Raw genomic sequence first — 141,607 nt, forward strand, 5'->3', positions numbered from 1 at the left:
ATCCACAAGACACTTCACCTGCCCAAGCTCTCTGCTTGGAGGGAATCAAAGGGTAACTTCATCTGTGGCCCCCACGTTGGGCTGTGGGAGGTGACCACAGCTAACTGCAGTTCAGTCGTGGAGGCTTCCTAGAAGCTGACATCAGGGAACTTTTTTACAGAGCCGTGAGTCATGGGGCTGGGTGTGGCGACTTTAACCGTGGAGGGCGTTGGGCCTTCCAGGCAGTGGGTTGGCGGGGGTGAAGGGATGGGAGCTCAACAACTGGCCACAGTGAAAAAAGGGGAGGGGGAATCGAGTGGCATTGCCTCTGGGTTTATATGAAAACTGGGGCCATCGCTGCATGTGATAAAAGTAGTGACGATCTTCACCAAATAGGCAGCTTTTCTCCTTCAATTCGGGTGAGTCTGAGCAAGTAGAAAATCAGGGAAGGGGAAAGCAGAGGTTCTCCTCCCTGGCTATAAAGGAAAGAGTCAGTGGGGATATTCCCAGGTTTGTGGGCACTTCCTTAGTCGGGACTCTGGGCAGATAGATGACAGGGGCCTGAAGCAATTGCCAAGGGATCCCAGGTTGTTGGGGAAGAGGTGACTTATTTTTATTACAAATAAAGCTGCCGTAAACATTTCTATACGAGTCTTTGTATGTGCATGTTTTCATTTCTCTTGGGTAAATACCTTGAGTGGGATGGCCAGGTCACATGGTAAGTGTTATGCTTCACCTTTTACAAAGCTGGCAAACGGTTGCTCGACGTGGACACACCCTCTTCCATTCTCACCAAGAGCAGGAGAGTTCTAGGCCCACCCCCTCCTCAGCGCCGGGATGCGGGATGCGGGATGCGTGGCTGCCTTTCTGTCCTCTGCCCAGTCACTCCAGGAGGTGGGCCCTGGCGTCTCGCTGCCGTTTGCATTTACATTTCCTTAATGGCTGCCCAAGTAGGGTACTTTTTCATTTGCTTATTGCCATCCGTGTGTCTTCTTTGGTGAAGTATCTGTTCAGATCTTTTGCCCGTTTGTAAGTGGGAGTCTTCCCTTTCTTGCCACTGAGTGTTGAGAGTTGTCTGATGTTCTGTGTCTTGCAGGCACTCGTTTTATACTTCGTACCTTTTTTGGTTGTTTTGGGTGAGAGAGTTTCACTTTCCACGGTTTCAGTTACCTGTGGCCCCGCCACGGTGTGGAAATATTTTCTGGAAAATTCCAGAAATAAACAATTCATGAGTTTTAAAGTGCACGCTTTCCCGGCAGCATCCCCCTCGGCCGCCCGGGGCGAGTCATTCCCCTGTCAGCGTCCTCACTAGTGCTGCCCTTAAGTGACCCTAACGTTGCGCCACAGGCCCTCCGTCGTTCGCCTCGCTCCGTCTCATGTCATCACGTCGGTATTGTGCCATCTCCTACCGTCACAAGAATAGGAAGGGCGAACACGGTACAATTAAGATACTTTCAGAAGGAGACCACTTCAATGTAACTTATTGCAATATATTGATATAACTGTTCTATTTTATTACTTTATTGTTGTTAGTCTCTTACTGTAGCTAACTTTAAATTCAACTTCATCGTAGATATGTATGCGCAGAAAAAGCATAGTAATATATGAGGTTTAGTCCTGTCTGGGGTTCCAGGCGTCTGCTGAGATTCTCGGAACATGTCCCCTGAGGATAAGGGGGGACGACCGCTACGTATCCAAATACACTCATAATCTAATTGACTTTATTTTCACTTGGTTGAAGTGATGACGAGGAATTAAGAATAATTTTGAGGGTCAAGGCAAGAAGGAAAGAAAAAAGACAAAGCAAAGCAAAGGAAACAGTGTGAAATAGGGATAAGCCTTTGGTCTTTCCCAGAGATTAGTCTACGTGGAGCAGGAGTAGCTCACCAGGCTCACCCACAGCCTGGGTTCACTGTGCCTCAGGACCACCTGATTTCGGGGGACCCTGACACTGCAGAGAGGGTACAGTGGCTGTACAACTGCTCAGGCACCAGAAGAGGCACAGTTCTAATGGGGGAAACACACACACAAAATTGACATTGTTTTATATACGAGTCTCATGTGTTTTTACAATATGAGTCGCTCTATGAACCCCATTACCTCTGAGAGAAATTTAAAAGTATGTGTCTGGATCTCTAGAATTGAGGGCCAGGCTTTGGACATTGATGTCCTCATTGAGAAAAAAAAAAAAACACCTATTTTTTTAAAAGTTCCAAGTTCTCATTGCTGTCTTGTTTCGTTTCTCCACTGGGTAGCTACGACTTAGTCACAGCCGCCTCTCCCCAGCACCTTAGAATAGGAAACACCGGCAATGCCTTCAGAAGAACAGACGAGGCGTGATTATGTGCCCCCTCCACGCGGAGAGGCGTGTAGGCCGCGCGTGGTGCACGGGCGCACCTCGGAGCCTGGAGGGACCGAGCCCCAGCTGGCTGACCAGCCCCCCGCCCCAGGACTGCGCGCTTGAGCACGCGCCCAGGCCCTAGTCCCCGAGCCTGTCGGTGCGTGTCACTGTGGCTCCCCCTCCTCTAAGAAGGGCTCTATTGCTTACTCCTAGAGTGCTTAATTCAGTGTTAAGCATCCTTGGCTTGCTGAGTTGACGCAAAAGTGAGTGTCCAAGATGAGCCAATTGGGACCTCAGTTCAGAGGCTGAGAGAGAAGGGAGTTTGGGGGAACTTTCCAGAGGAGTCACGGCTCAAGCCCAAGGTAATGCTCGAGAGCCTTGAACGCTGAACATCTGTGGCCTCTGATCCTCGCAGCCACCTTGCAGAACCAGGTCACTTACATCCTCTTGATTTCCTTCCACTTTTTAGTGCAAGAATATCCCAGAATGGGCATGAGCAGCTTGAAAGTGCTGAAGTATGTCCTGTTTTTCTTCAACTTGCTCTTTTGGGTAAGTGAGTCTCTTCTGAGCATGGCTGAGTCGTCCTGTGTGTGTCCCCCCCCCCCCAGGTACGCTCTACCTCTCCCCCTAAGGAAGAGCGTCGCATGGAGTGAGCCCATGCAAGCCTGGGGCATGTGCAGGTTACCTAGCCTAAGACAAAGGGAGTAATACTTTCCTCCCCCCTCCGCATCCTGCCGCAGTATAACTGCAAAATTGAAAGGTACCGGGGCAGTTATTTGAGGGGACGCTGTTTCTCTCTGGGGACTGTAGGCTATCACGGCTCACTGCTGACATCTATGGGTGAGAAACCTGAGAGTCTGTGTATTGAGCGTCTCTTTTGTCCCAGCTTTTATGTGCCCTCTGGACATCTTAGAAGAATAGCTGATTGACAGGGAAGCCACCTTTTCTGGGGAGGGATTCACTGTCCCAAATTTAGCAATCGAATTTCAGATATGGGATGAGTCGGTACTCATGAAAACATCCTTAGAAGTTGGCTTCTCCAGTTTTCTGCCTAGCAAGATGAATTGCTGAAACAGGGTCTTCCTTCTGCATGCTTGTGGATTCCGAGGGGAAGACCATGTGTGAGCAGTTGAGGGCAAGGAGGTGGGATATGAAGCGTGAAAATGCTGTGTTACCCACAGCAGTGAGCTTCCCCTGGTATCCGGTATGGGTAGGACGAGGCATGAGTGGGGCGTCACCGGAGGAAGCTGGGACCACCTCTCCCCTAGGTTCATGGGGGAAGCTGGGGAAGGAGGTTGTTCATCGGAGTCCTGGTAGAGCCAACGGGAAAAGGTGATGCTAACCTCAAGGAAATGAGACTATGAGAGCCCTTCAAGAACCACGGCTTATCTCCGCATGTTGCGGGACTCTCCCTCCAGTTCTGCGGCTGCTGCATCCTGGGCTTCGGGATCTACTTCCTGGTCCACAACAACCTGGGGGTTCTCTTCCATAACCTCCCCTCCCTCACGCTGGGCAACGTGCTGATCATCGTGGGCTCCATCATCATGGTGGTTGCTTTCCTGGGGTGCATGGGCTCCATCAAGGAAAACAAGTGCCTGCTTATGTCGGTGAGTCCTCGCAGATGCGGTGCCCTAAGTGGGAGGTGGGGGGAGGGCATCATGACTGAAGGCCTGGGCAAGATGGGTTTTGGCCGCTCACCCAGGGGCCCAGGGAAAGCAGAGGAACATGAGGTTGGCACCTCAGACACATACGATTGGTATCTGCCTGAATCCTCCTCACCTCAGTCTATATTTTTGGAGACACTAATGGGAAATCTAATCTCTAGAGTCTTCTAAGTGCTGTGACTCCCCTAAAATGGCAGCAGGTGCTTCCCAGTCTTATATCTGCTCAGGATCTGCCACAGTGTGAGTGACCCGGTTTGGCGAGGGCCTGGGCTGCAGCCAGTGAAGTCTAACGTGTGGGGTGCTGGGGAGCCTTTAAGCTTAGGTTTTGCCTCTAAGCTCTATGAAAGAAGAGCTCCTCGTTTCTCTAGCGTGCCCAGGGCAGAGCTTGGTGTGGGTTCCCAACCACCTTGGTTCTTCTTAAGCCACTGGTTAATCTTCTTTCCCTTGTGGGTCAACTCTTAAGCCGGAGTCAAGGGATAGAATAAGAAAGGCCCTGTCCTCAGAGAGTTCCCAGACTAATGGCAGAAGGTGGTAGATAACAGGCTTGGGGCGAAGGTTTTAAGTAGTCAAAATTCATGTTGCAGTAAAAAGGTAAAGGAGAGGGGATAAGTGAAAATGTGTTTTCTATTGTGTGTGATTAACGTAACGGGAACAGGCATCTGAAGTTGGATAGCAATACGAATTAGAACCATCTGTACAAAATGACCCTGCTCTTGCAGAAAGGACCAGGCCCGAAACTCAAAAGACACTGGTCTTTTGCTCAACTGCTTTTAATACGCTAATGCCAACGTTGTTTCATTGATTCAGCAAATGGTACTGCACACACATTACGCACACAGAGCTCGATAGACACGTGGGGACAAAAGAGCACAGAAGACCCCTGATCTGCCCTCTAGAGCCTTGGAGTCTAGTGGTGGGGAAAGAATACATACTCCTCACAAAACAAGAGGAGGCTTGGGAAGGTCAGCAGGAAGCACAGGAGCAAGAACCTCCTGCACACGTGCGGAGACGTGGCTAGATGCTCCCAGGATGCTGCGGGGACAGGGGACAGGGAGGGCCTGGGACCCGGGCTGTGACCGTGTCTCTGCTTTGTCCCAGTTCTTTGTCCTGCTGCTGATCATCCTGCTTGCTGAGGTGGCCTTGGCCATCCTGCTCTTCGTGTACGAACAGAAGGTGAGTTACACAGAACAGCTCATTGTCGCCTTGCAGAGAGTGGGGAGTGGGCTGTGGCGAAGTTGGCACAAAATAAGTCCTACAATTAGAGGCACAAGCAAAGTGGAAGGGTGGACGCAAGAGATTAGACATATTTGGGAGGGGGAAAAAATGTCATGAAGGCCAGGCCGGGCGGGGCCCAGCGGCTGAGCATCGACCTAGGATCCAGGAGATCGCGGTGCAATTCCCGATCAGGGCACATGCCCGGGTTGCGGGCTCGATCCCCAGTCGGGGGGGTGTAGGAGGCAGCCAGTCAATGACTCATCATTGATGTTTCTATCTCTCTCTCCCTCTCCCTTCCTTTCTCTAAAATAATAAAAACATATTTAAAATGTTTTTTTCATGAAGGATATTGCACTTGCGTGGTTCTTCGAAGGATAAATGGGAAGAACAGTAAAAGCGAGTTTATGCTCCCCTACTGGCTCTTCTCCACGTGCCTGGCAATGCCGAGTATCTGTCTTGGTGCCTAGGAGAGCCCGGGCTTTGACTGTCCCTCTCCCTCCTTTGTGAACCAGGGTTCTAGAAGCACAAGAGGCCAGTGTGCCTCTCCCCTCAATGCCGTCTCGCCCTCAGCACTTTTTCCCCTATAGAAAAATGTCCAGGGCATCCGTCCCCCTCCTTAGCTCTGAAGAGACCATTTGGAAGGGAGGAGCAGACGGGCCCGGCCACCTGTGCTAGAAATTCCTTGTTCCTTGGAATCACCCGCTTTTCCCAATGTCCCCTCTGCCGGCCTGTGCCCTGCGCAGCTGAAGGAGTCTGTGCGCGAGGGCCTGACGGACAGCATCCAGCACTACTACTCGGACAACAGCACCAAGGCGGCGTGGGACTCCATCCAGAAATTCGTGAGTGCAGACGGGACCCCCCAGCTCAGTCCCTGGGGCTAGAAGGGGCTTCCTTTCCTGAAGGTTCAGAATCTAAGGCCCGGAGCCCCTAGGTCCAGAACATGCTTGACTGTCACACAACAGGAGACACAGGAATTGGTCTCATTGGTACCAACTTGTGTCTCGTCTCTCATCCTTCACCAGCTCCGACAGGCTCATGGTTCAAGCCCTACTAAGGAAGACCCACACGTGCCATACTAGACTACTTTGTGTCTTTTCCAAATTTTTTTCTGGAAACAGAAATTATATAAAAAATCTCTTTTGAATTCCTGGATAGCCCAAAGTCCTGCTTGATGCGTAGCCGACCAGCACCCCATTCCTCATGCCCCCTCTCCACCCACAAATATCTGTATTAACTCTGCGTCCCTGCCCTGGTGTGTTGGGAGATAAAGAAAGGCCAGGGAGCCAGCCTGGCACTGGCATAGTCTGTGTCGCAGACAACACCATTATGACCACGTGGAGCCACCTGTGGCCCTGCCACGCCTGCTCAGTGTGGAGAAGAAATAGCACAGGAATTAGAGCCAGACCTTGGGTGGCCTTGGGGAAAGTAACTTAACCTCTCTGAATCCCCAATTCTTTATTTATTTTTCAATTCACTTTAGAAGCCTCTTTATTACAGAGTTTTCTGACATGTCTAAAAATAAACAGAATACTAGCAAAATGGATCTCTGGGTACGTAGCACCCAGCTTCAACAGCTAATATTTTGCCAGTGTTTCCGCTAGTCCCCTATGCTTTTTTGCTAGAATATATTAAAGCAAATACTAGATGTTATATCATCTCACCCATTAAATATAAAGATAACCTCTTTTTTTAATAACTTAATTTTTTAGAGCAGTTTTAGGTTTACGACAACAGAGAGAGGTACGGAGATTTCCCATCTACCCTCTGCCCCCATACATGCAGTCTCCCCCATTATCAATATCACTCACCAGAATGACACATTCTTTTTTTAACCAGGGATCAATCTGCATTGACACATCACTGTCACCCCAAGTCCATAGTTTACATTAGGGTTCACCCTCAGTGTAGTACATTCTATGGGTTTGGACAAGTGGATAATGACATATATCCATCATTACACCACCATACAGAGTAGTTTCACCACCCTGAAAATCCTCTGTGCTCTACCTGTTTAGCTTTCCTCCTACTCCCATCCTTGGCAGCCGGTGATCTTTTTACTGTCTCCATAGTTTTGCCCTTTCCAGACGGTCATATAGTTGGAATCATACAGTAGGTAGCCTTTTCAGATTGGCTTCTTTGACTTAGCAATATGCATTTAAGTTTCCTCCATGTCTCTCCATGGCTTGATAGCTCATCTCTTTTTAGCACTGAATAATGTTCCATTGTCTAGATATACCACAGGTTATTTATCCATTCCCCTACGAAAAGGCATCTTCATGGCTTCCAATGTCTGATTGTCCTACTTTCTGTGATCTCAAGACTGGTGGGTGGGTCTAGGTATGGTCAGCCTGATCCCTCCATTATAAAGTCCCCTGTGTGCTGAATTTTTGATCTGTAAAGTGTGAATAAACTAAATGTCCCCTCTCTACTTCAAGGAGTCTATGTGAATGAGATGTTATAATGGATTTGGAAGCACTTTGTTCTCAGAAGCTGTAGTAGTCAGGCCAACTCTGGATTTTCTGCTCTACAGTCAGATGTGAAGGGCCCACCTTTTCTCCAAGGCCCACCGTTTTCATTCTGTTGACTTGCTAACAATTGCATCTTTGGGGGGTTCGGTTTTCAGCTGCAATGTTGTGGAGTAAATGGCACAAGTGATTGGACCAACGGCCCACCAGCTAGTTGCCCTTCAGGTCCAGAAGTTGAGGTAATTTTTGGCAACTTTTCTGTTATTGGCCTCTTTAATTGAATGTTTAATTGCCTTAGAAACTCCTGTCATATAGGACCTAGTCCTCCCAGCCAGAAACAGGGAGCCTTGAACAAAAGAGAGACCAGGGTGACAATCCAGGTGACTAGACAGATTTGAAAACAAAACAACAAAAAACAAGCTCATTTGGACTAGAGACATCATTAAGTGTCCTGCTGCCCTAAACTATTACATTAGAGGGGGAAGGTTTATGTGATAGTGGCAGAGGATTATATCTAAATGTTTCTTGAGCAAGATGTGGGTCTCTTTAGGGTTGAAAGTGAAATTTGAAAAGTTGGGGTAGAAAAGCTGCTCTTTCGACCTGCTTCTCTGCTCTCCTTCCTTGGAGAGGGCAGAATCCAGCCCAGTGAAATGAGTCATCAAGGAAGGAGTGAGGAGTTGGGGAGGGAGAGTTGGTGGAACTGTTGAAACAACCTGCCCACTGCATTTGGACCTCCAGACTAGGCCCGGAGAAGAAGCCAAATTCATCTTCCAACTCAACCATCTTTAAGGTCCTATTACCCCATGTCACCCACTCTTGGGGTTGTTTGAAAATCTCTGGAATTTTTTAGGTGTCTGAAGAAAGACTGGGACACCTACCAATTGCCAACTGCCCTGGAGCTTGGTAGGGCCATGATAGGTATTGGCTTTTGAAGCAGAAGCTGAAATGCAACCAATCCTGGCATTGTGTTGCTTGTATTTCCATTTGTTAATACAAGTCAGCAGTTAATGTTCAAAGAACGTGAGGACATCTGTCGCTAACATACCTTTCAGGAGTTAGCTGAACTCAATGTGTAAGGGTTTAAGACTTTTACTTTAGGTGCCATTGTAATAGTGACACCACCAAAACCATCTCTAGTTTAATATTCTCTATTTTATGCCTGTTTCTTTTTTTATATAAAGAAAATCAAAATATAACACCTGGCTTAAGTCTCTTGGCATAAGGCAAAAGACTATCTTCCCAAACAAGCCTCTTGATAAAGTTGACTAATATAGTGGTATCATTTGTCCTTATTTTTTTCTAGGGTTGCTATATAAAAGTAAATATGTGGTTTCATTCCAACTTCCTGTATATCGGCATCATCACTATCTGTGTATGTGTGATCCAGGTAAGAGCTTAACCATAGGACTATTTTCTGGATTAAATGAGTTAAGTCATATAAGGTTTTAGAACAGTGCCAGTTACACAGTATGTATTCAATAAATGTGAGCTTCCCCAGTCAAGGAGCAAATAATGTTATTACCAATTTAAGGCATACAGAAAATATGCTGTAAGATCTATCTGGTCAACGTATCCTTGAGAGAAAAGCTTGTGATAGACAAAACATTTCACTTGAAAAACTGGCCCTGTATGCTAAGCAGAAATTGGTGATGAAAATTATAATCAATCTCTTTGTTGTTTCTCTGATTAGTTTGACAAGTAAGGAATCGGTTGGGGGTAGTTTGTGTTTTTATATTATGTGATATTTCTACCATTTTTATACCCAAGTGTTTTGGGCATATCACAGATTAGCTAAGACCTATTCAAATAGCTCAAAGAAAAACAAATTTTCTCTGCTTGGAAACCAAGGAGGACTAGAGCATTGGTAGAGGTGACTCACTGCATAAGTGTTGACTTGTACAGGACATGACTGTACAAGCAGCAGGGCTTCTAAGCTTTCTTAAGGACTTAAGGAGGTGAGAGATGGCCCCATACTTCATACTCCTATGTCTTGCCATCGCCACTCCCACTTGTCTCCCACTGCCATTCTAAAGACAAAGGAGACAATACCTGAGAAGAAAATGGAAGTGATGGCAGGAAGGGTAGTCTCAGTGTAACGTACACTCTTTTACTTTGGGGTTGGTCCCAGAAGTGGGCGAGATGGTTCCTCCTGTAAAGATCTCATATTTTCCCAACTCTTCCAGGTGCTGGGGATGTCCTTTGCGCTGACTCTGAACTGCCAGATTGACAAAACCAGCCAGGCCCTAGGGCTGTGACCCGCTACTGCCCTTGCTGAAAAGACTTGTTTCACCTCTGGAAACCCAAAACCACCTACAACATGAAGGCCTAAATGATCACCTCCTGGACTGACATCTTTGTCCCCCTCTCATCTCTTCCCTGTTTTGTCCCTGTCTCATACAACCAGAGAAGAGGGTGTGGGACAGTCACTTCCCACCTCAGGAAGAAGGATATTCACCCACTCATGGTGGTAGCCATGTCACTCAAAGTAGTGACACTAATACCTGAGCATTTTTCAGACATGAGAGGCCAAGAGAACCTGTGGCGCTAATGGCTCAAGATCGAAGGATGGGTCTAGGCCTAAAATTTTTGCGTCTTCCCATTGTCAGACACGTCTCTAGTCTCTAAATCATGCCCAGTTCACTCTCCAAAGTCAAGCAAGAGATAAGCTGAAGGGATGTCTAGGGCGAGACTTACGGGATCATTGTTACAGCCCTGTTTCCTTTAGACTGTGGGCCTTGACTACAGAAATGACAGAGTATTCTTTCTCCAAATAATGGGGTTTCATTTCAATTTTATATTCATTCATTCTGTCCTTCCAGAAGAAATTAACCAGTTATCCATATCCTGACTCTAGCCAAACTCTTAGCCTTTGATTTACATAACTGTGGAGGAATTCCACATTCAGATGACAGTCACATTCAGAAGAGTTCTGATATTTCTTCTTTATCCCATAAGGTTTTGTTAATGTGCTATTTTAAGTCTTTAATAAATAAAATAGCATATGATCTCAATCACTATGTCCTCATTCCTATATCTCAAGTGTACATTCCAGGACTCAGACTGATGGGCTTGCCAGCAAGCCGGGAATACTAGTTATCTATTGCTGCACAACAAATTGCCCCAAAACTTAGCGGCTGAGAACAACAGATATTTACTAGCTCACAGTCTTTGTGGGTCATGAACCTGGAAGTAGCTTAGCTGGGTGATCCTAGTCCATGATCTCTCCTATGACTACAATCAACATATGCCAGCCATGGCTGCGGTCATTTCAAGGCTCAGCTGGAAGAGGATTCACGTCCAAGTTCTGTCATATGGCTCTTGGCAGGCAACAGTTCTCTGCCACGTGTGTTCCACAGGGCTGCCTTTGGACTTGACGGTAGGGACACTCAGGAGAGAGCATGACATACACACCCTAACCAAGCCATAGTCCTTTCGCAATCTAACCCAGGCGTGCCATCACATCGGTTCTGCCATATTCTACTCCTCAGAAGCAAATTAAAGAGTGTGACCCGCCCTCAAGGGTAGGGGATTACAACATAATCAAGATACTTTTCTGCTTGAAACTCTTCAATAACTGTGTTTTTCTTAGGATAAAGCTCAGGCTCCTTATTATGTCTACCAGGTCATTCTCACTCTCATACTATGCTTTAGTTATATTAAAGTTTATTCACTCGTCCTTGGCCTTATCAATACTAATCGATTTTCACCGCTCATGCACTGATACTCTTTCTCTGCACAATTCCTACCTCTCCTTTAGCTAAAGAAGGTTTCCCTAGTACTGTAAAGTTTAATATCTATTGAGGTCTTTCCAGGTGTAAGACAGCACACTGACAGCTTTACATAGATCTTCCCATTTAAATATTGACAAAATGTCTCCTGTGTGTACCTCCATAACTAACACACTCATAGAAACTTCATAGATCTTATCACATTTCATCTTAATCACCTATTTATTTGCTTTTATTAATCTTTGGCCTGATCAAGTTAGAAAAAGAGAAAGAAAAGAGATAAATTAATTGTAAATAAAATTTGGGCCACAACCATAGATACAGTTAAGATTTTAAAGCCTGTAGCAGAATATGATTTTTAAAATTTAGGTCAATCACTTTCTTAAAAAATGTAAATGCTACAGATAATTCTCTAAAATAATAGAAATCATACAAATAGGTTAAAAAATAAAAGGATTTCTGTTTCCGGTAAGACAGCAGACAATATTACTAGACTAAACTTCCTACTATAAACAACTAAAATGCTAGATTAAAGCTTTGAAACATTTTATTAAGACCACTGTTGTGCTAGAGAGAAAATAAGGAATACACAAGCCAGAGACCTACTGATGATGTGAACCAGGGAGGTAGGAGAAATTTGAGGGCATTTGCCAAACTAGGTCAACTTGGGTATCAGTTTTCATGGCTCATGGCACATAAAGTACAGGAGGCAAATTTCAGTGTCTGCTTAAGGTGGGGAGTTTAAGTAGAGATCTTTTCTCTTTTAAATCAGAGACCCCAAAGGGCTCTAACTTCAGTGTAAGGGTAAACTAGAAATACCACTCTTTTTCACCAAAGTTTACATGAAAATCTGTCTAAAACTTGGCAACTTAGCAGAGGAAGGCAATACCTTAAGAAGTTGAATCTATAATCTGGCTATCACGTTGACTTAAGTGTAAATGTATAGTGTCTATGTCATCCTCAAACTCTCAAACTAAAAATTTAGTTTAAAGTAGTCCCAAACAATAAGTTATCCCAGGTTCTGGCAAAAAGCTGTAGTAGCAATAATTATATCGGACAAAATAAACTTCAAAACAAAGGCCATGTCCTGGTCAGTATGGCTCAGTTGGTTGAGCATCCTACCATTCACCAAGAGGTTACTGGTTCAATTCCAGGTCAGGGCACATGCCCAGGTTGTGGGCTTGATCACCAGTAGGGGGCATGCAGGAGACAGCCAATCAATGTTTCTTTCTCATCAATGTTTCTCTCTCCTTTCCTCTATCTCTAAAATCAATAAGAACATCTTTTTTTAAAAAAAAGACCACAACCCAGCCAGTGTGGCTCAAAGGTTGAGCATCGACCTATGATCCAGGAGATCGTGGTTCAATTCCCAGTCAGGGCACATGCCCAGGTTGCAGGCTCGATCCCCAGTTGGGGGCATGCATGAGGCAGCCAATCAATGACTCTCCCTCATCATTGATGTTTCTGTCTCTCTCCATCTTCCTTCCTCTCTCTGAAGTCAATAAAAACATATTTAAAAAAACAACAACCAGAACATAACAAGAGACAAAGAAGGACATTACATAATGCTAAAAGGATTGATCCAAGAGAATATAACCCTTATAAACACGTATGCACCCAACATAGGAGCAGCAAAATATATGAAGCAAATCTTGATGGACATAAAGGGAGAGATTGACAGTAATATAGTCATAGTAGGGGATTTTAACACCCCATTGACATCAATGGATAAATCTTCCAGACAGAAAGTCAACAAGGAAACAGCGGCCTTAAATGATACACAAGACCAGATGGATTTAATTGATATCTCCAGAGCATTTCACCCCAAAGAAGCAGAATATACACTTCTCAAGTGCACATGGAACATTTTCTAGGATAGACCACATGTTAGGACATAAAATGAGTCTCATTAGATTTAAGAAGATTGAAATCATATCAAGCATCTTCTATGGCCATAATTGTATGAAACTAGAAATCAATCACAAGAAAAAACACCCTAAAAAACACACAAAGACATGGAAGCTAAATCACATGTTACTGAACAATGAATGGGTTAACAATGAGATCAAGGAAGAAATCAAAAGATACCTTGAAACAAATGAAAATGAGAACACAACCACCTAAAATTCATGGGGTACAGCAAAAGTAGTCCTAAGAGGAAAATTCATAGCATTAGAGGCATACCTCAAAAAACAAGAAAAATTTCAAATACAAAAATCCAACTTTGCACTTAAAAGGAACTAGAAAAACAACAACAAACAAAGCACAAAGTTCATAGAAGAAAAGAAATAATAAAGATCGAAGCAGAAATAGAGTCTTAAAAAAAATACAAAAGATCAATTTAACCAAGAGCTAGTTCTTTGCGAAGATAACTAAGATTGACAAACCTTTACCCAGACTCATCAAGAAACAAAGAAAGAGCGCCTAAATAAATAAAATCAGAAATGAAAGAGAAGTAAAAAATGACTACACAGAAACACAAGGGATTGTAAAAAAAATTATTACAAACTATATACCAACAAACTGGACAATCAGAATGAAATGGATAAATTCCTAAAAACATACAATCTTCCAAAACTGAATCAGGAAGAATCACAAAACCTGAATAGGCCAATACAACCAATGAAATTGAAGCAGTGACAAAAGAAAATCCCAGCACTGTTATTCAAGATAGTACTGGAAGTCCTAGCCACAGCAATCAGACAAAAAGAAGAAGTAAAAAGCATCCAAATTGGAAAGGAATAAGTAAAACTGTCATTATCTGCAGATAACATGATACATAGAGAACCATTAAAATTCCACCAAATACTACTAGAACTGAAAAGTGAATTCAGTAAAGTAGCAGGATACAAAGTAAATATCCAGAAATCGGTTGCATTTTTATACACATGAACTATCAGAAAGAGAGACTAAGAAAACAATCCCACTCACAATTGCTTCAAAAAGAATAAAATAGTTAGGAATAAATTTAACAAAGGATGTAAAAGACCTGTACTCAGAAAACTGTAAGACACTAAAGAAAGAAATTGAAGATACAAACAAGTGGAAGCATATACCATGTTCATGAATAGAAAAAATTAACATCATTAAAATTTCCATACTACCCAAAGCAATCTATAGATTCAACACAATTCCTATCAAGATACCAAAGGCATATTTCACAGAACTAGAACAAATACTCCAAAAATTTATATGGAACCACAAAAAGACCCAAAAAGCAATAGCCATCTTGAGAAAAAAGAACAAAGTTGGAGGAATCACACTACCTGATATCAAACTATAGTACAAAGCCATAGTAATCAAAATAGCATGGTACTGTCATAAAAATAGACATATAAATCAATGGAACAGCCCAGAAATAAACCCACACCTTTACAGTAAATTAATATTTGACAAAGGAAACAAGAACATACAATGGGATAAAGATAGTCTATTCAATAAAATTGAACAGATAGGTTCAAAAAAATGAAACTAGACCACCTTCTTACACCATGCACAAGAATAAACTCAAAATGTATTAAAGACTTAAATGTTATACTCAAAACCATACAAATCGTAGAAGAAAACATAGGCAGTAAAATCTTGGACATTTCCAATGGCGATATTTTTTCTGATAGATCTCCTCAGGCAAGGGAAACAAAAGAAAAAAATAAACAAATGAGACATCAAACTAGAGAGTTTTTGCACAGCAAAGGAAACCATCAACAAAATGAAAAGACAACCCATCGAGTGGGAGAACATATTCACTGATACATTTGATAAGGGGTTAATATCCAAAATTTCTAAAAAACTAACAAAACTCAACACCAAAAACACAATTCAATTTAAAAATGGGCCAAGGACCTAAATAGATACTTCTTCAAAGAGGACAGATGGCCAATAAACATTTGAAAAGATGCTCAACATCACTAATCGTCAGAGAAATGCAAATTAAAACCACACTGAGATATCACCTCACACCTGTCCAAATGGCTACCATCAATAAATCAACAAAAAACAAGTGTTGGTGAGGATGTGGAGAAAAGAGAACCCTTGTACACTGTTGGTGGGAATGCAGACTGGTGCAGCCACTGTAGAAAGCAGTATGGAGTTATCTCAAAAAAATTAAAAATGGAACTTCCTTATGACCCAGTGATTCCACTTCTGGGAATTTATCTGAAGAAACCCAAAACGCTAATTCCAAGGAATATATGCACCACTGCGTTTACTGCAGCGTTATTTACAATAGCCAAGATCTGGAAGCAACCCAAGTGCCCATCAGCTGATGAGTGGATAAAAAAGTTGTGGCACATTTACACAATGGAATACTACTCGGCTGTAAAGAAGAAGGAAATTTTACCCTTTGGGACAGCATGGATGGACTTGGAAAACATTATACTAAATGAAATAAGACAGTCAGAAAAATACAAGCACCATGATTTCACTCATATGTGGAATCCAATGAACAGAATGAACTAACAAGCAAAACACAGACTCATAGATAGAGAGCAGGCTGATAGCTGTCAGGGGGTAGAGGGGTTGGGTGGGAAGGGTGGAGGGATTGAGCAAAAAGAGAAAGAAAGTACTCATGGACACGGACAACAATGTGGGGATTGCAGGGGGAGGGGAGGTGGATGGAGGTGGAGGAGGGATAAATGGTGATGGAAAAAAAAGCTATAAAAAAGGCACGAATTACAAATATAAAGAAGGGAAAGGTGTCCTAGGGATGTCAGAGAAATTAAACACAAGTAAAAGTATTGTAAATAATTTTATGAAAGTACATTAAAAGATTTAATTAAGTCTGGGAAAAATCTTACGAAAATAGTTTTTCAAAGCTATTTCCAGTAGAAAACATAGTCTAATAACTGTTTACAAAACTAAATCAATAGTCAAGAAAATCTAGGACCAGATGGCTTCACTTGTTGAGTTCTACCAAATATTTAAGTAAGAAATTAATCTAATCTTAAATTGTAAAAAGAAATAAAATACTCTCAAGATAAACTTGATACCAAAACCTAAACAAAAATTCTCATGAGAAAGAAAATTATAATCATTCTGTCATGAGATTACATGCAAAAAATCTTTTTTTAAAAAATATGTCTTTATTGATTTCAGAGAGGAAGGAAGAGGGAGAGAAACATCAATGATGAGAGAGTCAATAATCAGCTGCCTCCTACATGCCCCCTACTGGGGAGTGAGCCTACAACCTGGGCATGTGCCCTGACCGGGAATCAAACCGCAATCTCCTAGTCAATGCTCAACCACTGAGCCATGCTAGCCAGGCACATGCAAAAAATCTTAAAGAAAATATTACAGAATTAAGACTACACTAGGAAATCAATGTAATTTACCATATTGACAAAGTAAAGGAGAAAAAACATAATAACCTCAATAGATCCAGAAAAGCACAAAGAGAGAGAGAACTTATGGACATGGGCAACAGTGTGGTGATGGCGAGGCGAGGGGTGAGGCAGAAGAGGGCATGGGGGGATAAATGGTGATGGGGAAAATTAAAGTTTAAAAAAAGAATGCTAGGGCAATTGGTTAACAGTGTGGAAAGAAATGAAATTGGACTCCTGTTCACACCATTCACAAAAATTATAATTATTTTTAGTAATATAATTATTTAAAATACATGCAAATATCTATTACCTTGTAAAAAATAGCTTATTTACCCAATCTTTGAAAGGCAAAATTTCAAAACTCTCAGAAGAAATTACTGGAGAATTTTTTTATAAGTTGAGGGTAGTGTATCAGTCTAAATTCAATCAGAGAAGCCAAACCACTAGAATGTGTAACTATGTGTATATGGGTGGTTATTTATGTGCTTGTAAAAAATATTGTTCCAGGAATCTGGCCATCTTGCCTCCTTGTGAGGAGCTATTTTCTTCCCATCTGATCCTGGAACTTGCAAGTCCACAGGGCAGGAAGTCAGGAAGATTAATGTGGCATGAAGGAGAGCGAGAACAGGCTGGAGCACACAAGGACAAGCTGAAGGCCATGGGGCAGATTGGTATCTGTGTCAGCTCTTGGTGTCTCTGACCTAGATGGTAAGCATGTCCTCCAGAAAGCAGGATTCTTTGTAACAGAGATAAACACAGTCACCTGACCGAGCAGGAGAGGCTAAAGAAAGATCTAGGAGATGTCCTTTCAGACCTGGCCATGCCTCATGCCTACGGGATGAGCCAGTAGATGAGAGACAATGTGTGTGAGCTACAAAATGCTCTTCGCCTTTGCCCTGCAAGTCCTCCACAAGCGTCTCTAACCAGAAATATATGCAAAGGGAAATTCTGGGAAATGTAGTTCAGCCTAGCCAAGCTGACAGTACAAAGGCTCCACAGTAATTAAATTTCGTCTGAACAATTTTCTCAGCCTTTACTGCAGACAGTTTGGCCAGTAATCCAGTAACACATGAAGAGAGGTTCTGCTTTCCTAACAGATCTCCTCATGACTTTTTTTTTCCTGCCCTGGAAACTAGACTGGGCCATTGTAGGTGAAGTGCCTTCATGTGACCATTCATTCTGTATTTTTGTTTACTGAACAGAACAGTCAAAAAGCTCTCCCCTCCCTTACTTGGGTGCAGCTTAAACTCAATTGTATGTCAACATATAACAACAGAATTAAGTAAAATATGCAGAATGTTGATGATAATGAGGGCTATGGGAAAAAAAATATTAGAATATGGAATTCCAGGCGGCTTTTGGGTGCAAAATTAAGCAGGGTGGTGGAGAATGCTTCACTGATAAGGTGACAGTTTAATAAAGACAGAAAGAAAAAGCATGGCCATGCAGTTGGTTACAGGAGGAACAGGTGGTAGTGAGAAAACAAGGCGAAGGCCTGAGGGAGGAATGTGCCTGCGACATTGAAGGAGCAGGAAGCAACTCGTCTAGCTGAAATTCAGAGGGGATGGGGAAGAGGAGACGGGGACAATTAGTGCAGGGCTTTTAGGTCATTGTGTATTATTTGACATTGACTTTGAGTAGGATAGAAAACCACTAGAGGGTTTAAAACAGGAGAGGGAATGTTCTCATTTACACTTTTAAAGCTTTTGTTTTTAAACTTTTTGTTTTGATCTAATTTTAGACTTACAGAAAAGTTGCAAAAGTAGTAGTTTGCTTACATGTCTTATCCCATTATATGCCTAATGCCAACACTTTACATCAAGAACAGAAAATTAACATTGGTGCAATATTAACTAAAATACATTCAAATTTCACATTTTCTTCATTTCTTTTTTTTCTGTTCCAGAATCCCATTCTAGGTCCCACAATGTACGTTTTTGGGTTTTTCTCTCCCTTTCTTAGTCTCTTGCAGTCTGCAAGTTCTTCTCTCTTTCCCTTGTCTTTTATGACCCTGAGACTTTGGAAGAATACTAATCAGTTATTTTTCAACCACTCTCCTATCAGTGGGCATTGAGGTTGTTTCCAGTACTGTGCCATTAAAAACAGTATTGTAATTAATAAACTGCTTAATATTTTTCATATTGGTGGAGGCATATGTTCAGGATAGATTCTTAAAAACAGAATTGCTGGTCCTATTGGTTGAAAGGTAAATACATGTCACTTCGTTAGACACTGCCAAATTTCTCTCGACTAGAATTGTAACAAACTGTATTCCCGTCCACAATGTCCTCGCAGCCTTGTAACAGAACGTGTTGTCATATTCTTAAATCTTTCCCAGCCTGACCAAAGAGAAATGGTATCCGAGTGCTTTTAACTTGCATTTATCCAATTTTGAATCCATTTTTGAACACTTTCATGTTTGAAGATCATTTTTGTATCTTTTATGGTGAATTGTCTGTTCATGTATTTTTCCCATTGTTCTATTGGGTTTTGGGTCCTTTCCCCCCTCCTTATACTTTTAACAAAATCACTTGGCTATAATATGAATGTAAACCAAGAACATTTCCTAACAGTCTCATTGTAGGATATAAAGAAAAAAGAAATCAAGGTGGACTCCCAAGTGTTTCTACTTGAGTAAGTGAAAGCCTGGATTTGGATTTGTCATTAATTGAAGTACAGAGCTTGATTGAGGCAAATTTGGGGTAAGGATGATAACAGAAGCTGGGGTTGGCCTATGTTCATTTTGAGATGCCCATTCGACTTTTTAAAATTTTTTTAAAATATGTATCTTTATTGATTTCAGAGGGAGGAAGAGGGAGAGAGAGAGAAACATCAATGATGAGAGAGTCATTGATCGGCTGCCTCCTGCATGCCCCACACTGGGGATCGAGCCCGCAACCCGGGCATCTGCCCTGACCAAGAATCGAACCGTGATCTCCGGTGTCATAGGCAGGTGCTCTACTGCTGAGCCAGCCAGCGGACTTTTAAGTGGAGATGTCAAGAAGGCTTTTGAAGATACAATGTTGGAGTTCCCAGATATAGATGGCATTTTGATCCATGAGAACCAGACGAGATCATCTCAAGTGAGTAGAGATGTAAAATAAACTCCAACATTACCGAAATCATAGAGAAGGGAAGGAATCAGCCAAAGAGATTGAGAAGGAGCAACCAATAAGGTACAGTAGTAAGAAAACAAGACGACAGTGTCATGGAAACAGAGCAAAGGACAACTTTCAATGACAGTCTGATAAAGTGTCCACTGACCATAAGACAGCAATTGTTGGAGACTTTGGGGAAAAAACCACCCAGCTTTAGTGGAGTGGTAAAGATAAAATCCCAATTCAAGTGAATTTCAGAATGAGGAGTAGGAGTTTGAGAACATCGGCATAGACATATTATGGGAATTTTGTTGTAAAGAATTCAAACCACATTTTGTATCATAAAATACAATGAAAAGAAATATGCGTGCTTGAGGATTTCATGAGCAGCAAAACCTTAATAAGCAAGAAGCAGAAAACTCAAAAGGAGAAAGGCTAAAACAAATGGGTAAAAACTAAAAGAAATGAAATGGAAGATGGATGCACGTAAGAGAAATAAACCAGTCACTGAGTAAAATATTTTGAATAACTCATTCCATGCACATGAATGTCCACAACAGGCACATCTATAAAGACTAAAAAGTGTATTAACAGCTCCTAAGGCTGGAGGGAGGAGGTTCAGGGGAGTGATTGCTAATTACTATGAGGTTTAGGGTGGGGGGTGGCAGTGACGAAAATGTTGTAAAATTAGATGTTGATGTTGCAGAAACTGTGAATAAAAGTCACTGAACCATACACTTTAAAAGAGTGAATTTTTTGATACATAAATTCTGTCAATAAAGCTGTTACAAAAAACAAAAGACAAGAGAATCTAGTTGATAATCACTTTGTATTTGTTCTACTTCTCAGTCTTTTCTGTCAATGTACAGGTTTATTTTACCTTACTTTCGGGGATCTGTTAATCATTTTTTAAAATAATATTTTCTTCCTTCCCCGTTATCCCTATCTCCCCTCCCTCCACTTCCAAACTCTCCAAATCAAAGATAATCAGATAGAAAACTGTTTGCCTCTTTAAAAAAAAAAACCACACATTTGACATCTTTAAAAAGTATTAAATGTGGTCATTGTTCATATTTACTTTTTACACAGTCCAACTTACATATTTCAAAAAAGCATTTGCCTAGAAATAACATATCACGTTAAGTAAACAATACATTATATAGCCTGAATTCTAAAATTCATTTTGGGTTATATAAAGCTATTTTGTAAAAGTTACAAAACAAGTGTCCCTCAGTCTTAAGAAATGTTTAAATTTTTAAATAATGCTGCTATAATACATCTTTTCCATGAAATTAAAAAAGAATTACAATGATGAGCAGAAGGTATCAACACTTCATGGATAAAGGGACTAAGTGAGTACATATACAATCCCAGTGGCAAAGCTAAGTTTGGAGCTGATTTCTTCTCCTGGGTTGTATAATTTCAAGAGTATACCTGAGCAATTTAGCTAAAGATACAAACAATAACAAAAATCCTGCACGAATATTCAAACTTGGGGAATTCTAGTTAAAAATAAAACAAACAAAAAATTAAGACAATTTTTCCTTCCAAAAAAAGCTTTAGATATCCCATGCAGATTATTGAAGTTATATGTGAATCAACCTTTTCTGCATTCCTTAAACAAAATTTTATAATCAACTGATGAAAAAACAAACTTCATATTCAAAGACACTTTCAGAATGCATCTATAGTTAGTTAACTTAATGCAAAAACATATGGTAAAAACGAAGCTAATTCACTGAAGTCTTTACGTATAGCAACATTTTATTATTTTTGGTGCATCTTCTTGCGCATTTCTTCAAGGGCTGCTTCTTTCTCTCTCAGCATCTGCTTAAGTCTTCGTATTTTTTCATCCCGAATGGTTTCCTCTAACTCTGGTGGTGTCATGGGAAAAATATCTTCAGTATAATTTTTAGTAAAGGAATGACTTTGTCCAAAATCTGCATTTGAACTCAATGCAGCTTTCTCCTGGTTCTCACGGGTACAGTGTTCTACCTCAGTTCTCCTGTCTTCTCTGGTTTTGCTGCAGGTTGTAACGACGTTATGGTGTGATACATCTGAAGTTGGTAAAATACAGCTAATGAGTTGGGAACTGGTGACATTAGTTCCTCCATTTAAAGCTGTGTTATAAGCATTCTCGGTTTTTCTCTTCTTTGTGTGATCCATCTTCTTAATGGTTTTTGCTTTTCTTTTCTTATCAAAATCCTGTTGCAATGTTGAGTATGATTCCAATGGAAAAGTAAATTATTAGTACCATTTATAGAGTGTGCTCTGGAATTTAACAAGTTTGTAGGTACAAATACATAGTAATTAAATTCAACTCAACAAAATATATTGAGAACAACTGCAAGAGATTAATATTTATGGCATCAAAAAAACAGCAATGCCCCAATGACTTTCACTGAGAATAAATTACTGAATTCACATTTTCCTGCTTAAGTATTAGAATCTATACTGATCTACTACCAAAATATAATAGCCATTTGTGAAGAACCTGAGAATTAGAATAGATTTAGTTTTTTCCCTTTTAATGGTAGGCACATAGTAAAGATTTTCATTAAGAAAGACTGATCTCTGATCCTATAAGTAGAATAATAGTAGACAAAGTTACAAGGATGCTTCTTTTCACCATTGTTGACCATGTAGATTTCTTAAGATGTTGGTATTAAGAGTAATCCTGCAATGAACATCTGCATGTTTACATTTTCCCTACACTTGGATTCTTTATTTTAGATAGGGTCTCCATAGTAGTATAACTAATTAAAAAGCGATGGCCACCCAAAAATAAAAAGCTATGGCCACTTCCTTATAATTTTATGATGAAAAAATAAACAGTGGGTGAATAAATACACTTACCATTAATTAACCAGGGATGCATTTTTACCTGTGTATATATGGTTCTTTTTAACACCATTCTGGTATAATACATAGATATTAGATATGCAAAGTTGGTAACTATTATTAAAACATAAGACTCAGAAAACAAATCAAGAAAATTAACACACTCATCTCTCTCTGGAGTACCTACAAAGAACACTTGAAAATCTATTACCTGTTTTCTCTCTTCCTCCTTCACTATAAACTTTGTCTCTCTGTCACTCTTCACCAAACTCCTAAAGGAATCAAAACCTTCTCCAGCATGCAAACGGTCAGGAATCCGAGTAAGGCATATTCTCAAATCTTTAGTGAGACCAAATAGCTTTTTAAATTCAGCATCAGTCTTCAGATATGCCTTATTGCTTCCTCCTTGAGAATTTTTCTTGTCATTTCTTTCTTGAGTAACTTTTCCTAATGTTGATGCCATCTCACTCTGGATCTGAAATTAGGAAAAGAAAACACACAAACAATACTGCCCATTACTTAAGCTATTTTATCAGACTGGCAACTAAGTGATTACCTCATCTTACTTCAAGCATGCTTTAAAGTCCTAAATGGTTGGTTTGCATTACCCTTGCTTTACCACCCTCACTCGGAAAACTGAACTGAACTGAATACACTTAAAATGTTCCCATGCAATTTCTCATTTACTTCACTTTCTCACACTAGAAAGGTAACAGGCACTCAGTTCTCAAACAACTGAAATGAGAATACAGACTAATGACAAGTTAAAAATAACCTATGTGACATTAATTAGACATTATAGTCTTCTGAAAAAGTCTTATGCCTTTAACAAATCTTATATTTAATCAGAATTTACCTCCTTACATCTCTGGAGTTCAATAAATTCTGAACTGAAAGGTGAGAAACACTGGCATTTTTAAACAGACCTCTAAGTGAGGAAAAAGTGGGTACAAATATTTAGTTAGCACAGAAACACTATCTTAAGTAGAACAGAAAGGTCCTATGTGGGTATGTTGGATAACTGGATGAGGAATCAGAAAGGGCTTAAAAAAAAGGGAAAACTTGTTTACTAAAAAAATCCAATCATAGAGGCTGATAATCCTATTTCCACAAATGACTTGAAAGGTACTGATTGTCCTACCCTTTCCACCATCTACCTTGAAAAATTGCCAGATAACTATATTCCACCACAAAACAAGCAAAACCCTCCAGCTCTCCTATATGCATAATATTGATCTCTTCATATACTAAAAGTAGGCTATTAAATATCTACGTAGCCATGTATATGTATGCATGCGTGTACAAATGTGTGCATATATGCACACACAATTTTACTGAGCTTTTAATTCACATTATTCCTCTCCCAACTCTTCTAAACCTTGTTGCTCTGTGACTTCAATTTTGTTTTAAAGATTTAGGAATGCCTAATGATTCAAGACAAAGATATTGCTTGGACTCTCAATTATACTCCTCAAACATTTCCTTCAGATAAAAGCTTTGACTTAAGTAAGCATTCATGTGTGTATGGTATGTGTGTGATGGAGTGGAGGATGGGAGAAGAGGGGAGAAAGGTATTATAGATAACTCTGACAATTAAAAAAGAAAAATTTTCTATATAGATAAAAACACCACCCTGGCATGGGAAAATTACCTTTGGTTCTTGGTCTCTGAAAACACACTGTTGTGAAGTAATACTTGTTGCATCAACAGAGGAACTTATTTTCTCTATGCTCTGGATGATATTTTCTTTTTGGGGGGCATTTTGTCCTGTACTAAGTCCATGTGGAAAGTCTGCCTTTATGAATAAAGTCTTACTCTGTTTTAAGTAGTTAATGGATGGGTTCAGATTATTTGGGTTTAGGATAGAAAGAGATGGTGTCTCCACTTTTTTATTCTTCTCTGCCCTTAGCGTGGCCATGGAAGCAAGCTGGGTGTTTGAAAGTGATTTTGTCTCCATCTGGGAAGATTTATTTTTAGCCAAAACAAAATTGACAACCTCTCTGGATATTTCTGTGACTGGACTTGAACTCACTATCTGTGATACATCTTTTCTTGGTGGAATATCAGGAGAAACAGAATTCTGTTGATCAATTTGTGACGGCAAAACATCTGTCCCCTTTTTAGCCAACAGATAGATTTTCCCATTACACATAACCAAAGCATTATCTTTAATAGGCATACTTTTGGATTGTGCCCCACTAGGACTGATGGTACTTAATGGTGGCATATTTATAGTATTATCTCCCAAACTTTTCTTTTCTACAAAACTTTTTAAAATCTGTGAAGCCACATTATTTGAAGACTTAACAGGAACAAGAGATGGAGTACAAGGCTGTAGATTGTCTTGAAAAATCCATTTCACTGGAGCAGCTTGAGAGTGCTGACCACCTTTTAACTGGGTCTCTCTTGCAACCTTCACTGGAAGGTGTGTGGCATTTAGCATCACTGGTTTTGCTACTTCTGTAGCAGGTTTTGGGTAAATGTGTTGTAAGTTCTTGGTAACTACATTTTTCACTGTTTTTACAGGAGATACGTAAATAACAGATGGTATCTGGGAGGCCTCAATTGTTCCTGAGGTGCTTGTGGTGGTGGCTGCAAGTATCTTTTGCTGAACTGAAGGAGGCAATGACGTCGCTGGTACAGATTTCACTTCAGCATGGGCTGGAATCTGTAAATGATGCCCAGAAGGCAAAACTGGAGGTTTCACAGTCATTGGGAGGCTCTGAGTATTTACTAAAATATAAGATGAATCATTTTGTGTTGAGGAGGAAGAAACAGCCAATGTTTGCATGGCGAGTCCATCAATTTTCACACCATGACTCTGAACTTTAGAAACTGATGAGGTAAAAGTCTCAGATCCCACAGTAGTAACTCTAACTTTTTCTGCTGTATCTACTGTTCTTGTAAATAAATAGTTTGAAGAACTGGCTGGCTGAAAAATGGGCAATTGAGCTGATGATGCACTTGTGGAAGAGCTGGAAATCTGAGTCTGAAAAGTAACTTGAACTGGGCTTCCTGTATTCCCTTTCAAAGCATCAGACATAACTGAAGATTGAACTAGTGGTATAAGATTTCCAGAGAAATTAGGAATTGGAAGTAATTGCAGAAGATTTTTTCCATCCGAGCCAACCGTCTGAACTACTTGGTACATGCAGCCTGAAACACTTAAAAGAACATGAGTAAATAAATACAACATACTACATGGTACATACATTTTATTTAAAACCAAATATTTGCAAATATTTAAAAATATATATATATAAAATATAATAAAAGTATGTTATTTGTCACTTTGATTTTTCAAAGTGAAATATTACAAAACAAAGATTTTGAAGAAGTAGAAGAAACAGTGAGAGATATGATCACAGCTTTTAGATTTCATATGATTAGGCAACAGGTATGAGAGAGGAACGTTTATTCCTAAAACTGTAAGTAGTTTTCTAATGTTTTACCCTATATAAAATTATGTCTACTAAAATATGCTCCTCAAACTATTTGCATCCTCCGCCTCCTTTTTCCTGGATTCTTTCCTCCTGTCCTCCTGCTTTACTTTTACTGACCGGATTCTCATTTTACTGCCCCCCTGCCCCAATCTGTTGTGTTCCTCCCACTGACAATGGCTCAAGCTCTACAGTTAGCCACCCTTCTTTTGCTAAGGCATCTCTTATGGCGATACCTTAGTGTGCCACATTTCTAGAGACTAAACTGAGTCACTCAAGTAGGAACCATTTTCTTCTTTGATTTATTAATTGTTCTCAGCACATCTGAAGTTTGGTGCTAAACAGTCCTTGGTATGGCAATTACTCATAATAGTTCCGATTGCCTGTCAACTGTTATATAACTGCAATGTCATTTCAGCTGAACGGCTTTCAATAAACGTGGAACACACTGAAAGTCAATCATTTTTTATTTATTTTAGTAATTTTTATAATCTAGCCAATTTTGATCTAGATACTTATGAGCTATTTCTTAGCACAGATTGTCTGACTTTTTTTTAAAATCCCATACCAATCTCTGTATAATCAATTATTTGTAGATTTCTTGAATGCAGACACCTCAAGTTATTTATACCTGAAACTATCTTTCGTTCCTAAAAAATACCAAGACCTCATGGGACTCAAGGCACATGTTATTTCTCTACCTAGGTACTCCTCTCCCACCCATGTAACTCCAGTCTCAGCATAAATGATATTTCTCAAGTATCTGACCACCTTAACTACCCTTTCCCCTCCTTCATAGTCTAAAATATTACACCTGCTGATTTCCTTCATGGGACATATCACAAGTTGTCATCATGTCTTTATTAATCTGTTTGTTCACTTGTCTGTAGACTGTCTCTCGTGCTCAATTCTAGCAATATGAGTGCAGAGCCAACGCTGTATAAAACCAGTGTGCCTTTATATGACTAAGATCAGTGAAGAAAAAAATGTAAGGGTAAAAAATAATAATCAGAATTCTCAAAAGTATAAAGGTGTGTATACTGCATATAGGTGTTTTTAAACCTTAGGTATTAATAAAAATCAAATCCAAAATCCTATACATCCTAGGAAGCACTGGAACACAGTTTTACCTTTCTGCAACCCAAAATAATATAACTACACCTTACAAATATTTAAAACAGCTTTCTGGCTACTTGATATTGCTTCAATATTTATATTTACTTTTGGTAAATGAAAAGTTAATCTCTAAAGAGAAGCATGAACATAAAGAAAAGTGAGAATTCTTGTTTTTTGGGTTTGAAGAGGAAAACCCACCTCATCACCTCCCCACACCCGAAAAAGCATATATAAGCTGGATCAGAACTTAGCATCTTTTATGGTTCAGACATCAGGCTCAGGTATGGGAAAAGGGTAAGTAAAGTACAGCCTGTGGGCGAAATCTGGCCTCCTCCCTGATTTTGTGCAGTCCACAAGCTAAGAGTGGTTTTTATGTTTTAAATAATTTTAATTACAAGAATATTTTGTGATATAAAAATTTTATGAGATTCAAATTTCAGTATCCATAAATAAAGATTTATTAGTACGCAGTTGTGCTCATTTTTTTTCATATACTGTATATGACTGCCTTCATGCTACAACAGCAGAGTTGAGTAGTTACGGCAGAGATCATATGGCCTGCCAAAGCCTAGAATATTTACTACCTGGCCCTTTACAGAAAATGTTTGCTTGCATCCCATCTAGTTCAAACCACAATCCCTAAAAGAACTTAAACTTCCTGGTACGTGATAAATGATGTATTTAAATGAGTACAAAACTGCCCGCTGCGCCTTTTCTTAAAACATTCTCTTCCCAAGGCTTTCTGGATATGACACTCTCCTACCTCTGTAGTGACTCCTCAGTCTTCTTTGCCAATTCATCCCTACTTGAATCAACCTTCGAATGTTGGAATTCACCAAAGCTTAGACTGAATTCTTCTCTTCCTACTCTGTAAGCTTTCCCTAGATGATTTTACATGCATGACTTCAATTAAATTACCATTTGTGTAACAACAAGTCAAATATTCATCTTAGCTCTTTTGAGAGTCAGGCTTATATCTCCAGCTTCCCTCATGACATCTCCATTTAGAATCTCAAATGCACCTAAAACTCAACATGGCCTTTTCCAGTGTTTTTCACTCCTTTTGTAAATGGCATCCATTTATCTCAGATGTCTAAGTCAGAACAAGTAATTCCTGCTTTCTTACCATCTATATTCAATCACAAAATCCTGTTGCTATTATCTCCTGTATCTCCCTTGATCTGTTTGTTTCTTTTCAAAATAACTGTTTCACTCTAGTCCAAGCAAACATCATCTCTGGCCTAGACTATTACAGTAGCTTTATAACTGATCCTTTCTTCAGTCATATCCTCTCCCCTTCAAACTGGCATGCTACAGATGGCCTTTCCCTGCTCAAAACATTTCAGTAGCTTCCCACTTTCTTTAAGCAGTAGAAAGAAAACAAGAGAGATTTTGAGGCAATGGAAACCAAAGGAAGAGAGTTTCAAGAAAATTGGGCAATTCTATTAAAAGTTTCTGAGAGGCCAAGTAGAACACAGATTAAAAATGTACACTGGAATGAATGGCACGTGTCATTGATGGCTTTAAAAGAGCACTTTGGTGGGGAAAGAAGTTGCTGAAGCGTGAATATGGAGAAAAGATATGAAGAGAGCGAGTATAAGAGCGGGTACAGACAACTCTCTTACGAACTTTCACTGTAAAGGGAAGAGAAAGGCTGGCAAACAGCCGGAGGCTAAAAACAGGGTGAAAGGTCTTCCCTCTTTTTTTTTTTTAAAGCTTCGAATAACCAGAACATGTATGAATGCTCAAGTGAGTCATCAAGAGGAAGAGACTGGTAGTAAAAGAAGATAGCAGGATAATTAAGTGTAAGGTTTGATAAGGAGGTAGGAAATGGGAACCAGAAGACAGGGTGGAGGGACTGAACCTTAGAGAGAGCTGGAGAAACATCTCCTTTTGCTGGAACTGGAAGAGACGTTACTAGGTACATTTGCAGGTAAGTTTATAGCTTTGGTGTCAGAAGGTTGAGGTAGTTCTTTTTTGTTGTTGTTAATCCTCACACAAGGATATTTTTTCCACTGATTTTAGAGAGAGTGGGAGGGGGAGGGACAGAGAGAGAGAGACATCGAATCTGTTGAATCAATGTGAGAGAGAGACATCGATTAGTTGCCTCCCACACTTGGACTCAGGGGCCGGGGACCAAGCCTGCAATGGAAGTACGTGCCCTTGACTGGTATCGAACCCATGACCTTTCAGTCTGTGGGCTAGAGCTCTAACTACTGAGCCAAACCAGCCAGGGCAAAAGGTTGAGGTAATTCTGAGCTAATGGCTTTTATTTTGTCTATGAAAAAGGGCATGATATCATCTGCTAAGAATAAGAGCAAAAACAGAGAGATCTGAGGAGAATCAAAAAGATTTGGAACAGTCTTTGTTCGAGAATCAGATGAGCTAAGAAAATCTATTTTCAGCCCGGCCGGGCATGGCTCAGCGGTTGAGCATCAACCTATGATCCAGGAGATTGAGGTTCGATTTCGGTCAGGGCACATGCCCGAGTTTCGGGCTCGATCCCCAGCAGGGGGCATGCAGGAGGCAGCGCATCAATGACTCTCATCATTGATGTTTCTCTCTCTCTCCCTGAAATCAACAGATATATTAAAAATATATATGTATATGATCCAACTGATTCTCCAGGAAAGTACAGTAGGGTGCCTTGGTTTTTGAACATCTCTGTCGATGAACATTTCGGTTTATGAACTCGGTAAACCCGGAAGCAAATGCTTCGGTTTTCGAACATGCCTCGGAAGTCGAACATGCCACACAGCTTCCGCTGAGGGCAAGATCCTGAGGCCTAGCTGTTGGCTGTTGATCTCTCGGTCTTCTGGAACGGATTGCATTCGAAAACCGAGGTACCACTATAACTGCTTTCCAGAACAAAATTTTAAAAAAAGAAAATCTATTTTCAAATATAATCACTGATCTTTTTTCCTCTCTTCTCTTCTCTCTCCTCCAAAAAAGGAAAATATAGCTTCTTCTATGTCAGTGTATCAGTAGAAATTCACACAATCTACCAGAGACCATAAATTCCTTAAAGGTAGATTATCCTATTTATATCCATATCCTCTACACCTAATACAGCAACTGGCACACTGTAGGCAATGTAGCTGAGTTGAATTCTACAAGCTATAATAAAAAATAAAAAAAATCCATGATTTCCTAGTAACAAATGGAATGAGTTCTAAAAATTAAACTGAAATGCAAAATGCTAACAAGAAAAGTGATAAATCAGGGTGAAATTCATACTTCTTCAATCAATATACTTTTTTTTCAGATCTAGAAGAGACTTTCCATTTAAGAGACTAACTAAAAACCCTATAAAGTTTCTGTTATCTTAAAGATCACATTCTGCTACCTAATGTCAGAACTCAAACTAGAATCAGACTGTGTATCCCATGCTCTGGTTCAGTCACTTGAAAAGAAATATGAACATGCTAATTAGCTTAAACCAGCTGGGGTTTGAACTGAAACTCCATCAGAAAAATAACACAGTTTAAGGCTTTAAAAGAGAAAACAGGGATACAATAGAAAGATTATGGGCTTCTAGTCTCTACTCTTCCAATTATTAGTTGACTGACTGGTAAATTTACTTAATGTCTTTGAATCTGTCTCTTCATTTGTTAAATGGGGCAATAGACTTGCTTTGAGAAGTAAATGAAGGAACTGGCTGGGACTAAGATAACCAATATATACCATTAATATGTACTTGGGGTCCAAGAATAGGCAAATTAATCAGTCTTGAAAACATGAGAACTTTAATAAAAGGTATATTAAACATATATATATTATATAATTGACACCTTTTACTAATCCAATATTGGTATGAAGCATTCACGTATTAGAAATGGAATGATAAAAATTTTGCTGGCTAATAAACATTTTGTAGATATTTTTGCAAAATATATTTTTTCAACTGCTAAGAGATCTTTTTCCATATTACTATTTAACATTGTGTACTTACATAATATACATAAGTACATAATGTAATAATATATATACCGTATGTTATATACATAATAGATATTATAACGAATACTCATCATTAATCTAATCCTAATGAACAGACCAGCAAGGTGGGTATTGTCATTCCTATTTTACAGTTGAGAAAGAAGAGGTTTAATAATATTAAATAATGTATTCAGAATTACATGCTCTCTTGGGCAATCTCATCCATTTTCTTGTTTACTTTAGCATAACCCCAATATATCAGGGTCCAAAAAGTTCAACTGCATAAAATGAGAGATTAATGAAAAATAGATTTCAGCTAGCCTGCATGCTATGTCTGTCTCTCTTTCTCACACACACATCACAAAAGTAAACATAACACCTACACTGTATAAAACCAAATGCACACTAAATTGGCAATGGAACATTATTTAACCAAAGCAAGCCCCCAGCTAAGGACACTCATTTTAACTTCCCATTTAAGAACAAAGGGTTAAAGGCGGATAGAAGCCAACTGACAATCACATGACATCCTAATTCCTATTATTGTGGGATGTATTATCATGGGCTTTTATTATAATACCTCTAAGCTGATGGCTCACAAGCCTTTATTTTCAGCTGAGTTTCAGATTCAGATCTCTCTCAGATGGCTTTCTTGACAAGTTCCTCATCTCAATTTACTAGTATCTACCCAGAAAACTGGCATCACAATAGATTCTCTTTTCTTCCTGCCAATTCACTAACAAGGTCTGCCTACTGTCTCTGCTATATTTCTTTGAATCCAACCTTTACTTTATATCAGGTAGTTCAGGCCCTAAGCATCGTGAAAGGACAACTAAAGTAGAATCTTTAGATGCCTGATCCCTCACCCTCAAATCCAAACTACCATCAGTTATCTAAAATGCACAGGTGACCATGACAGTCCTTTTCTTAAATCCTCTAATCTTTAAGAGATAGTCTAATGTCTTTAGCAGGGCAAACCAAACCCTTACATGCTATCTATCCTGCTTGTAGTACAGAATCAAACAATACTAATTATTAATAAGCCATACTGGTACTTTATTTTACCAATTCCCTCTGCCTGCGCATAGCATGCATTCCTCTTTTTTGCTGTTAATCCTCACCCAAGGATATTTTTTTCCACTGATTTTTTTAGAGAGTGGAATGAAGGGAGGGGGAAAGAGAAACATTGATGTGAGGCACCTCGATCGAACCCGCAACCCAAGTACATGCTCTTGACCAGGAATCAAACCCAAGACCCTTCAGTGTGCAGTCGACACTCTAACCACTGAGCCACACGGGCCAGGGCACCTTCATTCATTTCTAATTGAACAGCTGATACTTACATTCCCCAACTCAACTGCTCTAGAAACCTTTCCTACAATTCTCGTTCTCTATGCCCTAATAACATCCTGTGCACAACACTATTAAAAAAATGTTAACACATCATTCCCCTCTAGACTGTAAGGTTTTTCAGTCATGGCCTGTACCCTATTCTTTAATTGGTCTCTCCGTTTAGCACAGTCTATCACAGAGTAGGCACTCATTGAATGCTACCAAATGTTTGAAATATACTGATAGTAAGTGGTGAGCTAGGATATAAACCTAGGTCTCTATTATCTCCAGTTTACCTTCTTTCCACTATACTATTCTGACTCCTGCTTTGCTCTTTGTTAATAAAGCCTAAATCAGTCCTAGCCGGTTTGGCTCAGTAATTAAAGCATCAGCCCTTGGGCTGCAAGGGTCCCGGGTTCAATTATAACCAAGGGCATGTACCTCGGTTGCAGGCTCAATCCCTGAACCTGGTTGTCTAAACAATAACCTTTCTGTATCACATTACTACAAAAAAATTATAAAAGGAAAGCAGTAACTCAAGAAAATTCAAGTATCTATAGAAAACAAAACAGAAATCATAGTCATTTTAAATTTATGAAGAAAATTTAGTATCATCAAAAATATTATCAAAAATATAAGAAAACAAAGCTTCCAATCAAGAACTGACAGTAATCAAATTACTTACAAAATTCTATTTTGAATGCAGACTGTTACTTACAAAAGAGAATAGAATCTAATATGCAACCAATAACCAAAGTAAGTGGTTTGAAGAAATAAATGCATTTGAAGATGAAAACAATGCATAAATCAATGAGTCAATGAACTCCAAGTGACTTATGAATGTAATCAAAACGTAATTCAATCTGCAATGTCTTATGAAATGCCAAAGAGAGATAGTCAAAGGGTTAGAAACAGGATGAAAAAGTTAAAAGTACACCATAAATAAAAATGGAAAGTTCTTACTCTTATTTCTGATGTTAAGAACAAATGCAATCCTGAAACAAATTGTGTTAAGTTAGGGTAAGTCAGATGTCACCAATATCGAGGTACTAAAACAAGGCAAAAGGCATAAAGTCATTAAAAAGTAATCCTACTTTTGCAGATCCACACAGAGCACTCTCTCTGCCTCTCCCGGCAACACCCACCAAAAATAACCCAACGAGCAACATACAAACACAAAAGCTGGCTCTTTTGATGGTTTGAAACACAATAGTTCTTTCTTGGCAGTTCTTCAATATTATATTGTTTCAGCTCACCGCATTTTAGAATGTTACGCATGCTTTTTAAAAGTCTTTATTACAATCAGGTTTTGAATCTACTTGTAATGAAAGGAAACCTACTTCTTCAGCCACAATTCGTACGGAAGTAACGCTGTATTCTTATAACAAGAACAACATTAAAATAGCGCTTTTCTACTTTTCCTATTTTACATATATTCACTCTTTTAATCCTTAAACTACCTCTAGGCGGCCTTATTTACAGAATGAAAACCGAGGTACTTAGCCTCACGAAGCTAGGATTCAACCTAGGCAGTTTGATTTTCTTCGTAAATCCTCTTGCATGAATTTTAACATCTTAACTTCCATGCTTTTCTTCTTCACATTTTCCTTCTGCAGAGACCCATTAACTTTTTTTGTCACCATTTATTACAGGTCCACTAACCGTGGAGTGAGTGAACAACTTCAAACATTCTACCGGAGCTAACAGTTTTGTTCCCGTTTCACTTGTCGATTAATAGAAGCTTCAAAAACAAAAACAAAAACAAACAAAAAAAAAAAACTACTGAGTTAGGGATAAACAACTTTCTAAACTTACGCATCAGTACGTCTTTAACACCGGCATCTCCCCACCTCAAACACAGTTCTTTCACATAGACATCCAGTTAGAGACGGCATTCGCTCTACCCTGCTTCAAAGGCGCTGTTCCAAAAGCCTGGTTTTTACATGAGAATTTCCGGGTGTTTTGGTTTTTTGTTTTTTTTTTTTTTTGGTTTTGGTTTAACTTCTCTTTCTCTCCACATAAAGCTGTTATTTGAAATTTTTAAAACAATCGATTCCCTTATTCTAGGACAATTTTTCCGTTTCTAAATTCATATACGCTTATCAACGACACAAACACCTCCTGCGCTCCTCACTCCCTGAAACGAGGGCTATTTTCACTGCGGGTCCAGCGCCACCTAGGCTGTACTTGCTACTCCGCGCAGGTCGCCGCTTGTTTTTCCTGCGAGTGCGCGAGAACCTTCCAGAAGGGTTCGGTCACACAGGAGCGTCGGCCATGTTGGTTTTCCTCGCCCGTGGAGCTCTATTCTGTCCGCCTATGAACGCGGAGACGCCGGGCCGGGGGCGGGGGCCGGCCGCGTTCGGCTCCGAGGAGGGTTTAGGTTTCCCAGGAGGATGCGCTCTAAGGGCTCTAACCGCCCGAGAGGCGAGCGCCTCCCCTGAGGCGGCTCCCCCCGCGGGGCGCGCTCCTCCGAACGGCGGGGTGACAGGAAACGACGGCCGACTCCACATCCTGCCGAGAGACGGGCGCGGGGCGGGCGTGCGGAGGGAGGTCGGAAACCTGTACTTACCAGTGCGAGGCGCTGCCCGACTTTTCCTCGGCGGCTTTCAAGAAGACTCCCTGTAGGTTATTGGACATTTTAGCGGGGTGGGAGGGGCCAGCACATCCAACAAAGTGGGCAGTGGGGGACCGGGGTCCTCCAGGGGGCGAGAATCGGCAAAAAAAAAAAAAGGTTGGGGGGCAGCTGCCCCGCAGGAACTCTGACGGGGGTGCGAAGCTGAAAAGAGGGCGATGACGAGTTTCTCCAGAGGGCGTAGCTCCGAGCCTCCGGGGGAGGCGGCGCAGCCACCGGAAACGGAAGAATGGGACGCGGCAGCCGGCGCCCGCCCGGCCCAGGGCTTGGAGAGAATCAGCCCGAGTCTCCGCCCCCCAAGGCTCACCGCTTCGCTCCAGAGCCCGGCAGGGTCGGCGCAGGAGGCGTGGCCTTAGTGGCACCGCCCCCAGCGGGGCCGGGTCCTCGGTGAAGACCGCGCCCACTGAGGCCGCCAGCCGAAGCGAAGCTCAGCCGGCGGCCTCCGGGATCGTCACTTCCGGTGGTCAAGGTGATTGGCTCGCTAAAGCCCCGCCTTTACAACGCGATCCAATCGCAAGTGCAGCTTGCTATCTCTTCTTCCGGATCAAGGAATGAATCGCCACAGAGATTTCTCCAATTACCTACGCAAAATAAAATGTTTCCGGGGTCAGTTGTAAATTTTCTGCCTCGCTGTTCGCCGTGAGTGTCCTGTTTCCTCGCCGGCCAGACTTCCGAGGGCTCTTGGAAACGCCGTGCGCTCGTGGCGTGAGAGAACTGTAGACGCCCGACTGCAGCCGGCGGCGTGTTATTGCTCATTTCTGAGGCTTTCTCGGTTATTTCCTCATTCCTGAAGCTTTGCTTCTAGACTTAACCTCTTTCTTCACCCCGCGCTCATGCCTTGGTCAAAATTATTATTTTTGTCATATAGTTAATTGTCTAAAAGTTTCAATTCCCGTTAGGTTTTTTCTTTCTTTTTTTGCATCTTTATTTGGATCTCTAGAGAAAAGCTTTTCAGGAGCCTCTTGATTCCTGCCAATCGCTTATCCAAGAAACGGACTCCGTCTCGGGTTTAAGGGGTAGACGTTGTCGTGCCGCTGGGGCTGGAAGGAAGTTGTGGGACGAGTGGTTTAAAGAAATCGTTCTCTTAGGTACAGACTGTAAACTGACTCACTGCTTCAATTTAGGAGACTGACATACGGTGGCCAGTTCTAACGTTGATGTCGATCTTTTAAAAACGTTGGTTACTCATTACCCTGACTCCTTCATGAGCTGATCCTGATGAAGGAACTTTGTGTCCTGATACATTAACGGAAAGTAATACTTTCTAACTAGCCTTCACTCCCTGTTAAAGGATCGCTTCAGCGATATAGAGCCCCGGGTGTGTCACTGGCATTTATCTTTCAGTCCAGTATCTCCTGAACTGAAGGGGGGCTGGGGGTGAGCCCTTAATTCTGCCTTGGTTTTGCTCACAATCCTACCTGTGAGAGAAAAATGAAAAGTGACCCATTTGTGCCTGGCTGGTGTGGCTCAGTGGGTGAGCTTCGACCTCGGAACCGAGAGGTGATGGTTCGATTCCCGTCAGGGCACCTGCCCAGGTTTTGGGCTCCATCCCCAGTGGGGGGGGGGGGTGAGAGGCAGCCAATCCATGATGTTTCTCTCTCTATCCCTCTCCCTCTCTCTCTCAAGAAAAAAGAATTTGTTTTAATTACCCATTGTTGTTTGTTCCATGTTTTCTCACCGTTTATTTCTTACCTTTTGCGGTCTGGCTTTTCATGTCCATCACCACTTCCTATCAATGAAAGTCATTGTCACAGCCTGGGTTCCCTGGGAAGCAAACTCCTGCCATGGACTTTGGTACGCAGGACGTTTATTAGGGATCAGAATCTGTGGAAGGGGAGGAAAGGAGGCAAAACTGGGCAGAGGGAGAAGTCACATTCACTCAAATCTTTCCTCAGCAGCACTGTTAATTATTCTTTAATTCTTGATACCATTGGCAATATATTTTCTTGGTTGTCCTCCTACCTTTTGGTCTACTACTCAGTCTCTTGAAGATTTATCCCTCCCTCCTCAGCCATTAAATAAGAAAGTTCCTTAAATCTCATTTTTTGATCCTCTTATTTTCTTCAAATGTCTTGTTTTCTCAAGTAATTTCAACCATGCCCATGGCTTTAATTACCACTTTTACCCATTATATACCAACCAACACTTGTATAATACTATGTGCCAAGTACTATTCTAAGTGCTTTACAAATATTAACTCATTTATTTTTAACAACTATAAAAATTATTTATTACATATGGATGAAGAAATCGAGGCACAGAGAATAACATAACAGCATGTTTGAAGGGATGAGAGTGAGACCAAAAAAATTAGAGCATATTAAAATATAGAGCTAAAAGATAAAGTGACAAATTTAAGAAACAACTAGCAGAAATGAGTAGATTAGTAAGTCAAAAAATGTAGAGGATGATTTTATACACATAGCTTTGAGAAATTAGTAGTTGAAGCAGATAAAAATAGGCATAGTTATCAAATTTCTAAATACTACAATAGACCAGATCAACCTATTAGATATGTAAATCACTCTCCACTCATCAGATAATTCAGATTCTTTTTGAGCATACATAGAATATGTATAAAAATAGACCACATATTATCTAGAGCTTTAACTCTTCCAAAGGAGAAATACTATACAGACGGTTTTCCAACCATAAATTGATTGAATTAGATAATAAAGAATAGCTTTAAGATATTTAGAAACTAAATAACCTATTACTAAATTACACTTGGATTAAAGGTGAAATTATAATGGAAATTAAGTGACTTAAAATTGTTATAAAATAAGCTTAAAGACAGATGAGTTAAGCACTCAATTTAAGAAGTATTGAAAAAAAGTGGTGTCTGAGAATTGCTTATTGGTGTCGGGAAGCCTCCATACACATGCTGGAATCAAGTCCCAGAACCTAATTTGTTTGGTGTCAGTGAAGTGAGATTTGCTAGAATGATCCTAACTCATCAAAACGTGGGTTTTGAAGAGAAAGGAGACAAGAGAGGAGGGGAAAGGACAATGAAGCTTTGACCCCTGGATGGCTACCTAGTCACCCATGATATAAAACTATACCTGCACTGAAATCAGTTACTAAAGGTAAAAGTTACCAATGGAATTTAGAAATGGTTGTAGACCCAATTCGCAAGGAGTTGACTAATTGGATGTATAAGGAAATGCAAATAATAAGAAGCATACTAAATACACAATTCCCAGGGTTATTGTTATCTGTCATAGCCAAGATGAAAATAAAAGGATTCCAAGATGGCTGCAAAGTAGGTGGAAGTTACACTCACCTTATCTTGGTGCCAAATCAGATTTACAACTAAATTATAGAGCAATCAACCTGACTAACCAAGTGAAGGCTAGCTGACCTAAAATATTATAACGAAGGATTTACAAAAAGAAGCCACATGGACACTGGTAAAAAGGGAGGAAGCACAAAAAGTGCTGACTCCCACTCACATGTGGTGGCTGAGAAACTGGAGTGATATCTTGGCTGCAAAACTTCTTCCCCCCAGGACCATGGGTCTCAAATCCATGCAGGGATCCCCAACCCAGAGCAACAGAGATGGGAGGAGGAGCCCACATAGCATCTGGTGGTAAAAATCAGTGGGGATTCAGTCCACCCAGGAGAGAAGGGAGTCTGCTAGAGACCCAGATGCCACCTTCCCAGGGTCAAACAATCCTTTTGTTACAGCGCTAGCCTAGGGAGTGCACTGCCAAGTCCTCCAACTACTGCAGACACCACTCATGCTTGGGTTTTGCAGAGGGGTCTGCTGTTGGTACCCATCAAGGACTTTTGTAGTGCTTTTCTTCTGGAGAAGCTCTTGGCACAGACTCACACAGTGATTGAACTGTGTAGCTTTGGAAAGAGGGCCATTCTTGCCCCCCTGGAGCACACAGCCAGTGCCACCCCCCACCTGCTGAATCACTTGACCTGCCCTACTACTTCCTGTGGCCCCAACCTGCTGAGTTCAGTCACACAGGGGGATCAGAGTGCTGTGAAGTGTCCAGAGTTTCAAAGTACCATCTCTCAGGGAGGTTTTTGTCCAGGAATCAGATGGGCTGGTGCTGGGTTGTGTGGCTACATCACAAGGGGGCCACTCCTAACTCCCCTGAGAGCTTAGCCCAAGCTATCCCAGAAAGGGAAGAAGTGCCCCTCACACATACACACAGGGACTGTTTAGATCTGCCCTCCCAAGTCCTGGTAGACCCCCTTGCTGAGCTCAGTTCTGGGAGGGGAAGGGAGAGCTGCTTGGAGCTGGGACATTTGGAGTATGTCTCCATCAGAGGCTATTGTTTGGGACTGGGACAAACCCCCAATGGGAGACCCACAAAAAGGCCAACAGCATTCAAAACTAAACAACTGGAGGGTGCACATAACCCACAAGGGACATTTCCTGCAGCACTGAGATGATATAGAAGATTGTACCACTGAGCCCAACAAGACAGCTACATCATAACAAGTTTGGGAGTCATAACAGATCTACCTAATACACAGAAACAAACTGGGGAAAGAAATATGCCCCAAATGAAAGAACAAGAGAAATCCCCAGAAAAAGATTTAAATGAAATGGAAGCAACCAAACACCAGATGCAGAGTTTAAAACAATGGTTATAAGGATGCTCAAGGACCTTAGAAGAAGAATGATGATCTCAGTGAGAATTTAAAGAGATAGTGAGCATTAAAAAGGACATAGAAACCATAAAGAAGAACAATTCAGAAATGAAGAAGACAATATCTGAAATGAATACTAAACTAGAAGGAATCAACAGCAGGTTAGATGAAGCAAAGGAGTGAATTAGCGATTTAGAGGACAAATAACAGTAAGCACCCAAGCCAAGCAGAGAGAGAGTGAGAGAATTTTTTTAAATGAGGAAATTCTAAGGTACCTCTGGGACAACATCGAGCATAACAACATCCGCACTATAGGAGTACCAGCAAGAGAAGAGATTGAGCAAGGGATAGAGAACTTGTTTGAAGAAATAATGGCTGAAAACTTCCTTACCTGGTGAAGGAAAAAGTCACACAAATTCAGGAAGTCGAGAGAGTCCCAATCAAGATGAACCCAAAGTGGCCCACACCAAGACACATCATAATAAAAAAGCAAAGGTTAAAGACAAAGAGAGAATCTTAAAAGCATCAAGGGACAGACCTTGCTGTCAGTCACCTATGAGGGAGCTCCCATAAGGCTGTCAGTTGATTTCCCAACAGCAACACTTCGGGGCAGAACGGATTGGCATGAAATATTCAAGGTGATAAAAAGCAAGGACTTACAACCAAGACTACTCTATCCAGCAAGTCTATAATTTAAAATTGGAGATGAAATCAAGAGCTTACCAGAAAAACAAACAAACAAACAAAAAACCTAAACTAAAAGAGTTCATTACCACCAAACCAGTATTGCAAGAAATAGTAAAGAACCTGCTTTAAGAGAAGAGTTAGAACCAAGAAATTGCAAGGAAACGTACAATTTTATCTCTGGCAAGTGGACATCATTCCTGTATTATAGTGTATGTAAATGTACCTGGTAAATGTTAATTTTTATTAAATATAGGATGAGCACTCCAACTCCAGAAAAGCTAAACAAAGAAGGAGGAGAAGAAGAAGGAAAAGAGGAGAAATATAGACAGAGCTCTGGTCTCGGAGGGTGCTGCCATTTATAGAGGTACCTAGCCATTTCTTTTAGTTTAATTTGTACAGGGGGTCCCTGGGTGCCCCTCCCTGGTAGTGCCTTGTTCCAGACTGTTGAGTTAAAAGTAAACTGTTTATGGAATGGGATGGAGCTTGAGGGTGGGCTGAGTCTTGGTTAGAGATTGACAAAAATATGGAGTGGCCATTCCTCCGGATTAAACTAAGACGCTGGATATTAGTACCTAGGACTATCATTAAAACCCTTCCCATTAAGGGAGAAGGACATTTGGGCATTACCAGGGATTGTTAAGAAACTAAAAAATCTTAAAGGCAGCAGCTGAGAAGTGAGGTAAAATATTTTCTTTTAGGTAGACCTTCTGTAATGGTACAAGCTTCAGATGTCAAGGGTTTCATATGTTCCATTAAGACCAAATAGGTGGGCCCTGACTGGGTAGCTCAGTTGGTTGGAATGTTGTTCTGTACACCAAAAGGTTATGGATTTGATTCCTGGTCAGGGCACATGCCTGGGTTTCGGGTTCAGTCCCCAGTCGGGGAGTGTGAGGCAACCAATTGATGTTTCTGTCTCACATTAGTGTTTCTCTCTCTCCCTTTCTCTCTTCCTTTCTCTAAAATCAATAAACATATCCTTGAGTGAGGATTAAAAAAAAGATCAAGTAGGTGGCTCCTATGTAAATAAGTTATTTTTAAACATTTTTACCTATGTCACTCAGGGTTCTTCCATAGTTACGTCTTTCATGAGGAGTGACCAGGAACCCTGGGTCCTTCAGTCTTCTTCAGACAAATCCCTTATGGGTTCAGGAGTTGCCTTCTCCCTTCAGAGCTGGGGACAGTCCCTTTCCCAATGGCCTGGCCGGGTTGCAAAGAAGGCAAGGACCAGGGGGCTCTTTCCTGGGGAAGGGACGCCAGGTTCCAGCTTTTGGGGACATTGTCTGCTCCAATGATCCAGCTCACTGCACTTAAAGCATGCTGCCTTGGGGGCCCTAGGGGTGTCCTACTCGGCATCCCAATGTTTCCCTTGGGTCACCTTGAGGATGCGAGTCACCAGCAATGGTGACTGCTACCAACTGAGCCAGTCACTTGGCCTGTCTAGTCTCACATTGGGCCCTTTCATCCCTCTTGGTTTGGTCTCTATTACTGAAGAATCTGAAGGCCATTTCCAGGAAATGGGGTCTGAGAGCCAAACTGAAGTTTTTGTAACTTTTTCCTGATATCTGGAATGGATTGACTAATAAAATGTTGACTGAGGCCCTAGCCATTTTGGCATAGTGGTTAGAGAGTCAGCCTGTGGATTGAAGGGTCCCGGGTTTGATTCTGCCCAAGGGCACGGTTGCATGTTTGATCACCAGCCCTGGTCAGGCCATGTGCAGGAGGCAACCAGTCAATGTGTCCCTCTCACATAGATGTTTCTCTCTCTCTTTCTCTCTCTCTCTCTGAAAAAGCAATGGAAAAAAATATATCCTCAGGTGAGGATTTTTTTTTTAAAATGTTGTCTGAGTAAGGCTTGTCCCTCAGGGGCAGAGGAAGCCAGGGTGGTCAGAGATCGGCCCAGGGAAAGGCTATAATGGTCACAGGACCAAAGAGTAGCCTGAAAAAGTTATAATTTGCACTCAGACCAGGTAAAACTGAGGCACATGGGGATTCTGAAGAAAGTGTGGGACATCTGGTCCCCAGAAAAAGAGAGAAATACAAGAAAAAGGGTGTGTTTATGAAAGGCAGAGGTGAAACAAGGCATGTTCATGTGGGCAAATATACCAACAACTGCAGGCAGAAAACTTATTTTTCTGAGGCATGGGTCTGACGCTCTTGGCCATATGGGAGGGAGAGGGAGCCAGGGACAAGCTACAGCCACTTGCTGCTCCTTGGTTTGCAAGTCTTGCAGAGTGTTGCTGTGAAAGGAAGAGACCTCCTGGCTGGCTCACCAAAAGCTGATGTCGGGTGGCACCTGGGAAAGCCAAGGGAGGCCTTGTCTGGATACCCGTATCGGGATCCAGGTGTTTGTCATGGCACAGGAAAGGACTCAAGAACGAACTAAAAAATTTAACAAAGCACAGATTTATTAAAGCAGAAGTACACACACTCAAGACGTGAGAGCAGGCGACCTTAGAGAACAAGAGGCCTGATGAGGTATGGGTGGAAGGTTTTTATTCAACATGAGCAAGGGATGGGGGTGACAGAGTGGTCCTCAGCTTCTGACGCTACCGGATTGACTGCCGATGTGGTTCATCTTCATCCCTCTTCTCCCAATAGTGATTTCAATTTTGGTCCTTTGGAACAGTCATGGTGATCTGGGGAGTGGAGTGGTCACAAAACCACAATGCAAATTTATTATTAAGACATTATAATGGTTGCTGGTCACTTTTAGGTCAATATGGCTGCTGAGTCTGGTTGAGACCGGTTTTTGTTTCAACTACAGGAAATTGGGGAGGGAAAGCAGAGGCACAGGTGGCAAATGTCTGTGACGTTCCAGCCAGGATGGAAAAGTGGAGGGGTAGAGCTTGAGGCCTTTATTCACTATTCTAGCTCTCCTGCCTCAGGACTGCCCATAGCCTCAGCAGTTCCGAGCATGGTCTCTACCATACAGAAAGCACAGCAGGCTAGAGAGTCAGATACTCAGTGACTGACCCTGAACCTGCGTTCTTCTCCGTCTCGATCTCAGAAAAGAGCCAATTGCAGTTTGCCTTCATGTGGGAACGATCCAGGTTTACTTTTACTGTTCTGCCACAGGATTATCTGAATGCACCCTCTTATTGTCGTGATCTGATCTTAAGTGATTTGGACTTGATGCAGGTCTTCAGTGTAACAACACACTATACTAATGACATTATGATAATATCAGAAACCAAAGAGTAGACTAGGACCAATTTGAATGCAATGGCGACACACGTGACCAACTAAGGCTGGTTAATAAGTCGAGCAAAGATCCAAGGCGCTGCCCAGATAGTAAAATTCTTGGTAATACCTTGACAGGAGCCACCCAGGGTATTCCACAAGCAACTAAAAGTAAACTGCTGTCACTATCCACCCCTAGGATTAAGTAAGAAGCCGTGTTTGGTTGGCTTATTTAGATTTTGGAGAGTGAAGGTTCAACATTTGGGAATACTGCTAGCTCCCATCTATCAGACTACCTGAAAGGAAGCTGTATTTGAGTGGGGACCTGAACAAAAGCAGGCCATGTCTGAATTACAAAAGGCAGGAGCTCTCCCAATGCCTTTGGGTCCTTATGACCCCCACTCAGATATGATCTTGGGAGCTTCTGCCACCTGTACTCATGCTGAAGTTTATGGCTAAAACCTATGAGTGCCTTCCAGCAGCTGCCATTGGGATTTTGGACCAGAAAATTCGCAGACGTTGCCACCTAGTACCCACTGTTTGAGAGAGACAATTAGCAGCCTGCTATTGGACACTGAGACTGCTTCAATGATTGAAGGACATAAAATTGTCATGAAACCTGAGATACCCATACTGTCTTGAGTGGTATCAGAGAAACACTCTAATAAGGAAAGCAGTGCTCAGAAGTTTCATGATAAAATGGAAATCATTTATACAGGAGTTTGCTCCTGAGGGAATGCAGGGAAGCACTCATCATATCCCCACTGGGATTGCTCCCCCTATGAGGTTTCACAGGCTCTGCCCCACCTTTAAATCTTTGTTACAATTCCTAAGGCTTGGTAAGGTGGATTATGCCTTCACCCCATCTGGCAAAGTTGGGGCTAACAGCAAATGGTGGTTCTGTACCTGTGTAACCCTACACTATATGAGAGTGGACTGAGAGGCACCTAATAGACTAGTATGTCTGCCAGCAATATGGACCAGTGCAGTGGCCAAACCTAATTTCCCTTCCAAGACTGGCAATGACAAATGGAGAGAAGGTAGAAACAACAGTAGGGGGTAAGGGGATGAGTAAGTGGGTTAAGCATGAGGAAAATCCAACATAATGCCCTGAAAGAGACTGAGAGCACAATAATAATATTGTCTCTTAGCTCGACTATACCAGATGCTTGATAGGGGAAAGCCACGTTTGCTGAGATCACCCCTGCTTTTGGAACCCGACAGGGCTGAATGGCAGCCTGCAAACCTGAGTGACATTATCCTGGGAGATACTTTCATATGCTGTGATGATTGCCTGGATAGGCTTTAAAGACTAAATGAGGTGCTAGGAATGTGCCAGTATCTTTTGACTTATAAAATTGTTTTGCTGTAAAGGATCTGTGTTTGAAGACCAGGGGTGGACTGCAATATTATGGTTTATAAGATATTTGGTTTTCATCCACCGTTCTTGGCTCAAGAACTGATCAAGAGTCTTTTGTTGTTAATACAGTGATATTTGAACCCCACCCAAGGGTGAGGGCTGGTTGTTAAAAGAACCAACCATGTGATTAGAGTTTGGAACTTTCAGTTCCCCAACCCCCGACCTCTATCCCCGACCTCTAGGGAAATAAGAGGAGCTAGTTCAGTTGCCAATGGCCAATGACTTAGTCAACCATGACTATGTAATGAAGCCTCCATAAAACCCCCAAAGGACGGCTCATGGGTCCTCTTTTTTTGGAGAGCTCCCACGTTGGGAAACCATGTGCCACCATGCTGGTCTCCAAGCTACACAAGGACAGAAGCTCCTTTGATTAGAACCTGCTGTGTATAAGTTTAATGTCACTTCAGATCCTCTTGTTTACAACCTAAATGGAGTGTTTTATTCCACTTGTTTATGACAAAGAAAATACATTGCTTTGATAGAAGTATGAAGTCAGTCATGCTAGGATGTCCTCATTCTACATCTGTTGTTGTTGATAAGCAGTTAGCCCAGATGCTGAAGGGCTCTGCTGGGGGCTTATTGATAAGAACTCATGGAGAAGCAACTACAGCAGGGGACTTTTACACTATAAATACTGAGAGCTCGTGAGGATTATTTGTGAGTTCTGGTTTGGGTGAGGTGACTCTTCGCTATCCTAAAAACTCTCCAAAGACCCTTGGGGCATTCGCTCCTGTCTTGGCTGTGCATTCCTCCTGGACAGTAGTGATAAATCGAGCAGAGGCCCTGTGAAGAGGTCACTCCGCCTACCAACCCTGGCTTCTTCATTCCCTAGCAACCTGCTCTAGCAACAGGGGACTTTTACTTTTGCATTGGCAGCTAGAAATCAGCTCCTTAGTTGGTCTCCAACTCTCCCAATTGCCTACTTTGAAAAAAAGAAAGGTACACCCCACATTAAATTTGGACCTCCCCTTGCCTGGAACAAGTGTGATTAATCTTTCATTTGTTTGGAGTATGTTCTCTCTTCATTTGGCTTATCAAGAGAGACTATTCTGTATGCTACTGACTTGTGAAATTATTATAATTTCCACAGCAAACCTGTGGTAAATCGTTGGCAAAGACAAAATCAGTCTCTGAGTATTACTTTTACTGCCTCCCCAAACAAAACATAAACAAAACAGGACCTCACCCTCTCTATCTCTTTATCTATTGATCCATACCCTTCAATATCTTGTGTAACAAATTGGTAACCTAGTGAGTATATTTTTTTTTTTGTTAATTCTGTGAGCTGTCTTAGCAAATTAATCAAACCAAGGAGGGGATTGTGAGGACCTCTGATGTGTAGCCAGTTGGTCAGGACAGGCAACAACCTGGACTTGGGATCGCCATCCTGAGATGGAGGGGATTGTTGGAACCTCCAGTCTGTAGCTGATCAGCCAGAAGCATTGGTAACAACCTGGGCTTGCAACTGGCATCTGAAGTGAGCAGCAGTCCGGTGGGACTGAGCCCTTTACTTCTGTAACCTGATTCTATCTCCAGGTAGATTGTGTCTATGGTTCTGTTTGACAAGAGCATGCATGCCTGAGTGCCCAGAAATATTATGTGCCCAAACTGCCAGCAGGTATGAAAACAAGAGGGGTCCCAGGAGGCAGCTGAGGTGGCTAGCAGAAGAGTGTTAATCTTACGTAATTGGTCTGCTGTGCTGCAATGTGCCTCTAGAGTGTCATGTCGTGTATATGCAGAGACAGGTTTGACAGAAGTGGGAATGGGCAATGTTGCCAACTCCTTCCACATGTGGGATCCTTGGAGAGCCTGGCTTTGTACTCATTAAGAAATCATACCTGTCACTGGCACTACCAGACCACAAGGCCATTTGCAAATGCCCATGAATCAATTAACAACCAGACATGGGGAACCTGCCTAGCAAATGGCTACCTGTAGTGCCAAATGGGCCATTTCCAACTCTGCAAGCTGGGCAGACCCAAAAACACTGTCCTTAGAGAGGTATTCGAAACCAAATGATAGGCTGTGGCTCTCCAGCAGGCTGCACTGCATCCAGTGGTGGTTATGACATCAGTAGTGAAGTACACTCACTTCCATTCCATGTCAGTTGGTCCCAAGGGGCTATTTCACCATAAAGGGAAGCAATGGGGGCATCATCACCATCTCTAGGGCCATAGGCAAAGCATAGGGGAAGCCACAGCCTCCTGGAACTTGGAAAGGCCGTTTGTCAGGTTTAGCTGATTACTGGAGGTTCCATTTCCATTTAAGCAGAGGCTTCCATGGCCTGGCAAATGGTCTTGGAGGATGTCCCATGTGCACTCCAGAACATGTATTCTGCTGTTCCTGGGTGGGGTGTTCTATCTGTGGTGTTCTTCAAGTCTTTCGCTTGCTGTCTTATCTTCTGTATGGTTGATCTATCATCCATTACTGAATGTGGGGTATTGCAGTCCCCAGCTATTATTGTAGAACTATTTTCCCCTTCAATTCTGCCCATTTTTGCTTCATATATTTTGGAAGCCTGTCATTAGGTGCATAAATGTTTATATTTTCTTGTTGTATTGAACCTTTTATTAATATATAGTGTCCTTAATCTCTTGTAATCTTTTTGAATTCAAAGTCTATTTTGTCTGATATTACAGACACCCTTCACTCTTTTGGTTACTATTTGTATGGAATAAATATTTCTGCCTTTTCCCTTTCAACCTATTTGTGTCATTGGGTCTAAAGTGAGTCTCTTGTAAACAGCAAATAGTTGCATCATGTTTTTATTTTAATTTATTGTGCCAATCTCTGTCTTTTGATTAGAATTTAATACATTCACATTTAAAGTGATCACTTACAAGGAGGAACTTAATTTCTCCAATTTTGCTGTTTGTTTTCTATATCACTTACTTCTTACTCTCCATTACTACCTTCTTTTGTGTTTAGTTTTTTTGTAGTGATACATTTTAATTCTCTTCTCATTCTTTTTATGTATATTCTTTAGATATTTTGTGGTTATGATAGGGATAATATATAATATCCTGCATTTATAAAAATCCAATTTTAAATTCTGCCAACTTAACTTTAAAAGCATACAAAAACCTGCTCCTACATACCTCCGTCCACCATTTTCTGTTAGCGATGTCACAAACATCTTTATACATTAAATGCCAAATAACATAGATTAATAATTGTTTTCAGGCATTTGCCTTATTAATCCTATAGAAAAAGTGTAGTTACAAACAAAAATTACAATACTAGATTTTAAAATTTCCTATGTGTTTATCATTACTAATTATTTTTCTTCTTGTAGCTTTTAGTTTCCTTTTATTTCAAACTTAAGCACTACTTTTAACATTTCCTGCAGGGCAGGTCTAGTTGTAACAAATTCATGTAGCTTTTGTTTTTCCAGGGATGTCATTTCCTCCCTCATTTTTGAAGGGCGGTTTTTCCAGACACAGAATTCTCAATTGACAGTATTTTTCCTTTCAGCACTTTGACCTCCAAGGGTTCAACTGGAAAACAGCTGACAGTATTATTGAAAATCCTTGCGTGTAATGAGCATTTTCCCTCTTGTTGCTTTCAACATTCTTTCTTTGCATTTGTCTTTGAACACTTTTATTATAATGTACTCAGTGTAGTTTCTTTGGTTTATTGTTCAAGACTGCTTTGGCTTTCAGGGTGCTTAGTGGCCCATACAAATTCTAGGATTAAATTTTTGCTCTGTTAAAAATGCCACTGGAATTTTGATACGGTCTCCTTACATCTATAAATTTCTTTGGGAGGTATGGACATTCCAATAATACAAAAACTTCCAATAAAAAATCACAAGATATTTTCCCATTTGTCTTCAATTTCTTTCATCAATGTCTTAAAAGTACAGATTTTCACCTATACGATTAAGAATTTCTCAGTATTTTATTGTTTTTGTAACTACTATAAATAGTATTACTTTCTTAGTTTCTTTCAGATAGTTCATTGGAAGTGTATAAATATTTAACTGATTTTTACATGTTGATTTTGCTTCTTGTAATTTTCTGAATTTTAGTTCTAATAATTCCTTGAAGTTTTTCTAGTTTTCTATATATAAGATCATGTCATTTGCACCACATGATTACACTTATATGGGGAATCTAAAAACAAAAACAAACATACAAAACAGAAACAAACTCATAGATACAGAGAACAAATTGATGGTTGCCAGATTGGGGGGGGGGGGGAGGATGAAAACGGGGAAGGGATTAAGATGTGCAAATTGCCAGTTATAAAAACAGGGATGTAAAGTACAACACAGGGACTATAGTCAGTGATAGTATAACAACTATGTATGGTGTCAGATCGGTACTAGAGTTATTGGGATGATCACTATGAAAGTTATATAAATGCTTAATCACTATGCTGTACACCTGAAACTAATATAATATTGGATATCAACTGTAATGCAAAATTAACTTTTTAAAATGCTCCCCCGCCCCATAATTGTTCTGGCTAGGACTTCCAGCCCTATGCAGAATATAAGTGGAGGAGTATTCTTGTTTTGTTCTTAATTTTAGAGGCAAAGTTTTTAGCTTTTCACAGTTGAGTTTGATATTGCCTGTGGGCTCATCATAATGGACTTTATAATGTTACGTTCCCTCCACCCCTAACTTGGTAAGAGCTTTTATCATAAGATGCTGAATTTTGTCAAATGCTTTTCCTGCACCTACCGAAATGATCATATGTTTCCACCCTTCATCCTGTTAATGTGGTATGTCATGTTTATTGGTTTGCATATATTGAACCATCTTTCATCCCAGGAATAAATTCCATTTTAGCATGGCATGTGATTCTTTAATGGACTCTTGAATTTGGTTTGCTAGTATTCTGTTGAGGATTTCTGCATCAATGTTCATCAGGGACACTGGCCTGTTATCTTTTCTTGTGTCCGCATGTACCTTTGGCATCAGGGTAATGCTGCCCTTGTCAATGAGTCTGAGCATGTTCTCTCCTCTTCAACTTTTAGGAAGAGTTTGAGAAGTACTGGTAGTAATTCTTCTTTAAACGTTGAGTAGAATTTACCAGTGAAGTCATCTCATTCCAGATTTTTCCTTATTGGGAGGTCTTTGAATACTGACTCAATCTCCTTACTCATTATTGATGTGTTCAGATTTTCTATTTGTTCATGATTATGTATTAGTAAATGGTATGTGTCTAGGAATTTATGTATTTCTCCTAAGTTATCTAATTTGTTGGCATGTAACTGTTCCTAGTAATCTCTTATAATTCTTTGTACCTCTATGGTATTAGCTGGATGTCTTCTCTTTTACAGTTTTACTTATTTCTCTTTTTTCTCAGCTTAACTAAAGGTTTGTCAACTTTATATAACTATTTTATTGAAAACACAACAAAAAAACCCCCAACTTTTTGTTTTGTTAATTTTTTCTACTCTTTGTATTCCATTTCATTTATTTCTGTACTAACCTTTATCATCACCTTCCTTCTCCTACCTTTGGGCTTAGTTGTTCTAGTGGCGATGAACTCCCTCAGCTTTTGTCTAAGTCTTTAGCTCTATTATTTCTGACAGACAACTTTGTCAGGTAAAGTATTCTTGGTGGGCATTTTTTTTTCTTTCAACTCTTTGAATATATCATCTCACTGCCTCCTGGCCTGCAAGGTTTCTGCTGGGAAATCTGATGATCACCTTATGGGGGCATCTCTTGTAAGTGGTGACACCATTTCCTTTCTCTGCTTTCAAAATTGTCACTTTATCTTTGATTTTTGAGAGCTGGTTATAATGTGTCTTGAAGATCTCTTTGAGTTTGTCTGGAGACCTTCAGAATTCATGTATCTGGATGTCAGTATCTCACCCCAGATTTGGGAAGTTTTCAGCTATTGTTTCTTTAAATGAGCATTTTCCACCTTGCTTTCTTTCACCTTCTTCTGGGATTTCCATAATGAGTAATTTGGTCTCATGATGGTGTCCCATAATTATGTAGGCTATCTTCACTCTTTTTTTGTTTGTTTTTCTTCTCTCACTGGACAATTTAAAGAGATCTGAATTCAACTTCATAGATTCTTTCTTCTGATTAAATCTGCTGTTGAAGCTCTCTATAGTAATTTTCATTGTGTTCACTGTATTCTTCAGCTCCGGCATTTTTGCTTGGTTACTTATTTATTTTTAAATGTTTTTATTGATTTTAGAGAGGGAGACAGAAACATCAACAAGAGAGAAACATCAATCAGCTGCCCACCGCGGATCAAGCCTGCAACCTCGGCATTTGCCCTGACCGGGAATCAAACTGGTGACCTCTTGGTTCATGGTGGATGCTCAACCACTGATCAACACTAGCCCAGCCGGTTCTTTTATTTTTAATGATTTCTATCTCTTTGCTGAACTTCTCTTTTTATGTCTATTATTTCCTGAGTTCACTGAGCTGTCTGTGTTAACTTTAAAATCCCTGTAATTCTTTAAAATAATTACTTTTAATTGTTTTACAAGCAACTGGTAGATCTCCATTTTGGGGGTCAGTTATTGGATAATTATTTTGTTCCTTTGGTTTTGTCATATTTCTTTACTTTTTTGTGTTTCTTATGGTTTTGTTTTCATGTCTGTACTTTTGAGGGAGTAATCACCTCTTCCAGCCCTTTTAGATTGGCTTCCAGCCCTTTTAGATTGGCTGCAGGTAGTTGTGAAGGCACCAGGTGGTGGGGTGCAGTTTTCAGTTCTGGGGAGGGCATTGTGGTGTAGCTTAATCACCTTGTAGCTTAATCACCTATAGTTGATGTCACTGAAGACTGAAAATCCTCAGTATACAGGGCAGCAGGTATCTTCAGTGGCAGAGTCATCTAAAAATGTTGGGGTCCTTGGTGGAAAGGCTGCTGGGTCTTCCTGTTCTTTTTGTCTGTGTGAAAAAACTATAGCCAAGAAGGTCCCTTCTGACGCCAGGTCTGGAGCAATGGCACTCTGAGCAGCAGCCAAACTGGGGCACTATGATCAGAAGCATGCAGAATTACTGTGATGCCTGGAGCACGGGCACATCTGCTCTTGTGGTATGGGCATCTGAGGTACAGGCATGTGCAGGTCACCCACACAACTGATGTCCGGGTTTCTGGGACTTGCTGTGATGACTTGGGCCCTGGGGGTGGGGTGGGAGGTTACAGGAAAAGCTCTATTTCTTACTACTTTGTTAAGTATTTTTGCATGTGTTCAATATATTTGTCAAGTTTTGATACTGGGTGTTGTGCCAGCCTCATAAAACAAGTTGAAAAATTCTTTTATTTCTTGAAAGAGTCTGTATAGAACTTGGTATTATTTCTAGCTTAAATATTTTACAGAATTCACCTGTGAAGTAATCAAGGCTTGGAGTGTTCTTTTTTTGTGATTAAAAATTCAATACTTTAATAAATATGAAGCTATTTTTAGATTTTTTTTTCTTCTTGCATCACTTTTGACAAATCATATTTCAAAAGGCACGTGTCCATTTCTTCGGAATTGTTGAATTTGTTGGCATAAAGTTGTCCATAACATGATGTCCCTCTTTTCATTTCTGGCAATAGTAATTTGTGCTTTCTCTTTTCTTCTTGATCAGTTTTTTAAATTTCCTAGACTGTCATAACACATTACCATAAACTGGGTGGCCTGAAACAAAAGAAATTTATTCTCATATTTCTGCAGGATAGAAATCCAAAATCCAGGCTCCCTCTACAGGCTGTAGGAGAGAACTTTTCGTTGCTTCTTCATAGTTTCGGGTTGCTGGAAATCTTTGGCATTCCTTAGCTTCAGGCTACATTCTCCAATCTTTGCCTGTCTTCACTTCACCTTCTCTACTTCTGTCACAATGTGTCTTCTTAAAAGGACACCAGTCATTGAATGTAGGTCTTACCCTAATTTAGTATGATCTCACCATAACTAATTACATCTGCAAATAGCCTATTTCCAAATACAATCACATCCTGAATGTCTGGATGAAAATGACTTTTTTTGGGGGGGGAAGGGGAGTACTATTCAACCCCAGATATTAGTCTTGCTAGGTGTTCATCAATTTTCATCATTTTTTTAAAACTCAATTTTGTTGATCTTTCTCTTCATTAACTTCCACCAATTTGGGGAAGCTCTGTCAACATCACTTCAAACTTTTCTTCATACCATCCTCGTCAACCTCTCCTGAAACTCAATTACAAGACATAAGGCCACTTGAGTTTGCCTTCCAAACCCATATACTGTATTTTTACTTTCATTCATTCTTCTCTTCAAGTTTCAGTTTTTATCTTGTCTTTCCTTACTGAATTTATTGGGGTGACACTGGTTAATAAAAGTTTTTATACTTTCAAATGCCATCTTCAAGTTTATTGATTCTTTTCTCTATGTGTAATGATCATAACCAGTTGTACAATTTTTGTGTTTTTCGAAGTTTACGTCTCTTGTGAAAGTCATCTTTTCATGCATGTTTTCCACCCTTTTTATTAGATCCTTTAGCATTTTTATCATGATTATCTACCTCTGATTATTGCAACATCTGGGAAACCTCTTGAGTTTGCTTTTATTAACTGGTTCCTCTCTGGATCAAATTTTCCTGCTTTGCATGTCTTGTAATTTTTTACTGTATGCTGGATATTTTGCACAAGAGTAGGTTTGAAAATAAATAAGTTACTTCCAGAAAAGGGCATGCCTGTTCCTTTGTCGAACTACTAGAGTGGAGAGTTAACTGGTTCTGAAGTTGAGGTGGAGATGAGCTTTGTTGCTGTTTTAGTTTGACTCACTTTACCGCTTACTTCAAATGTTTAAAGCGAACAAATTTTTCTTTCAGCAGGGATTGGGATCTGAGATTTGGTGAGATTTTAGTAAAATCTTTGGGCTTTTCCGCTGAGCTGAATTTCAGGCATTCTCTCTGTATTCTACTCAAGCTTTCTGAGCAGGTGAACTCTTTCAAATTACCATACCTTTTGGCAGATAAGACTTGCTTACACTGTTAAGACTCACAATGCCTCAGAAATATTCTTCCTAATAAATGAGTACATTCTTTCTAAAACCAGCACTGTGGTTGGTAAAAAAGAGGCAAGATGTACATCATGGACTTACTAAGGACACTAATAAGTCAATAATAATTGAACTTCATTTCACAGTGCGTCTGTATAGGACACTGCAGAAAACAAAAGCTGTCTTTCTCTTTCATAAACCCATGAAGCATTTATGATATATGACACTATTCAAGAAATATACAATATAATCTTAGTCACTGGGAAGGATGAAAACAGAATTCCTAAGTTATATTAGATCACTGGTCTGATTTTCTAAAATCTGGTTAAAAGTGGACTAGTGCAGCCTCCTTTTACCATGTGACTGTGCCATCTCTTAAAATCTTGTTTATCCAATCAATATCCAACTGGCATAAGAAATTGGAAAAAATTCCTGTTTTTCAAACACACCCATTTCATTTATATTTTACCAGCTAAAATTTGGACTCATGCCTATTCTTAATTGAAAAGGAGTCTGGGAAAGATCATCTTGCTATTTACCCAAGACAAAAAGGAGACAGATTTTCATTATCAGTTCACAGTATCTGCTAATTTTGTCAGTTTAAAACCTCTTATTTTTAAAGCTAAACATTCAATAGGAGAATGTTAACTGAATTAAAGAAAAGTGCCTTATCTGTTCATCCAATCTCCTGTATCTGAAAGTGCAATTGAGGTATATTTCCAGGGCATGTATGGTTATCTTCCATTACTTCAGCCATAAGGTAAGGGATACACATATTCACAATTTCTAATTATAATCCCTTTTTGAACTTATCAATATTTGAACCTCTGTTATTTCTAAGGGTAAAAGTTAAATAAATGAAAACACTATCAAAGTAGTATTTTTATTTTAAAATAATTTCTTTAATGTGTTAGTGAATCTCTCTAAACCTGATATTCTAGTATGGGTATACAAGTCCACATTCTTCCCTGTGCTATTGTGTCCACACATAATTCATAACTTTATGAACTTTGATTCTATCAATTTCTCCACCATACTGTGGTCTTCATAATTGAATTAGTTTCTTTGATATAGAGCAATCAGTACTGGATGCTGTTTCCCAGGTGTGGTCACATTATGATTTGAAGAGACATAACAATTTTTTATACTTTGGACCCACATTTTTTTCTAGTCATGTCAATCAGTGTTTATTGAAATGTCTCACATGTTCACTGCTGCTTGATATAGAGTACTTTATTCCATCTTGTCAGTCCAGAAGTCTTCAGAAACATTATATAGCCCTATTCTAGCAATGTATTCATGATCAAGCTCTCTGGTTCCACCATATAACCATCTTCCCTTAAATTGCTTTCTCTTAGACTTTAACTTGTTCTCACCATCTTTTATTCTGGCTGTAGAACCATTTCTTCTAAAAAGATAAAGCTTGTTAATCTTCAAGGATTCTTTTGCAAACCAGTTTGTTAAGGGGCACCTTCCAGATGAGCATTTTCTTCTTTTGAATTTTATCTGGGATCTATAAACCATTCTTTATCTGCATAGATAGGAATTCAGGTACAAGCTATCCAATCACTTGCATGACCAGAGAGATGTATCACAATTATTTTGTACCTAGTTTTTTCCAACTGCTAATTTTGTCCTTTAGAATTTGAGTTCTACAAAAATCACATCCCAATAAAAAGGCTCAACATTTGCCTGTTCAAGGCTACTTTTACAAGTAATTATAATTTACTATAAAGGAAAATCTAAAAAACTCTGGACTACAGTTTAAGGTAACTTTTATTAATGATATCTGCTGTTGTTCACAAACTTCTCAGCCTTGTGAATGAACACTAACCTTCATTTTATGTAAAACATGACTGGAGTAAATTTAATTATAGCTACTCCTTTCATTTTTTTATTAAAATCTCACAGCAGAGACTAAGCTTCATGAAATTACTGCAACCATGAGTGACAGACCAGTTAGCATAATATCTGGCCTTGTGGCAGGAATCAAAATCTCCTGTGCAAAGCTTAAGCAAAGACGGTGCTCACATGAATCCAGGGCTGCTTCCCTTCCTAAGTGGATTCCAGAAAAGAGTTGTACAAAAGACTGTAAGAAATGTATAAATATGGTAAAACTATTACTGCAAAACACAATTTTAAAGGAGCTGCTGAGCATTGCTGATTACTTGGGTGTCCTGGAAAATGTATCACATAAAAGTGCTCCAAACAAAACATGCTTTACAATAATCTCTCAAACATGAAAGGCTGGGCCTTGCAGATGGCTCGGTGCACTTCTGGTACTTCACTTAAAGTAGGAAAAAAAATCTACAGTGCTATAGTCCTTTGGTTTTATTTCCTGGGATTAAAAAAAAGTATAGGCATAAATGGTTTTACATGATCCTCTTGAAGATATCCTTTAAATTAATTATAAAATGGCTTACTTCATGTCTCTTGGTTATCAGGACCCATCAATGTCACTGGCAGTCTTGATTAATTGGTGGAAAATTTCAGAGCAGAAGTAACTTATGAACGTTTTCCCAATCCCTGAGAATCATAATCATCACAGAAATGTTTTATCCTTTTATCATAAATCTCTGGAAAGTAGATGTGCTCGCTCATTGTTAACAGGACAAGGAGCAGTGTCATAGAGTGTTAATCCTTGTAAATTGACTTCCACCCGTAAAGAAATTTTCTGGAACAGAAAAGAAAATTATATACAGAAGTTTGCTCCTTAATGACAGATGACATCTTCAATTAGTTCAGAGGAAAATCTTTTGGGATTAGGAATATAAATCAATTCTAATGAGTAACAAGAATGAGACAGCTGTTGAACTGCCAAAGACACCATCCTTAGTACTAATAGAGCTGGGAAAACCAAGCTTCTCTATTTGGACCTTCATTTTTCTTTCATTTCTATGAAGAATCAGTAAAAGCAAATGCTCAGGATGGCCAACGTACATGTAAGCAGAGTTATGAAAATTCTGTAAAAGAATCTCTACAAACGTGATTGTTTTACATCCCTATTTTTCAGAGCCAAATCTTGCTAGTAATACACTATCTGCAAATGCAGAGACAATTTGTGTGAAAAGCTTCTCTTCTGGCTTCATGGCTTATGAAGTTAATTTTGGAAAGGCTGGAAACTTGCCTTTAGAAAGTTCTCGTATTCCACCTGCAGGAAGTTTGACAGTATAAACCTAATTCTGTGCTCTTACCTGAAAATCACGGATATAAGTCAGGAAAAAACCAAAGAAGGAACATGACATAGACCATTCTGATGCAGTAGTGATCAAATGAAGCACATAGCCCTTGAGTGACAACGAAAAAAAAGTAATTCTGTGAAATTTCATGCAAATAGTCTATAATTTATCTCAAATAAAAATTTAATATAAACCCTAATTTTAACATATCTTGAGCATTAAATGCAGACATTAGGAAAGTCCTCCTAAGTGATCTAGCTATCATAGTTTTATCTACAGTACACAAAAGTTCCATAAGACAGGAAACTTCTACTCAACAATCAAGAAGTTACTTTTTCCAAAGCCACAGATTCATTAAAAACAAAAAAACAAAACTATTAAGTAAACAATGCTCATGATAAACTTAGTATTATTTTTAAAGCATTAAGTAATATATGGATTATACTTCAGAGAATGTGGTAAATTATTTCATTTATTCATTTCCACAAACATGTCCTCTTAGGACTGATTCTTATGCCACTCAGCGGTGTGTGACAACAGATAAACTCATTTTACTATGTATGTAGTATATGTCCCTCCTCTTTTTTTCCTCAGGATCAAAGATACTATCTCTATTCAGATACCCACTATATTGGAATCCAAAGGCAGAGTCCATAATAATACATTTCCAGGTAACAAAAGGTGGGAAAAGACATTTTTTTCAATTCAGAAAACAAATATTCTAATTATAAAAGATCTCAACTGCATATATTGTATACTATATCCTTATCTTGAAGATCTGAAAAAACTCTTTGCCATCACAATTCCCTTCATGTCTCGAAAATGTCCACAGACCACAGGTGACAGGAATACGGATTATTCTATATAAATTCCATCACATATAGAAAATAATCCTAATATGTAACTGACCATTCTACGGAAATGTTTCAGTTAGTGATGAAATGAAAACTACATCAAGTAGTCATCTTTAATAGAAAACTAAGTTTCTTAGACTCTAAGTTCTTACTTTGTCCTGGGGGTTCCAGTGGAGTTTCTGTACCACATCTGAGCCAAAACTGCCACTATACAGGAGTGACGAGCAAGTCAGCACTATGAGAAATGCCAGTCAAGGAAGATTCTCAGAAAGGAGCTGCAAGTTTCAACTAGATTCAAAACAAAAATTGCTTTAAAGGTCCAAGAAGATTACTCACGTTTGTTTCCAAGGTCCAAACTCATGTTCTTAAAGACTTCATGTTGCACAGCAGGAAATTTTTCAGTGTGCCCAGAGGATCACTATGAAATGGTTCGCATGGTCAATGCCCCTGTGCTCAGTAGTTCAGCACTTCTATCACCAGCTTCTGCTCTCAGGGAAGGCATTGACTCACCCATAACATCTCTGAAGTGAGCATGACTGGGCTAAACATTATCTTTGTTCCTAGCTCAGTTACTGAGGTCCTATGTAAAATCTGAATTTCATGTTTCAGATCCTTGAATTTAGGGTTACTAACCCAAGAATCTCACTGTACACACAAGGACTGCTTACAATATGGCAACAGTGTTCACTCACATTTTGTTATTTAAGTCCCTTCCAAGTGTAGCCACGATTCAGAGCAAAGGATACTGCTAAATGCGCTTACTCCACACCAGATGACCAGCAGTAGTCTGATCCAGAAGATTTGTTTGCCATGAATTTTGGGCTGCATTTGGTAGGAAAGGGCAGTCTGAACAAACATATACAATGAGCCCATACCAAAGGTGAGCACAGCTCCACATACATGTACAGTAAAAAAGGTTGTTTTCTGAGAGGCAGAAAGAAGAAATAAGAAAATAAAAGAACTTCAACACACATTGCCAACACAGTATCTAAAAGCACAAGCCAGAGAGATTTGAACAGATCATTCCCTGAGAGGAAAACCTCTGCAGATTCTACAAATTACTTCCTGAGGTCATTTTCTTTCATAGTGTTCAGCATAAACCTGTGGATTGTAGTAATTCAAATTATATCATAGGCCACTACTAAAAATATGATAGTAATTATCTATTTAATATGTTTATTTAGGTGCAAGTTACTGCAAAACTGGCAATAAGTTAAGAGCACTAGGGAGAGAGAAAAGTTTATTGTCATTACCACTTTGTATAACAAAGGAAAAAAAGAATATTCAGCATCCATAAAATGTAATACAAAATGGTAATATTTTCTTAGTTCATGATGATGTGGATTTATCTATACATATGGCTAAAAGCTGGAAAAATATAGGCAAAAATGAAATTATTTATTTTAAGGCTAAGAACAGGAAAATGGGTACGTTTTTCCTCTTATATATCGTCACATATATTGATGAAGCTAAATTCAGATGCAGCCTGATCAATGCCCACTGTGGTCAGTACACAGTCCTATCAACAAAATCCTGTGAATTAAAGAGCAAAAACAAAGAATGGAGGGCATTCATTGCTATATTTTTCTAATTAGAACAGAGGTATATACAATTGGTGTGTGATGTTCTGTTATGATAGCTCTAGGAAATTAACATAGATTTCTGCCTACTTATCCCTTCCAAGTTTCCTTGAGGATAAATTCCCTAGAAGATAAAAATTCCTCTAAGTGGCACTAAGTGCACTTACTACATATTTATTTTGCTCGTTATTATTACACATATTTTTTTCCAAAGAAATTAAATTTGTATTTTTAACTCAGATTTTTCAAATGCCATATTGCAATTAGGTCTCTCTCTTTAAATGCAGGTGACTACAGTAACAGCAGGAGAATTTTAAATCTATTCTGCCTGGCTGCTCCAGCCTCCCTCAGGAAGTTGGCTACTGTATTTAATGAGAGCACGTCTGGCTAAGCACTGCTTAGCTGCTGAATATACAAGGTGCACAAGCCACTGTGCTTGTAATTAGTGGAGAAATGTATTAACTAAAATTCTTTGAAATAAAATTTTAAAAACACAGATATCAAATTAGACTATGAATGAGTCTTAAGAATTAATTTTCAGAGGTTTGGAGAACACAAAGAAAACCTGAAATATATAAGAGCAAGTCTCTTAAGAGAAAAGACTTCCCTGATGAAGGCCAGCCTGTACTGAGATCTGAAAGGTGCCTAAATCTAATCAGACTTGGGGGTGTGGTGTGTCCAACAGAAGAGACAACATAAACTGGAGTTAAGTAAACTGGTCTCACTTAAGGAACAAAAAGAGGCCGGTGTATGTACAATGGGGGCCTTAGAAGAGGAATGATGCAGAATGAGGCTGTCCCCCTGCTCAAGGTTCTATGGGTCCAAAGCTGCATGAAAAGATAGTCAGGAGAGAATCTGAGAAGCTGCCAAACTGCTTAATTAGCTCAAAGGTACTGTGCGACAGGCTGCCATCAGCCTCTCGGCCTTATCTCAGCCTCATTGTGTCTTTGTTAAGGCAAAGACACAATAACAGCATGTAAGTGAATGTTTCAGCTGCTCCTGGTCACATACATATTCAGGTACCTCAGGAAAATATCTGTGTTGGGTTAAAACACAAACCTGGAAGTTGGCCACAAAAGAAAGTCCTAAACAACTCAGCAATCCAAGTACGAGGCCAGCCTTGTTTAACCTGGTGACGTATTTCCCTTCAGGATTCAGAGCATGAACTTGCTTATAACGAACATAAATGGTAGCAACGCCTGGGAGAGACAGAATCCAAGAAACAACAAAATAAATAACAAGAAATAAAGTTGCCAATAGTTTGCAAAGGTCACCGCTATCCAGAAACAGAGATTTTTCCCTTTTTTCTTATTAGTCAAATAATAAGAAGGGTCAAATCTACCTTCCGTTGCAGAAATACTGACAGAGAACACAATAGAACAGAAAATGTGGCAGAGCTATGCTTCTGTACATGTGTGCTTGAAAACTTTAGTCATAACTTGAACTTCTGCACACTGAGTCATTTATTTGACTTTAATTTTTGACTCTATGGAAGAATGCAAATAATCACCTTGGTGGAAAAAACAATAATTAGTGAACCATTAATAAAAACTTGGTTTAAAAAGTAATTAATGGGAACATAAAATACTATAGCAGAACTCCACTGCTCTGGCATTAGAATATCATTGAAAAATCACAACACAGTCCCCTGCTATTCTCAAACTTCTGAACTATTTACCCTGAATGAGGTTAGCTGGGATTAGTCGTGTTGGTGTGCTGACAGCTGTCTTCTACTGGCTGCTTAAGAGACCCATTTGAGGCCTCAAGGAAAACTCAGTTATACTTCACAACTTGCATTTGAATGAGGAGTCAAACAGCCCTAAAATGTTTTTAAAGATTTAGCTCCATAATTCCGCACTTCTAGAAGTTGCTTTTCTTTTAAAAGGAACACATTTATGACTGATAATCTAGTGATAGCATTCCCTCAAGTGTAGTAACTAAAAAGTAAAACAACTAACAAAGTATTGTCTAAAGAAGAAAGGGGAAAAGCAGCGATTCATTTTGATCGTTAAGACCATTCTCATTACTTACATAAAACTGCGCTGAAATTTAACATGGCCCCAAACAAGCACTTTTCTGGAGCGACTGTACCAGTGTCACTGAAAGAAAACAGAAGATGATATAGTGTGTGGATTCCTGACACTAGATTCACATGATATCTCTTCTAAGGGATAAGAAATACCAGGAGTTACTTCAAGTCCTTTATCTTTTTATAAATCCGTAGGTTCAACTCTTACAATCGCATAATGGAACACAGCAATCTAGGCTCACAATGTTTGCCTAGTTCACTTTTTTCATATCACTTAAGATTTTTTCACATACTAGAAATCAATGTAAATTGATAAAAAAAAAAAAAAAAAAGCACATTAATGATGTGTTCCTGACTTATGACAGTCAGGCAGATACGTTTATCTGTCTCTCCTGAATATTCTCTAGACATCACAGATCTTTTCACAACTCTGTCTGGTTATCTGCTCTTGACTCTGCCTATAACTCAATTAACATCTACTCATTTACTGATTAATCAAAAGCTATTTATCAAGCACCTACCCTGTGCCAGACAGCATTTTAGGGACAGGAATATGGTAGTAAGTAAAGGAGACAAAGCCCTAGTTTTGAGCCCCCACCTCTCTGTGGCCTTGATCAGTCCTCTCAATGTTGACACATAGCATTCTGTCCAGACTTCTGTTAAAGCGGGCTACAATGCATTGCAATGCCTGTCTTTCAGGGCAGTCTTGTGTACACAGATCCAGATGAACAGCCCATTATTTACTAACTGTGGCCTTGGGTGTGTTCCTTTATCTCCCTAAGACTATGCAAAATGGAGCTATTAACTTCTTCCCGGCCTCATCGGATGGCCATGAGGAACTGAAACTGTGGTAATGTATGTGAAATATCAGAGTAGCAGGCACACCAGAGACCCAGTAAATGTTGCTTCCTTTCCCTTCCCTCAAACTACTGTAAAGATTAAAGAGACAATGTTTTTGACCTCAAATTAAAGCACTGTAGGAAAGAGACAATAAGGATCTCAACTAAGACAATGTAATGAGAATAAAAAGGGATGGCAAGTCCTTTCTGGTAAGGCATCAGGACAACTTGGTGAACATCTGGATTACGTTTACAAAAAGTAAAGTGTCAACTATGTTGGAAGGCCTGCTCCTTCTTACTCGAACATGTATCTTCAGACACAACAGATGCTGTTGCTCTTTGATCACGTTCAGGGAGTGGGGATCATGTTTTTTTGTTGCTGTTGTTCCTTCTACCTTTCAAGTTTTCAAGAATAATGTATACATATTATTCTTATAATCAGAAAAACCCCACGATTTTAATACTTGAATTCCAAATGATGCTCTTGTTTTGGATCACCACAAGAGTAAACAAAAGCCTGCATTTCCAAGTTGGCTGGCAATGGAGCACAATGACACACTGGGCTCCAAATGAAAATAGCCACACCCACTACCTCGTGAGCACAGCCCTTCAACCCAGTGGCCAGCACACTATTTTGATTACACACCATAAAAAAAAGTCTGATCATGTAAGGAAATGAGCTTAAGAGAAGTCAAAATAAGTACCACTGAGTTTGAATATATTATAATGTTGGGGAAAGATCCTAGGGTAATAATACTAAGTTCAGTAGCAGAAAGAAAAAAAAGACAGAAGGACAGGGACAGGAAAGGAAGTGTCTAGGGGACTATCGGTCAGAAAATCACATGCAGTACCTTCAGAGAACTGAAACTCGAAAAGAACTCAAATGGCCTCTAGATTATTTAAAGCTCTTTAAAATGAAAGCAGACACGTTCTCGAAGTGGAAATAAAAACGCTGAAGGACACACATAAATCTTCTCCATGTGTCTTCTCTTCGAGTTACTAAAGAGTGAACTGGCTCCTTATGCTACACGTGCCTCTAGCAGAATAATAATATCGGTGATGAGCTATCAAATTATCCCTAGAATTGGAACCTTAAACAGAAAAATATCTTCAGATTTGTAAATCTACTCCAAGTGCACCCAGTTTGTTGATAATCCTTGTGTCATACCATTTATAAAAAACACTTTTAGCCTTTTGGTTTACCATCCTTTTGAAGGTTACTTTTTCAGAAGGTAAACAAATTCATAAATGAAACAACTCCAGCAACACCCAAACAGGCCGAACTGTGGAAGGCAATCCACCCAACCATTCATCACGTGTGTGGAGGCAAGGACTAAGGGGAGGATAGAGGAGGGAGGTCAACTTTTTGTTTTTATAGTCACTCTAGTATTATTTAAAATGTGTTAGAATAAGCACATATTGCCTTTATAATTGGAAAAAAGGGTATAGACATACATGAAATTGAGTACCTATACTTTATCATTAGGAATTTTGAAATTTCAAAAATATTAGCGATAAATTTTGGTACTTAACGTGTCAGAAAGATCTAGGCAACATGTTATAAGCAGTAAGAGCATGGCCTCTACAGTCAGAATGCCCAGTGAAACAGAATCTTGGTTCCATCACTTACTGTGTCGTGTCCCATTGGACAAATAACCTTTCTGGACCTCATTCCCTCAGGTGGAGGGTGTAGCTCCTACCTTAAAGGGTGGCTATAAGGACTCAATTATTTAAGACCTGAAGAATGTTTACAGTATTACCTTGTACATAGCAAGCAGAAAAGGAAATGTTTGTCATTAATATTATCTTTCAATATTATTATTGTTGACTGTAGAATTTTTTTTAATTTGAAGGGGAGAGTAACTCCAATTCTATCTCCCAAGATGACTTTGCATACTTATTTGGAAGACAAGGCACTGATATGTCACAATTCACTAAACAATTCCCCAACCGAGTCTTAGCCCTGTCTCCACATTTCTCCATCAGGTAAAGAACCAGGTACAACTCCCTTATTATGTTCCTCTCATCTTTGTACTGCCAAACACAAAAATTGAATTTAAAATGCTAACGTTACATCTTGGCTTCAATGTTCAAATATGGGTGAGACATAAACGCACTCCTGTAGAACACATCCCACTAACCTGATATAAGGCAAAGCAGGGTCCACATGGTGGAGAGTAATGGCAGTGATGTATGAAAATATGAAAGCGGATGCCGTCCAAATGACAAGGGCCGAAGGAAGGAAACTGAGGCCTTGCTGGAACCACCACATCTCAAACAGTCTTCTGAAGTAGGAAAAGACACATCGGCCAAGGTTATTCACAAGAGTTTCATCTATTCTTCAGCCGTCCACTCCCCAACCTTGGACTTAGCACCCTGAGCTGCTCCACTTCTGAAACCAAATCCCCACACTACCTACCAATACCTGCTCTCCTTCGACTTCTCAGTAAATGAAACCGAGATCCCACTTGCCAGATCCAGAATCATTCTCTCCCATCCTTCCACACAAAATCAAGTACCAAGGACTGTTTATTTCACCTTCTAACTTTCCTTAGTATCTACCTCTTCCCTCCATCTTCACTGCCACTATCCTACCTCAACCACCATCATTTCTTGGCCAGCTTGTTATTAGCTTCTAAACAGTCTTCCTTGCGTCTGGACCACAACCAGTCTAGACTCCACCCAAAACCCAGTGATCCTTCTACTTCTACAAGGCCAATCTGACCACCTTTTTCCACAAAGAATCCTTCAGTGCTCCCCTATGCCCTCATAAACTCTTTCTTCCTTAACACGGCCTATAAGGTCCTTGCACTGTCTGATCTCTGCTTACTTTTCATACTCCTCTCTGGCCACTCTGTCTGCTCTCAGTTCAAAAGCAAACACAGTGTTTACTCTGTGTCAGTAATGTTACAAAGCACTTTCAATATGTGATCTCATTTACTCAAGACAGAATTACAGAGGTTAAGAGAATTGCCCAAGGTCACAGGGAGGTAGAGACAGGATTCAGACTCGGGCGTTTCCAGTCTAACACCAATCACTATGCTATAAGGCCAAAGCAAGCTTCTTCAGATCTTCAAATGTGCCGTCCTCTCTTGTGCCCCTTGGGACCTTCATGCACACCATACTGTCTGGGGGAGTAAACTACAGTGCTATCCCCCCCTCCCCACTTCCACCAGTTACCTCCTACACATCTTTAAGCCTCAGCCCTTCTTCAGCTGAGTGTCCCTGCTCTCTTCCCAACAGCACCCTCTACTTCCCACCAGGACACTCACAACACGTATTTGTTACTTGCTTGTTTAATTTTATCTTCCACACCAAACTTTAAGTTCTATGAGAGCAGGAACCAACTGTTCTGTTCACCATTGTATTTCCAGCTCCTACACGAAAGGGGAGAAAAAAGAGAGAACTTAAATACACAAAGGCCACACATCACCACTTTCTCCCCTACCTGCCAGACTGAGGACATCGGTAGGCAGTAATGAGCTGATGTGAATTAGAAAACATAACTGTCTCTTCCTGCATTTAATGTTTGAAAATACAGAAATACTTTCAAATTATAAGAAATTACTCATATGCATGTGAAAGTAATTTTATTTAGAGGAGTATCTTCTCATAGTTTAATGGACTGAAATTTACCATTTCCCATGAACTTTGTAAAAAACTTACAACTCTTATGTCCACCCACTCTTCATGTGTTCAGCTTCATCATCTCAGACTGACTTTCCAAATAAAAAAAATCTCAGTCACTTTTGACTTGTCTTGGCATTTACTCTGATCATCTGACTTATTGCTAAATATGTATATTTAAATCTCGACAAGCAAGTTTCTTTTCCTTTGTCCCTAATGCCACCATTATAGACTTGAGTCATTTCCTGTCCGAATTATCATCTCCTCCTTCCGTCCTTTCCCCTTGTCAGTCCTTGACATTCCATCAATTTTCTTCATCTAGTCAGTTAATTATGACAATTCCTCACTAAATTCCTATAGTGCTTTCTTTCCCCAGCATAAGTTTCTGGGACAATAATTTTCAATTTCTATAAATGATGAACTAAAATACTTCTAAAATCTTTAATTTTTTTCCTTTCAACTCTTTAAGTGTTATTTGAATTGCTCCTGATAATTCTAATATAAAATCCTTAGTCTAGTACCATGTGTTGGTTCTGCCAACCCTTGCACATGAGTTTTAAGGTTTTTTATGATGAGTTCAATTGGGAGTACCCTAAAAGGATGAGATTAAGGGTTCGTATTTATTTTTGCTAGGTATGCTGACATGTTACCAACTGGGGCCAACTGTAATTTCTTGGCTTCCGAGTTTTTTAGCTCATGTAGATATGTCAATTTCAACCTTGAATCTTGGTAAAGGCAGATCCTGTAGTTTTGACAGAGTAAGCAGTTAGACATGAGCAGAGCAGGACAGATAAGCCAGGTACAGAAGCTCACCAGGGTAAAAAGCCCCAGGTGCCTAGCAACGGGCAGAACTGGGAGGACAAGTATGGTAGGGTGGGGCCCCACCCTCAGGGTGACCTTTCCTCTCCTAACCCATTACTGGTCATGCATTTTAGATTCCTTGGCCTTCCATATCATAGGCCATGGTTCAGATCCTTCCCTGCCATGTCACTAATCCTGTGGTAGACCCCCTTAGAGGAAGAACAAGGAGGCAGGAGGAAAGCCTCATAGACTCCCACACAAGCCCTTGCAGGACCACTCCTTTAGGCCTGAAGTCCTCAGGACAATGAGGTTCTGACCCACATCAAATAATCTTAGCAACAAAGCCTCAGGTCCACTAACCACAGTTTTGGGAGATAACATCTAGGTCTCAGTTGTGTATCAGCTCCAGGCCCAGAAAAGCAGCAAGGCCAGGTGGGGCAATTCCATGGCCATGGAGGACACCAGGACAAGCTATGATGACTAAAGTTCCCCTGCTCTGGGGCCAACAGATCAGTGGAGACTGGGACGCTGAGGAGTCATACCTGGAAAGCTGATGAATATTCTATTGAGATCCTCCCCAGACCTCCAGATAAAAGCCCATAAGAGGAAGGGTCAGCAGGCTTGCGCTTTCTCTCTCTTTGAAGCACACCTGGGCCGTTCTCCTAGTTATGTTTTCTTTGCTTCTCTTTCTCCTAAGCTCCAAGGGCCTTTCTTTTTGCCTCCATAACTTGTTTTCTGGTCCATGCAGCCCTGCTGGCTCACTTCTTCTACCCCTGTGACTTTCTAAACTTTCGCTTGTATTTGAGCTGCTTGGCTCTGAATGCTTTTTTTAGCCCAACTCAAGGACCGACGTCTAACACCTGATGCTGTTCTCCGTTAACAGTTGCTGTTCTGAGATGGTACCTTTATTCCCCCACCTGGAGCTATGGTGAAAATGAACACACTTCTTTGTGATCTCCCTGTGCCACGAAGGAGGTACTTTTCCTAGCCCATCTTCCATGATTTTATATAGATTTTTGAGGGTTCTGGCTAAATTTGGGGGAAGGGGCTCGTCCAATGCCATGAGATGTACAATTTCAAGCAGAAATATTTACACTTTACTTTTTATGAAAAAGTCATCCCCTGAAACACAGGTACTATTTACACAAACTACCATGTGAATAGTGCCTCCAGCAGTTGTACACCTGGGAGGTCAAAGGGAGATGATTTTATCTACTTAGGCTAGGGAGCTGGGGCAGCCTATCACCTATCCCCAGTTGTGCTTCATTTCTGTTACCAGTCAAATGCCCCCAAAGAAGACACACTGCTGGTTTACTACTCTGGTCTCAGCTCTCTGTCTTTTTAGCCCTGGGGGTCTCCCTTTCTTTCCTACAAGATCTGCTACGCATTTAAAAGGCTAATATAATTTATTCAGCATTAAGGCATTTTGGATAAAGGGATTTTCAAAACATTTTGTCCACCCCATTGCTAGAAGCATTACCTCCTCCTCATTTAATCCTTTTGCATGTCTAAATCCTTCCTGATCTTCAAAATCAAGCTCAAATACCATTTTCCACCCACAACACCTTCCCTAATCCCTTTGCATCTGGAAATAAGCAGCCCTGCCCCAGGGAACACTGGATTTGCTCATCTCTGCAGCTCATTATCTTCCACAGGGTGAAAATGTAGGAGGGTGTCTTAAGTGGATAAAATCCTTAATGGGGACTCCACTTCTTTACCTCAGCACAGCAGAGGGCCTTGCTCAATAAATATTTTATGAATGATCAAACAGCCCAAACCAACTCCTCTTAAACTCCAAAAAGGTTCATAAATTTTCTGTTTCAGTAAACAGTATTATCATTTCCCCAGGTTATACAGATTCTAAGACCTCGAAGTAACCTTAGGTTCTCTCTTCCAAAGCCCTCACATGCCACCACTAAGTGATGGCAATTCTACCTCGTCATTTGCAACCATTCTTCCTCCCAGTTCCCACTGTAACCCCTCAAGTCAGTCTCAATTCTCTCAGTGTAACTGTTTTCCTTCCCCTCCATCCATCCTATGTGCACTGTAAATGAACATTCCTATAACATTCTTCTGCTCAAAAACTTTTTTATAAAATTGTATGAACTTGGACAAGCTTCCTTATCTTATCTGAATCAGTTTTTCCTCTGAAAAATGGGCTTAATATTATTGGCAAGGGCTGCATTATCTAATACAGTAGTTACTAGCCACAGGTGGCTATTTAAATTAAAATTTCAATTGACTAAAATAAAATTTCAAATTTCACTTCCTCAGTCGTACTAATCACATTTCAAGTACTCAAGTACTATAGTGGTTACCACAGAATGGATAGTGAAAATATAGCACATTTCCATTCTCATGGAAAAGTTCTATTGGACTATGCTAAACAGTTACTGCTGGGACTGCACTGACAAAGCACAAGTAAAGAACTTAACACATTGCTGACATAATAAATGGTAACTTTTAGTACTAAGTGTTAAATGTTCTAAAATAATACTTGCATAGAAGTTTATTGAAGAACTAAGTGAGATAATATATGCAAATAGGTGATATAAATAATATATTGTCATAGGTGGTCAATAAACATTTGTTCCCCCTTTAGAATGTAAAAGATGAATTACCTGTTTTAGTATCAGTCTTCAAATCTGCCCAACCTGCCCCTTTTGTAGATCCTGAAAGCCACATACAAAGAAAATCAGAGATTGTTTCAACCAGCATGCTTTTAAACACGTACAATTTCAAGTCAATGCACCAATACTGTCCATGGGCAGAACACTTTGCTATAGCATTATTAATAGGTTACTTTCCCTATAGAGTTGATACTTGTGTGTTTCATAATGATGCTGTGCCATGTAGAATGAAATATTTTAAGTCCAGGATATCAATTCTCCGATCCTTTCTCATAGTAGACACCTTTCACTGACCTCAAAAAGGATGAAAGAAAAGACAAAAACACTGAGTTTCCCCCTGTAGAAGGAAAGACAAAAATGAGGAAAGACTGACAGCTTATCATTAAGCAAGACAAAGCACTAACTATTCTTTGTGATGCAATGGAAAGAACGCAGCTGTGAGATCAGATTTATCTAAGTGCAAATCCTAGCTTTATCATACTCCAGCTCTATGATTTCAGGCAAGTTACTCAGCCTTTCTGAGTTCCAGTATTCTGATTTGTAAAGCAGCCATCTCAAAGGGTTGTTCCTTAGAATTGAGCCGACTAAAAAGAAATATAATAACGACAGCTGACATGAATTTTGTACAACCATAACTAGCCACAGGGATGGGGGATAACAACACTTGATTCTTTGTATATGTGAGTCATCTTGACTTCGTCTCTCCTTAGGTTTTGAGGGTTCTAGTTGATTCGATTGACAATTTAGAGAAGCAGGGCTTGAAATGGTTGCCCAGTCTGCTAATGACAACAGAAATTTAAGTGCACCCATTAGGTGAGGAAGACGAGTATTGCCCTTGTACTTTCACACTGGAAAGCTTGGAAGCATGCCTGACAACTACCAACCAAGCAAAATAAGAATTTTAATGGTTCATAATTTAAGAAATCTTTAAAAAATCCTCCAAAATATGCCGGAATAACCTTCACGTGGCACAAGTGTTTAAGAAAATGTTCTTGTATCTCTCACCTATGTCCTCTGCTTTCTTTGACAACCCATGAATCAGAACTGCAGTTACAATTTTTAAATTTCACAAATATTTAAATGCCACTGGTAATAAGCTGAATTCCTTATGCCGTCTCCTGTACGTGGTAGTGACTGCTAAGAAACGATAAGAAAGAACATTCTGGGTATTCCAAGTGAAGAGAGAAAGCCCTAAGCATAACAGGCCCAAAGCATAACAGAAAATAGATATTTTTCTAAACTCTAACTTGGCCTTGTGACAAATGAAACATTCTTGTAATGGTTAAATCCTAGAGAGTCTAGAAAATTAAGCAACTTTTAAAATAAGTTGGATCATATATTACAGGTAATTGGGGGAGAATCGATGCATTGCAAATTACAGCACTGCATTTGGGAGAGCTGGAAAAAATCATTTCTGTGTTTTTCACATGCATCTCAAAGCAAAGCTCTATCGCGGATACAAAGGCCTCGCCCCACGGCCCCGCGATGGAACTGCGCGTAGCAGCCTCGAGCTTCGCGTAAACACGCGCGGGCGCCGCGGGTCTCAATTTCAAACCTCCCCCGCGCCCCGCCTCCCCGCCCAGGGCTCTGGGCCCGGGAGAGGCGCCTGGGACGCGTCCTCAGCCTCAGTTTTCCGGGAACTGGAAAGCTTCTCGGAAACCGCTTAAAACAAACAAAACCAGGGAACTGCCTGTTTGGTCCGCTGCCTCCTTCCGGAGGCGCGAAACGCTTGGACGCGGACCAGGCTCCGCTCCGGCTGGGGCCGGGAAAGATGCGGGAGGCGGGGCTTGGCCCGGAGGGGGCCGCGGGGACGGGGGAGGGGGACAGGCCGGGGCCCCGAACCGGGACGGGGACACAAAGGTGAGGGGCGGAGACCTGAGCCCATCCTGCACGCACCCGGACCCCCAGGAACCCCGGAGCGCGCCCGCGGCCACCAGCCGGTCCCTCTCCGGCCTCACACGGTGCTGGTCTGGAGGCCCCGCGAGCTGGCCCCCGGCTCGCCCGCCCGCCACGAGGGTGGGGGGCTCCGGGGCGCGCCCGCTCCGCCGGCCCGCCCGCCCCTCCGACACACGCCCGGTGAGCGGCCGGGCCGCCCCTCCCGCCCCTCCCGCCCCTCCCGGCCTACCTCGCTCGGGTGAGCCGCCAGGGCTGACCGCAGGGTCTGGAGCCTGAGGGCTGGACTGAGACGGGGCGTACACCGGGGCGCGCGCCCGAGCAGCGAGGCCCGGCCCGGGGGCGCGCTCCCTCACCGCCTCCGGGAGCGCGCCCGCGCCCGCGCCGCCGCGCGTTCCGACCCCGCGTTCCTTTACGGCAAACGCGAAAGTGTCGTGAACGCGCTGCCGCCCATCGGAGTCACTCCGTCGGCTGGAGTCGGAGGTACGGACGCTGGGGGTGTGCTTGTGGAGGGCTGGGTGAGGCTGCGGGGCTCGGTGCCGGGGAGACGGGCGGCGTGTGAACGGCGTGTCGGGGGGGGGGGACACGACTCGCCACGGGGGTGGGCTGAGGGCTACGTGTCCCGGGGTGGGGCGTGGGAATGGAGCTGTGTGTGGACTCGCGCGAGGCGGGCGCCGTCCCTCCTCCCGCGGGGTGGCCTCGCGCTGGGGGCTGTGGGCTGGGCGAGGGGCCGCTGCCCCCCGGGCCCGGGTGGGGAGGTTGAGACCGCGAGGGGCCAGCGCGGGAGCCGGGGGCCGCTGGGGGCGTCGGGGTGGGAGGGGCTGGGAGGCCCGCGGGCGGGGGGCGCTGCCCGCGCGGGACCGGCCTTGCGTGTGGGGTCCACGCCGGAGCGGGTCGCGTCCTGGGCCGGGTCGCCGTGCCCCCGGGAGGGGACGCGGGTGTCCGCGGGTGGGCCGCGCCTCTCGGGCAGCAGCTTGCCTCAGAGCCTGTGGAGCAGCCCGAGGCCGCCGGCTGGGGTGAGGGAGCCGGGTTCCGGGCGGGAGGGTTGCGGGGCGCCGCCGGGGCTCCCGGGAACGCGGGGCGGACGGGACCTTTACGTTTATTTAGCCGCGTTGAACTTTTCCCCGGTCCGGTGCTTGGCGTTTCTCTGTCGTTCTTGCCCTTTTGCGTCATCGGGATCGAATATGTAATTTGGCTTGAAGTGTCTCAGTTCATTAATGAATCGGTATTACGGTAGTAGGCCGATTCGTAGTTATCTTTCAGCACATATTAGCGTCTTACCTTGTATGCGAATAAAAAAAATAAAATACTCAGCCCCTGCTCTAGAGCTAGGAGGAATGTGTTCAGTGTGTGTCTGGAATCGACTGAGGCCCCCAGGCAGACCGTGGTGAGGGCATTTGCAGCCTTACTGCTGTAGACCCACCGGCGTTGCCGTGAAATTCCAGAGATTGGGGTTCTGAAAGCATTTTGCTGCCTATTTTTTGTTCCGTGCTAAGAAAAATCAGTCGAGTTGTGCAACGTGTCCTTTCAGTCCTTCCCTTTCAGAACTGAGTTAGATAAATCCGCCTCTTGTGTTGACCTGCTGGGACAGGGGCATCTTTGTTGTCCAGTTAATAGATTATTACTGAATATTTACAACTCTGGCTTCATGAATTTATTCTCCTTCCTATCCCACACCCAGTCTCTCTTACCCTTTACATTATAAACACTATTGTGTGTCTGATATGTAACTCTGAACTGTTTTTATAACCCCAATTACATACTATCGCATTGTCCACTTGTTTTCTAGGCAGCAGTGACTGCTATTTAAGTTGTCTTAAATAAAAGTGCTGCTGATGTTCTTTTTGGGGGTCATGCTGTGCTGTCTTTTTTAAGAGACTAGGAAAATAATCTACAAAATGCTAGGCTTTTGCTTCCCCCCCCAACCCCCGCCCCTGGAGAAAGTTGTTTCCTAGTTTTAAGGAATGCAAGATTTCACTTCAGCAAAACAGTAGATCTAAATTGTATCACACAGTACTGTTTCTGCTTCCAAGTCTGCTGAAAAGGCTATTGTTTTTGCAAGCTTGTTTTGTGTATCTCTTGTTAAATAATGCTGAACGGAATCTGCGATCCTATTGGTTTTCTAGTCGTCTTCTTTTTTTTTTTTTTTACTTTTTATAAGTTGCTCTGCCTCCCAAATACTGTTGGCCAGTAGTATTTTCCTTTATTGCCATAAAGGTTGGAAAGAGCTGTGTAGTCACCGGTACCTGTGAGAGGATTGTAAACATGCAGCTCAATCAGTGCAGCTCAGAACTTGGCACAGTTAGGCGTGGGAGCTGGGAGTTCTGGACTCTCCGCTGCAGGCTGGAGATTGTGTAAGCTCACCTTAAGCTCTGCTGAGCAGTGGAGATTCCCTTTTTAGGGCGATACGTGTCAGGTGTCCCGCCCAGTGCTGAACACAGGAGCACTGTCGGCTGCATGCAATTATCCTCAGCTGCTATAAGCACAGATGTTTTGCATCATAGATTTAAGGTCCACAGACTGTGTGTAATTTTAGTGAAGGTATTCATTAAATATCTCCGATGATGTTTTTGTACCTTTATTGGACTTTTGTTGTTGTTGATCCTCTCCTGAGGATTTTTTCCATTGATTTTTAGAGAGAGTGGAAGGGGAGGAGGGGGAGGGAGAAAGAGAGAGAGGGAGAGAATGAGCATTGATGTGAGAGAGACACATTGATTGGTTGCCTTGAATGCACCCCAGCCCAGGGCAGGATGGAACCTGCAACTCAAGTATGCACCCTTGACCGGTTATCGAACCCACAACCCTCCAGTGTGTGGGCTGATGCTCTCACCACTGAGAACACATGCCTGCACAAAGAAAAATTTTTGTTAGAACATCTGTATCCCCCCTCTGCTGGACTTCCACAACAGTTTGTTCACAGCATGTTGTAACTTAGCTGTTTGGGCATGGATGGCATATTTCAATCATCCTGTTTCCTCGGGGTCTAGAACAACTAAGAGATCATTAAATACTAGATGAATCATATTTATTTGTTCATTGTTCCACAGATAAGTACTAATTACCTACTTCGTGTTAGGTATGCTATGAGATTCTTGGAAAAGAATGTTAAGGCAGGCATGGCCCCTTCACTCATGGAGCTTACAGACCACCACCACTACCAATAAGAAACAACAACCAGAAAAAGTTTAGAATGTGACCAGTGCTGTGAAAGGACTGTTGAACCGGAGCCAGGTTATAACAGAAGAGGGGACTTCGGTGATTACTAGTGGAAAGGTTACAATAGCTATAGGTAGGACTGTGATGAGAATTATTGGGAACTGAATTCCAGGGGTTATGTTATTTATTTATTTGTTTATTTTTTTCAGGCGTTACTTTAAACCTTCACTTTTACTGTTATGATTTATGAAAACACATCCTCAGTTAACAAGTAGACTGTGCCACAAAATTACAGGTTTCTTTATAAGCTTGTTGATGGCTTTCCGTAACAGAATAGAAACTCCTTGCTGTGGACTGTGAACCTCTGCATTGTCTGGCTTTTCAAACTTCAATTTATTCCACTCTTCTTTTGGGGTGGTTGAGATATTAACATATAGCATTATATTAATAACATGCTGTATTAAAATGTAGCATAAGTATATAACATATTAACATGATGTTAGTTTCAGGTGTACAACATACTGATTTTATATGTGTTTATATTGAAAAATGATCACCACAGTAACACTCTTCCATCTGGTTTACTACTGCCCAGCCATGCTGATCTCAAAGGCACCTGAACAAGACTAGCTTTTTCTTCCCTCCAGGCCTGTTCCCTTTTGTGGATGGTTTCTGCTGCTCTTGGATTGCCTGGCTCCTTTTCTTCCTCTGAATTTGGTATAAATTCTGCCTCTTCACAGACTTAGATCACCTTATCTAAAATATGCACCCTCACCTATTTTCTGCCTCCACTCTTTGTCTTCATCATAGCACCCTTCACAGTATGTGATGTTATTTGCTTGTTTACCTGCCTTTAGTCATTTTCCCATTGGACGTGGGAGCTGGGACCATGTCTGTCTTGTTTACTGCACTCAGATACTGGCTGAATGGATTTGACTGGTTGCTAGGTTTCTAGGCTAGGCAGCAATAATTTTAATCTACTATTTTTTTAGTTCCTTCTGGTGTGGCAAGAAAATGATATTTCCTTCTCATCCTGGCCGGGCTTAGATAAAAATCCTAAGTGGCTAAAATTATTTTTGTAATATTCGAACCTCTTTTCCATATCTCCATCCCACATCCTGTTTCGCTTTTTCTCCATATAGTCTGATCTCCCTGTTGCAGTCACCTGCCCTGTCCTGCTCTCTTGAAATATGCATGCTTTTCATTTGCTAAAATTCAGAAGCTCCTGTTTTTCTCAGGTGATTTTCATGTCAGTAGCCTCTGGACTTCAGGTGTGATAGGAGGAAGGAAGACTGGAGATGGGCCTGTAGCAGTGACCGCAACCTCTGTGGCTATCTGTATGTGTTAGAAGCAATGTCAGGATACTTGTATCTGAATGTGTATTTGCAATCTTGTTGCTGACAGCTTCACAGAGACAATCTTGCCAGATTAAAATGTTCAAAAACTTTTTGGCCCCCCCCCCCGCCCCCCCCCCCGTGTGTGAATTATATACAGTGGCTAGACCTAGAAAGGTTTGTCATAATGTAGATTTTTCCAAAAGAGAGATAGAGGGTTAAAAAAAAAAATCTAGGTCAGCTGGGGGGGAAACACCCAGAAGGAAAAGTATCAGTTTATCATACAGTCCTGCCAAATGCTAAAACTTAAAACCATCAGGATCAGTTGCTTGTAGCTGTTAGTGCCCAAAGCAGGCCAGTACCCTCAATATTTTACCTTAAAAAAAAATGGGGGAAAGGAATACTATAATAATAAAATATAAATTAAGTTGGCTAAACTTTTTATTACAACTTTAAGTGAGATTCCATAAGAGCTTAGCAACTGGTTATAGCTTACCAACTATGGAAACGCATCAAGTCTGACTGTAGAAAATCTGGCTTATATATAAAGTTAAGTATTTTGGTGGTTATCAGTCTGTCAATTGATCTAAAATGATCTTGTAACCAGTTTGACACTGTATAAATAAATATTACTTAAAAACAGTTTTAATCAATTCGTTTGTGACACGTAGACTTAAACGTCCAAACCTGTAGAGAACTTTTATAACTTTAGTTGAGTTGAACTGATAACAGTTGCTGGGAAGCAAAATCTCAATGGATTGAGAAAATGCTCTGGAGAATGGCAGTTTTGCAGCTTATTTTATACATTAGAATGAAAGGAGGAGACGTAAGGGTGGGGGATACATGAAATTCATTGGTAGTGAATTTGGGAGGTGGGAGAAAGCAAAGCTGGGATATCCCCGAGATTGGATGGAGAGTAAAACATAGAGACACAGTAGTTCTTTTACTTTGGTGGGTACAGGATAGCTAATAGTTAACATTTACAGCACGTAGAGATGGTATTGGGGGAAACAAGATAACAATGAGGGGTTCTGTGGTCTGTGCTCTGGTGCAGTGGGTGTGCCCTGAGGGGTCTGGAAAAGGAGACATTGGAAGGATATGTTATCTTCGATGCAAAAGGACAATAGACAAGCTCACTTAAAGTAGAGATTGACTTTTGTCAGGGGAGCCCCAGGCCTAGGATGTGACTACCTGCCATAACCTGCCGTTAGTGGGGAATTTTTATGTTCAGACCATCCTCTTAGGAATTTTTATGTTCAGATCATCCTCTGTGGTTACTTTTGGTGTCTTGAGTTTGTAAGGCCTGCCATGCAGGCCTCCCCTGTGCTTGACAGGTTTAGTATGTGGCCCCTTTTTCATGCACATGATTGAGCTACATGATTAATTGCGATTTTGGATATCACTTTGAATATTTAGTGACATTGAAATTTTGGAATTTGTTACTTATGGTAACGGAGGCAAGAAGTTCTGGGCATGTTTTGATACTAGATCCATTGAGATGTCCTAGACCCTGTATCACTCTCTGTATTCCCATAGTGTAGCATTTCTGGGAATTTCATATAGCCAGAAGTCGGCGTACACCCTCTTGGTTCAGTGCCACTCACTACCCTTTTAGTTCTATTAAGATTATTCCTTTTTTTTAAATCAACAAGGAAACAGTGACTCTAAATGACACACTAGATCAGATGCATTTAATTGACATTTACAGAACATTCCACTCCAAAGCTGCAGAATAGGCATTCTCCTCAAGTGCACATGGGACATTCTCAAAGATAGACCACATGTTAGGACACAAAACAAGTCTCTACAAGTTCAAGAAGATTGAAATTATATCAAGCATCTTCTCGGACATTTACACAATGGAATACTATGCAGCTGTAAAAACCAAGGATCCCTTACTCTTCGAGAAAGCATGGTGGGACCTGGAGAGTATTATGCTAAGCAAAATAAGCCAGTCAAAGAAAGACATGATCTTACTCATATGTGGAATGTAATGAACAAAATAAACCGGTGAACAAATTAGATCCAGAGACGTAGAGGCATGGAACAGACTGACGAATCTCAGAGGGAAGGCGGGGGGTGGGTGGGTAGAGATTAACGTAAGAACTTATATACCTATATGCATAACCCATGGACACAGACAATAGTAGGTTGAAGGCCTGGGGGAGGGGTACAGGGTGGAGGGGATCAATGGGGGGGGGGAAGAAGGGACATTTGTAATACTTTAAACAATAAAGATAAATTTTAAAATATATATGGCTTCTTTTTCTCCTCACTAACTATGAGTTTCCCACAAGGTTCTTTGTTTCCTTTTCATTTCATACTTAATCCCTTCAAGAACATGCTTTTATTGATTTTAAAGGGAGAGGGAGAGAGAAACATCTATGTGAGAGTGAAACAACGATTGGTCTCCTGCCACACGTGCCCCGACTAGGGATCTAACAGCAGCCTAAGTATATGCCCTGACCTGGAGTCGAAACTGCAACCTTTCAGTGCACAAGACGATACTTCAGCCAACTGGGCCACACTGGCCAGGGCCCCGTACTAATTTTTAAATGTTCTCACTACTATCTCTTCTGATGAATATATATCTATCCTATTAATCTTAAAAATACACTTGTCATTATTTTCTTACGTTGCTTAATAACAATAATTATGCTGTCTCTAATAATCTTTGAGTCATGTACATGTACTTCAGGGATTAAACTCCAAGTCCTCATGAACAGTCATCACTAGTGCACGTAGCCTTTTCCCTTATCACCCCTGTTCATCAGGCTGCTGCTAATACTCATCTACTGTCCTCTGAAAGTCAACTTTTGTCATTGCTGTTTACTCCTACCTGGAATACTATATAGAATATCCCTTTCTATCCGTGAGAAGTTTTATCTTTTAATTTAGCTTAAACAGAAAGTCTGTGTTTGTGTGAACCTCACCCACTAGCTATATGGTGCCTTAGTTTCATTTTCTGTAAAACTAGGGGTAATTAATAGTCCTTACCTTCTAGGGCTGTTGCGAGGATTAAATGAGTTAATATAGAAAACATGCTTAAAGTTTTTAGTCCATAGTAAGGGCTCAATACATGTTAATTGTCAGCATTAAATAAAAATCTAGTTTAAAACCAACGATATTCAAGTGATTCCACTGGTATTCATACTAATTTGCTAGCTCATTGGGTATGCCTTTGGACCTCAGTTTTCATGTATTGGAAGTGATTAGATCATTTCTAGGATTTGTGGCATTATGCTACTGAAGTCGATGAGAAAAAGAGAGCATGAGCTTGGAAGTCACACAAGCTGTAAGGTAACAGGAAGCACATTACTATAAAAATCCCTTAATACTTTTCACTTAAAGGTGAGGTTATATGACTTCATTTGGCTCACACCATCAGTAAGAACCAGAACTAGAAACATACCCCTGGTTTTCTGATCCCTGTTTGATAGGCATGACTCTAAATTACCAGTTTGACTTTTTTTTTAATTTACTTACATTGATGTAAGTAATGGCTGACAAACTTTTTTTATTTCAGGTAAAGACCAGCCACTAAAAGCTATAGAACAGCACAAATTATTCTCTCCAAATAAAAGAAACCCAGAGTCCATGAGTGGGCATCGGTCAACAAGGAAACGATGTGGAGACTCGCGCGCGGAGTCCCCTGTGGGCTTCGGGCACGTGAGTACTCCGGGGTGTGTGTTGAACAAATTGTTCCAGTTACCTACACCGCCTCTGTCAAGACACCAGCTGAAGCGGCTAGAAGAGCACAGATACCAGAGCGCTGGGCGGTCCCTGCTTGAGCCCTTGATGCAGCGATACTGGGAATGGCTAGTTGCAAGGGTTCCCTCCTGGATCGCCCCAAACCTCATCACCATCATCGGGTTGTCAATAAACATCTGCACAACAGTCTTACTAGTCTTCTACTGCCCCACAGCCACAGAGCAGGTAAGGGGATTTCTTACCAACATATGAACATTTGCTACCAGAAACACTGTAATTGGGATTTCTAGGCCATTTTAGCTAAAGAGAAGATACTCTGACAACTGTTTGTCAACTATTTTAGAACAGCCTATCACACATCCTGTTAATAAAGCTCGCTATACAACCTGCCTTGTACACTGTGCTTACGAGAAGCCGTAAGTAAACGTGGACTCTGGTTCTAGTAGGTAAATTAATGTTAGCGGGGTTTAACACATAAGATGTTCCTTTTAAAATCAGTAAATATCAATTCTTTATGAAAGAGTCTTTTTTTTTTTTTTTTGGATGTCTGAGTAAAGTCTTAGCAAACTGGAAAAGAACCAGAGAGAGAAGTGTGGTAGTGAGATGGCATGGCTGTAAATTAGTCATGTCAAAAGTGGTGTCCTCTCCATTGCAGTGAGATTGTTGAATATCCCTTATTTCACCCTATAAACACATGTGGCTGATGGACCCCAAATATATCTCTGTTATTCTAACGGAAAAGAAGTATAAGGAAAAGTCAGTGTAGTGTATTTCCTGCTCCGCGTCCTGCTGTGGCTTCCATTGTAAAAGGAAGCGCGGACTGGCTTACAGAGACTCCCCGGCCACCTCAGATGCAGGCCTCTTCTGCTGTTTCCTGTTTTACCCTCAGAACTCACTACTTAAAACCAAAACTGAAACTAGAACCCCTCATCAGAATGGCTAAATTGACACTTGCTTCTTTGGTTTTAAAATGTCCCTGTGAGAAGATGAACTTTGGTAGTCAGGTAGATGAAAGAATCAAACATTTGTTGTGCCCATGTTAATCGGAGCCATCAGTCCCAGGTAACCCAGGAAGGTGACCTCAACTAAAGCTGTCAAAAGCGGCTTTTTCTATAAAGTGATTCTGAACCATGTGTGATAACATTTCACCCCCACAACGTTTCTTGTATGTTTTAAGCTTGAAGTACCAATTTTTTTAGTGTTGTCATATGATTTGTCCTTTGAGATGAAATTGTCATCATCTGTCTCTTTCTGTTTTCATCAATTCATAGTTAATTTTTCCCCAGATTCTCATTTCCTCTCCTCCTCTTTGCACAGATCCAGTCCATACAGGTTGTATGGACATAGTTCTGTTTTTTCCTCATTTTCTTAACTATCTTACTTTACATCAGTCAGGAAACTTAAAAAACAAAAACCAGTATGACTGGCTACATATTGTTGGGACTTATATAGTCCCAACAGGGCAGGCACTGACGACTTAAATAGAACAGGGCAGGATGGATGGGGTACTCTGGTGTGGCCCGCTTGGTGGGGGCAGGGCAAGGGCCTGTTCCAGGAACCAGCACGCCTGGGGCTCAGACGGACGGGGAGGGATTGGTCAGTCTGTGAGGGGATTTTCGGGAGGGCACCGCTGTCTGGCCCGGGTCTTTCTGGGTCTAGCTGGCAGGTCCTGCAGCAGTCAGGCAGCAGGCGTGTCGTGGATTAGCCTCCTCCACAACTATATCCTTGGATTCCTCATTACCTGTCCTTTGAGCTGTTTTACAAGTGGCTTACTTGAGGACCTAACAGCTACTTCCAGAGGAATTTGGTCCAAATAGATTGGGAAGTGGCAACATATTGTGTCCCCCTTCTGGAATACTCACAGTATGCTAGTAATACTAAGGGCCAGTGGAAGTTCTGCAGTAGAGAAATCTTTTTGACATTGTTTAACCCAGTGTTTCCCACATGGGTTTAGCATGGACTTTTTTTTTTTTCACGTAGTGCCTATAAACGTCTTGAAATATACAATTTGGGAAATCTTGTATATTATTCATTAATTGACTCCTAGAGTCTAAATGATTCATTCAATCAAATTATTCAATCAAATAATCTAGATTATTCATTAATTGACTCCTAGAATCTAAATGATAGATTCTTATAGAAATTACCTGAATTTCTGTAATGTCCCTGGGAAGTGGTTACCCAGCTTCTGCCCGAACACCCCTGCTAATTAAGGAATTTAATTATTTTACAGTTTGGATTGTTTCGGAATGTTTTTCATTATGTAGCACTGGGCTCTTCTCTCCCATGGGTTCCAACCAGCAGTGCTTCTCTGGAGAAAGAAGATAAAGTCTACTAGCCAAGCACAGCAATGACTGTGTCTCAGTAGCCTTGCTTTTGTTGTTTTATTTCATAGGCACCTCTGTGGGCATACATCGCCTGTGCATGTGGCCTTTTCATTTACCAGTCTTTGGATGCTATAGACGGGAAACAGGCCAGAAGAACCAATAGCAGCACCCCTCTGGGCGAACTTTTTGATCATGGTTGTGATTCACTGTCAACAGGTACTATTGATTCTTTAATGTTAATGATTGACAGTGACAGAAGGAATGTGATAAACAATTTTGGAATAAATAAGAGGTTTGTGGCAGTATAAAAGCTGTCGGAATGAGTGATTTTGCATGTGTTTTAGCATTTTCAAAAATTAGAAAACTAGTTAATGTTGTTCATTCTTAGCTGTATTGGGAAATTTACAAACTATATTAATTTCTAGTCAGTTATTTTTAACCATAAATATTATTGTTCTGGCACCCGTTATTTTTAAAAATCTTAGAGCATAGCTGTCATCAAAAAATCTCATAAATGGTAGATGCTCATGAGTACAATAGTGGGAGACTAGGAAATTCCTAGTCTTTATATTTAAGTGGATATTATGTAGACATATAAAGCTATGTCTTAGACTTGGAGTAAATTCTGTGATAATGGGCTTGGATAAAAGGACTAGAAAAATACTACAGTAACTCATCTATTGCTAGCATGTTAGTGTTAGATATAATCTTATATGTCTCTATTTGTACTGTTTTTAAAATAATATTTCAGCCCAGCCGGGCGTGGCTCAGCGGTTGAGCGTCGACCTAGGATCCAGGCGATCAAGGTTCGATTCCCGGTCAGGGCACATGCCCCGGTTGCAGGCTGCAGCCAATCAATGACTCTCTCATCATTGATGTTTCTATCTCTCTCTCTCCCTCTCCCTTCCTCTCTCTGAAATCAATAAGGATATATTAAAAATAATAATATTTCAGTTCTTTTTTAGAGGGCAAAAAAAGATTTAGAAACTAAATGACAGTTTCCAACGAGTCCTCCTGACAGGAACTCCCCCACCTCTCCCCACCACCCACACACTTCTTTTTATTTAGTTCTTCAGTTGGTTTCTTGTCATTTGTCATAGCGATGAAAATATTTTAAAAGCAACAAACAAAACCCTACATGGTTTTACCTCATGAACTCTGATTCGCTGACATAGGTGCGTGTTAAAGTTACCATTTCAGTGTATCCGACAGCAGCTTGCCTCAGTAGAGGAGAGGAAACAGCTAAACTCTTATAAACACTTGAGACTCAAGAAAAAAATCAAACTTTCCACTGAATAAAGGCTAGTTGGGCATCTCAAAAGGCTGTTTTAATTTAATTAGGTGACAGCAGAGTGATAGGATCCTATTTTTTTATTTTAAGTAATAGTCATTTTTGCACTGTAGTTTGAGTTCCAAAACTTTTATAGGAAAGTCCATAATGATATTTGCTAAATAAGAAAAGACAGCCATTAATCTGAAGCAAGTAGGGCCCTTTGTGAATTATCTAGGCCTCCTTTTTTTTTCCTTTCTTTTTGACTCTGCCTTGTCTTTTTTTTTTTTTTTTTTTTTTACTGCTCATTAGTACACTATCACTAAGTTGGGAGAATACTCCAAAAAAACTGCTAAAGTATTTTAATTGCTTTCAAAAACTTAGGTTTCACTAAATGGTGCAGAGAAAGAGGAGATTGAAATGACGGGGTAAAATATGGTGTAAAAGATTATACTCTTCTTTCCTGTTACCGTTGATAACTGAGAGAAGATGGTACATTTACAGCATGTCTTTGTTTTGCCTCCTCTAAAATCATTTCAGCTCATTGGTAACAGGAAATGTTTTTTTATTCAGGTTGCTCGGTTTTCATTGTGATCTTTCCTTTGCAGTGTTTGTGGTTCTTGGAACTTGTATTGCGGTGCAACTGGGGACAAACCCTGATTGGATGTTTTTCTGTTGTTTTGCTGGGACATTCATGTTCTATTGTGCACACTGGCAAACATATGTTTCAGGAACATTGCGATTTGGAATGTAAGTAACACTTAATGGTGATTTTGTTTTCTCTTTCAAATATTGAGAGTGTTGCGTATAGGTATTTGAGTATTAGGAATGGTCAAATCACAAAATTAGTAAATAAAATAAATTGAAAACCTTCATTATTCTAGCTCTTACCTAAGGTCTCCATTACATGTCCTTCTATCATAGTTTTTAAAAATAAATATTAGAACCTCCCAATCAACACTTTTGAATATTCTTTTATTGATATTTTTAGAGAAGAAGGGAGAGGGAGGGAGAGAGAAACATCGATGTGAGAGCAGAACATTGATCAGGGATGGAGCCCGCAACCCGGGCCTGTGCCCTGACCAGGAATCGAACCAGTGAACTTTTGGTGCACAGGACGACGCCCAACCAACTGAGCCACACCGGCCAGGGCCCAATCAATAGTTTTAAAGTAATGAGAAAAGCAGTAGCCCCTCCTACTTATAATCCACTTGTCTTTCCATCAGACAGATTCAGTTTTCTTTTTTTCTACTCTTACTCACCTTAACTCTGTGTTTAATTTTGACCTATGAAAATTCATTTTCAGGAAAGAAGAAGATAGTTTATGAGAGCAACTCTAATTTCTAAATATTGTAGCTTAATTAGGTTTTATTCTTTTCACATTTTATTTATGAATCTATAAAAATCTCAGCTCTTGGTAATTGACATGAACACACCATATAGATTATTACTGCCAACAAAGTGCCTAAGTATTTAAGAAATAAAATGCAAACTCCTTTCAAACTTGAAAGTGAGTAGTTCCAGGGTGGTGACCCATAAATATTAATTAGTCAACCAGTCTCCGAATGAGGTTAAGGGTGGAATTGACCAGCTGGTGTTTAATTAAGTATCACAGATCCTGTTTACACTGCTCAAGTTAGTCTTTTATTTTTTTTCATGGTATAAGATCAAAAGAGAAAGAACTTGAAAAATGACTCGGAATACATCATGAAATGTCAAAATAAAAATCTGATGGCAAATGATAGGAGAACATCTTAACCTGGTCTCTAATTAAGATGAATCATTAGGAGAGTTTTGAATTTTAGATTCATAATAAATTTAGTGTTTGAGGCCTTGAAAAACCCAGAGTGCATAAAAGTTCAGGTATTCCCTACAGGTTTAGTTAAGATGATTTTTGCTAAACTTACTTAAATATAGTTTAAGATGTTCTTAACTATGACAGTAACTGAATAATTATTTAATATTTTGTATGCTAAGTAAGAGACATATCCCAGAATAGTTTCAAAATAAAGGGGTTTAGAGAACATGTTTAAGGCCAACCTTAAGGTGTTATTATTATAAGAGACAATAGTGGGCATGAGTGTCCAATTGAAAACTATATGCATTGATCAGCAGTTTAAAAATGGTTGGTGCTCAGACAATATTGAAGGTTTCTGATATATTTTTTTAAAAAGCAGTAATTGAAAATATGTGCCACTGTTTTTTCTCAGACTTCTAAAATCACTTGGTTTGCCCTAATTTTTAAATTTAGTGATGTTACTGTTTTCAAAGATAGCAGAAGTTTTAATATCCAGATTTGGCGTAGTTTATGTTTCATTGGTATGATCTCAGAGTTAACTTTCAGGCCCTTATTTTGAAAAGTTATTCATCATCTAGCCCTAATTTATTCTCTTTCCCTTTCAAGTAAAGCAGCACCAACCATATGGTGTGGGAACTGAAGGAGGGAAAGCGAAAACCAGGGAAGCAGGGACAAGTAAATAGATGACATTTGTAGAAGTGATTTGTTGTTACAGCTCTCTCTTTGCCAGTCTCAGAATTGTCCCGGTGGTGTAGTCCTTTGACGAAATATGTACTTGGAGAACTGCAGGCAGTACCAGGTTGTTAGATCATCAGATGCCTGTGGGGGAGTGGCAGAAGATAAGGCTGGAGAAGCTCCAGAAGATCAGGGGCCTTCTATATCCTGCCAAGAAATGTGGGCTTTGATCCGGAGTCTGTGAGGAACCTGTGCAGGACCTCAAGCAGGGACATGACAAAATGACCTTTTGGAAAGATCAGTCTGACAACATTTTGGAGAATGGGTTGGAGTGTCTGTGACTGAAGTAAGGAGACCCCTTAGGAGGCATCAGTACAATTAATGTGAGGAATGATGTCTGAACTAGCGCAAAGATAGTGCTCTCTAAGAGAAAGAGGGAGGTCGGAGAGAGATTTAAGAGGTAGAAACTTCAGGGCATAGTTTCTGTTTGGATATGGAGAGTAAGAGAGAGCGGAGACTGGAATGACTCGCAGTCACCTTCTCAGGTGGTTGGATGGAAGGTGGAGAAAGGCAGTACAGGAAAAGGAGCCTTGTTGTTAATTTTAAAGAGAGGAAAGGGGGGGTAGGAAGAGAGAGAAACATCGATCTGTCGATGTCTGTGTAGAATCATTTTAATAAATGCTTAGGAACCCTAAACAATCTTTAATAAACTATATTTATGCAAAACATGAGCCATAAAAACTCAAAAAGAAAGTATAGTAAATTGAACTGAGACCAGTATATCTTGCCTCAAGTGTTATTTCCAAATGATCTCCTCTGTATATCCACTTGGGCAAGACCCATAACTTTTATGGCCTCGTTTTCTAATGTGTAAAATAAGTTTGGCTCTGACCCAGGAGATTGCGGTTCGATTCCCGGTCAGGGCATATGCCCGGGTTGCAGGCTCGATCCCTAGTTGGGGGTGTGCAGGAGGCAGCCAATCAATGACTCTTTCTTCATTGATGTTTCTCTCCCTCTCCCTTCCTCTCTCTGAAATCAATAAAGATATATTTAAAAAATAAAATAAGAGTTTGGGATTAGATGATAAGTAAAGTTCCTTCTGTGAATCCATTAAGTTTACAAATGTTACTTCTAGTGTACTTATTACTTATAATTACCGCAGGCAGAGTATTTATCTTCATTTTATTACATTTTTTTTCTATAATTAAATGAAAAAAGTTAATAGGCTATGTATTCTGGTGGTCTTACAAATCTAGTTCACCTTCTTATGCAAGTAACCTCTAAAGAATAAATAGTGGAAGACCTCCTAGTCATTAAAAACTGTTATCTATTAATGTGTGATCCATTTCCTGTGGATTAAAAATGAGGAAACTTCTTGTTGAGTGCCTTTATAGGATCTGCATATCTGTAAATGTTCAAGATTTATCAGGTGGATTATTAAACACCAAAGACTTCCTTTAGTTTCTATTTTCCTGTGTATTTTCTTCTCAGCCATGATTCATTCATTTGGATTCTGCCCATTTTATCACAGTGTTGTAGGTAATATTCTAAAACAACTGTTTGTATGAATGTAAAACCTGGAGTGCAGTTTGGACTCAAGTCACTGGGCAGAATCACGGACTTCTCTCTCTCTCATTAGCGCTCCTCAGAGCTTAAGTGTGGTTATGTCGATTTTATGTGAAGTCTGTTCCAAACCACTAGTGTTTTTTTCTATCACCATCTGTGTCCCAAAACTTTTCTAGTGATGGAATTGGATGTTTTACTCATTTTTACCACTAATAAACTTTTTCAGGATAGTAGAATGTGTGATGCCATGTGGAATTAAGGGAAGAGAAAGACGGAAAAGGGTACGACTCTGGAGTAGAGATTACCAGGAGACAGGACAGGGAAATCTAACCATTTCCAAAAAGCCCCCTTCCCCACTTGCCCTTTCCACGTGCATGTGCATTTCACTGAGCTAGCAGGGGTAGGGGCATGATGAGTTGCGGGGCAGTGAAGGGATGCAAGATATTAGTGGTTTTTCAAGCACGGAGATGTCTGTGCCTTGGGGCTTGTGGGAAGCAAAGTAGTAGTCATCGTTCCTTCCTAGGTAATTGAGAACTGACTGCACATTTTTAGTTCTAGTGTTTCCAGCTGCTGATTTACAAGTCATTTATTCAGTGTGTTATGGTTTTAATTTTTAAGCTTTTATACTGTTTGGATTTCGGTAAGAAATATAATGTATGCATAGGATAGCGATGGTATTGTATGAATCATATTCATGTGTGCATAGGATAGCGATGGTATTGTATAAACCATATACATGTATGCATAGGGTAGCAATGATATTGTATGAATCATACACATGTATGCATAGGGTAGTGATGGTATTGCATAAACCATGTACATGTATGCATAGGGTGGCGATGGTATTGTATGAATCGTGTTATTGAATCCTTAGATGTCTTAGTAAGGAGAATGCTACCTTTTAAATCTTTTTGTTACCTATTGTAGGGGGGCTAAATCTTTAGCAGAAGCTCTGAGTAAAGTTATTTTGAAATGTTTGTTTCCTTATGCATAGATTCGATGTTACAGAGTCCCAGATCATAATTATAATAAGCCAGCTTCTCACAGGAACCCTGGGACCTTGGTTCTGGAACGTCACGGTAACTGCTGGATATTCATGCTGTCCAATGAACAATGGCATGAACTCAATAAAGACGGCACCTTTGTCATGCACAGAGTAATTAAAACAAAAAATCACAAGTCTCTCTGCTGGTATTCCACAGGCAAACAGGTTATTAGAAAACAAATCATTTTAACGTATAATAGGGCAATAAAAATCCACCCTATTAAACAAAACATTTTAAAAACAATATTTTGATGATGTGATGCTAAAAGCATTTCTCTCCTAATAATACCATTTTTGCTCTATGTAATATTTTTAAAACAAATACCTTTCCACCATTAAATAGATTTTTTTTTTTTTTTTTTGTATTTATATTTTTAAACAATAAAGCAAGCAGAGTTTTCCTTAGATAGGTAGATTGAGAGAACTTTTTATAGTGGTGTGGAAAAGATTCTGTTTATTCTTCTAACTTCTTTAGCACATCCTTTAAGCGAGGTAATGCTAGGGTTTCTGCTGCTGTTTTCAGTGATTTTGTTTTTATTTTAAAAAATTAATGCTAGAAGCTGCTCTCACTTCTGTTACGTTTACTGTTTTCCTCTCTGATTTGTGCTTTTAAAACTAAGTATCCTTAGCTTCCCTATTACTATAGTCATCCTTTGACGCCTTTCTTTTTCAGGTTTTTTTAAATGTATATTAAATGCATATTTCTGTAATTAATACTAAGAGTAAGTAATGTACCTTTTTCTTGATATATTAGAAGTGTGATTTTGACCTTTTGACTTTAAAATTTCAAGATTTATTAGGATATGATTTCCCAGTAGAACAGCCCAGAATCCTTCACACTTTGGTATGAAACAGTGTATTTACAAGAAAATAGAACTTAGATTCTGTTTATTTTGTTTTTCAAGGAGTACTGGGGAACTGTGCATATGGACACCTGTCAGATCGTTCTAGCAACACAAGGCTGCATTCGGTTTCCTATGTTATGTCCTTGTGCCCCCAAATGCTTCAGTAATATGATAGAAATAGTCTCTGGTAGCAGAGTTCTTTCTGGAAGGTATCTTGCAGCGTTGTAAATCCAGTTATTCAATGGCAGTGACTTCCTATGTCAGCTGTTGCCTATTGAGTTGTACCATTTTAGAGAAAATTGTGTTAGAATATGAGAAGCGTCATCCCAAAACATATAGACAGTTACAGCAGTTAGATGCATGTGAACCTGTCTGACCTCCTAGGATGATTTTGAAAATTAAAAGTCAAAAACATACAGCGACTAGCGCATAATAAGTGGTCATTATCATTATTATTAATCTTAAGACCCGTGTTAATAACTCCCCAAAGTTTTCAGATTTCTTCCGGGATTGATTGTGCTGGTCTGAGTGGAAGAATATGCCCAGGATCCCTTTATTTAACTCCAAGGTTATTCCCCAGTGAGGAGAGAGGGCTCTCTCCTCACTCTTCTGATAGGCTGCCCCTTAGCAAGCTTTAGTTCCTCTTAGAGGACTGTTCTAGCCTGGCCTGTGGCTGTTTTTCTCTTCTTATTCAAAGTTACTAGATAGGTTGTTTTTTGTTTTAAGTCTTTAAAGATAATCTAAAGATTCACATAGTAATTCATGTGGTAGATAATACTGTTTTAAATAATTCAGCTTATCTCAAAAATAGATGCTTAGATATTCTCTGTATATAACACTTGAATTGAAAATATTCATACTTATCACTCAGCTGTAATATTATTTAACATTAATCTAAATTTCCCATGCCCAGTTTGCCCCTTATCAAGGGTAGGAAGTAAAATATTGGCAGGCAGTATATTGAATTTCGAGCTAACCTTTATTCCACTCTACCAGTCTTCACCCAACCATGGTATTTCTGGTGACATATATATGAATGCCATATACTGGTCATGCATAAGTTCCGTAGAACTTCAGATCCACTTATAAATAACTGCAAATCTGTAGTTAATAGCAATCTAATCTTCAAATAGGATTCCAGACACCTTCAATGACTTTTTCAACAAAATGCTTCTTTTTTTCCCTAATGTGTCTTTATTGATTTCAGAGAGAGGAAGGAAGAGGGAGAGAGACAGAAACATCAGTGATGAGAAAGTCGTCATTGATCGGCTGCCTCCTGCACACCCCCGACTGGGGATCGAGCCCGCAACCAGGGCATGTGCCCTGACCAGGAATCAAACCACAATCTCCTGGATCCTAGGTCAATGCTCAACTGCTGAGCTGCACCCAGCGGGGCCAAAATGCTTCTTTTTAAATAATAGCTCACAAGTCAAATGGTACAAATCAGGGTTTCTTTGACATTGTGAATTTAGCCCTAAGTACATAATGTGTTAACCAAGCTAGTAGCCAACCTAAATTTACAACACAATTATATTTGCTATGTACAGTTTAACAAAAAAAGTTATGTTTACAAATTTGCAAGTATATCTTTGGAATGTGTATGACATATAAAACATTCTGAGAAAAGATGATTAACATGCTTATCAACTCTCACAGAATGTCATTTACATTCCTTCACATCCCTTAGTTAATCCTGAGTCTTGTTGGAATTCAAACCAAATGCATGTTGGTAGGTATCCCAATTTGGGGCTTTGTAAAGATCTTTCATGTTTTCTGTTCTCTTTTACATTTATCCAAGGTACAAGTAATTGCATGAGGTTCCCTCCATTTTTATTTTGTAATTCTATACTTCTGGCCCTTCCCCTCCCAAAAGGCTACTTCATATATCCAGCAAAGTGTTGTAAGATGTCTGCCCTCCACCCAAGACAGAGTCGATCATCTCTGACACCTGCTTAGTCTCCTGAGTCTGCTACTGAGTGTAATTTTCCTTATTGGCAACACCACTCACCAGGTCAGCTCTACAGATTCTTTTTAGCCTAATTCAGTCCATTTTTCCCCCCAATATGTGTATATCGAGATAACTACATCACTATATGTTTGCAGCTTAATAAGCTTGTTCGAAAAACATTCTTGAGCAAACAAAGATCAGTTTTTTTAGTGGTGAGAGACTGGTTTCAACCTAGTTACTTGTTATAGATGTGAGAGCTTACGAATCTTAAATTCACATTATAGATTGAGGGCTCTCCTCTGCTCTGGGAGTTGAACCGCCTTGATGTTGTTGATATCTATTTTTCTTAGACTTTTTTTAAAATTTACTTTCTTAACAGATCAGTTATTCATTTTGTTCGTTAACATTATAAAAGATATGCAGTTAATAGTCTCCTCCCATTCTTGTCTCCCAGTGGTCTAGGTCCCACACTGTCCTTTCCACTAGGTAACCACTGTTCTCAGTTTACGATTTAAATCCTTCCAGAAATGATGTAATTAATGGCAAAAATAAAAATAGAATATTATATGTCTTTTTTATGCAAAAAGTAACATATACACATTCTAGAACATTTTTTTTGTTTTTACCTAGTATGTCATTGATATGTTTCCATATCACTGTGTCGGGAGCTCTGCCCCTCGTTTTTAAAGCTACCGAGTATCCCATTGCATCACAGTTCTATGATTTCTGTAACCATGCCCTCGTTTATAATTTTCTATTATAAATAATGCTGTAATGAATAACCTTGTGCAGACATGGTGTGCACGCATGTCTGTAGGGTAAGTTCTCACAGTTAAATGGCCTTTGGGCCCGGCGCTCTGAGAAGGAGCGTCTCAGGGCGTTAGAAAGCGGCGGCAGGAAGGGGCACGGCTATGTGCTTTGCTCCTGTCTTCCTGCCCAGATTCTTCTCAGGCTCTCAGGCTTCTCCTTTCTGCTGCCCTGCTTTTGTACCAGCTCTGCCTCTTTCACTGTGAGGTCATTTCCAGCTGCCTTAAAGCTAACTCTTGGTTGCTTTCAGTATCTTCTTTCCAGAAATCTTAGGGTAGTTGACCTAATAAGCATAAGAATCTGAGGATTGGGTGAAACTTTTTTATACCCACAGCATGGGAGGCATTAAATGAGTACATCTACAGGGCAGTGAGTTTGCAGGGTCTCCGTGAGGTATGTGACTATAGTGGAAGCTCACGGTTTCTTCCATTTGGTGCTACAAAGACCTCATGTATCAGTACAGTGCAATCCTCTGCTTGACAGTCAAAATAAATGTAATATACACACCTTTTTTTTTTTCTTTTTTTTTGGTTGGAAAGGTGAAGCTATAGTCAGAAATTTCCTTTGGAAAGGAGGGGTTTTTATTGCTCTGTGAAATTCATCAAATTAAATTAGGAAGCTCTGGATTTGATTTGATTTTGCTCATAACAAATTTTTGACACCCCCTTTCCCCTCTCCTCAATGTTTGAGATTTTTTTTCTATTGTGCATGATAGAGGAATGCTGCTAAGCTTGCAACTAATGAACTTGAAATTGTTTTGAGTAATTCTGCTTTTTTGGCTTTTTGTACCTAATCAGAATTGATGTGACTGAAGTGCAAATCTTCATAATAATCATGCATTTGCTGGCAGTGATTGGAGGACCACCTTTTTGGCAATCTATGGTAATTCCGTTCACATTGTGTATCCCATGTACTGCATGTTGTCTCTTGCTTGTGTTTCTAATACAGGGTAATGCAGATTAAGAGTGATGCGTGAAATTATTTTATTCTTTCTGAAAATGAAAAGGCACAGCCACAGTTGGGCTCAGACTTCCCTTCAGGGCTGGTGAATTTTACTACTAGAATTAAGTGGCGCATAAGGTGCATTCCAGGGCTATTTTTGAAGGCTTTCTGAATCATTTGTTATTCCATTTTACAGCTGAGAAACAGCAGATAGTGTATCGAGTTAACCAATGACAAGATTAAATTAGCCCCTTTATTCCCTTTCTGAACTCCGAGTTTTTTTGTCAGATGCTTAAAGCTGAAGAACAAATTTAGAGAAGTAAATTTTTTGTCATATGCTTAAAGCTGAAGAACAAATTTGGGGAAATAAGTTAACTTTGGCCCCAAAACAGAACAAAGGCATATTAAAGCCAGTGCCATAGGATTTTTTTTTTTTACAAGCCAGGACCTATATTTTTCAAACTGACCTAAAACATAGTCTCCCCTACAATCACAAGTTCTTTTCCAGAAACCTCTGAAAGAGGGAATATAATATGTATGACATGGAGACCAAGAGCACAAGCTCAGGAGCCAGGCTGCCAGAGTTTGCTCCAGCTCCACTGTCTGCTATGAGAACTTCATCTGTTACTCAGCTCTCCGCTGCTTGGTTTCTCCTCTGTAAAATGAGGACAGTAGTACCTATCCTATCAGGTTATTTTGTGGATTCAGTGAGTAAACATGTGTAAGGCACTTAGAACGGTGCCCATCGTATAATAAGCCTTCAGAGGGTGCTGTTCTTACAGTTAGAATGTATCCTTCCAGATTGGAGTCAAAGTAGCTTGTCCTCCCTGGTCCAGTTAGCTGCTGGCCATCACCACCACCCATCCAGAGTACAGTATTTGTAATTTATTTAGTGTTATCTTGCCAAAAAGATTTACTGGTCCTGAGCGAACATAATTCTTGAAAAATCAGATTGGTTTTAAGGTACAAGGGAAGTTTCCTGAGCAACAGTCTTCCCTTACCTAAGTCACCTTATGATGGTAAATTAGATACTTGAGGAAGTGTAATTAACATACTTCCCTAAGAATTTATTGCTAATAATTGTTTAATGCCCTTTATTCTGGGGGAGGAGGGTGGAATGAAGGAATAAAAACAATCCATAGTCAACTAGGAAAATTTTGAAACTATTTAATCATGTACATAATGTTATGTACATAATATCATTCAGATCACATCTTTCCTACACATTTGTCTCAAAGTCCACTACGGTCTCTAGAGAAATCTGAGATCTATAGATTTCACTAGAGAATTTTATTACTTTTGCTCTCCACTAGATCAGTAGTTATTTATATATGTAACAGTTCAGCCGTAGAGGGGGGAAGGATTTTTCGTAAGACTAGATCATAAAGCCTAAAGCCTACTCCCACTTAAATTTATTGTATCTCTTGACTATATTATTTTCATAGGCTTTGTGTTTTACACCAAAATCCCCCCCTTCCAAAGTTATTTTGAATATCTTAAACATATATAAATTACCATAGTTTTAGCATACCAATAAAAAGAAAGTGGGGTTTTGGTTTGGTCATCTAGACACAGGTGAACATCAGGTGCATAGCTATATACCTAATTGTCCTTCTCAGTGTGGAAGTACATAAAAGCACTGTTATACATGAAGCTAGAGATACACATCTCCGTAGTTTTTAGGTTTTGCCTGGCAGTAAATTTGCTTCAGGTGTACTTGTTGCCTTTTTAAAATTAGGATTTATACACACAAATCTGTACATGTACATAACAGATGTAATTTTTTTTTAAAGGATCAAGTATTTTGTCCTGTCTTTATTGAGAATTAATAATATAATCATCCTTTTTTATTAAATGTTTTAAAAAGCAATCTGAGGAACTCTCCGAATCAAGACTAACATGGAGTTCGCAGACCCAGCAGTCCAATTCCAGGGTTAGCGAGGTTAGGTTGCAGGTGGGAAACACATTCCCGCCCTGTCTCGTCGTTACCGTCTATCACTGGTCCTCCTGTCTCCATCATTAGAGGAAAAGGGAAGTGCCTGGCATCACTGGTGCTTTCCGGGAGGCTCAGAGAAACATTCTGTGTTCTTTGGGCGATTTCCCGTACACATGCCCATAACTGACCCCAGACCACTGTATTTCATTTTTTCTTTTTACTTGACCCTCTGCATTTATTGCTGAGCATGTTAGTTCAGGAAAGATTACTACATGTATTGTCACCACTTACTTGTGTGCCAAAATGGAGAGACGATTGGTTTAGGGCCTAGATGTGAAATTTTCATCTCTTTTGAGGTTGATGTCATAAAATGGAAATTGCTTTCCAAACCCTCATTAAAAAGCTTTTACTAATATTTAGAAATTAAATTTATGGTAAATACAAAGAAAAACAGTGCAGATGTCTTTATAAAGCTGATTCCAGAAGATCAGCTATGAAGCAGAGGTAAGTGACTTCTGTCTACTACATACGATGGCCCATTTCCTCCAGCTCTCATTTCTCTTCAAAGAGACGAGTTCTTACCAAGGTTATAGTTCATGTTTGTTGGTTTGGTTGGGTATTTTTTTTGTCTTGTTTTTGTTTTGTTTTTTAAGGAAAAAACTATTTTTATGCACAAAAGTCCACTATTGCATGGTTTACGTGTTGCAAGAAATAAAACACACTTTTGTGTATTGCTTCCCCAAAAGAATATGTCCTTTTGGAATGTCTTGGAACTATCTTTTGTCATATCACTTTTGAAATAGGGGGGAAGGAAAGTACTACTTTGAAGGGAACCCACAAATGATCCCTTCACTCTGCCTCCGATTTCCTGGTAGCTAACTTCCCTTTTCCCTCTTAATGTGGGGACAAGTGTGTCTTTATACTCTCTCAAAACAGTAATTCTGCATTGAGAGTAAGAGAAAGGGACAAGATCTTCATTCAACAAGTGTATATTGAGCCCCTGCAATATTCGGGGCTCTAGAGAGAAGATAGAGACCAACTGAAACAAAGCCCTGCACTCAGGTGCATATGTGTGATGAATGCAGTTGTCCCAGGGCAGCCGTGAGGAGGCTCCTCAGCATGCTCACGATCCTCGCTTCTGAGTCTGCTTGCCCGCTGGCTTACTTTGTAGTCTATGCCGTTTACTAATTTGCCTGGCTTTTCTGACGTTCCTGTTTATTCTCTCTTCCTTCGAAGGGCAGCCATTTCCATAATCCTAAAGCATTTTCTAGATTTTAAGTACAGCTGTGACGCTGTTCGGTTCAGTTGTGCACAGATCACTAGGCCAGAGCTGGCGCTCATTCCGTCCACTGGCCCCCATTCAGGCAGGCCCCTTAATGCTTTGCTTCTTCTGAAATCTGGGGGAGTGTAGTGTTTCCCTCTTGCCAGACAGGTCCTTTGTAACGGGAGGGAAAGGGATGCCAGCCAGCATACTGAGTTTCGGCCAGGTGCATCAGACTCAGATTGCAATATTTCTAGTTTTCTGAACTATAGCAGAAAAGTTTCTTGGAGTTCAAAGCAACTGTAGTGTTGATTTTCTTTTTTATTGAAAACAAGTTTTGGATTGGTCTGAGGGTTTGGAGATCAATTAGGAGAGGAACACAACCATTGTTTAGGATGGGCCATGAAGTTCTGGACTTGATTTTTTAAGTTGACCTATTTCATTTTAGAAACTTAAACACTGTGACAGCACAACTTGAAATTTGAACAGTGTTTTCAACTTTTTTTTTTTTAGAGCTGCAATTTTGCAAGAGGTCATAGAGTTGAGTAAACAAACAGAAGTCTTAAGAATTTTGAAGAAATAGAGGATTTAAACATTAACAATTATCTCTCTACCAGTTTTACTGCGGTTGTATACATATTAGGAAATTTCACATTTCCTATTTGATTTTTAAAGTGTAGGCAGATGGCAGCCCTAAGAAGTATAAACAGCCCTAATTAAATTATTTTCATTGTAAAAACTCATTTCCTATGAAGCTTTTGTGGGCTGTTGCAGTCTTGTTCCTATAGTTGTTTGTTTCTGTTTTTAGACTGTATCACTTTACTGTTGCTTTCTTTTCAATCCATATTGGACAAAATTTGAGACTTCAGAAAAGCTAAAGGAGAGGTATTGAAAGGGAGAGATTCTTAAATGATTTTAAAAATTAATATAAGTGTATTTCATTTTAAATGATGGGTTTGTGTTTGCAAGATTAAGTCCATGATCTAAATCCACTTATTTACTTCTTCTGAAAACTTAAGTTTATATGTTAAAATTTGGGGTACACAGTTGTAGAGCTGTACCTACTTGGATGTACTTGCCACGTTTCCCCCCCGCATATGAATGCCCTTGTAGGTGCCTTGTGCTTACTAAATGCCTGTATCCTAACAGTCTGGCCTTGGGAGCGCTTCTGAGTAGAACTTTTGTCTTCCATTCTCTGGTTTACAGATTTTTTTCAATCTAGTTGCAACTATTTTTAGACTTTTACAATCCATGCTTTCTCTATCATAACAGTTATAACAAATTATGGACATAGAGGTAGAGTTAGAAAATGCACAGAATAAAAGGCAGAGTACTCTCCTTTGATTAAAAAAAAAAAACAACAACCCAGAAGACAGCCAAGTTCACTGTTGCCAGCTTTCTGGAATGCGTTAGGCGAACTTTACTTAGTTTATGACTCAAATTAATAAAGTGGGAGTAGTTTTTTGTTTTTAAAGATTGATGTCAGAAGTGCGATTAATTTCTATGTAGCCTCATTTCTTGAGACTTATTATATTGTTTATAAAGGAAAGGAGAGAGAACCTTCCATTAATGTAAGTATTTACTAAGCTGGAGGGCATGGAGAACATCTCAGTATAAATTGAAAATTTGTTGTTTCCTTGTTTTAACTTGTATACATTTTAACTGTTCTTTCTCTCTGCCTATTAAAGATTCCAGTGCTGAATATTCAAGTGAAAATCTTTCCTGCACTTTGTACTGTGGCAGGGACCATATTTTCCTGTACCAATTACTTCCGTGTCATCTTCACGGGTGGTGTTGGGAAAAATGGATCGACAATAGCGGTGAGTACAGCTCAAGATTCCCAGAGGTGGTTTATGCTGGCGCTTGGTTTTGTGGTCACTTTTTCATTTGACTTGTATGAAATCACTTGTTAACTAGGAGTTTCCACTTAGTCTTAAAAATAGTAATATCCAAAACTTCAGTTGTATTTATACGTGCATACGTGTATATGCCTAGATGCGTGTTTTTGTGATGCGCGCACACACGCTTTTATACACATGTATTTTTAAAAGGTATGACCTGCTTTATAAAATCAGCCTGGCCTCTTGAAAGTAAAATCCTCAGTTTGTGCCTAACCAGTCCGGGCGCTGCTGCTTCGCTGTTTCAATGACCCATTATAGAAACTGCCGGCTGTCGGGCCCCACGAGGGTCTTAGGAGCGTGCGTGGATCAGTGTGAATCCTTGTCATTCCTCTCCCCGGCTCCGCGCAGGGAACAAGCGTGCTGTCTCCCTTTCTGCACATCGGCTCCGTGATCACACTGGCGGTGATGATCTACAAGAAGTCAGCGGTCCAGCTTTTTGAAAAGCACCCCTGCCTTTATATACTGACGTTTGGTTTTGTATCTGCTAAAATCACCAATAAGCTTGTGGTAAGCACGGAAGTTTTTATTTGTAATTTTCATCTTACTTTGGTTTTATGGCCGTAGCTTTCATTCCATGGTGTCCTGGGAAGCTCTAGAGTTTGCTCTCCTCCAATCAGAATCTCTCGACACCAGCGTGGGAGCTGCGGGTACCTCCTGTGAAGCTGCAACAAAAAGCTTCTTGAACCACCATAACTTCTTTCTCTGCAGTTTCATTTGCTTACTTAGCTCGCTGCATCCTTCAGTCTCACTCTGTACATTCAAATTAGGCTCCTCGTGAGAAGCATCTCCTGGGGGCTTAGTTGACGTGCTAGATCCTTTCGGTGTGTAGCTCTCAGACCCACTTCATGGTGTCAGAGTTGTAGTTTTGGAAATTCAACACATATTGCTAAAGAATTCTTGAAATTCGATATTCAAGCACAGTACTGATTTCCGGTGTAGATCATAATTTCTCTAACAATGCCCATGTCATTGATTCTCTCTCATTCCTAGGTGGCTCACATGACCAAAAGTGAAATGCATTTGCACGACACGGCATTCATAGGCCCTGCACTTTTGTTTCTGGACCAGTATTTCAACAGCTTTATCGATGAATATATTGTACTTTGGATTGCCCTGGTAGGTATTGTATTTCATGATGTGGAGGCTGCTAATTTTCTTGTTTCAGGGGGCCAGTCCTGAGAGAGAAATCTTACAATTGTAATGATTTGACATGTCAGAACCACAATTATGGGACTTGGCGAGAGTCCTTGTGGCTTTGTCTTTGAGCCATGTTTTGCATTGTTATAATAGAATTCTGTCTGCTTTAGGGCTTATAAATTCCATATCTCTGGCTGTAAAGCAGGAGTCGGCAAGCTACACTCTGTGGGCCATTGGCCTGGTTTGTAAATAAAGTTTGATTGGCGCACAGCCGTGGCCATTCATGTATGTATTGTCTATGGCTGCTTTCATGCTGCAGTGGCAGAGTCGAGCATTTGTGACAAAGACAGTGTGATCCGCAAAGCCTAAAATAATTACCATGTCTCCAGAAAGAGTTTGTTGAGCCTTGATGTAAAGGAAGAAGCAGTGAGATGCTGAGTTACTAAATTGTATAGAATGGAGGGTGAATCTGAAGAGAAGGGAAGGAAGTCAGAAGCCACTCCTTTTTACTTTCAGGAAGCTTGGGGTGGCCTGAGCAGGTCCTAAGAATCTAAGAGTCTCTTTTCTCCCCAGGTCTTCTCTTTCTTTGATTTGATCCGCTACTGTGTCAGTGTCTGCAACCAGATCGCCTCTCACCTGCACATACACGTCTTCAGAATCAAGGTCTCTACAGTCCATTCGAATCATCACTAGTGACGGAGTCAGTGTTATATAGGAGACTCATGTTTTCTGCAGGAAAGAATCTGAACATAATGAGAGTGGGGTGGACAAGAACAAATATAATTTATAATAATCAATGTTGTGTAACTTTTATTCTTTGTTACTGGTAACACTCCTTAATGATCCTGCGTGAGAATGGGAATTTCATGTCCTGTCATGTAAATTGTACAAGTTGGTACACAGGGTTTAGCCCAAGAAAGCATGTGCGAACGAATGCCACGTGTTTGTAACTAGCCTGGACTCAGAATAAAATTGTCATGGGGGGCCGATTCCCAGCTGTGATTTCTTACGTAGAATGTATGCAGGCCACAAGACGGTTGCTTTATAATTTTAACAAATCATCATCTTTTAGTGACATCTTTGATTTGTGTCTTCTCAAGCTTTCTTTACTAAGGAGCTCACCTCATGGCACAGCTGTACCCCACTGGCTGGTGAGGGGAGCTAGGGATAAACACCTCAAATTTGGAAGGAAAGGTGTCCTGTCTTTACACATTGAGGAAGCCGTTTTTTTATTGCTCAAGAAATGGTGTCTCATGGGCTGGGGAGCCCTGTCAGCATGTGGAATAATGTACCTTTGTCGATCCATTTTATTTTTTTTAATAAATATATGATCTGAAAAGCCAGCGTTTTTCTCAGTTTTATTCCCTGGAAAGATAAACGTTTTAATGTCATTTTTCAAACTCGAAGCAAAGTTTATTTCTGTTCTTTAATAAATAAGAAAATTTGGTCAGCTGTGGTGTCATGATGTGTCCTGTGACCTTTCTGTTTCGTATAAACTGTTCAACTTAAAACATAGAAGAGCTGTGTTCATTTTCCCTACTGATGGGTTTTTTGTAGTTTTCACCCTGGCCTCTGAGGGCCACACTCACATACACACACTAAAAGGATGGAGATTTTGAAAGACTGAGTGCTTCTAAAAGTTCCTGTTCCTTCCGTTTCAGCAAAAGGTAGAGGTGTGGAGGGAAGGGGGACTAGGCGACCACTAAACTCCTTCCGACTCTTGCGATTCTCTTTTCTCAAGAGAAAAAAACTGTCGTGGGATCCCTCCACCTTTAGCTGAAGAGTTGAACTGGGCTTCCCAAAATAGCAAGTAGGGTGTCTAAAACGGTTCCAAACTGGAGGTGATGGGCGGGCAGACCTATTTATGAAAGCAGTGCCGACGGCCTTCCCCTCTGGCTTCTGCTTGCTGAAATGCCTGCCCTCAGTCACCCTGGCCCGCACATGCTGCACTCTGGCCAGCAGCCCTTCCTCCCGGGAACCTGGAAAGCACGCCTGCCCCGAACCAGGACCTGCTGCCGTCCCCGGTGTTGCTGCTGCTTGCACCTGTGTCCCTTACCCTTCCTGCTGGAAGTGGGGCTGCTGACCCCTAGGAGCCTCCACTGCAAACACAGCCCGAGTTCCAGGCCACCAGGACCAGGTCCTCCACTTCCAGTCCAGCGTATTCTCAGTCTTCCCCGGCGTCTTTCTGCTCCTCCCCAATAGTGAAAGCCAAAGATACACATATAAACCACAAGATTTTCATTTTATTGTTATCCTCATGTGTCCACAGACTTTTTATGTGGCCTTTGAGCCACAACTGCTTTCTCTGGAGGATTTCGTAGTAGTGGTTCCTGGGGCCGGGCAGTTACAGCAACTTCTATGTGTCATCACACCTGTGCTACTGTCCCGCTCTGTGTCCCCTCTGCAGAAGGTGAGCCCTGCTCTGAGCACGAGGCCAGATCCTCCTGAAGTCTGGAGAAAGCTGATCCCAAGGATCCCAGACTCAAGACACCAGCCTGAAGCAAGACCTGGTTACCAGGACTTGGGAGAAGACTGGATGCCGGGGGCTGAGAGCTTCGCCGATTCTGCCACGTTGGCTGGGGCCCAAGTCCCAAACTGGCCTGTTGGTCTAGTCCCATCACCACAGTTCTTACTTCACGGACTTTTCCTTTGATTTCTTCTGTTTCTTCTGTTCCTCATATTCAAGTATTTTCCGTTGGAAATAACCTGGGGGTTCAGAGGCAGGCGTTAGACGCATCTAATCCAGCTGGGCGGACTGATGAGCTTGGGGGCAAGGATCGGAAATATCCTTTCTGCCTGCTCCCCATACACCCACATTCTCGCTGGGAAATTCCTCTGGAGATCCACAGATTCCATTTGGCCCCAAAAAGGGCCTACAAAGAAAAAGTAGTAGCCCTGGCCGGTTTGGCTCAGTGGTTAGAGCATCTGCCCGCATGGACTGAAGGGTCCTGAGTTTGATTCCAGCCAAGGGCATGTACCTGGGTTGCAGGCTCCATCCCCTGCCCCGGTGGGAGCGCACGCAGGAAGCAACCAATTGATGTGTGTCTCTCACATGGATCTTTCTCTTTCTCCCCCTTCCACTCTCTTGGAAAAGCAATGAAAGAAAAATCCTCAGGTAAGGATTAAATAAATAAAAATCAAATTTTTATAAAAATTTTTAAAAGTAGAATTAGCTCCAGACTCAAAAGAGCAAAGGGCATCCTACTGGCTGCGTAATAGAGCAACTTCTACAAAATGTCAGCCCGAGGGGCGTTTCTTTAGGCTTCACGTTACTGCTTTCCAACCCACTGATAAGATCACGGCTGTTCTGCGGGCCTCTGGAGGGCAATGGTCTTTCCTGCCCTTTCCCAGGGCCGCACTTCGCTGGGGACAGTGACCCCGGGAGCTTAGCCATAGGAGGCTCTCACGTACCTGCGGGCGGGGTCTTGCTCTTCTCAGCCTCCTGGATGAAGAGGGAGAAGAGCTGCGTCTTCACAAACTTCTTCACGAACCGGCGGTTGGCCTTGGAGGCCAGCGCCTTGTAGAAGGCCCGTTCTTGGAAGCGGCCTTGCCCGGTCGCCTCCCGCTTGATGTAGGAGGCGTAGTGACCCACAGTCTTGACAAAGAACTGCACGAAAGGGCCTGAAACATGCTCGTTGATTTGTTCTGGAGCTGCAGGGGACATAGAGACGCCAGCTCAGGGGAGCAGAAGGGTGAAACTACCCCTTTTCCCCTTTAAGGGGCCGTCACGCTGGCTCCTAATTACTGATTGACTCATGAAAGTGGGAGGCCGGCTATGGGTCCTCTACCGTTGCTCAAGAAGACTAAAATCTCCGACTTGCCCTAGGATCTAGGCCTTGGGACTGGCCCAGGACTGCCAAACAGGTTCATTTTAGCTCTGGAAGGGGATGGTTGGGAATCACGCCCTCAGGGTCTCTGGAGAAACCCAAAATAAGAGGGGCCTAGGACTTACTCTGTAACTCATTGATTCCCTGACGAAGAGAGTCCAAGATGTCATCCTGAAGCTTGGGTGGTAGGATGTCTTTTTCGTCACCGACCTAGTAAAGACGACAGAGTCAGGGAGGAGGTGTGAAGTGGGGTGCTGGCAGAGAGGAGGACCTGTCTGTACCCTCACTCATCCCCAAATTCATAAATGGCCACATAGAGAAAGAACAGAATCTGTTTCTTGGTCTTCAGCTTGACTCAACATTAGCAAGTCTCCTCTCCACCCCTGTGGAACTTGGTTTATATCTTCACTCTAAAGGTACTAACACTGATGGCCTTGTCACGAGGTCATCTGTGTTTTTGTCTGTCATGGGCTCCTTAAGAGAGGAGAGGTTCTCGCTCAATAAAAATACTTAAGTTGAACTAAGTGGAGCATGGATGAGACTAGAGTGATGGAGTTGGTGGTGGGCATGCAGGGGATCTGCACCGAGATACTCACGGACATTAAGAAGGTTTTTTCACAAAGATCCACCAGCAGCACCTGAAATAAACACAGAATGGCTTTGTCTCTTCCCCTGTCGTCATAGACCTCAGGAGGACCTGCCACCTCCGTTTCTACCTTTCAGCCCCAGTAGCACCAAAACCAGCATCTTCAGTGCTCATTTCCTGCCTGACGTTGCTTTCTCTCCATTCCCTTTTGGAACTCTCAGTTCCCTTCCTGGGGGAGGCCTGAGGGTATAGGAAGGGGGGTGGGGGGAGAGCTGAGACCGGAGGGGAATGCACTAGTAGGAAACCACAGCCAGCCACTCCGCACGGAGTGGAGTAACTGCTTCCACCTATGGAACACTGAGAGCAAGACGAGTGCTTTGCACACTTATCTCCTGTAACCCTCCCAGCGGTCCTGTGGAGGCAGGTACTCCCCTGACTCAAAGAAGTTGCCTGAGGTCACACTGCTAACAAACAGGAGAGCCAGAAGCTGCAGAGTTCCCTGGCCTCAGGACTGCTTTCCCTCTCCCTACACTCAGCTTCCACTCCCACCCTCATGTCAGCTTTAGGACCAGGGTGGACATCTTTTCACCCTTCCATTCTTGCAACAGTCTAGAAACCCCCTCAAGGCTTCGGGGAACAGCCAGAGAAGGAAATGAGCACAGGGTCAACAGAAGAGGGAAGGAAAGGCGGCGAGGAGACCACGGGTCTACAGGCTGCGGGAGAGACCAGCACGGGCTGGAAAGGGGGCCCTGTTCCGATACCAGCTCCATCGCTTGCCCGAGGGGCCTTCTGTCTAGATTGGACATTACAAAGAGACACCCCACTGCTTGGATTCCAACCTGCAGACCTATTTCTTTGATCCTTAGAGCATTTTCAATGAACTGAATTCGTTTCCAATGTTTAAATTGGAAAATTTCACATAAAATTTGGATTGGGGGCTTCTCCTCAAAAGTCAGGAAGTCTATGCCCTGGCCAGTGTGGCTCAGTTGGCTGGGCACCATCCCGTGCACCGAAAGGTTGCTGGTTTGATTCCGGGTCAGGGCACATGCCAAGGTTGTGGACTCTCGATCCCCATTGGGGGACGTGCAGGAGGCAGCCAATCGATGTTTCTCTCTCCCTTCCTCTCTCTCTAAAAAATCAATTAAAAAAATTTTTTTAAAAAGTAAGGTATTCTAACGCTGGTCCTCATCTCTAAAGGACAACATTCAGAGGGACCTGAACGCGGCTGCCCCCTTTGGGCTCAGCACATGCTCAACAGTTTGTCACAATCCCCCAAAACCTGCTGGTCACTTAGATGCCACGTGGGCTCCTGTTTTCAGTTTGGGCCCTTGCTCTTGGCAATGGGATGATCCCTCTGTGCTCCTGTTTTCCATATAAAAGAGAAAAGAGGGACTGGAAAGTGTGCCAAGAGACAGAGCAGGCACTGTAATTATCTGTCATCAGGGAGAAAAGTTGAACTAGTCCAGACCTGAACCCACTGTTTACATCAGCTCAGGTACCTTCAATCAAGGAAGACTATTTGTTTGGGGTGTTGGGAGCTAAGAGTGTGGGTGAAGAATGTATCTGTGAAGTCGTTCCCAAAGATCTTTCTGGTGTTTGGGTATATTACTGTCAACTAATCCCTTCCAGACAGCTTACGTGGGGAGTCAGGGAATCGCCCCACGCCCACCATAGCCCCTGCCCATTACACAGGGCAGCTGCTGAGGCAGAAATAGGCCAGAGCGCTGGGATGGCAGGAGCCCAATCCTACCAGCCTTGGGATGTCTTCCTGCCTGGCTGTCCGCGGGAGGAGCCACAGCTTCTGAGAAGCTGGAGCTGCAGCGTCAGGAAGTTTCATAACGAACAGTATTGGGACATTTTAAGTCTCATTGCTAAACACAGGGCTGACACTCTGCCCCAGTTAGTCACAAGGCAAGGCTCGTTCAAAGGGCGTGTGTACTCAGCAATTCTGAAAAGGACTGGGAGGGCCAGGAAGCGAGAAAACATGTCTTTCCTTCCCATAACACTTCGTAGAAGGAGGGCTTGGAGTCTTCTCCCCGTGCTAAGTTCCATCATTGCCTGTGTGGCCTGGGGAATGTCCTTTGGGTCCTCCGGACCTCAGTCATTCCTTACACAAATGAAGGCAGGCCTCCCACTGTGGCTGGTTCCAGGCCTCCTAAGTAGCTTACTTCTCGCCTCTCCCCTGGGTTGGCCCCCTATCTGCACAGAGTCAAGGTCAGCCAGTGCAGACACACACACACAGACCTAAACAGCATTTCTTGCTTGAGCTGAGTGACATGCTAACCTTGAAACTTCCTCCTGACAGCTTCAAGCAGGACACACTTTGAACTGTCCTTCCAACACTGGAGCCCCATGTATGCTACGAATGCCCGTTTGGGGGCATTGCCAAGAAATAAGGTGACAAAAATCAAAGGGCTGTATCCTGGTTGCCAGTTGACTACTGGAGCTAACTCATGTCGCCCTACTGAAGACGGAGTCTTGCAAATGGAGATTTTGTAGCAAGAGTTGTCTTTCTGATTAGCTGAGAGCTCAGCTGCCCAATGACCCCTCAATAAGCTACATGCCTGTCCGTGCAGCCCAAAGGTGGGTCATTCAGGGGCAGAGAGCTGACGCTTACTGAGCACCAACTATGCGTCAGGCACCAGGCTGGGAGCCTTACGCGGGCGATTTCCCCTGGCATCCCTAGGAACTGAACACGGTCACCCCCACTTAACAGAAGCAGCAGCTCAGGCTTCACGAGATGAACAACTTGCCCCAAATCACACAGCCCTTGGGAGCAGAGCTGGGGTCTGCACCCAGGTCTGCCTGGCCCCGGACTATGGCTTCTTCTTCTTGCTGAGCAGTACCTCTTCCATGGGGCTGTCCAAAACCTCCTGCCGAAAGCGCATTTGGACTCCGACCATGAAGGGAGTCGGGCAGCAGACAGTGGCCAGGAGGCTCTCGGGCACAACAGGGATGTAGGTGTGCGCCCAGCTGAAGGGGTAAAGCAGCGCAGCGGCGGCGTGGATGCACTGAGACAGGGTGCTGGGGACAGGGCACAGAGAACAGAGTCAGAGGGGCCGCCCCGCGCCCCGCCCCAGCCGCCCACAGGGCCCACCGCCCGCAGCAGGTGCAGAGGCGGGCCCGGAGCCACGCGGGTCCCAGGCGACCCCTCACCGCTGGGAGGGGAGGGGCAGAGGCTCCTCTCAAGGATGGGGCCTCCATTTGGTCATTTGCCAGTTGGTCTTCTCAGCTCACTACTGAGCAAAAATAAAAGTGGCTCTGAAGACAGGGGGGGAAGAAATGCCTGCACTCAAACGGATCACAGATTGAGCCCCTTCTATATACGCTCAGCACGGTGCCAAAGATGTGAGCATCGGGACGTGGGAGACACGGGCCCTGCTCTTGAGGAACTCGGGGTAGTTAAGGAGGCGACGTGTAAACACCGGGTGCAGCTGAGAGGCAAGACCACATTTCCTCCTTGTGTCTCTCCGCCCTTCCCGGTCTTTCCCTCTCAGGCTCCCTCTGGCCACTCGAGGCTGGAGCCTGAGTTAGTTAGTTTGGGAAATTCCTAGATTCCCAGAACCTCACCCAGCAATTCCTACCCGGAAAGTCCCCCAAGGTGGCCCCCTCCCTTTCCGAGGGAGCACTCCCTGAGCAATTATTGCTAAGTCACAGCTCAGGGCCAACTCCTCACCCACTACCCCCCCCAAAAAAAAACACACAGCCCCATTCTCTCCCTGGCTTCTCTGGTCCCCACTAACTCTCAGGGCTCCTCATTTCTCCTGGTTGCCCCCAAACTGAAGCCAATAAAAATACAGATGCGGAAACCTTGTTCCGATTCTTGGTATCAACTAGCACTTCCTAAGAGAGAGGGAAGTCTCCGAGAGTCAGGCCAAGGCTTCAGATGACTGGAAGTCCCCTCCCCTCCGCGTTTCTGGGACCTGAAGACAGTGTGAGAAGGAAGTGGGGAGAGGTACGATCTCCTGGAAGAAAGTCAGAGCCTGAGAGGGAAATCCTGCCCCCTCGCCCCTGCCCCGGGCCAGCTGACCCCTGCGGTCGCGGTCACTTCCCAGGCACGGATATTAGGGAGAAAGGCCAGCATCCCAGCTGCAGCCCCATGGACACTCCTTTCCCCACAGGGCTCAGAGGGAAAAGCTAGTTGCAAAGCCAAAGGTCACACCACTTCCCTCAAGGATTAGCCCACAACCAGTGCCTTTTGTTGACACTGACTTTTGCAGAATGTTCAACCCACAGACCCCACTCCCTGCCCAAGCTTCCCTCTCTCTAAAGGCCGTGGCATTCACCTGACCCTCTCTGGCCTAACATTTGGGCACCTAACACCCTTTTCTTTCTTTTCCTTGAACGATAGAGCCAGAGTTGCCAGCCCAACATCAACGGCCTTCTCCCTCCCCAGGAGCGAACGGAAGGCCAACCACCTAGTGTTTTATGCTGTTTCTTTCTCTCCCTTTCTGCCACGTCTCCCCGTGTCCTTCTCAGACTCAAAGCCCCTAAGAGGTAGAGACCAAGACATGGCAGTGCCCCGCTCCACCCACACACAGGGGTAAACACTCAGCTGCGAGCTTATTAAGAGTAACAGCTTGTGCTTACTAATATGTGCCTGGCAGGGTGCTAGCTGCCTAATGGGAACTATTTCATTTAACCCCCACCACAACCTTAGGAGAAAGATACAACCATTTTCTCCACTTTACAGATAAGATCATGGCTTCAAGAAGTTAAGCCCTGGCCGGTTTGGCTCAGTGGGTAGAGCGTCAGCCCGCGGACTGAAGGGTCCTGGGTTCAGTTCCAGCCAAGGGCATGTACCTCGGTTGCAGGCTCGTCCCAGACCCTGGTTGGGGCACGTGCGGGAGGCAACCCATCGATCTTTCTCTCTCTCTCCCTTCCACTCTCTCTGAAAAGCAATGGGGAAAAAATATCCTTGGGTGAAGATAAAATAAAGTTAAGAAGCTGACCTAAGAGAAGCACATAGCTAAGGTGGAAGAACAGGAGTGGAAGCTGGTTCTGCTGACTGAGCACGTAGGCTTTGACCCGCTACAGAATTCTACACCCCCGAAGGTCAAAGACCGTGTCCTGTTTGCCCATACCCTCCCAAATGCTTGGCATCTGACAATCAGCTGACACACAGGAGTGTCTGTTGAATGAGGGAGTGAGCGGATAGATGTGTTTGTCACTAAGGATGATGGCCTTGACCTCCATACCATCACACGCCTTCCTGCCTGTCCTCAGCCTCTCGAGAGCAGAATGCTATCTGCATCCACCCTGATGGTCTCCGCCTGGGCTGTCCCCGGAATACCTCATGGCCTGCTCAGAGCTAAATCAGAAACCTCCTCAGGCCTAGGTAGCCATCAAGGTTGGAGGCAGAAGCAGGTTTTAGCACAGAGCAAGACTGGGATGCAAGAGGATCCTACAGCCTGACCTCCTTTGAGGGCCCTCCGGCTGGTCCCTCAAACCCAAGGATGGCAGTCAGTTCAGATGAGCTGCTCGATGGCTGGACCCACCTGAGACCTTCCGCCAGGAAGATGATTCTTCTCTCCAGCACCGCCGAGGCGAAGAGCTGAATAATCTGCTCGATGGTGAGACATCGCAACAGAGAACGAAAATCCACGTGTTCTAGGTGGGAGTCCAGGGGCCGCGTCAGGGAGATGAACTTGGGGAAACCAGAGAGACAGGTGTCACCACACTGAAACATCACGCAGGTCCCAGAATGCTGGGCCTCTGCCGGCCTCCACTGTTCCCGGACAGGAGGAAGTCCGATCCTGTCTCTCCCTTACCACTAAAACCCAGCCACGGTGCCCTCTGCCCTGAGATACACGGATGTCATCCCTAGCATGGCCCACGGGGTCCTGCCTCCCTGCTAGCCTCACAGAGCGCACTCCACCTCCTGCCATGCTTCACCCATCACCTCCTCCTGTTCCTCGAGCATGTCACGCTCTTTCGGGCCTGAGGTCCTTCTCAGCTTGGGAGCCCCCTGGTCTCCCCTTCTCCCTTCCTTCTTGCCCTCCCTCAATCCCCAGAGGCCTTCCTTGGCCACCTAAAGCAAAGTGCGTTCTCTGTCCTTTCTCCTGTAGCACTGTTATCTTTTCCCCTTTCATCACAATCATACAATTTTTAATTATATATTTGTCTGTTTCTTGGTTGAATGTCCGTCTCCCCCACTAGACTTTCAGCTCCATGAGGCCAAGGATCACGCTCATTTCAGTCACCACTTTACAGACAGAAAATAGTTGAACTCGGTGCCTGGCAAGCATCCTACACTTACTTTTTGAGTAAGTGAAAAAGCCCAGCCCCTCCCCTTATTTTTATGGGGTTCAGAGGGCCACACAGATTATCCAGAGGAACAGGGCTCAGCACTGGGATTCTTAAAACAACGTTCTGCCTTAAAGCAGTGGCATCCCCTGTGGCATGGGTGGGGACTCAGGGGCGGGGATGGGCGATAAGAAATAGACAGATGGAGGCCACAGGCAGAGATATAGGACAGACACAGGAGGCTGAGGGTGTGGCCGGGGGCAAGTGGCAGGTTGGGGGCTGGGAGTAAAGTCCGTTCTAGAACCTCAGCTTACATGGTTTATTTATGACTAATAAAAGTCTTGGTGGCTTGAACAGTGACTAGGTCCTTGTGACCATCTGGTTGGGAGGATCTGGAAATTTGGGTTTGATTTTCAGCTCTGCCGATAATTCAAGCGAAGACCCAGCCCCTGCCTCAGTCAGTTTTTCTGTATGTTAGCCAGTGAATGGAAGGACTGTGATGAGAGGGGCCACAGGAGCCTGCGCCCTCCAGCCAGAGAGGGTCTCACCTTTTTTTGGAACCCACCTCGGTGCCCGAGTCAGGGATGAAGCTCTTGAGGGTGACGGTCTTGCCAGGAGCAGGGAAGGTTGCCTCCCGGAGGCCCTGCATGAACGGGTAGATGACAGCCATGGAGATCTGGTGCCTCTTCTCCACCTCATCCAGGATCTGTGCAGAAAAAGGACCATGGGAGGCATGGCTCAAAGGGATGTGACTGGGACGGTGGCAGAGGCCCCACGCGTGAGGCTCCCGCACTGGACCGGCCAATCTTCCTGCATCTTCTAGACCCCTCTGCCAGCTGGTCCCTCTCCTCCCTGGCACAGCCCAGTCCACTGCTTTTTCCCAGTCTTCTTTTTTCCACCCTCCCTCTACCAATCCATGCTCGTCCCTTCTCCTAACATCAACATCAGCCACCTTCTCAGGGAGTCCTCCCAGAGTGAACTCATCGCTCATGGTGACACCGTTCATTCATGTTGGTTGGAATGGGGGCTACAAAGCTGGTCCTCTTGGGCACCACTCTGCCCTCCAACTTCCACTGGATGCCCCCAGGGCCGGGGACAGCCTCTGTCCCCCTGCACCCTGCAGGGATGAGCGCTCCACCCAAGCAAGGACTGATGGAGTTCCCTGTCTTCTTCCTCCAAGGGGCCTGCTGGGGCGGAGCACACAAAAGCCCTTCCAGGCCACCTAGGCACACCCTATCCATTCTGAGGCCCCCTCGGGTGTACTGGCTCTCAGTGAGCTCCGGTAGGAGAAGTCCTGGAGGCCTCCACGTCTCCTCTGCCCTGGAAGGAGTTAGAGGTAGTCCAATATTGTGTAATTGTCTCCGTATTTCTGTAGAGCTCAGCCTTTCTCACAGACCACCTCACCTGAGCCTCATGCTGGCCGTGAAATAGGAAGGTGAGGGTCATCTATGCATCTGACAGATGAAGGAACCGACAACTCCCAATTCCTAACCTGGGGCCCCTCCCACTGTCCCTCCAGCTGCTTTCTGCCCTGACCAGAGCGGGAGCCATGGGCTCTTGGCAGGGGAGATGGTCCCCTAGGTTAGGTTTTTACTTTTGTCTAAAATCAAGTAGAGCCCAAGCCCCTCTCTGCCCAGCTGTGAGGGAGGCGCTCCCCTAAGGGCTTAGGGAGCACAGGCGGGGCAAGCAGCCCGGGGAGCTGAACAGGCCCAGCAGGCCCTGAGGAATCCTGCTCCAACCCTACCTTGGAGAACAGACCGAAGCAGCCGATGCAGCTGATGATACAGTACACCTTGGGGAGCCGAGGGCCAGGGCCGGCGGGCTGCGGGGAGAGAGCCTCCTTTAGCACCGCAGCCTCCCAGGGACCCACAGGGCACAAGGCTGGTGGCTGGGGCTGGGGGACTCATGGTGAAAGGTGGGCCGATGGAGGAAGGCCTGGCTGTGCAGAGGTCCCGTACATGGGACAGGCAGCAAGGAGGCCAGAGTGGCCACCAAAGTCAAAAGAAGGTGGCTGTGAGGGGGCTAGTGGGCTCACGGGCAAGCACTGCCATCATCTGGGGTCAGCAAAGAGAGGGAACAACTGTGCTGCAGGGATGAGGAAATGGCAAGGGGGGACAACACTGTGAGAGTGACCTGGAGACTCCTGAGAGCCCAGAGCAGGGGTTCAGATCCCAGCCTCTGCTCAGGGAGGCTCCCGGGGCCAAGGCAGCGAGGCCTGGAGAGAGAAGGCGGGGGAGCAGGTGGAGCCTCCCACTGAGCACAGCTGTTGGAAGTTGGGAGAGCAAAGACCGCAGTAGGGCCAGCAGAGGTCCCCTGGGTAGGCGGGCGCGGGGGTGGGGGGATGTGTCTCTGTTCTTGTGGCTGAGGCAGGCACGAACATGGCAGCCAGTGCTGGACTGTGATCTCTACTGTGACCAGCGCTGCCAGGGAGCCTGGGCCTCTGCAGCTGAGGCTTGAGCAAGCCCAGCTGTGGGGCCAAGCAGGCTGCAGAGAGGAGGGGAGGGGGCAGTTCTGAGCTGCACAGACCAAGAGGCGCCTGCAGTAGCCGATCTTCCTGCTCCCATCCACGTTGGTCAGGACAAAGGAGAAGGTCTCCCTGTAGAAGAGCAGATAAGATTTTCACTTGCCCACAAGACTGTAAAACAGGAAGGCAGTCAGCGTCGGGGGGCTCTGAGTGCGGTGAGGCGGACACAGGGAGCTGCCGATCAGTCATGAGAGTGACAATAATGCCAGAAATGTATTAAGTGCTTGTTGGTGTCAAGCTCCAAATGCATCATCTCATTTAATTCCCCAGACAACCCTTTCAGATAGGTTTCGTTATTATCTCCATTTTAAAGTTGAAGGAACTGAGGTGGAAAGGGCGTCTTTTAGCCAAGGTCACTCCAACTCATGAGTGGTTCAGCCAAAACTGGAACTCAGTCAAATTCCAAGCCTCATGCTGTAAGGGACTTTGCTACGGGCCACCTTCCTAAAGTCCACAGGCCTTCTTCTAGGTCCAGCTTCTGCCAGTGCAGAATCAAAACACAGAGACCATGGTTCCTAACACAGTGGAGAGAACCCGGCCCGTCTCTGTGCAGAGGTAACTGGTCAACCGGGTTAGCGAAGCTCCTTGGTGTTAAAGGACCCCAGGCAAGATGGTTATAAATGAATCAACTGAGTCCCTCCCTGTCAGGCGGAAAGCTGGTGAGAGATGGGCAAACACACCAGGCGAGGGGGCCACAGGATCACAAGGCTCACACTGTCCCTTCTCCCCGATCCCAGAGCCCCCATAGCAGGGCCAAGCAGTTACCTGGGATACTCAGTGAGTGGTGCCCACTCGTTCCCATCTGGGAAGCAGAACAAGGGGATGGCACTGAGCAGTCGCTCCTCCTCCTCCTGTTGGCCCCGAAGCAGGTTCTCCCTCTGCAAGGCACAGGAAAGGAGAGGAGCTGATGGTGCATGGAGGGGCAGCAGGGCAGGCGGGCTTCTTTTGAGGCTCTAAGGCAGTCTGAGGATAAGCTTTTCCACTGGCAGGGGTCCTCTGCCGGTCATTCTACCCAGGGACTTCATTCTGGGTCTGGCTGGACCAACCCCAAGGCTGAAACAGCCTGTCCTGGGCCAAGTCTACAGGAACCTGAGTTAGACGGCAGCGTGCTGAGGATCTGTGGAGTCAGGAAGGGGGCCAGGGCCACATCTGAATACAGAGAGGCCCAGAGACTGCCCAGCTTCCTGCGGGGACCACTTCAGAGAGAAAACACATCAGAGAAGAGAGCGGCCAGCTCACTTGCCACGCTTTGAGAGTTAATGAGAATCTCTCACCCAGGGCAGGGGGCCAGCGAGGAGCCCACTGTGTGGCTGTGGCCACGGGCTGCCCTACCCTCTCCCTCCCACTCGTCCCAGGGAGGGGATGCCTGTGAGGAGCTCTGGCAGAAGGTAAGCTTCTCTACAGAGACGGGTGACTGGGGATGGAATCTGGGAGAACTAGGAGGTCCCAAAAGGGGCAGGAGAACTGGCCTAGTTTCCCGGCTAGCAAAGGAGCCTAGGTCAGCTCCTCACAAAGAAGCCAGGCCTAGATTCTGTGAATGATAGGAAACAGGAGTGGGAGAGCTCAGGGCAGCCCTGGAGGGGTAGGGAGAGAGAGAGAGGGCACCCCCTCCCCCACTCGTTGCCTCTCAAACACCCCATCCTCTGTCCCCCCTCTTGTAGCTCTTACCTTGGGAAACTGGTAAGTGATTGTAGGCTCATAATCCTCCCCCGACCGCTTTTTCTTGAGGGAAACCACGAGGAGGTATTCAAAGAAATGCTGTCCCCCGGCGAAATTGGACAGACAGTGCTCCTGGGCCCTCTCTGGTTCCTTTGCAGCTTCCCCTGGATTGTCCTGGACAGATCCTGAAACCCAGACGCGTGGCCCACTCGGTATCTCACAGATCCGTGCCCCGAGTGGAAACTGCGAGGCTCCAGGCAACTTCAGCACCTCAAGGCCCCCCTGTCAACGCTGATGTCCCCAGAGCCTGCCCAGCACCTAAAGCCCTGAAACAGGATCGGAGCCAACTGGGTAGTTTCCATGCCTGCCCTGGCAGATGTGCAGCCACGTGGAGCCAAGAGGAGAAAAGAAACCACTGATACGGAAGCCAAGAAAATGTACCCGGGAGGCCGCTGGGGAGGTCCCGTGCCCCGGGGTGCTGCAGAGACTACCTACCCTTAGGGTGCCCAGTCCAGTACCTGAAACATTTTGCCAGGAGTAGAACTGTCCTCACTAAATCAGAAGAGGCCAGAGGGCCATGTGGCTGTGACCACACCAACCGCGCCCCCCCCCCCCCCAGGCTCTAAAAACCAGCAGGGAAACCTCCCAGCCCAGTCACACGAGGGACAGGGTAGAGGTCAAGATAGAAAAGGAAGGAAAAGCAGAGTGCTGAGGGAGAAACAGCCCCACGGAAGAGCTGCCGTGGAAAAGAGAAGTGGGCAACCCAGTCCAGACCTTCTCGCGGTCGAGGCAGGTGTCTGAGGATCCACCTGAGCATCCCGCCTACCACTTGTCCTTCCACCTTCCAGGGCCTGCGGGGCCTGGAGCGTTGCCCTTCCCTCCAACGCGGGCTACAGAAAGCCCGAGGAAGGCGCTGCCGCTTCAGTGTCCCACCACAGCCCTATGAAGACAGGCCCCACACCGTCTTCCAAACAGGGGAGAGCAGTTTCCATCCTGGGCACCCAATGGTTGAGCAAGGAGGCTGTGACGGGACCCAGGAAGGCGGCAGGAAGCCGGCACTGACAGAAGCAGCATCCTGGCAGGCCGCGCAGACCTCAGCTCCTCCCAGGAGCCCCAGGGTGTGGTGAGACAAAAGGTTATAAGCAAACACCTCCAAGGCCTAGCTGCTTCTGGGCTCAGGGCTTTGAATTCTGGGCTGGAGGTTGTACAATGGGCTTATTTACAATGTGGGGAAAGTGAAGAATGCGAGATAGCATCAGACTGTAGGCACTAGAAACTTGCTGGCTGGCTGGTCACTGGTCCTGGGACCGGAGGGCGATCTTCTATCCCCATAACTTTGATTTTGGGCCTTTCACTTCTTAACGGGGTCAAGAGCAGCCCCAAACCCCTGCAAGGCCACATGAAATTTCCAGGACTTCAGGGCTTCAAGCAAGAACACAGGCCCTAACACTCCCCACAGCCAGGATGCCACTGCTTTCCCTGATATCTAAAAGGGGAAATCATTCTAGTAAGAGGGAAACCTGGAAATCAAGGAGAATCTACAAGCTTCCTCTGCCGGTGGTGGAATAGAGAGAGCAAAGTCCAGGTCTGAGCTGGAGAGTTCCCAACATCTCAGATCTGCATTGGAGCATCTCTCAGCCCTGCAACCCTCCTGAGACAGACTTCTACTGGGATCTGTTCCAGGGTCCCAGCAAAGAATCCCTCTTACAAATAGGAAGCACAGACTCAGGACATTCCCCCTGGCCTACAGTAGGGGACCAGTTGCATCAGCAGCCTCATGGCCGCTCAGTGACAGCAGAAAGCATCTGGGTGACCTCCACCCCACCCCTATTCCTGCTCAGTCTTTTTCCTCTGTTGGGCCAGGCCAAAGGTTCAGCCCAAGCTAAAAGCAGAGCAGCTGCCCCCTGGGGCTCTAGTGGTGTCTGGGGGCTGGGGAGGAGAGAAAGAACAGCAATAAATCACCTAGAAGCCTCGCATAAAACCCCTGAGTGAGCACATGCACAAGGTAAGAGAGAAGGCTAGGAAGCGGCGCCTAAGAGAAGCCAGGAGGCAAAGCGTTTGATGCCAGTGTCTGCCAGCCCTGCGGAGAATTAGCAGCCCTCTGGAAGGGAGTGGGGTCTGGAATAGAGGAAACGGCTGCCTTGCTCTTAAGAGCTTTGCACCTGGCTTTCATGGGACTAATAGAAGCCACACTCAGTGGCCCTGCCATGACTCCTGGGGAAAACCCCCATCAGAGTAAATACGGATGTTACCGTAATGGTGAGAACATTGACCCAGATCACTCAGGTTCTCGCTACTCCTTGCTCGCAACCTGCACAGACTTGTACAACCCTCACCACCAGTCTGAGGAATAAGCATCTTGCCAATACAGCGGGGAAACGGAGGCACAAAGAAATTCAGAGCCTACTGACAGACTCTGTCGGGGTGGGAACTATTAGAGTTCTAGGCCCATGCTCCTGCCTTCTGGATGCAGTACATACACAGAACATCACGCAAACGTGGGATGCCTCCCATCTGCAAAGGACTTTGAGAACCAAAATGCTTTCACTGATCATTCCAGAAGTTCAGGAAATTATTCCTTTCCTCGAATCGTTTGAGTTGCAATTTACAGCCCACTCCTTCCTGTTTTATCAGGAGAGCCAAGAGAATAGCAAAACTCATAAACTCAAACAAAAAAGGGACTAGACCTTTGGGTTGAGACCCAAAAATCCACAAAAGATGGCTTTCTCCTGTCTTTCAAAGGGAGAGAGAACATCTATCGGACACACACACGTCATATAGGTCATCTCATCTGATCCCCAGTGCCCCAGAAAGGAATTATGATCCTGGATTTTTAATTGAGGAGGGAGCCGCCCTTTCTAAGGAAGTTGGGAGTCTGGTTACACTTGTTCTTCTACCGGGAAGCTCCTCCCACAGACACCTGAGGAAAGTCCCAAACAGACTAAACTGTAGGTGAGGGGCGTTTCTGGAACCTTCTCTGAAAAGCTGGCCCTTCCTCTTCTAGTTCAACTGCTCTCAACCCAGGTCCACCCCCCGCAGCCACTCCTCCCACCAGGATGATTTACACATTCGGTGTGTGTACACACACACACACACACACACACACACACACACACACGCCCCTTCCTGCCACATGACTGCCCTGGAGGGAGGGGGACTCCCCAGGAAGGTGGGAGGCAGATGGAAGGTGTGGGCGATGAGGACACACTCCCCACACTCCCCCAGCCTGACAGGTGCCAGAACCCCCAGTTCCTCACGGCCAGGCAGCTCCTCTGGGTACAGTCATCACCTGGTTTTGCGGGTCAGGGTGGGTGGGAACAACCCTAATGTCTCCCCTGGGCTACCGGGAGCAGACCACTTTCATTCCCACGGACGTCTCAGGGCTGAGGGAGGCCAGAAAAGCCCAGGCCTGTGCTCTCCAGACAGGAGAGGACAGCAGTCCCGCCCCACATTCTGCTCGGGTCACCGCACAGTTCCAGACCTCTGTCCCCACCCGCGGTCTCTGCCGTCTGTGCCTTGGTAGGGTGAAATGACGGACGCTAGGACCTCCTGTGTAGGTAGAACAAGGGCTGGGGGGAGCGCAGGAGTGATGGCAGAAGCACTGATCTCACCCCCACGCCTCCCCAACTCTGGGGCTTGACCTTGAGGATGTGGCTTCAGGCATCCGTTTGATGTGCCAAGGTTAGAAGAGGTGGTCAGTACTGTCCAGTGGGCCCCTTTCTCCTGAGCAGGGGCCCCTGGGCAGAGGAGCTGAGGGTTCTGGCTGCTCGGCCACAGCGCTGGGCCGGTGGAAGAGGCAGTTATGTTTGCAGAATGAATGAGAAAAATGAATGAATTCCCAGCTGCCTTCCTTCCACAGCTCAGCGGCCCTGCTAAGAAGGAAGCGAGCATCGACTTCTAACGTGATCCCCACCACACTGGGAGGAATTATTCTCACTTCGCCCAACGACGGGCTAGGGAGGCGGGACTTGTGGGGTTCACACACTCTAAGGAAGCCCCGGAGCAGGCGCCACCCCAGCTCTGCCCTTGGCCACACTCTCCATGGCCCCTGATGGCCTTGGGCGGGGGTGGTGCGTCCTCCTGGAGACTAGTTTTTCTGGCCAGCGGCTATTTGAGGCGCACAGGCGGGGCCGGGAGGGGCGGGGCGGAGGGGGGCACCCCGGGGCTGGGGCGAGGGCTCCGGGGAAGGTGCTCCAGGCGCTCTGCGGTTGTACCACAAGCTTCCTGGCTGGAAGGACACGTGGCCCCGGGGCCCCACCACGGTTTCCTCCGCCCCGCCGCCTCCCCGCTCACCCCCTGTGGCCTGGCAACTGCTCTGACCTCCGACCTTGTCCCCAGCGGGCCCTGTCCACCCCCACCTGCGCCCTGTCTGCGCTCACCTGCGCCCTCTCTCCGTCCAGCCCTCCCGAGCGCGCGGCCGACGGCTCGGGGATCCGGCCCCCCGCGCCGCCCTTCCCGGGCCCTGCCACGGTCACCTCGGGTCCTGGCCCCGGCCCCCGCGCCCCTGCCCCGCGCCCCGGCCCCGCACTAACCCCCGCGGCCGCGCTTCAGTCTCAGGCTGGCTCGGAGGCGGCGGCCGAGCCCGTCCATGGCCCCTCCGGTGCCCGGCGCCCGCTCCCAGGTCCGCGCCGGCCCCGCCCCCGTGCCGACCTCCGCGGGGCCGACACTTTCGCTTTCACGCGGGGGGGGGGTTGGCCGCGGGGACCTGCCCGGGGCGGGGCGCGCACCTTCCGGGCTCCGCCCAACCCCGGCGCACCTGGGCGGGCCCGTGTCCCCGCCGCCGGGCGCGCGGGCGGCGCGGGGGGCAGAGGGCGCTCCACGCGCCTCCGCCGGGGGCGGCGCCACCTCGCTCTCCACCGTGCGTGGGGCGCCCGGGAAGCCTGGGCGGGGTCCCTGGGAGGCCAGCCCCTCCCTCCCTCCCTCCCCAGCGCCAGGCGGGAGCGCCGGTCCAGGCGGCTCCCCACTTACCCCAGAAGGGGGGCGCTCTTCCGGAGCGGGCACGCCCTTCCAGCCCCTCCGTCTCTCCCGCTGTGGCTGCCATTTCCAGATCTTTTGCCTTATTTGTCCCTCTACCCACAGGGCACGTGCCTGCCTTGATCAAAGCCCTGTCCCACTTCCCCAGCCAGGCGAGGGGAGCCCAGCGCACGGGCGGGGCTCCCCAGGAGGTGCTGGTGCAGGGGCCCGGGCCTGACCCCGCCTTCTCAGCAGCCTGGTGGTGGTGGTTTGTTTGTTTGTTTGTTAAGTCATTGGAGTAACATTGGGTAATATATAAATTTCAGATGTACAGCCTTATAATTGGACATTTACCTCTGCTCTATTGTGCGCTCCCCACCCGAGGGAGTCTAGTCTCCTTTCATCACCATATCCCCCCTTCCCCTCTGGTAACCTCCGTTCTGCTGTCTGTGTCTATGAGCCTGTTTTTTGTGTGTTTGCTCCTTCAGTGGACAATTGCATAAAGATGTGGGACATACATACAGCGGAATACTACTCGGCCATGAAAAGATGAAATCTTGCCATTGCTGGCTACATGGATGGATCCGGAGGGTATTACGCTAATAAAATAACAGTTGGTTGGACAGTTGGTTGGAGCACCATCGCATGCCCCGAAGGCTGTGGGTTCGATTCTTGGTCAGGGCACATACCCGGGTTGCAGGTTCAATGCCCGGGTTGGGGCGTGTATGGGAGGCAACTAACTGATGCTTTTCTCTCGCATCCATGTTCCTCTCTCCCCCCCCCCCCTTCTTCTCTCTAAAAATCAATAAACATAGTCTCCGGTGAGGATTGGGGAAAAAAAAGATAAGACCCGTGGGAATTCACTGATATGTGGGATATAAAATGAAAAGGAACATACCATCCGGTGTGCTCCTGGGCAGACAAACAAAATGGGGATAAACCCCATCCTGCCCCCCCAACCCCGCCCGCCATGACATGTGAAGTTAAGGAACAGAAAGCACAAATTTAAGGGGTGGTGATGATGATGATGACGATGGGAGCTGCAGCTACCCACACTCCCTGTCCTCTAATCCCAAATCTCAATACAACCTTTCAGCTCCTCCACCCTCCTCACCTTGTTGGCCTCCGTACGTGCCAGGCTTCTAGCTTCCGTCCTCAGGCAGGACAATCTGCATCTGATAAGCCACACTTGCTCCCAGGGCAACTGCCTGGCTCCCTTTCCCTCTCAGGACCAGCATCTGTAGGAGGGGGAGGGGGGAGGAAGGAGATTCCATCTGAAGATGTGACCCGCAGCTACAGCTCCCTTCCTCCGCCGTGCGTGGCCTCCATCCAGGTGACCCTCCTGTCCCGGACGGTGGGTGAGCAGGAGTGAGGAATCCAGCCCTGGTATTAAACTGTCTAGCCTTAGCCCGGAGATTCTAAAAGTCGCCTCTACTCTGGGCCTCTGCAATTTTGTGCTTAATTACGGTCTGTTTTTGTTCCCTATTTTCTGCTTCCGCCCGCACGCAAGGGCACAGGCCTTCCCCAAGCACCTCCTCTTGGCTGCGCCTGGGTCTTAGGCATCTCTGTGTAAGTTTAGAACTTGTCTGTGATACACTTGTCCTATTGGTTGAATATTATTGGGCCTTAATTTTCCTACCCTATTTTATGGTGGTCCCAACCAAACTGCTTCCTTCCTTTAAAAACGAATGAAGAAATATATGTCCATGTACACCAAAAAGACATGTACAAGAATGATCGTGGAAACACTATTTGAAATAGCTTCAAACTGGAAATAGCTCCCAGTGTATATAAATAGTGAAATGGGTGATTGCAGTGTGTTCTTACAATGGAGCATCATATAGCAGTAAAAAAACATAAACATAAAAACCACTGCTACACACACTGACATTGCTATTTCCTACAAACATAACTGAGCAAAACAGCCAGACACAAGAGAGTATCTAATGTAAGTTTCCATTTATATGAAGTTAAAAATAGGCAAAACAAATATATGGAATGAGAAGTCAGGATGATGTCAGATCTAGAGAGAAAAGGGGGACCATCATTAGGAGGACATCATGGGATTCCAGGTGCTGATAATGTCCTATTTCTTAATCTGGTGGCAGATACGTAGCCACATGCACCGTGTGATCATTCCCTGCACTGTTCATGTAAACCGCTTGGAATGGGAAGCCATCGGGAGGTCCCCATTCCCACAGAGCTGACATTCTTGGGGGAAAGATACTACATTATGGAGGTGCTGGGGTTACGAGAAACAGTCTAGGAACATGAGGGAGAAATGCATTCCAGCCCCCAAAATGGAATTTAATTTTGAGGGGAGCACTGGGAGCTAAAATGCATTGTGAAAATTCTCCTTACCTTTTTTTTTTTTTTTTTTTTTAACAAATAGACTAATTTTTAGAGCAATTTTAGGCTCACAGAAAAATTGAATGGAAAGTAGAGACTTCCCGTGTACTCCCTCCCCTCACATACAGCTTCCCTGTTATTACCATCTTTCATCTGATGGATAACTGTCTTCTTTCTTCCCCTTTTCCCTTACTGGACAGAGATCGCAGAGAGCAGTGAGCGCTTGGTGCAGCCCTAGAACACAGTGTGTGTGTGATCGCCGACCAATTGATGACATTGATGCCTAGCTATTCACGTTCACCTTCAGTGACAGAGCCCGAGGCCTGACCCTCAGCCCCCACGATTCCCTTCCTCTCCCCTCGCCCCTGCCCAGCCCAGGATGGAGCTGTGCTGAACGACTGTGTTACACAGAAGGGCTATCGGCTCCGGGACCAGGGCCAGGGCTAGGGCCAGGCCATCGTTTAGGGGAAGCTCAGGAAATGACGAAAGGCTTTGAAAGACAAGCATGTGAGGAAAAGGGGAAGGTCACAGTGGGCAGGGACCTGGAGGGAAGGGACAAAGGTGGTTGAGTAGAGAGGCTGGGGGCAGGGCTCACAACCTTGGCTGCCCACTGGGCTCTCAAAGGCTTCTCTCTTCTCCTTCCCTCTGGCTCCTGCAGAGAATATCAGTCCATACTATATCTTGGTCATATTTCAAGAGATGGGTACACATAGTTGTGTGTATGTATATATACACACACTCACATAGGTGCCCATGTGTCTATTTATTGTACGTACCAAACTGACACCTGTCCCCAAACTGGACTTAGAGCCACTCAACCTCAGTGCCTGGGCGCTCAGACTCTGGGAATTACTTAGCCACTGGAGAAGGGCCTGTCTCCGCCTGGGAGGATGCCCTTTCAGACTTTCTTAGGAGCCGAAAAGAAAGGGGCCACAGCCTGCTTCGTCCTTCTCCACATCTCTGCTCACACCTTCCTCTAGCAAGTCCTCAGCTGTCATTTCCTGCGTGTCTTTTGTGTCCCAGGCACGCTGCTGGGTGCCACAGATTGAACCACACTCCATGGAGGCGCCGTCTCAGCTCTTAGGAGAGTGTTCACACCCCATATAACGTGCAAGGTTCTTGTGAAAACCGAGGCAGATTTTAGTTACGAAAGTGCTTTGAATGCTTGGAGTCTCGGATCTCATATTACCGCCGTATAGTTCAGTGGAGCCTGCACCAGAGCTCACTAGGGTCCTGGCCACTGAGAGGAAGTGGAACTCAGGACGCAGCACTGCGGGACCACACGGAGGGGCTGAGGCCAGGGCGGCGATCGAGTCGTGACACATGCGTGAGAAACGGCGAGCATTACGTTCCCAGGGTGAATGGGCTGTGCGATTAAATACTGTTTTGTTTCTCTTTTACTTGATGTTTTTTCTTCTTTTTTTTGGTAATATACAAAGGAAACCAAATGCAAATTAGGACAGTACTTTATTCTTTAGGGACCCAGATACCAGTCCTCTGCCTATCAGCAAACAAATCTGGGTTTCACAGAGGCCTGAGGTGGGGCTCAGGTTGTTTACTGGCTTGTTCTGGGGAAGGAGATGGAACCATCACCCACAGCGCTAACCAGGGGAAACTGCCTGTTCCCAAGGTCACTGCGGGGCTTCCTGCCAGAGCACCTGTCACTTCAGTTCACTGACTTAGGTGGGCCTTTACCTCCACCTCAGATTTTTTCCATAGATGAGCCGGGAGGGCTTGTGAAGGACCAACCAGCCACCTCCCAGCTCAAACTTGAACTTCTCGGGTGTCCTGGGGGGAGGCTGCAGGCAGAAGGAGCACCAGGCTTTTCAATGCCTGCATTTAAATCTTGGCTCTGCCATTTGAAAGCTGCATGACCCCCTCCCTGTAAAATGAGGAGGGGGTATAATAGCCACCATATGAGGGTTACATAACTTCCTCTCCCATCCATTTTATTTTTAAAGAATGGGATCTTTTTTTTTTAAGTTGGTTTTTTTTTTAGAGAAAGAGGAGGAGGGGGAGAAAGAGGGAGAGAAACATCAATGAGAGAAACATCTATTGACTGCCTCCTGCACGCTCCCTACAGGGATCCAGCCTGCGACCCGGGCATGTGCCCTGACCGGGAATGGAAGCGGCAACCTCTCGGTGCACCTGACGACACTCAACCACCTGAGACACACCGGCCCCCATTTTTACTTTTCCCCTTTCCTTCCCAGGTCCCAGGATCCATTTACCTCCCCTTCTTGTACGGCCAGCCAAAACTCAAAATTCTTCTTACTTTATTTTGCAAAGCGATTTCGTTTTCTTTATTTCCACTTTTTCTCTCTAAACCAGATCTTAACTTTTCAGAATTGAGTGACTATGCCAGTGTTTTGCTAACAACATCCACAACAAAAGTTCTTCTCCCAAAGGAATTCTGCCTCCAGCTTTAATATAATGTGTGGTTTTTTCCCTTCTCATTGCTATGTTGGTTCTTCACTCTGCACTCCTGTTGTTTCTCACCTAAAGTGAGCGAGTTGGCCAAGCCGGCCTACCACTTTCTACAGACTTCATGAGTGCCCAGGGCATTGCTCCCACCTGAAACCAGCCATGCCCTCCCAACCAGCCAGCCCCCTTCCCCTCACGGCCCTCCTATGTCTTTCTTTTAGTCAGCTAGCTTATTTATGAAGTCTTCCAAGGTCACAAATGCCGCCTTGCCAACATTGGAGCAGTACATGTTTAGTACACACCTGCCAAACATTGGGCTGGGGGGGGAAGTGAGTGAGTTGTTTTGTAACAAAATCGCAAAAACCAATCCACTGTAGAAAGTGTCCATCATCAACCTCCCATTCTTCCCATGGCTCGCCCCTTCTTCTCTGCTGGCAGAGCCTCGACTTGTTCAGCCACCAGTAGAAATCCTTTGACTTGGGGGAGAGAAGACCCCCTATTCCAGCCATCAGGAAGAAATCGAAATTCCCCTAGACCACACATAGCGATCTCATTCCCCTAAGGCTGGCCACGGCTGCAGCTTCCAGGGAAGCTTTTTGCTTTCTTGGGTTAGGAAGTTACAAATTCAACTGGCAGGCCCCGTTCTGTCTCTTTGCCATTTCTTCTTCCCTGGAATACTGACGTTATGCCTGTTTCTCTCTTCATTATATTCATGTTTCCCTTTAAGGCCTTGCACATACTTACACTAGCTACTTTAAGGCTCTTCTTGTATGTTAATCTGTCATTTCTAATCTGTTCCTATTGACACTTTTTTCTTCTGATTATGAGTCACATTTCCTGTTTCTTTGGCATATCTGGTTTGGGTTTTTTTTTGGGGGGGGGGGTTAAATAGAAACTTCAATCTGTTGTTTCACATATACATTCATTGGTTGCTTCTTGTATGTGCCCTGAGTGGAGATCGAACCCCCGACCTTGGCATATTAGAACGACACTCTAACCAAACCCGGCCAGGGTCTATCTATCTGGTAATTTTTTTGTGGGATGCTGAACATTGTAACTCGTCGAATGTTTAGATTATGTTGGCAGGCGGTTAATTCACTTGCAGACTGACCTGAGCATTGTGGAGCTCGTGTTTACTCCTTGTTGGGGAAGGTCTAGAGTTCTCTTCGGGTCCAGGGTGCCCTTTCATAAGGACTGAACCTTGTGAGCTCCCAATTTAATTTCCCAGCTGCTCAACCGAGACTTTCCACTCTGGCCAGTCTCATATCAAATGTCTCCCAGCCCTGTGCAAGCTCTAGGGTTTGTTCAGCCTTCAGCTTTCTGGTGGTGTTTTTTCCTTGTATTGTTCTTTGCCCATTTTTCTGGAGTTTCACCTTACATACATACAACTTTACATTTAGCCGAAGATCCAACGGAACCCCACACAGATTTCTGAGCTCTTTCTCTGCATTGCTTCTGTATCTCTGGTATACTGTTGCGTGATTTCCATACATCTCAGGCTCTTCCACCTCCAGTTTTTGTCTCCTTAGCTCAGTGAGACCACCATGCTCTCCATAGGTCCCCCTTCCTTGTGTTGCACTCTGGGAATTGTCCCAAGGCGGAAATCTGCAGTGGCAGTAAGGCTCATGCCATTTATTTTCCTTCTTTCAGGGTTCACAGTGCTGCACTGCCTGTTGCCTACTGTCTGAAAACACGATTTCATGTATTTAATCTAGTTCTCTAGTTTGTGGCATGAGGGTTACTCAGCCGTAACTGGAACTTACCCCAAACACTGCTTAAATGTGCAGTGCATTTCACCGTAGTTACTAGGGAATGAAGCTGAGTGTGAGTTCACTGCCATGTGGTAGAGGAGCCGAAACTCAGAGCGGGGAAATCCTGGGAACTCGGAGCAGTGTCCAGGTGTTTTTGCAACCTCCGGTTCGTTGTGTGCAAGTTGTATCATTTCCCCCCTGGCTTAGCTCCTTTGAGCACTCCCTGTCCCTCAGTTCCTGCCATCTAACACTCCCAATACCAACTCCTTTAGCCAGCCCCCCACCAACACCTTCCCCATACCCTCTTTCAGACTAGCCGAGAGAGGTCTTTCAGGCCCAAGGTTACTTAGACCATATAGAAAGACTAAGACCCGCTGCATCATGGGCCAGTGGGATGAGATTTCTGATTCTCCCCACCCCCCGTATCTGCTTCAGATCTGCCCCCAAAGCCCCCAAAGTGTTGTGAACAGTAACACCAAAGCAAATGGGAGTCATCGGGAAATAATTAGAGCAACAACCGCCTGCCTTCGAGTGTCAGGCCACGGGGGCCTAGGGGTCTCAAGTAAAAGGCCCTCTTCCTCCTGGAGCACGCATTCGAGGACCTGCTGCCCAGCTGAGTGTGTTAGCAGACAGCCTCCTGCTGCTGGTTTTCCCAGGGTCCGCAGATACCCCCTCCCCCGAGCTCATGCCCTCACCGGGGCAGCCCGCATACGGTGGGGGTACAGGCCCAGGCATCCTGGTGGAAGCAGCACAACTCTCACGGACACTTTTTGCGCTAAGCTCCTGGCCAGGTTGGCCAAAGCATTGTCAGGGCTGCACCATGGCTCAGCTCCCCCCCTCCAGTGCTGTCCCTCCCCTTCCTTTCACGGGTAATGATTCCTGGGAAATGGCTTGTGCCCAAGCTCTGACTCCACATCTGTTTCCAGAGAACCTGACCCGTTACACAGGGAACCACCACTGGGCGTTGGCAGCACATACAGTCCGGGTCCCCTGCAGCCAGCGCCTCAAGCTCTGGCAGTGGGCGATGAGTCCGCAGGAAGGTTTCGCTCATCCCACTGATTTTGGCTCCTCACAGCTCTCCATCTCCTTTCTTGGACAATGTGATGGAAAATTGAAATGAATAGCTAGAAAGTCCTGGCAAATGATACTAGATATTTACTGAGAGTCCATTCTGATCCAGGCACTCTGCTAAGCGGCTCACGTGCATGGTCACATGTGATCCCCACACACAATCCCAAGGGGATGGCAATCTTATGGCCCCCACTCTTTAAGGACTTTCCCTGGCCTCTGTCTGCAAAGAGTTGGGCGGGCCCAGGGACAGGTGATGTGTGATTATCTCAGGCCCCCTCCAGGACCTGGGCCCCCCCTTCTACAGCACGAACTCTGACAACAGCTTTCTTTTCATCTCTGCCTGCTGTTCCCATCCTCCTGCACCTCCTTCCTTCCCCAACTTGCAATTCTGCAGACCTGGCAGTCCCCCGAATGGGCCCCACTAGCAAATCAGAGGCACTTTCAGGGCCCAGCCCCCACCCTCGAAAATAGGAAGGTGAGACGCTCTCAGCCCACATCCTGTACCTTAGCAAAGTTCCCACCAGTGGTTCAACCCAGGCAAGACTTTATGCAACCTCTCGCAGCTTATGGCTAGCCTGGCGGCCACCAGGCCTGGGCTCCCAAGAGGTCACTCACAGTCATTCATTCATTCATTTATCAATGATGAACTGCCAGCGACGGGCCTGCTGTGTGCAGGAGCCAGCAGGAAGTAGCAGATGAATGAGCTCTTCATTCATTCTTACACTGGCTTATTTAACAACGACTTCCTGAGACCCTCTTTTGTATGAGACAAGTCTTGAAGATCTGGTGGCAAGCAAGAAGCGGTCTTGACCTCACATTTCACTTAGCCGAAGGGAGAAGTGTTGGAGCCCATTATTAAAGGACTTTACTATCGTCCAGGCTCACACACAAAGCCCCGAAGAATATACGAGAGATTTTTAGTCCAGGTTTGATAGTAACTTCTCAGGCAAGAGGGGTTCTCAGACAAGGTGGGTGTTTGGGTGTCTCCTTCTGTTTGCCTTCTTCCTCCCTCGTTCTTTTAGGGGGCTGGTTCTCTGGGTGCTTCGCAGGCCCACCCCACACATCGGGGAGCAAATGCAGCTCCTGAACCTGCTCTCTCTCCTCTCCTCCCCTGTGGGCACTTGGCCTCATTGACCCTCCCTTCCAGTGCCCTGCCTTGTGGGTGGGCCTCTCTTTCCAAGTGTCCCACGGGTCCCAGGCTGACATATGTGGAAAGAGCTCATCTCTTCTACCTTGAGGCACATTAACAAGATCCCCTTGTCGTTATGCCAAGTTTAGGTCTGAACCAGGCCCAGAAAACTAGGAGGGCAGGTGGCAGGCCTCAGGAATGTGCATGTGTTGGGGCAAAGGAGGAAAATCTCTTTCTCCATGGTTAGAGCAGAGTAGAAGAAATGGCTTTTCTGCATTTTCCCCTTTGCCCTTCCCCAGTGTTCTCCCTCCGCTTCCCCTTTTGGGTGCACTGTTTCCACAGTGAGCCAGGTCATGGACTCATCCTCTCAACTTCTCTGAGATGATCCCCATCCTAAGAAGAGATTGAGAGGCTGGGGAGACAGCAGCCTCAGGGGACCCAAGGCCAGCACTCACCGGGTGTTGAGGCACCGTCAGCCACCAGCAGAGGGCGCTAGGTTTCCCTCTGGGCACCCCCTCCTGCTCCTAGGCTCTCTCCCAGTCTAGGCTGGGGGTGGGCCACAGCACTGGGGTGGGGGTGGAGGTGGGGTGGGGGTGGAGGTGGGGTGGGGAGCTAGACCCAGGATTCCATCTCGACCAGTGACAGTGCCTCCGTTTCCCCGTTGACTAATAAAAGCCTCCTTCACTTTTATGTCCATTTGGGGCAGAACTAGGTTCTGAATTTCCTCCTTAAGCAAATCTCTTGGGCAACTTATTTACCTTCTCTGTGCCCCAGTTTTCTCATCTGTAAAATGGGGGTAATAAGAGTGCCTGTCTCCCAGGGATATGAGGGGTAAGTAAGTTCTTATTTGTACAGCATTTAGGCGAGTGCCTGACACATCACTAACACTTTTTGTGTTTGTTGTTACTTTGATGATTATGGACAGTTGCCCAACATGTTAACCTTGGCCTTTCTTGGAGCCTGAGAGTCCACCAAAGGCCCATGTCTTGGGCTCCAAGCCCTGAGCTCCATGGAGTCAAGTCTCATACCTGCTGTGAGGAGAGAGCCATTGCTTTCTTTGCAAGCACAGGGCCTCTTGTTTAGCTCCTGGTGCATTGTATTTGTTGAATGAATGGCAGCTGCTATTATTCTCTTTCAAGACGGGCCCAGTTCTAGTCAGTCAATGCCTCACGTTCTTGCAGTCAACGACGAGTCTTCAGACAGAAGCCAGCTGAGTTGAAGGCCTGAGAAGGACCGGGGGAGACTGGACAATAGTCCTGGGAGTGCCATCAGCTTTTCATAACACGTACTGATGTCTGGAGGACCCATTCCCAAATTTTCGGTGAACCCAGATTGCCCTTAAATGAGGCTGGATTCAAAGTTCCCTAGGGTCCGATCAGCATCTTTCGACAGATCTTGACAACTCACCTGGTGGATCCTTAAGTGGGAGGTGTCACCACACTTCTTCTCATGGCTCAGCCCACAGTGCCACCCTGTCCTAACTGGGATTGTAGTCAGGCTGCGTGGATGCCCCGGGGCTGGTATCCATGGCAAAGGTAAAGCCAGGCCATGCCTTTGTTCCTCCCATTGCCTCTGAGGCTGGGGGACCCTCAGGCATGGTCTGGACACCTACAGTCCCTTTTGACTCCTCTGTTTTAAATTCTGTTTTCTCTCCTCTTTGGAGGAGAATAACAATTGTGAAAAGGGAAACAAGAAGGAAAATCTTCAGAGTGCTCACTGGTTTTCAGGCAGGTAAATTCTAGCAAACCGTACATAGGAAATTTGAGAATCTGGACATTTATTCTATTTAAAAGGGGTTGTTAGATATTCTAGCATCAGGTGTGAGGACATGGGGGAAAGAGAGAGACAGAGTGAGAGCATGTTAACCTGTTTCTGGAAGGAACCACAGAAACCATTTGCTACAAATACATGAGGGGGAAATGGCCAACTGGTGCTATCCAAGCAGAGAATAGGCCACTGCACAGAACCATTTTGAATTACGTAAGCTATTCCATAATGGAGCTTATTACGGCCCTGGGCTTGAGCCCAATCCTTTCTTCTTGTAAAGTTAAGTCAAGATAATATGGTTTCCCCGTCAGTAACGGGCTCTTAAATGGGTTTGAGGTTTTCGAGCACGACCAATATCAACATTGACTTTAGAGGCAATCACAATAAAGGAGAACCTGATAAGTCACGGGAGGGGAGGAAGGGGTATAAAGGCAGGTAGAGCCAGGGCGTTGCTACCACTGAGGCAAGATGACCAAGCTCACCCTCCTCACAGGTAAGGAGCCACCGCCACTCCTGTGAACCTCTCTCCCTCCTGCTTTTCTGCCCCTTTAAAACTTTCTTTTACCTTCAAACTCAGCCAAATTGTCTGAGATGACTGCTTTGAGGAGAGCTCAGGGACAGAGTTCCTTCCCTAGCGATAGGTCTCCCACTGCTCTGCAGTCCCCTCCCTTCCCCAAGCCTCAAGGCTCATGACCCTTGAATGGTTTTGTGAGCAGAAGTGGAGGGGAGTGGGCTTCTAGGAGAACCCCACTGAGACTTTATCAGCCTCAGCAGGTTTCGAGTCTACAGACAGTGTTAAAAGAGTAAAGCCTGGGGGAAAATGTCCTATTGTGAAGGAAATACTGTGTAGAAAGGCTGCTGTGTCCACAGACAGGTTCCTCCAGCTCACTGACCTCTCTGCTGCTTTCAGGTCTGCTCCTTGTGCTGACAGCTGAGATAGGTATGTATTGATCGTGGCTCGGCCCCTCTATTGTTCCCTTGTTGTTTCTTTACCATCTGGACACTCAGCATGGCCCTCCATCCTTCTACATAAAACAAAGACCTAGTTAATTTTTTTTAGAGAGTTCAAAGTTCCCTAACCAAGTTAAAGGATTGGGATCATTGGCCTAAAACTCCAAAGCTAAAATCGACGAGACAGTGGTCTTCTAAATAAATGCTAACAATAGAAAAATAACATGGCGAGGCATCTTCATGGGGCTGTCTGCTCTGTTGAAGCATTTTCTAACCTGTCATCTCACTGAGTCTTTAAAAGTAACTTCTCTGAGAGGAGGACAGGTAAAAGTATTATCACTCATCTGGCGGCCCAGTCAACTAAGACAGAGCTGACTTGTCATATGACTTGTCCCAGGAGATACAGGGAGGTCGTGACAGAATCTAAACCTGAAGCCAGGACTCTTGACTCCGAGGTGATGGATCATTTGAGACTGATTGAAATTATTACTCAGGGAGACAGCTACAAGAGCTAAATAGACTTATGCCATCACCCTCTCTGGGTTGTAGTCTCCAAATGAGTAAAATGGGAATAATAATAACACCTACCTTTTAGGGTTTTGGTGGCGATTAATGAATGAATTTAAATAACCTACTGAGAGCAGTGCTTGGTACATAGATGCTGAGGAAGCCTTAGCGATGGCTAGGGTTAGCCCGCAGAGGGGACTAGAGTATATTTAAATGGGCGTTTACAGCTTTAAGGTCTCATTTCAGCAAAGGGCACTGATGGCCAAGGGTCTTTTATTCTTTCTGGAGGGGCCTCTGAGAGGTATTATCTCCAGCCCTGAACTGCCTGCTAGCTGCGGGTTGGCTACAATACACAGGATCCCAGGCACGTCTTCCCCTCCCCGTGAGGCTCACCAGGAAAGCTGTTCGGAGGGCCAGGCTCCGGGCAGTCACTAGCTCCCCAGGGAGCTTGCTACTCCCTCATGTGTCTCTCCCTCCTCCTGGTGACAGGTTCTGCCTACCAGCTGACATGCTACTTCACCAACTGGGCCCAGTACCGGCCGGGCCTGGGGCGCTTCAAGCCCGAGGACATCGATCCCTGCCTCTGCACCCACCTCATCTACGCCTTCGCGGGGATGCGGGACAACCAGATCACCACCATCGAGTGGAACGACGTCGCCCTCTACCAGGCCTTCAACGGCCTGAAGAGCAAGTAAGCGATGAAAGGACTGGCGTTTAAAATCTTCTCACCTTCGAGAATAGTTTGAAGGGCACCTTCCACCGTAGCCTCCAGGCTGAAATTCCAAACAGGCCACCAAGCAGCACACTTTCCACTGCAGGGGCGGCTCTAAGCTAAGGGCAGAGCTGGCTCTCAGGAGAGGGTGAGCACTACGTGCAGCTCAGTTGCCAAGGGGCATTTAGGAAATCCAAGTCATGAGGACCCAGGTGAGGGCCATCCACCAGCTGGCTGCAACCCAAAGCTGGCATTGCCAAAGCCCTTAGTGTCCGTAGCTGCTTCACTGCAAGGGGAGGGATCAGAACCGCAGGCACATTGAAGCCACCAGCCTTAGGCCACCTGCCCCAACCGCTCTCACAGTGTGGGAGGGAAGGGTGCGAATTTAGGAGAAGGGGACCCGGTATGAGAGGCTGCGGGAGACCTCCTGGCCCCTCGACCATGCAAACAGCCGACGGTGAAAGGATTTCCCTTGCTTTCCCTTTGTTCCGACACACTCCCTGCTCCCTGCGCGCAGAAACAGTCAGCTGAAGACTCTCCTGGCCATCGGCGGCTGGAACTTCGGAACGGCCCCGTAAGTTCCTCAAGATGACTTCCTGCACTGATGTTACAGCAAGGTGTTGGGGCCACCGAGCAAGCCCTCCCCCTGCCTTCTTGGGGTCTCCCGTAGTTTCACTGCCATGGTGGCCACTCCTGAGAACCGCCAGACTTTCATTGCCTCGGTCATCAAATTCCTGCGCCAGCATGGCTTCGACGGGCTGGACTTTGACTGGGAGTATCCTGGCTCTCGTGGGAGCCCGCCTCAGGACAAGCACCTCTTCACTGTCCTGGTGCAGGTGAGCTGCGATCCGTGTCATTTTATAAAATTTAAATTTCATTTTAAAATTCCAGTTTACATTCAATATTCTTTGGTGTTAGTTTCTGGAAAGCACACAGCCGGTCTCACGTGAAAGATCACGGAGGCCATACAGAAAACCCAGCTCCCTGCAGGCTCCGTGGGAGAGGAAGGACCTGGATGCCCCATTCCAGCGAGAATAGAAAGAAGGAAAGAAGGAAAATGAATTAAATTTCATTCAAAGAATGGTCATGGAAGCCAACTTGGAGGTCATGCTCATAGACGGTCTCCTGCTCTTGCACAGGAAATGCGGGAAGCTTTTGAGCAGGAGGCCAAGCAGGTGAACAGGCCCAGGCTCATGGTCACCGCCGCAGTAGCTGGTGGCATCGCCAACATCCAGGCTGGCTATGAGATCCCCCAGCTGTCCCAGTGAGTGGTCACTTGTCCCACAACCCCTTCCTCTGTGTGTCACTTGTGTAAGAGATGTTCATCCTTAGTCTGTCTTGCTGTCTGGGACCTTGTTGAAGAGACTTTGGAAGTGGTATCTTTGCCTGCAGAGGTGTGGGAGACACCAGAGATGATTTTAACTGCTTTCCCTGGACTACAGGTACCTGGACTACATCCATGTCATGACCTATGACCTCCATGGGTCCTGGGAGGGCTACACAGGAGAGAACAGCCCCCTCTACAAATACCCAACCGACACTGGCAGCAACGCCTACCTCAATGTGGTGAGTCCCTCCCTACACAGGCACATACAGACCAGAGATGGGGTCCTAAATCACGTGGAGGTTCAGGGACAAAAGGCATCATAAATTTGGTCAGGCTCTCAAATGGGCAATTAGGCTGCTATAATTAATTAACTAGTTCCATTTATAAAAAAATTCACCAACTAACTAACACCAAACTGACAGTTCTATCAGATAGGGAAGATTAATAACCAGTGCTTTTTTTAATAAAAGAAAATGAGATGCCATTACTCATATTTCAATAAATTACAAAATGCTTCTCTGATCTTTCCCCACTTCCTGTTCCCCTTTTACCTTGTCTGATTTCTACCATTCCAATCTTTGCACATGTGTGCCATACAGAATTTCAGCCATTCACCAACAGGTCATACCAGGAAAATTATGAAAAAAATACCAAACTTAGTCCTTCACTCATGTTTTTGATATCTAAAAGCATATCTAAAGCTTACACATTGGCATGTTACTAAAAGAAGTTAGTTGAGATAGGATAGGCCACTTCAATAGAGGTCCGTCAGTGATGCTTTAAAATACTTCGTACAACAGGCACGACCGTACCACAGACACTTAGCTAATAACTAATTACTAGGCCATCAGCCTGGTGGGCCTCTCGCTAACCCGCTGCTGTTGCAGGATTACGTCATGAACTACTGGAAGGACAGCGGAGCCCCAGCTGAGAAGCTCGTTGTTGGATTCCCAGCCTACGGACACACCTTCATCCTGAGCGACCCCTCCAACCATGGAATTGGGGCCCCTATCACTGGCCCTGGCCCTGCTGGGCCCTACACCAGGCAGTCTGGGTTCTGGGCCTACTATGAGGTATGCTCCTGACAATCTAAGAGAGACACAGAAGACTGGCTTCTCTGGGTCATGAGTTCAACGATACAAACAACTCAACACTTCTCAGCTCACTGAACTAGGAGCTGGTTCTTTACGGGGGGAAAGATGAGCACTCAGGTTGCATGTTAGGCTGGATTCCAAGTTCAGGGCGAGTAGGAAACAAAGACATCGGCAGTGAGATTATATCAGTGTACAGACACTGCTCACTGCCTGCCAAGGCATTCTTTGATTTGAGAGCTTCTGCCCACATTGAAAATCAATTGACTCAGATGTGACAAAGAATCAGAATCCTAGGTGAACCGAGAAATTTGCTGATAGAGCTCTCCTTTTCAAGTAGCTTTCGTCTATCCCTTCTCTTTCCCCCTCCCCCATGCCCTTTGTCCCTGCCACCTGGACACTTTGCCTACCTCTTGGCCTCCTGCTTATCTCCTCTTAGATCTGCACCTTCCTGAAGAATGGAGCTACTGAAGTGTGGGAGGCCGCTGAGGATGTCCCCTACGCTTACAAAGGCAATGAGTGGCTTGGCTATGACAACACCGAGAGCTTCAAAATCAAGGTAGACTGTGTTCTGTGGACTATTGGTGCCTGTGAGTCTGTCCCCATCTGTAGGCCTGGAGCCCCAGGTTGGCCTTGGTGTCTGAACTTCATTGGATTCCCTGTCATTGCCACAGGCTGACTGGCTGAAGAAGAACAACTTTGGAGGCGCCATGGTCTGGGCCATTGATCTGGATGACTTCACGGGCACTTTCTGCAACCAGGGCAAATACCCCTTGATCACCACCCTGAAAGATGCCCTGGGCCTGCAAAGTGCAAGTGAGTTGAGGTTGAGAAGGGACCCTAAGCCTCAAACTTGAAAGAAATTTCAAAGCCTCCTTGAAAGTCAAGGAGCCATTGTCCAAGCGAGGTGATAACTGTTGCTCCATTCACATCTGGCAATGATTCAGTAACGGCGGGAAGGCCAACAGGGCTCTCCACCCTTCCTTTATCCGTTACTCATTTCACAAGCAAGTTTCTGAGCACCTGTTAGGTATCCGGCACTAAGGAGGTATCACGGGGGGTCCTGAATACATCAGTCACAACCTCTACCCTATAGAAGCTTACAGTCTAGTTGGGGAGATACTATTGACGCGATTACAAAGTTCGGTAACAACGCAGAGGATATTCTATGGTGAAATCCCAGAAAAAAATAAGAAACTTCCCTCTAAGTTTATGACATTAAGGTCCCAAAGCATCAGGCGGATCTAGGAAGGAGGGGGAAAACGAAGTGTGCTTTGAAGGATGAGAGTTAATAAGTAAAGAGGAGAGGGGAGGGCGGGGATCCCGGATCAGGAGGCTGACATACGCAGAGACGTGGGAGGAGGCGCTGAGAACGAAATCCAGGATGTTAGTTCTCTCGCATCAGACACACTAACTGAAAGCAGGTGGGGCTCAGGATCTGGATTTTTTCTTTCAGGTTGCAAAGCCCCAGCCCAGCCCATCGCTCCCATCACCGAGGCTCCCAGGACAGGTGGTGGCACTGGCGGTGGCAGCTCAGGGGGCAGCCCCGGTGGCAGCGGATTCTGTGCCAACAGGGCCAGTGGCCTGTACCCTGAGCCCACAGACAGAAACGCCTTCTACAACTGTGTGAATGGACATACCTTCATCCAGCACTGCCAGCCCGGCCTGGTCTTCGATGCCTCCTGCTCCTGCTGCAACTGGTGACGTCTTTGCCAGACACCACGCCCCTCATCCCAGCTCAGAAACTGCTGTACAATAAAGGGTTGAGCGTTCCTGTGCAGTGGCTCCTGCTTCTTTCCTGAAAGGCCTTCGATGTAGCTGACCCCAGCCTCCCAACGATATGCTACAGCTCCAGCAGCCCACCAGCTGCGTGGTCGCTTTGGAGACCACCCACTGCATGCCCAGCTCTCTCCTGGGTGCTGGGTGGCAGGAGCAGAGGGATTCAAGGAAGATGGCTGGTCCTTTCATTCTCAAAACATGTACTCGGAGGAGGGTGGGCAGCGACAAGGGTGTAAGACCCAGACAACAATGACCCATACACAAATGTGTCTCTCTACACTCCTCCAGAGCAACGATTTTCAACTGGTGTGCCACACGAATTTTTAAAACATGCACAATCTGGCCATTTGGCCAGGCACACTGACCTCTTTTTCCTTAGATTAGTCAAAATTATACCTATTTTTTTGGTCAGATCAGCAAAAAATATATTTCTTGGAGTGCTGCAGAATTTTATTAATTAGTTTATGTGAGCCATGAGATGAAAAGGTTGAAAATCGTGGCTTTAGAGAAACATTTCTAAATGTCCAAGAGGTGAATAGTGAAGGTAATTTATGTGTGAAAATAAGACAGGAAGTGGGTGTGAGCAGGATTCGGGAGGATTAGGAGGAAAGGCGAGACAGAGGAGGTGGGGCTCTCTGGGAGGGCAATATAAAGTGAGTGACCTGGCCCTGGCGAGTGTGGCTAAGTGGTTAAAGCATTGGCCCGGCACCAAAGAGTCACGGGTTTGATTCCCAGTCAAGGGCATGCACCTGGGTTGCAGGTTCAATCCCTGGCTCCGGTAAGGGTGCGTGCGGGAGGCAACCAATCAATGTGTCTCTTTCACAACAATAGTTTTTTCTCTTTCCCCCTCCTTCCCTTCCACTCTCTGAAAATGCACAAAATATCCTCAAGTGAAGATTAAACAAAAAAAAGCATTTGGAAATAAAAGTGGAGACATTTAAAAAAAAATTTGAGTGACCTGGCCTATATAAAAGTTTGGAGGTTATATGTAAATTTCTTGAGCTAAACCCAAAGAAATTAAGCTTTATTATTCAAAATAAACTTAAGATAAGAATTTAAATAACTTAAAAAAATTGGTGCTGAAAAGTGTTATAAAAATGTAGAGGAGAGTAGGGGGCCGGGAGGCTGATGGTGGAGGGGTGCAGTTTTAGACGGGGTGGTCGTGGTGACCACTACAGAAGGACGTATGAGTAGGGCCAGTTTCCTAAGTACGTGACCTACACACTCAGTGTCATGCTCTGCTGTTGACATCTTGGAATTCTTTTTTTTGTTGTTTTGTTTTGTTTAAAATATTACAGATGTCCCTTTTTCTCCCCAATGACCCGTTCCACCCCGTCCCATCCTCCTCCCCAGTCCCTCTCCCCACCATTGTCCGTGTCCTTGGGTTGTGCATATAAGTTCTTTGGTTACTCTCTCCCCCTCCACCCACCCGCCCTCCTCCATCCCTCTGAGATTCGTCAGTCTGATCCATGCTTCCATGTCATTGAATCTATTCTATTCATCAGTTTATTAAGTTCTTTAGATTCCACATATAAGTGAGATCATGTGATGTTTGTCTTTCTCTGCCTGCCTTATATCGCTTAGCATAATTTTCTCCAGGTCCATCCATGCTGTCCCAAAGGGTATGAGATCCTTCTTTTTTTACAGCTGCGTAGTATTCCATGGTGTGAATGTCCCACAGCTTTTATCCATTCACCTACTGATGAGCACTTGGGCTGTTTCCAGATCTGAGCTATTGTAAATTGTGCTGCTATGAACATAGGGGTGCGTATATTCTTTCTGATTAGCGTCTTGGAATTCTTAATAACTTTTGCACATGGGGTCCCATGTTTTCATTTTATGCTGGGCCCACAAATTACCTGAGCAAAGAGAAAGGAAGTGAGGATGCTAGCTGTCTAGGGGCAGTGCTAGCTTGTGGCCATCTGGGGACAGTGTCCCCTACAGAAGGAAAGACCAGTGCAAAGGCCCCAGGGAAGGAGAATTCCTGACATATTAAAGGAACAGTAGCAAGGAGGCCAGTCTGGTTGGAGAAAAAAGGAGCGAGGGCAGAGGAGTCTTAGGGGGTGTTATAGGGGATGTGATTGGAAGAAGGCAGATTGGCCAACTTTTTCTATAAAGGGCCAGCTGGTAAATCTTTCAGGCTTTGTGGGCCATGTGGTCCATGTTGTAACTACTCAGCCCTGCTGGTGTCATAGTGTGCAAGCAGCCAGCGATGAGACAGAAAAAAGAAGCATGGCTGCCCCCAATGAAATGTTATTTATGGACACTGAAAGTTGAATGTCATATAATGTTCAAGTGTCATGAAATATTGCTCTTCTTTTTATTTTTTTCCACCCATTTAAAAATGTAAAAATTATTCTTAGCTCAAGGGCTACTGTGCAAAAACAAGCAGCAAGTTGGCTTTGGCCCTCAGTGGCTTGCTGACCCTTGGTTTGAGGCCTTGTAGGGCATTGTAAGATTTCTGCTTCTGCTCCAAAAGAAACAGGAGCCTTAGAAGGTTATTAAGTGGACAAAGAATTTGATTTGGTTTCTATTTTTAAGTAATCAATTTAGCTGCTTTGCTGAAAATGCATAGTTTGGAGACTATTGCAATCCCCAGGAGAGAAATAATGTCTTAGAATAGGGCAGCAGACAGAGAGGTGGCCAGAGGTGATTGGATTTAGGCTGTATTTTTAAGATTTGGGGAGGGGGAGGTTGTGGGGTTTTTTTTAGCTAGTCCAAATTTCTTTATGACTTGTATGTAGCATATGGAGGGGACTAGGGAGGAGTCGAGGATAATTCTGACATTTTGGCCTGAGAGTTACCATCAACTCAACTGAGAAAGGTGAAACGTAGAGCCGGTTTTGGAGAAAGGTCACGAATTCAGTTTGGACGGGTCAGATTTAAGATTTCTATTGGGTTTCGAAGTGGAGATGCTGAGTAAGCATTTGGTCATAACATTTTGGGAGGTAGTTGGTACGTAGTTGGTGTTTAAAGTCAGTAGATTGGATAGATCATTAAGGGTGTGAATATAGATAGGGAAGGAAAGAACCCAAAGACTGAACCCTGGGCACGCCAACGTCCAGAGGCTGGGGACAAGAGTAGGACTAAGAGACCCGGGGTTAGAAAATCTTCCTGGTGTGCTGTGGCCGGTTACCTTCAAAGGTTGTTATGACAGTCATGGGGACTAGTTCCCCAAATTCCTGAGGATTCAGTGATGAAAAGAGACTGGGTGGTTAAAAGCACCCAGCCTAATACTCCACGGCTGTTTCGCTCTCACATCGATGTTTCTCTCTCTCTCTCTCTCTCCCTCCCCCCCACTCTCAAATCAATAAACATACCCTTCAGTGAGGATTAAAAAAAAGAGGAGAGACCAGATCTCCATCTCTCTCCCCCCCACCCCCCATCTGCAGACAGCCAGAAAGAGAGCTCTTACCAGAAACTGAGCCCTGTTGGAACTTTTCTCTTGGACTTGCCATTCTCCAGAACCGTGAGAAAAGACATTTCGGTTAAATCACCCAGCCTGTGGTATTTTATTGTGACAGCCCACACTGATTAAGACAATGTCCGGACCTAATCGGATGGCTGCTTCATCTCTTGTTACCCACGGAGGCTGGGAGCGAAAGGATGCGATGGAGCCAACTCAGAGGCAACCCGCTCAAGCCCATGTTCACGTCTCACGGGGAGGCTAAGGGCGTCGTCTGCCCAGGGCTATAAATGTCCCAAACGGAGCCATTCCCAGCAACACCCATCTGTTCTCAGCCATCCGCTAGGAACCTGGAGCCTGAGGACAGGAGGTTCTCCAGGGCCAAACAGCTGTGAGCTGAGAACCCAATCCTGTTACCCTTTTCTTCTCTTCAGCCCCCCGACTCTGCCCCCTTGGTGACTGATTCAGGATCGCACGCTGTGCTGAGTGAGTGGAAAACAAGCCGGGTGGCTGCCACCTCTGCCTGGCTGTTGCTGGAAAACCTAGCTGCAGCCGTGTCTACTATTTACCTTGCTCTGGGCCCCGGACCCTGCCGTGTGGGCACTGAGAAGCCATCCTTATCATGCTGCTGGTGCAAATAAAGTGCCCCAGCTATGGCATGACCGCAGAATGGGGATTCTTTCCAACACCCAAGTGCTCAGCTGGCCAGCAAGCTGGCCAGGGACTCCCCTGGAGCTTTTAAGGAGCTATGAAGAAGGGGTGCTTTATCTGCAGGTCCTTCATGTAGCGCTGGGGCTGCCAAATTCAACAGCAAAGATTTCACTAAGTCTACACAGCAGGTAGGCCTGAGGGTCAAATTGGATAAACCTGGAACCACTGCCTTGCTGCTTGGTTTTTGCAAATCCTTGACTTAACCCTGATTTGACACAGTTGGGGCTCTTTGTCCCAACAGCATTCTTCTGGGCGCCCCAGGGAAATGCCTATCCCAGGTCAGCCTAGACCACCAACCAGCCTCCATATGAATATAAGGGGGGGCACAGTGTAAATGTTAGATTTTCATTCAGGGGGCAGCTGATCTTGGCGCTGAATCCTGGATCCGGCATTTACAATTTTATCTGTTTTCTCTCCTACAGAATTAGGCTGAGGGTAAGAATTCTTTTCATAGGCTAAATGAAATCATGGGCAGAGCCCTCCGGTGAACACTCATGGCTTTTCAGTCACTCGGTAGTCACTCTCCGTACTTTTGAATTTCATTTTGTGACCTGTCCTGATGGAAATGGAAACCCAAGTGCGCTGTCCTTTTCCTCATCAAACTAGTCTGGGTTCACAATAAGTCTGCTAAGGTGCCCACATCCCACGATGGGGCTGCCCATCGACGGCATTCCGGGGATTGTCACAAGACCGTAAGCAGTACAGACAATATGTACTCGGGGCCATGAAATATTTCAGAAGAAGGAGAGACCATTGAACTTCAAAGAGAGGACCTGAGCTGGGCACTGAAGGAGTGTAATATCAGGGTAGGCATTGAGAAGGGGAGACATTACAGGCAAGGGACAGAGGGGTAGTGTGAACAAATGCATATGACATATTTAGGAATAACGAATAGGTCGTTCTGGCTGAAGCAGAAGTTTATTTATTATAAGACAATGGGAGTGGATAACGTTTGGAAAGGTGGGTTGAGATAAATTCCAAACAAGAAATTCTAGCAATAGTCAAGTTGCAAATATTTCTATTAGAAGAGATTCTTTTCAATATCATCGCCATCATCTCTGTCAGCAACATGAAATACTTTTTAACATCGTCTGGGAGTAATTTGGAATTAAGGAACACTGGAGAGCTTTTGGTGACCTTTGGAGGGGATAGTTAGGGAATCATACCTTCTTAATGAAATTATTGTAAAATAATGACTTAATGTAATTCCTTAATGTTCACAAAGTAGCACCTAGAGTGAAAAAGTTCCTTAGGCACTGCTTGTACAAATTACATATAAATAATTCCATCAAAAGATTTAAGAACAGCTAATAACTTCCAAAGGCATTCATTATTTACTTTCCAATAAAGGTATGCTTCGATGCCAGGCACAAAATGTCCACAACATAAAAGCCTAACCACAGTGTTGAAACGGATGCTTATCAGCCCTGGGAACTCCCCAAAAGGCTATTTTCCATGGCGGGGGGCATGGCATTGTTGAGTCCGTACAGAGCAGGGGAGTGGTGGTGGGGGAAGGCAGGTTGGAGGCCACCAAGCGCTGTTTGCAGGAGAGGAGATCTGTTGGTTTCCTGATAAGCTAAATGCCCTCCCTTGGGAAGCCCTCATGATAACCAGCAACTCACATGGCATAAAAAGCCAACCCGGGCTCTGCGGGACCCACACCGACAGCGACCATGGCAAAGCTCGCTGTCCTCGCAGGTGGGTTTGTAATCAGAGACCGAGTCTTACTCTTCAGCTGATCGCTTTTCCTCCCTGGGCCTGGCAGCCCTAACGTGGTCCTCATGTTAAACCTCAACCCTTTT

At 43.8% G+C, this 141,607-nt stretch overlaps 7 protein-coding genes across 17 annotated transcripts in view; 4 read left to right on the plus strand and 3 right to left on the minus strand.

The window, feature by feature from the left end:
• Window positions 1-10,675, plus strand: part of CD53 (CD53 molecule) — a 16,842-nt gene extending 6,167 nt beyond the window's left edge. Inside the window, exons 1-8 of one of the 2 annotated variants that reach the window (XM_081122325.1) lie at window positions 2,534-2,682; window positions 2,790-2,869; window positions 3,739-3,927; window positions 5,083-5,157; window positions 5,943-6,038; window positions 7,823-7,903; window positions 8,968-9,051; window positions 9,848-10,675. In XM_081122325.1, coding sequence (XP_080978451.1) covers window positions 2,807-2,869; window positions 3,739-3,927; window positions 5,083-5,157; window positions 5,943-6,038; window positions 7,823-7,903; window positions 8,968-9,051; window positions 9,848-9,919 — 660 coding nt within the window. In that variant the 5' untranslated portion in view covers window positions 2,534-2,682; window positions 2,790-2,806 and the 3' untranslated portion in view covers window positions 9,920-10,675. Of the gene's footprint in view, window positions 1-2,533; window positions 2,683-2,789; window positions 2,870-3,738; window positions 3,928-5,082; window positions 5,158-5,942; window positions 6,039-7,822; window positions 7,904-8,967; window positions 9,052-9,847 lie in introns of those variants that run through there. The other variant, XM_081122324.1, reaches the window with a different exon arrangement.
• A 9,946-nt stretch (window positions 10,676-20,621) lies between these two features.
• On the minus strand, window positions 20,622-35,577 carry LRIF1 (ligand dependent nuclear receptor interacting factor 1). 4 transcript variants are annotated; one of them, XM_081122327.1, is made up of 5 exons: window positions 35,049-35,134; window positions 33,820-34,220; window positions 24,304-25,816; window positions 22,864-23,127; window positions 20,622-22,016 (listed from the first exon to the last, which is right to left on the minus strand). In XM_081122327.1, exons 3-5 carry the CDS (start codon window positions 25,801-25,803, stop codon window positions 21,579-21,581), a joined length of 2,202 nt encoding a protein of 733 aa, XP_080978453.1. In that variant the 5' UTR covers window positions 25,804-25,816; window positions 33,820-34,220; window positions 35,049-35,134; the 3' UTR covers window positions 20,622-21,578. The 4 variants fall into 4 exon arrangements, with proteins under 4 accessions (XP_080978453.1, XP_080978452.1, XP_080978454.1 ...); XM_081122326.1 differs by lacking the exon at window positions 33,820-34,220 and having other exon boundaries at window positions 35,049-35,552; XM_081122328.1 differs by lacking the exon at window positions 33,820-34,220 and having other exon boundaries at window positions 24,304-25,808; window positions 35,049-35,113.
• Window positions 35,578-55,702: 20,125 nt separating this feature from the next.
• On the minus strand, window positions 55,703-71,782 carry DRAM2 (DNA damage regulated autophagy modulator 2). Of its 2 annotated transcripts, none has more exons than XM_081121713.1 (10): window positions 71,609-71,782; window positions 69,475-69,525; window positions 65,698-65,802; window positions 64,567-64,710; window positions 61,589-61,656; window positions 60,617-60,756; window positions 58,724-58,901; window positions 58,130-58,212; window positions 57,139-57,231; window positions 55,703-56,618 (listed from the first exon to the last, which is right to left on the minus strand). In XM_081121713.1, exons 4-10 carry the CDS (start codon window positions 64,695-64,697, stop codon window positions 56,511-56,513), a joined length of 801 nt encoding a protein of 266 aa, XP_080977839.1. In that variant the 5' UTR covers window positions 64,698-64,710; window positions 65,698-65,802; window positions 69,475-69,525; window positions 71,609-71,782; the 3' UTR covers window positions 55,703-56,510. The 2 variants fall into 2 exon arrangements, with proteins under 2 accessions (XP_080977839.1, XP_080977840.1); XM_081121714.1 differs by having other exon boundaries at window positions 58,724-58,799; window positions 65,718-65,802; window positions 71,609-71,696.
• Window positions 71,678-100,019, plus strand: CEPT1 (choline/ethanolamine phosphotransferase 1). 4 transcript variants are annotated; one of them, XM_081121709.1, is made up of 9 exons: window positions 71,678-71,859; window positions 79,393-79,802; window positions 81,973-82,120; window positions 83,783-83,924; window positions 92,656-92,740; window positions 97,686-97,817; window positions 98,247-98,405; window positions 98,889-99,014; window positions 99,609-100,019. In XM_081121709.1, exons 2-9 carry the CDS (start codon window positions 79,464-79,466, stop codon window positions 99,726-99,728), a joined length of 1,251 nt encoding a protein of 416 aa, XP_080977835.1. In that variant the 5' UTR covers window positions 71,678-71,859; window positions 79,393-79,463; the 3' UTR covers window positions 99,729-100,019. The 4 variants fall into 4 exon arrangements, with proteins under 4 accessions (XP_080977835.1, XP_080977837.1, XP_080977838.1 ...); XM_081121711.1 differs by lacking the exon at window positions 92,656-92,740 and adding an exon at window positions 88,208-88,292 and having other exon boundaries at window positions 71,800-71,859; XM_081121712.1 differs by lacking the exon at window positions 92,656-92,740 and adding an exon at window positions 88,208-88,292 and having other exon boundaries at window positions 71,856-71,894.
• Window positions 100,020-101,258: 1,239 nt separating this feature from the next.
• DENND2D (DENN domain containing 2D) lies at window positions 101,259-118,907 on the minus strand. 3 transcript variants are annotated; one of them, XM_081122227.1, is made up of 12 exons: window positions 118,846-118,907; window positions 113,887-114,062; window positions 112,984-113,096; window positions 112,221-112,290; window positions 111,439-111,516; window positions 110,260-110,400; window positions 108,947-109,095; window positions 106,295-106,472; window positions 103,459-103,500; window positions 102,988-103,072; window positions 102,447-102,686; window positions 101,259-101,741 (listed from the first exon to the last, which is right to left on the minus strand). In XM_081122227.1, exons 6-12 carry the CDS (start codon window positions 110,362-110,364, stop codon window positions 101,665-101,667), a joined length of 876 nt encoding a protein of 291 aa, XP_080978353.1. In that variant the 5' UTR covers window positions 110,365-110,400; window positions 111,439-111,516; window positions 112,221-112,290; window positions 112,984-113,096; window positions 113,887-114,062; window positions 118,846-118,907; the 3' UTR covers window positions 101,259-101,664. The 3 variants fall into 3 exon arrangements, with proteins under 3 accessions (XP_080978353.1, XP_080978352.1, XP_080978351.1); XM_081122226.1 differs by lacking the exon at window positions 118,846-118,907 and adding an exon at window positions 118,634-118,740; XM_081122225.1 differs by lacking the exon at window positions 118,846-118,907 and adding an exon at window positions 118,410-118,553.
• A 12,366-nt stretch (window positions 118,908-131,273) lies between these two features.
• On the plus strand, window positions 131,274-135,613 carry LOC308549043 (acidic mammalian chitinase-like; the record flags this gene model as incomplete). Its single annotated transcript, XM_081121274.1, has 9 exons — window positions 131,274-131,470; window positions 132,009-132,065; window positions 132,162-132,327; window positions 132,631-132,755; window positions 132,934-133,057; window positions 133,706-133,891; window positions 134,349-134,468; window positions 134,584-134,725; window positions 135,366-135,613. The coding sequence occupies exons 1-9, from the start codon at window positions 131,394-131,396 to the stop codon at window positions 135,611-135,613; spliced, it is 1,245 nt and encodes a 414-aa protein (XP_080977400.1). The 5' UTR covers window positions 131,274-131,393.
• Window positions 135,614-141,408: 5,795 nt separating this feature from the next.
• The window catches only part of LOC308549106 (acidic mammalian chitinase-like), a gene marked incomplete at both ends in the record, with an annotated part of 6,530 nt that continues 6,331 nt past the window's right edge, over window positions 141,409-141,607 (plus strand). Inside the window, 2 exon segments of the mRNA XM_081121429.1 lie at window positions 141,409-141,474; window positions 141,476-141,503. Coding sequence (XP_080977555.1) covers window positions 141,409-141,474; window positions 141,476-141,503 — 94 coding nt within the window.

This window comes from Miniopterus schreibersii (assembly GCF_964146895.1).
Source record: "Miniopterus schreibersii genome assembly, chromosome: 19".
Classification (NCBI taxonomy): Eukaryota; Metazoa; Chordata; class Mammalia; order Chiroptera; family Miniopteridae; genus Miniopterus; species Miniopterus schreibersii.

Excerpts from the sequence above, each read along its gene's own strand:
- DENND2D (XM_081122225.1), bottom strand. The coding sequence starts at position 118,467 with ATGGACGGGCTCGGCCGCCGCCTCCGAGCCAGCCTGAGACTGAAGCGC. Across the intron at positions 103,073-103,458 it reads AAAAAACCTTCTTAATGTCC|GTCGGTGACGAAAAAGACAT; the intron begins GTGAGTATCTCG and ends CGTCTTTACTAG. Across the intron at positions 102,687-102,987 it reads GGGAATCAATGAGTTACAGA|CTCCAGAACAAATCAACGAG; the intron begins GTAAGTCCTAGG and ends TGTCCCCTGCAG.
- DRAM2 (XM_081121713.1), bottom strand. The coding sequence starts at position 64,697 with ATGTGGTGGTTCCAGCAAGGCCTCAGTTTCCTTCCTTCGGCCCTTGTC. Across the intron at positions 58,213-58,723 it reads TGGAGTAAGCGCATTTAGCA|TGCTGACTTGCTCGTCACTC; the intron begins GTATCCTTTGCT and ends CATTTCTCATAG. Across the intron at positions 56,619-57,138 it reads CTTATATCCGTGATTTTCAG|AAAATTTCTTTACGGGTGGA; the intron begins GTAAGAGCACAG and ends TTTCTGTTCCAG.
- LRIF1 (XM_081122326.1), bottom strand. The coding sequence starts at position 35,116 with ATGTCCAATAACCTACAGGGAGTCTTCTTGAAAGCCGCCGAGGAAAAG. Across the intron at positions 25,817-35,048 it reads TCGGGCAGCGCCTCGCACTG|TGTTTCAGGCTGCATGTACC; the intron begins GTAAGTACAGGT and ends TGTTCTTTTAAG. Across the intron at positions 23,128-24,303 it reads TCAGAGACCAAGAACCAAAG|ATCCAGAGTGAGATGGCATC; the intron begins GTAATTTTCCCA and ends TCCTAATTTCAG.
- CEPT1 (XM_081121709.1), top strand. The coding sequence starts at position 79,464 with ATGAGTGGGCATCGGTCAACAAGGAAACGATGTGGAGACTCGCGCGCG. Across the intron at positions 83,925-92,655 it reads GGAACATTGCGATTTGGAAT|AATTGATGTGACTGAAGTGC; the intron begins GTAAGTAACACT and ends GTACCTAATCAG. Across the intron at positions 99,015-99,608 it reads TTGTACTTTGGATTGCCCTG|GTCTTCTCTTTCTTTGATTT; the intron begins GTAGGTATTGTA and ends TTTTCTCCCCAG.